The sequence below is a fragment of the Panthera uncia genome, chromosome E3 (assembly GCF_023721935.1).
Source record: "Panthera uncia isolate 11264 chromosome E3, Puncia_PCG_1.0, whole genome shotgun sequence".
Classification (NCBI taxonomy): Eukaryota; Metazoa; Chordata; class Mammalia; order Carnivora; family Felidae; genus Panthera; species Panthera uncia.
In genome coordinates this window covers 26,197,196-26,337,750 of record NC_064815.1, presented here as the reverse complement: position 1 = coordinate 26,337,750, position 140,555 = coordinate 26,197,196, and the positions used below count along the sequence as shown (strand labels likewise).

The following is a 140,555-nucleotide window of genomic DNA, read 5'->3' as shown; positions in this document are numbered from 1 at the left end:
ATCTGTTTAATATCTGTGTTCTCAGACTATAAGCCTCCCGAGCCCAGAGACCAGGTCTGTCCCGGGCACTGCAGTGCCTAGGACATCCTAGATGCCTCATTACATTGGCAAACACTAAATTAGAGCATATTACACGTCCGGTGGTATTCTAAGCGTGTTGGGTACATTCATTCTTGGTAAGGGCAGAGCCAGGACTTGAACCCTGGCTGTCCTAGTTCGTGCCCGTCACCACGGAGCTGCCTGACCGTTTGGGGTTTGAGTGTGTGGAGGATGAGCGACGAAGGAAGCACAGGTAGGTGGCGTGAGTGGCCTGGTGCAGAAAGGGCCACGTTTGCGTGTGTCTGCACTGTAGTGGGTGCATTCGAGGAGCACAGCAGAGTGGTGAGGGAGCACGGAGGCGGGGGTGGGGGAGCCTGAGAGCAGGGGGGTTAAGTGACTAGGAAGGGGGTCTTTCTGGGCAGAAGAGGGAGAGGTTGCCGTGAGTTTCCCGGCAGAACTGGACTCCGGAGGCGGGAGGGGTTCCCCAGGTCTGGAACCGGTGGGGCAGAGGTGCCCCGAGGGCGGTGGGTCTGGCATTCTTGAGCCATGTGCACCCACCTCCGGCGTCCCGTAGATGGGGCTTCCACACTGTTCCTTTGACCCACGCACCCTCCGTATTAACAAAGAACCAAGTGTCCGAAAGCCAGATGTCTGCTGACGGCTGGGGACCCCGAAAGCGTGCTGAAGGTTTGTGACCCTGTCCCCACTTGTCTGAACACACCTCCCTCCGGAGGCCCAGCTTGGCCACCTCCTGGCTGTGTGGCCTGGGGCCAGCCGTGGGGAGGCAGAATAACGGCCACCAAAGATGTCCACGTCCTAATCCCCAGAGCCTGTGAATAAGTGACCTTACATGATAAAAGGGACTTCGCAGATGTGATTAAGTACAGCTGTTGGGATGGGAGAGGGTCGCGGGTTATCCTGGTGCGCACAACCCAGTCCCAAGGATCCCATTAAGAGGGAGGCAGAAGGGACCGAGGAACGCAGAGCCTCCAGAGGGAACCAGCCCAACGTCACCTTGACTCCAGCCCAGTGAAACTGATTTCAGACTTCCGACCTCCAGAAGTGTAAGATGGTGAATATGTGCTGTTTTATGCCAGCGAGTTGGAGGTAATTTGTTACAATGGCGACAGCAAGGTGATACACCACGTCCCTGCTCTGAACCTCAGTCTGACCATCTGTAGAATGGTCACGACGCCCATGTCCTGACGCTTCAGTTTCGGAGGGTCAGAAAGCAGGAGACCTTCTGGGCTGTTGCTGGAACTTTCTGTCACCATAAAGTAGGTTCCCGTGCATCGATGGATGAATGGATGAAGAAAATGTGGCATTTACTTACAGTGGAATATTATTCAGCCTTAACAAAAAAGGAAATCCCACCCTTTGCGACAACACGGATAAACCCGGAGGACAGAATGCTAAGTGAGAGAAACTAGACACAGAAGGACAGATCGTATACGATTCTGTTTATATGAGTGACTTAAAATAGTCAAACTTAAGGAAATAATATACAATGGTCACATTTGTAGAAGCAGGGGGTGAAAAGGTGCTTGCCAGGGGCTGGGGGTGGCAGGAAATCGGGGAGGCAAGAGGAGCGTCTAAGAGATCCGGACGGCACGGTGCCTGTGGTTAACAGCGTATGGCACACTTAAACATTCACTAAGAGGGTAGGTCTGATGTTGAGGGTTCTTTTGTTTTTTTAATTTTTTTTTTTTAACATTTATTTATTATTGAGAGACAGAGAGAGAGCAAGCGCAGGGGAGGGTCAGAGAGAGGGAAACACAGAATCCGAAGCAGGCTCCAGGCTCCGAGCTGTCAGCACAGAGCCTGACGCGGGGCTTGAACCCACAAACCAAGAGATCATGACCCGAGCCGAAGTCAGCTGCTTAACTGACTGACCCACCCAGGCGCCCCTGCAGGGTTTTTTTTTTTTTTTTTAAGTCTGTTTATTTATTTTAGAGAGACAGAGTGTGAGCAGGGGAGGGGCAGAGAGAGAGGGAGACACAGAATCCGAAGCAGGCTCCAGGCTCTGAGCTGTCAGCACAGAGCCTGACGCAGGGCTCGAACCCATGAACTGTGAGATCATGACCTGAGCCGAAGTCAGACGCTTAATCGACTGAGCCATCCAGGCGCCCCAAAGTTTTAACTTTTTTAAATGTTTTATTTATTTTTGAGAGAGAGAGTGTGTGAGCAGGGGAGGGGCAGAGAGAGAGGGAGACACAGAATCCGAAGCAGGTTCCAGGCTCCGAGCTGTCAGCACAGAGCCCGATGCGGGGCTCGAACCCACCAACTGTGAGATTGTGACCTGAGCCGAAGTCAGACGCTTAACAGACTGAGCCACCCAGGCACCCCTTTTAATAAATTTTTATTTATTTATTTTGAGAATGAGAGAGAGAGAGAGAGAGAGAGAGAGAGAGAGAGAGAGTCCCAAGCAAGCTCCGTGCTGTCAGCATAGAGCCCGACACAGGGCTCTAACTCACTAACCTCGAGATCATGACCTGAGCTGAGATCAAGAGTTGGACACCGAACTGACTGAGCCACTCAGGCGCCCCCCGCCTTTGAGGGTTCTTATCACAAAATAACAATACTAATAAATAGGGTGAGAGGAAAGTTACGGAGGTGCTGGGTGTGTTTACGGTGCAGATTGTGGTGCTGGTTTGCGGAGTGTATATTTATCTCTGAATTCATCAAGTTGTATCCATTGATTACATATGGCTTTTAGTTTGTCAGTCTCAGTAAAGTGGTTGAGAGAGAGAGAGAGAGAGAGAGAGAGAGAGAGAAAGCAGGTCATGTTTCCAAATGTCCTGCTGTGAGGTCTCTCCTGGAGGGGAGAAAACCTTATCCCCAGGAATGCTAACCAAACGCTCAGCGATCCCACCGATCCCGCCGCAGGACTGATTAAAAGAAGCCTTCCTAGCAGCAAAACTGCAAGTCATTAGCTGGCAGCTTTTTCATGTGTGACCGTTGGGTGGCCCGGTTCAGAGCACTCTGCGGCATGACGGTGGATTTGGTTTTGTTTTGATCCCACGGCGAGAGCCACCGACAAATCCAAGTGCATTAGCCGGGCCCTGCTGCGGTGGCCAGGTTGCTGGGAGCAGGAGAGGTGCGGAGCCCCCACCCCCACTCGCTCCCGGTGGCCCCTCGGGACCCTCCTGGCGGTGGGCTGGGAGGGGGGGGCGGGTGTTCCTGGGAGGAAAGCCCTTTAATCAGCGGGGCTGCAGGGGACATGGCTCTTCAGAAACAAACCAAGAACTTGATGTTAAGACAGAGTTGTGATGCCCGTCTGGTGATTTTGCGCCTTTCTTGTGGCCAGACGGCGGGGCCTGGAGGCCCTGGGGGAAGCAGCCGGATGAGAGCAGCGGAAAGGTGAGGGGGGAAGGTGGGGGGGAAGGTCTGACCAGAGGGACTTTTGCCTTCGATCAATCGCAGTTGAGAACAAAGCCGGACGAGGAATTGCATTCTACCCACCGACCTCCGGGGGCAGCTCTTGCTTCTCTGGCAGCTGCAATCTTCGGCCCGTGCACATCGGGGCTGCTGGAGAAAACCTTCTGGAACTTAGCTGTGTTCACATCGTGTCCTTGCTTTGAAAACTGCTCTGATGGCTCCCCTGGCTGCAGGCCAAGGCTGAACTGCCCCCCACGCCCACCCCAGGGCCACTCCAGCCCCACAGAACTGCTCTGCCAGCTTATAGGTCTCTGCAGACACCAGAGAACGTTCCAGAAGACGTTCCAGATGAACATTCATTCCTCAGCCCCGACTGGAGTCACACTGATGCTGGATGCTGGGGGTACACAGAGTCGAGCGTGATCTGGTCTTTTTTATCCCTGTCCTCCGCCGGCATTGGGGGTCTGGAGGAAGTCAGATTTCATGTGTCCTGGGAGGGACCCGCGAGGCCTGGACTGACTGCGCACAGGAGCGAGAAGGGAGGCGGTGCCAGGATAACGCTAGGGGACGGCGTGAAGCCACGTGGCAGACCAGGGCGTCGAAGGTGCTGTCCGGAGGAGAGCCTCAGGAAGAAAGACGTTTTGGTGTGTGGATGCTGAGCCTGCATTTTGAGCCTGGGGACTGAGTGGTGCTGGGACGTCGTGGTGAAGACAGACGACCGGGGCCTTCTGCGTGGAAGCCTGGAGAGGACGAGCTCCCTCAGGGCGGGCACAGAGCCTCAAGGGACCTGGGGACCTCAACATCTAGATGAGGCTCAGAGAGGGAGGAGGCTGGAGCTCAGCGTATAAGAGCCAGGGGTTGGGATGTGTTCTGTCACCAAAAGCCGGGGACGAGGAGGGCAGAGAAGAGGCCCTGGGCCAGCCAGTGGAGCTGTAGCTGGTAGTGGGGAGGGGACAGGAGGCCAGCAGGCCGAGGGACAAGTCTGGGTGCAGGATGCTGAGCCTGGGAGTGTGGCCTCCCCTTTTGAGTACTGTGGCCCCAAAGACGAGGAGAGACCGGGTCTGTAATATCCCCGGGCACGGGGATCAGGATTTGACACAAGAGCCTGGAGCGTGCAGATCTTGGGAGAAAGATCCAGCGCAGAATAGACACAAAAGCCTGGGAAACATGGGGGTTGGGAGGTGGGCCTCCTGATCCCAGGTAAGCTGAGGGGTGGAGAGGGCCCCTGCTTTCCCGAGCCGGGGAGTGGGAAGCTTGGGGGGCCGGGGAGGAAGTGGGTACGCTCCCCCGCCTGTGGGCTCAGGGCTCCGGCGGATCTGATCAGGAGGTGGTGCAGGGGGGGCGGGCGGGTGTTGTTCCAGGCTGTGTGGATGGCGGATGGCCCCTCGGCAGCCCCAGCCTGGGGTGTTGCTGGGCAGACAGGCTGCAAGGCCAGGAGGGAGGGGAGCCCGGGTGAAGACGGACGGGAACCCGTGGATGGGAGGGGATGGCGGGGGCTGGGGCGAGGCACTGGGGGTCCGAGTTCTGTGTGGTGGGCGGGATTGGCTCTCCCAGCAGAGCCAGGCACCTCGTCCTCAGGTGAGCACCCAGGCCCTTGCCCGCTCTGCTCATCTGCCTCCTATTTCTGTGCTTCAGGTTTTAAAATTTATTTATTTTTGAGAGAGAAAGAGAGAGAGGAAGTGTGTGTGAGCAAGAGGGGGGCGGGGCAGAGAGAGGATCCAAAGCAGGCTCTGCACTGAGGGCAGAGAGCCCGATGCGGAGCTCGGCTTCCCTTCCAGTGACCACATCTGGTCTGGTGCTGAACAAATGTCAGTCGGCCAGATGGCTTAGAATTGCCCTGTTCTGTTTCATTTCGTTTTGTTTTTTAACTCTCTTTTTTTCAAAGCATAACTTAAATCCAATAAAGTGCGGTTGGTAGGGCTGTAGGGCAAAATACAATCTTCAAGCCTACGGCTGGATGCGTTTCTACACGTGTTCACACTCAGGTGACCCGATCACGTGTCCGATCCAGAGAGAGAGCCTTCCCAGCACCTCGAGGCTTCTGTGTGCCCCTGCCCAGGCAGCACCCCCAGGTGTGACCACTGTTTCGATTTCTTTAAAAATTTTTAAAATTTTTTTATTTTGAGAGAGACAGAGAGAGTGCAAGCAGGGGAGGGGCAGAGAGAGAGAGAGAGAGAGAGAGAGAGAGAATCCAAAGTAGGCTCCTGGCAGTGTACAGAGCCTGACTCAGGGCTCGATCTCATGAAACCACAGGATCATGACCTGAGCCGAAGTCAGATGCTCGAACTGAGCCACCCAGGCTCCCCAAAGCCTGCCATTTTCAAACGAAGAGGTTGAGGCCCAGAGATTGGGGGCCGCCCAAGGTCACCCAGGGAGTCACAGGCTGAGCCAGCATGAGACCCCCCGTTTCCTGACTCACGGGATGGTGATTTGTCCCCAGAGAGGGCAGAAATACAGACTCCAGAGCTTCCTCAGCACTGGTGCCCCTTACTGGGCTCAGGGCGGCCAGTTCCACACGTCGCTTGGTGCTTGACTGTCCACGGCCCTGCGGCTGGCGGGTCTCAGACGCCTGAGCGGCCCGAGCTCTCGCTTCCTGACCCGCGACACAGAGACGTTGGCGGAAGCAGCAGCCCTTTTTTGGTGCACCAACTGTGAGCCAGAGCCGGCTTGAGGGCTTCTGGGCTTCCCGACTCTCCCGTCCCTGGCCTCCCGGTCAGTGCCTTGGGAGTGGATTTCCACTTCTCTCCCGAACGTTTGTCACTCTGGAGAGTTCTCTGAGGGACTCCTCAGGGGAGGGGTGTGGGCGCTGCTGAGCACGGGCCTTCGTCGTGAGACCGTAGCTGGTTGGCACACTGGTTAAATCGATGGCCTGGCTGGAGCGGATGTGGGAGGCCGGGCCGATTCGGCTCCCGGGGAAGGCGGGCCAGGGCTGCTCACCCAGGGGGGTGTGGGAAGGGCTCTAAAGGAGCATCGGGGATCGGCATCTTCTAGATTAGAGACGCCAGTATGTACGTGATGCTAACAGAATACAGCGGACGTCCAGATGCGCCATCCATCCGATGCCTAATTACGATCCTGGGAGGTATATCAATGAGTGTGAATAAAACTAGCTGCCAGTCCCTGAGAGCTGGTCCAGTGTCCTCCCGCCCCGTTCCAGGGCCCCTACAGGACTTCATCATCTGACGTCCACAGTTCTTCGTAGTGTTGTTATTATCTTGGTTTTGCATACCGGGAACTTGGTATCAGACGCCTCGGTTCGTACCACTTTTACAGGTGAGGGGAGTGGACAGAGGAGGGAGAGGAGGGTTCCCCGGTACCCATCTGATGCCTGATCGCTGCACCCTGGCTGCTGAGGGTGTCCTCCCGGTGACGGCACGGTCACGGGACCGCCAGGAAAAGGGTGGGCCCCTCCCGGTGCATCTGGCCAGAGCCGAGATTCTTTCTCAAACACATCTGCTTGTTGCAATTTGCAGCTTCTCTCCCCTCGTGCGTATTCGATACAGTCTCTCAATGTGGGCGAAGCAAATGTTTGCATTAAGGAATCCTGTTTTAGTGGGCCTTCATTCTGATTTCAAACAAAGATGCTTTCCCACGGGAAATGATCCGCTGGTAAGGTATGTTAGAATTCGAGGGGCGCCTGGGTGGCTCAGTCAGTTGAGCGTTTCATTTCGGCTCTGGTCATGATCTCGTGGTTCTTGAGTTCGAGCCGCACGTCGGGCTCTGTGCTGACGGCTCAGAGCCTGGAGCCTGCTTCGGAGTCTGTGTCTCCCTCTGTCTCTGCCCCTCCCCGACGTGCACTCTCTCTGTTTCTCTCAAAGTAAATGAACATTAAACAACAAATTAAAAAAAGAAGAATTGGAACGTGAGGATCCTAAACTTGTTTCTTCCAGTATACAAGTCATGTGCGTTTAATCCTCCCACCGAACTCATTCACTCACAATCATTTTCCTTTGTCACCCACCTGACGCCAGAGGCTGCCATGGAGACGCAAGTTGAATGGATTTCCGCCGTCAGGGACAGCAGAAAGAGACAGGAAGAGATGGTGTACCCCCTGGGGGACACAGTGGCTGGGAGCAGGTGGGCAGAGTTGGGGGCACCAAGAGGAGGGGGTCCAGCCTGTCCAAAGGGACAGCGAAGGTTTGGGAGAGGAGGGGTCAGGTGGGGAGGAGGGGGCTTTCCTAAAAGACACTGCTGTGGGCCGAGGGCCCAGGCACAGCTCAGCCTGGGGAGGGGGAGGCAGTGGGCCAGAGAGCGGCCACCGGAGGGCCAGACAAGGCTCAGTGACGGAGACCGCTGCCCCTTCTTTCCTCATTTTCACGTGCGGTCAACACATGGTCGCTGATGGGCGCCCCGTGCTACACTCGGCCAGGGGCGGGGGTGACAAGAGCTCGGGGTACCGGCCCTCTGGAGGCGGGCAAGGTAGACCGGGCTGGTAGACTGCAGCCCGCACATGTCCACGACGCGCCCCATCCAGGTGGCTTTGTTTCGCCGGAAATTCTCGGTAAGCCCCTGGCTTGGGGACGATTTTGCAGGTGTCTGCAGAGCTCCCCTCCTGGAGAGTGCGTGGGCACCTCCAGCCCCCCGAGGAGTAGAAACCTGGCCCTAGCTGGCTGGTGGACATCAGGAAGCCACTCGCTCGGCCAGTCTGGTTTTCCAACTGTTTGACTCCCAGGCGAGAGGCAGCGTCACTGTCTCTGGGCCTTCTGCCAAGGTGAGCGTGATGGCCTCTACCAGCCCCCCCCCCCCCCCCCCCCCCCCGGCTTCATTCCGCGCCCCCGCCGGCCCCAGCTCCAGGAGCGGGTGGAGGCCCAGAGAGGGATGGGGCCAGTCCGCGGTCACACAGTGAACCCAGGGCTCCGGAAGCTCTTGTGGAGAAGGCCCCTGCAACCCACTGGCTCATCTCAGATGGAGAGTGTAGGGTCCTGTGGTGTCTAGCCCATGTTAGTTTCCCTGGTACCTGCTGGGGGTGGTTCCCTGAGCCGCCAGCCACGTGTGCTTGTAGCAAGACGCCTCCAAGAGGTCGGGAGGAAAGGCAGGCTTGAGAAGCCCGAAGAAGAGGCGAACTCCATAAACAGCAGGATTTAATTCGGAATGCCGTGTTCATTCCCCGCTGGCATCTGAGTTGCTTCAAGCCCTTTGCAGGGGGATTGAGGGGTTCCTTGGAGACTCAAAGCCAGCCGCGGGCTGTGGAGTGGGGGGCACCCAGCTGGGCCCGGCGTTCGGACTCGGAGCCCTGCTCTTTTGGAAACGGACGCAGGCCTAGAAGGTGCTCTCGCAAGAGACTCGCGGGGTCGTAATTGTGTGTGATCTTCGGGATATCAAATGCCAAATTCCATCCTCGTTCCCTCTCGGCACTCACATTCTTCAGATTCTTATCAGTTTTTCTTTTCCCCCCTCAAGTGAACACTGGGAACCAGTCTCCCTGCTGATTGTGGGAGGGTGGGAGAAAATTAAAAGCAGGAGTCCTGGCGTCCGTCCCGACCCTGCCACCAGCTTGCTGCCCGCCCCCCGCCTTGGGTCCTTCGCTTCTCGGGGCCTCGTTGGCTCACCTGTAAAGAGGGGGCTGGAACAAGGTCGTCTTCGCGGGACCCCTCGCGGTGCAAAGCTTTCTAATTCCCCTTCCAAGTGCACCGTGAGATGCTTTGGAGAAGATATTCCTGAACGAATGCTGTCCGCTTCCCAGAGCGGGAGCCCCTTGTGGCGTACCAGCAGCCACGGGAGCTCAGGAGCGGTGGCCTTTCCGCGGGCGCGTCCCTCCCCCGGACAGCGCTGCAGTGACACTGTCAGAGACGGGGCCGGGGGATGTTCCAGTGAGTCTGCACCTCCGTGCCGGCAGTCCCCTCGATGGCCTTTGGCTGTGCCTAACCGCAGTCACAAACCCCGAGAGTAAAACCACTCATGTTGCTTTACAAGTGACAAAATGCTTCGCACTCATATTTATTTTCTTTGCTCTCGGGCTGCGTGTCGTTTCCCCCATTTTATAGATGAGCCAGCTGAGGCTCAGGCATGGTAAAGCCCATTCAGCCAGGCAGAGCAGGACTGGCCCTGGCGGCTGGCTCTCTTGACCCACCCGCGTCCCGGGCACTTTTCACCATCCCGGGTTGGCGAGGGCCCACGGCGATCACGCAGCTGGTCTCGGGCCTCGCGTGAGGCAGGGGCTCTGTGAACCTTTATGGGAACAGTGAGCGAAGCCACCTTGGCCCACGCCGTCCAGGGCCGGCACCGCGGCTGGCGGTCAGCAGCGGGGGTCACGAGGCACGTGCTACGCTGAAGTTTACGGAAACTAAACGTTTACACCCGGAGAAGCCTAAAACCCTGAACCAAGGCTCTGGCCGTCTGAACAGTAGCCTGGAGATGCGCCGTCCATGTGTCTGTAGTCGTTCCTACAGGTGTTACTGCTCTTGAGACTTTCTGGCAGCCCTTGGAAAGTGGGCTCCCATTTTACAGATGAGGAAACTGAGGCTCTGAGGTTGAGACTTGCCCAAAGCCGTGAGGTCAGGAAATGGTGCAAGTAGGACACAAGTTAGGCCTCCTGGCTTCACATATTTATGCCTTGACGGCAGGTTGTTTTGTCTGGGATGCTTTTAAAAAATGCGAGTCATAGAGGGGCGCCTGGGTGGCTGAGTCGGTTGAGCGTCCGACTTCGGCTCAGGTCGTGATCTCGCGGTTTGTGAGTTCGAGCCCCGCATCAGGCTCTGTGCTGACGGCTCGGAGCCCGGAGCCTGCTTCGGATTCTGTGTCTCCCTCTCCCTCTGCCCCTCGCCCGCTCGTGCTCCGTCTCTCTATCTCTCAAAACTAAATAAACATAAAAAAAAAAATGTGAGCCATAAAACCCTACTGATGTGGGCTTAAACAACAAAGTCGTTTAAGGTTTCGCATATTAAGAAACGGGTGGCTCAAGGGTTGGTTAATTCGGCAGCATTAAATGCTCAAGGACCCTGCTTTTTGCTCTGCTTTCCTTAGGCTCTCTTCCCTTGTGGCTCTAAGTTGGCTGCCACAGCTCCAGGCATCACATCCTCATGCAACTGTATACAGAAATAGGGAGGAGCTTCTCTTCCTGAGTCCTCCCTCCCCCATAGAGGATGATGTTTTCCAGAAGCCCCTCAGCTGACTTCCTCTTACTTGTCACTGACCAGAAATGAATGAACATGTCCACAGCTCAACCAGTGAGATAATGGTTTTACTCACCTTTCTTGAACTTACTGATGCCCAGAGTCTGAAGAGAACCGGGGTCTGTTAGCAAAGAAGGAGGAGATGATTGTTGGGGACACATGTGTCCTATAGGAGAGGTAAGTAAGGCACCTGTCTCCATCACTGTCTATTGTAAAGGACAGTGTCCCCCAGAGTGCCGGCTGCAGGGGGCCCTAGGCTCCCTGTTCTGTGCCATGTGGGTCCCCCACACCTGACTGGACCGGGGTGGGTACCCGACCAAGGCAGGTGGGCCCCAGCACGCGTGACCAGAGGAGCTTGGCCAACCGGAGTCTCTGTCTCAGGAAATGGAACTGGGAGAGAATGAGGCTGTTCCTTCAGTGCTGCTCCAAATGTGGTCTGCGAGGAAAGAAGTGCCCATCGGCACGTTAACCGGGTCCATCGCTAGGTGTGTATTTTTCTTTCAGGGGAAGCTATTCAGCCTGCCTGGCTTCTGTAACACAGGCATGGTGATAGCTCTTACCTAGTGGTTTTTTTGTTTTTTAATGTTTATTTATTTTTGAAAGAAAGAGAGCGTGAGTAGGGGAGGGGCAGAGAGAGAGGGAGACACAGAATCTGAAGCAGGCTCCAGGCTCTGAGCTGTCAGCACAGAGCCTGACATGGTGCTTGAACTCACGAACCGTGAGATCATGACCTGAGCTGAAGTCGGACGCTTAACCGACTGAGCCACCCAGGAGCCCCCTCCTGTTTTCATTTCCAACCTCTGTCGAGTGGATAGGGTCACTTTCCTTATGCAATGTCACCAGAAAGCCTGTTACAAGGGCATGTTCCTGGGCTCGTCTCCACGGGACCCGAGTCAGCAGGCGGTTTTGAGAGACGGTCCATTTGAGAAGGACCACCGAGGAGGACACACTGCTGGGTCCTGTCCTGATCTTGGACACACAGAAAGCTCTGGCTTCTGTAGAGGTCACTCTTGGGCCAAATGCCTCACGGTCCCGGGTGGACGCTGAAGACAGTCGGTCGGTCCAGAACAAATGTGCGGTGCCTGACTGCACAAAAGTTCTAGTGAGTTCCATTTCTGGTGGTGGGATCTGTGTCGCCAGAGCGTTTCTCAGCAGGTGGCCTCCCGAACTGCGTGTGGGAATGCCGATCCCATGGAAGACATTTAGCATCAAACTCTGGCAGCTTGTTGCCTCTGGCAGTCCTGTTGATGGGAGTCATCGTGGGCCGCTATCGCGATGCTCCAAACCACGCCGTCTGTTTGGCCAAATCGTATACTCCCTCCGCTGCCCGCGTGCGAATGGGAAATTCGATCCGTAAGTGGCTGATGCGCCATGTGGGGTTCGTTCCAGCCTTGTCTCAGGTGGGGGAGGCCTCAGGAATTCCTCACCGTGGAATGTGCTAGAGAATGAATACAGACGGTGACGAGGCGGCACAGCTGTGCTCCCTGGGGGGGCGGGGGGCGCTGGCTCCCTGTCACCCACGGACCCGAATTTGAACCCACACGCCTCGTTCTCCCGTCCGGCCTCAGTGCTGGACCCCAGACTCCATGTCATTGCTCTCCTGGTTTACAGAAAAATAGGTCCGTGGGGCTTGTGGGTCAGTATCCTTTCCTTCCGAAGGTTGGTGACCTTAAAATGACTTAAATTCTCCCCTGGTATTGCCTCAAAACGGACAGCTCCAATGAAAACTATCGAGGGACACCGGCAGACCTGTCTGCTTATGCAGATGCTCCTGAGTTCCTACTGGCACTCAGTTCCCCGGGGCGCCTGGGTGGCTCAGTCAGTTAAGCGTCTGACTTCGGCTCAGGTCATGGTCTTGAGGTTCGTGGGTTCGAGCCCCGAGTCAGGCTCTGCACTGACAGCACGGAGTCTGTTTGGGATTCTCTCTCTGTGCCCCTCCCCAACTCATGCTGTCTCGGTCTGTCTCAAAATGCATAAACAAGACCGTGGCGCACGGTCAGTGGCGCACGTGGTTGAGAGAGGGAGAGAAGCATCAGCCACAGAGACACTCACCTTATTGGGAGAGACTTGGCCGCAGTCTACGGTTGGCAGGTTTGGACCCAGTTTGTCCGAAGGGAGCACCGAAAATGGACAGACCGTCTCAAGGGGAGAGGCGTGGGCTTCAGCTGTGAGCACCTTCACAGACTCTGTCCATTTGTCCAGATTTGCCCAGCCTCTGGCCTCTGTCCCTTTCTACTGCCATCAGAGGGTTCTCCTTGAATCCCACCGACTGGGTTCCCCTCTGGTTAAAAAACCTTCGGTGTTGGGGCACCTGGGTGGTTCAGTCGGTTAAGCATCTGACTTTGGCTCAGGTCATGACCTCAAGGTTCGTGAGTTCGAGTCCCACATCGTGTGAGCCCCGCTTCTCTCTCTTTCTCTCCCTCTCTCTCTGCCCCTGCTGGGCTTCTCTCTCTCTCACTCACTTGCACCCTCTCTCTTTCTCAAAAAAACCCAACAAACAAAAAACCCTGTGTTTTCGCCTCCTCTTTTCCAGTAGGGTGAGTCTCATGTATCTTTACCCTCTCCCCACCGAGTGGGTGTCCTGCCTCTGCCCGCCCCTCCTTGGTGCCCTCTATCACCATCGTGGCGGCTCTCCCAGGAGCAGAGAGAGAGAGAGAGAGAGCAGAGGAGGGGCAGAGAGAGAGAGGGAGACACAGAATCCAAAGCAGGCTCCAGGCTCTGAGCTGTCAGCACAGAGCCCAACGCAGGGCTTGAACCCATGAACCTCGAGATCATGAAGTCGGTCGCTCAACCGACTGAGCCGCCCAGGTGCCCCTGAGCCTTTCAACTCATGAACGAACCAGGCCCTGGATGGGGGCCGTCCCGGGGGGAGCCGGAGCTCGGGCGAGGGCAGCTCTGGGCAGCTGAGGCAGGCTTGGGAGGGTCCGACCGCTGATAGCCCTTGGCTGAGGGGGATCTGGTGGCTCAGCCCAGGGTCCACCGCACATGGGCTGGTGCACAGGGGGGCAGGGTGTTCTCGACGTTCTTCTGCGTTAAGACAGCCTGGGATTGCCCTTGCCTTTCGGAGGCTGTAGCACACACCGCTGACTCACGCTGAACTTACTGTTGGCGAGACCCTCCGTGCCCCATCTGGGACTCGTCCGCTGGGTTTTGGGGCCTCAGTGCCGGACTCCACGTTCGTCCGGTCATGTTTCATCTTGTTAGATTTGGCTCCTTGCTCCAGGCTGGGGAGATCGAGCTTGGATCCCTCTTCCCTCCCAGGCCCCAGGCCCCTGTGTCGGCCAGCTCCTGGTCTTTTGCAGTTTCCTTCAGCAGCCCGCCGCCTCGAGCCCCGTCTGTTTGCACAGCCTGCTCCAGGCAGCGTGGCCCCGAGGGGAGAGACCGCAGTCTGCCAGGACCCAGGTGCTCTTTGAGTCGGTCTGGCAGGGTAGCCAAGCGGCTAAGGGCTGGGCTTGAATCTTGGTTGCCTGTTGGCTTGTTGGGTGGCCTCGGATGCATACCCACTCCCCCTGCCCCGTTTCCTTATCTGTAAAAGTGGAGTCTCTAGCTGTCCGTATGCCCAGGGCTGAGTGAGAAAGATTGGGAGGTCTGACCCGCGTCGGGGGCTGCAGTGAGGAGGGGGCAGGGAGCCAGGCGGCTCGAGGCCCACCCTACGAGCCCTGCTGTGGCCTGAACTGCCCGCAAGCATTGTCCCGGTGGTCTCACACGGGCCCCTCCACCTTCCCGGTTTGGGTGTGGGCTCCCGGAGGGACTTGGCTAATAAGCCCCTGCCGGGGGCTACTGAGTCCGCTCCCCAGCCGTCTGCTGATCTCAAGGGCAAGGTGGATACAGCACGGAGTTGGGATTGAAGACCGAGCGCCAAGGCCTAAACTGACCACTTACTCAGCGTGTGACCTTGTGTCCGCTGGAGGCTCAGCCTCCTCCTCTGGTAAAGCTCCGACCTGACACTGGATGCAAAGGCTGTGTGTTAGTTTCCGAGGACCGGGAGGTCAGTGCCCCCACGCGGGCAGCTTGAGCAACAGACATGAATTTCCTCGCGGGGCTGGACGCCGGAAGTCCAAGACGGAGCTGTTGACAAGGGTGGTTTCCCCGGAGGCCCCTCTGCTTGGCTTGCGGATGACTGCCGTCTCCCCGGATCTTTGCGCCGTCTTCCCTCTGTTCGTGTTTGCATTCATATTGGCACATTTCCTCTTTTTAAAAGGACAACACTCATACTGGGTTGGAACCCACCCAAATGACCCTAATGACTTCATTTAAGTCCCTCTTTAAAGACTCTATCTTGGGACACCTGAGTGGCTCCGTCGGTCAAGCATCTGACCCTTGATTTCGGCCCGGGTCATGATCTCACGGTTCAGGAGTTCGAGCCCTGCATCAGGATCACTGACAGTGTGGAGCCTGCTTGGGATTCTCTCTCTCCCCCTTTCTTTCTGCCTCTCCTGCGCACAAGTTTTTCTCAAATAAATAAACTTAAAAAAAAAAAAAAAGACTCTATCTTCATATATCTTCAAACGCAGTCCCATCTTGAGTTACTGGGGGTTAGGGTTTCGACATATGAATTTGCGGGGAGGGGACACAGCTCAGCCCATAACAGTACCTGGAACTGCTTTGCCAACCGCAAAACAGGTCTTGGGGTCCCGGGCTGGACTCTGGCCGCAGGAGAGGGTCTCTGCGTGGTCAGGAGCCTGATGGGCTGTCTGTGCCAGAGTTACTCTTTCTCTCCTGGAAGGGGGTGAGGACCTGGCTCCTCTGCCTGTATCTCTCTGGGGACCGGCCAGGGCCCCATGGGCTCTGCTTCAAGGGCGTGGCCAGAGTCATCCAGATTGCCCGTCCATCGGGCCGTTGCCTTCAGGCTGCCAACCTCCACTCTCATAGAGCTCCTTGTACCCAACTGGCAGGCAGAGCCCCTGGAACTGGCCTCTGGAGGTTGGGCACGGTATGGCCAGGTGATTCGAATGATCAGGGCCAAGTGGAGGGGGGCCTGGAACTCAATACCCTTAACCTTGAGATGGGCGGTCGCAGGCATGGGGGCAGACCTTGCGGGGCTCAGGGCCTGCCATGGAGTAGAGCCTGAGAAGCAGTTTTTGGTAAGTGAGTGAATGTGGATGAGAGAAGGTCCTGCTGGGACATAGGGCCTAGGGTCAGATCGGCACACCTTTACGAGGCCTGCCCTGAGCCCACTGTCCTTGGGAGCCTATAGTTTTCTAATACGATTAGGGCTGAGACAGAGGCGTGCCCGGGACCGTGCGGAGCGTGAAGAGAGAGTTCTTTCCTGGCCAGGGCATCCAGGAGGGGGCAGAGCCTGAATAAAGACTGGTCGGGTGGCAGTTGGCCAAACAGAAGAAGAGGAGATGGCGTGCCAGGGGGGACAGTGTGCCAGTGTGGGTGGCAACATGGAGCGTGCTGGGAGGTGGGACCAGAAAGATGGGTGGGAGCTTTGGGGGATGGGGAGCTGAGAGAGGGTTTGGAGAGGGGAGGTGACTACGGGGACAGGACAGATTTGTGGTTTAGGGAGTGCCCTCTGGTGGCATGTAGAGGAGACTGCAGGGGACAGGGCTGGAGGCTGGGAGACCAGCAGGTACCCAGGCTGTCCAGGTGCAAGATCCAGACGGAGCAGGAGAGGGGTGTAGGAGGTGGGCTTGCCCGGCGTGCGGGCTAGTTAGCCATGGGAAGTGGGGGACAGAGAGGGTGGAGTCTGGGGCCACTGGCTGCTGGGGCTTCTGGGTAGAGGGGCCAGGAGTTTGGTGGTGTTCGTTTCCAAGATGCACTAAGTTGGGTCTGGATGGCGATGTGCTCAGTGCTGGACCATTGAAGTGTCCCACGGGCTATGGTGGTGCGTGACCACTGTCTAGACAAGTAGGGCCTATGTCAGGGTTCAAGGGGAATCACTGAGGTGACTCAACGTGAGGGCAGAGCAGAGCACGGGACGAGGGAAAGGGGGCAGACTGGGTGATCCTCCCGGGAGGGGAGGACATGGTCAAAGCCCTGGGGCTTGGTTCAGGCTCAGAGCTTGGGGTCCTACGGATGGAGGGAAAGTGTGAGTGAGATCAAGTCCCAAAGCAAAGCTCAGATGGGAGAACTGGGGGGCTCGGGGTTCAGTGCTTGGGGTGGGACCAGGGCTGTGGGGAGGAGGGGCTGCTGTGTTGCCACCTCCCTGGGTGGCAGGCAGAGTCGGAGACCAGTTGGTTAGTTGTATTCAGAGGTGGGCATGGCTGGGGGCGTCCTGAAGGCCCTCCGTTCCATTGTGCCCTGATTTCCTGAAGCCACTTAGCACTTGCTGTCCCAAAGGGCCCTAAATTAAGAGTTTTGGAGCTTGGCCAAGCCGTGGAGCCAAACACTTAGCTCGGTGAAAACTGCCGTAGGAGCGGCCTCGGGGTCTCCTGGAGCAGGGCCAAGTCACTTGTTCCACCCTATCGGGGACTGAGCTTGTCTCATAAGGAAGAGGAACCTGGAGGGGAGCCCTTCTGTCCCCAGGGCTGAGAATGAGTTTCCCCTCCTGGACCCTGCATGAGAACCCAGCTGGAGAGGGAGAGATGAGATGTCGAAGAGACATTTGCTGCCCAAAGATAATGCCAGTCCCTCCTGTCCTGGTGAGGGCTGCTAAGGGCACCCTCGCTGCCCAGGCAGTTCAAGGACCAGCCCCACCGCTCCCCAATTCTGTGCTCTCAGGCCAGTCCTTCCAGGAGAGTCGTAAAAGGGACATATATGTCTCCTGCCAAGCCGGTCTCTGGGTGGAGTTAATTCTGTAGTACATACAGCTCTATTCACCCACCACCGTGCACCCTGTGCTCAGAGGGTGCCACCCAGACGTAGACTTAATGTTCAGGACATGGGGATCCTAAGACGGACCCCACATGGGAGCAGAGTGCCCGACACCAAGATTTCCTGCGATCGTAGTGCCTGGAGATGAACGGGGTTTTGAATTCCATCCGAAAAGGCCTGGATCCCTCTCTCCTTGTCTCTGCCTGCCTCCTTCGTTGTTTTTGGCCACGTTTTGATTTTGGGAAGCCATTTACAGCCCATTAAAAGATCAAATGTCTGGAGATGATGAATCGAGGCATTTGAAAATGTTTTGCAATTCACAGCTCATTTCCCTATAGAAAACCCCGACCCGGTGTGATTCAGTGATGGCTGGATGGCCTGTCTGTTCCAGGCGCCGGGGACGGATCTCGGGACGGAGCGCTGTCCTTGGGTTGGTTCATCCCGAAGAGAATCATGCTGGGTGCCTGGGTGGCACTGATGCTCCTTGGTAGAGCTGGAGGAAGAGCCCAGACCGCTGACATCTCGCACGATTTCCAGAGCGAGCTGGCAGAAGGAGGAGTGGAGATTCGTGCGGGGGAGGTGGGACCCTGCTGGTCCCCGGGGCTGGAAGGCTGGGTTCCCTTCCCAGCTCAGCATCAGGTTTGAGCTGTGGGCTGTGAGGTTTAACTGGCCACTACTTCTCCCATCTGCAAATTAGGAAGGTCAGTCTCTGGGCTCTCATGAACACTTGGGGTTTCAGGAGCCAGCCAGTCATCGAGACTCTGGGTTAGGTAGGACCACATGATCTTCCCATCACTAACCTCAGTCTGCTCGTGTGGCCCTCACCATAACCTTGAAAAGTAGAATTTTTTTTTAACTGAGGTTCAGAGAGGGGATGTCACTTGGCTCAAGTCACAAAGCAAGTTGATGGCGGAACCATGTTTTGAACTAGGTCTCCAGGTGCTTTTGGGGAGAGGGATGGACTTTTGATTATTTCTGTGGTCTTTTTGACTGTGCAAATATTGCAATTTTCCTAGAAAATTGTCAAGATTTTGACTTTTTTCGATGCGAGGTCACACATAATATTTATGTATGATTTTAAATCTGTGGAATTCTTTTCTTGGTTTTGGGGTACCCAGGTACCCCAAAACCACTTTGTTTCTTCATGAATCTGGTGCTGCTGCTAAGATCTAATTTCAGCTTATTGTAGATAATCTGTGTTACTTTCCTTTCTCTAGCGTTTGGTATTTTGTCTGCATCCTGAGATTTCTGATGTTTCATCACAATATGTCTGTCTGTGTTCATCTTGCCTAGCACCCAGTGGGCTCTTTCTGTCAAGAACTCATGTCTTTGTTGAACTCTCTTTTCTCTTTCTTCATGTGTGTATTCCCTTTGCTCTCTCCAGTCTCCCATTCCAGAGCTACTAATTGACATAGGTTGGCACATAGTCTGTATTCTGGGTCTTTCCCCTTTTCTCCCGCATTTTCCATCTCCTTTTCCCCCTGCAGTATATCCTTGGAAAGTTCATGGCTTGGATTTCCGGCTCATCTGCTCTCTCTCTGGCTGTTTCCATGCTGGTTTTTCAGCCCATCTGTTGTGCTTTTGGTTTTTACCATCGTATATTTCATTTCCAAGCGATCTCATTTTTTTTCCCATTTCGTAATATTTTTTACAAGTGCACAATCCTCTTATCTCTTTGAGGACATTAATTATGTTTTAAAAAATTGTCTTCATCTGTTTGCTTTATGAGTTGTCTTTTCCTGAAGTGCGATTTATTGTCTGTTGAGCTGATCCCTTTCTTTCACGGTGCTGGCCTTTTTTCTGGAATAATTTGAGAATCTTGGTATTTGGGGGTTCCCACTGGTTTGTCTCTTTTACTGTTTATTGCTTTGTTGCCTCTTGGAGGGCTGGTAGTAGGTGCAGGGTAGAGAAGGAATGTGCAAGAATGCAGCTGTATAAACTCAAGAGGGTCGCGGTTTCTCCGGGGGGTCGTCAGCTTTTGAGGGACCCACTTCCAACCACACCTGTGTCCTGGCAGGTGAACCCAATGCCTGATTCTCGACATCAGCAGGGGTAGGGATCAGGTCCTACCCATCTGACTCCTTGTACTGTGGTCCTCTGATAGTCACCTCTGGGTCCCTCCTCTATCGGACTAGCCACATCTGCTGCTCCTGAGTCCCTTTCCCTGTGTGTTTCTGGTTCCTCCTTCAACTTTGTTCTACTGACTTTTAGTTCCTCAAAATTTCTGGCTGAGTTTTATTTTTATTTATTTATATTTTCTGCTTTATTGAGTTATGATTGACAAATTTAAAAAAGCATGTATTTCCCCCCCCATGCTTTAACCCCCCCAAAGGTATACAACATGATGACTTAATATACATATACGTTGTAAAATGATTACTACAGATGATTAACATTCATCACCTCACATAGTTACCATCGTTTGTTTTGGTTTGTGGTGCGAACGCTTAAGATCTACTCTCCTAGCAAATTTCAAGTACCCTATTCAGTATAATTAACTATAATCACCATGTGCAGATTTAATCTGTATATTAGGTCCCGGAACTTACTCATCTTATAACTGCCAGTTTGTGTTCTTTGATAACATCTCCCCATCTCCCCTCTCCTCCCCCCCCCCCCAACTCCTGGCAACCCCTGTACTACTCTGGTTTTTCTAGTCTCTGGTGCATGTGGTTTTGGATTCCACATGCAAATGAGATCACACAGCATTTGTCTTTCTGTGTCTGGCTTCTTAGCATAACATCCTCCAGGTTCATCCACGTTATCACAAATGGTAGGATTTCCTTCCTTTTTTTCCAATCTTTTTTTTTAAAGCTTATTTATTTATTTTGAGAGAAAGAGAGAGCAAGCAGGGGAGGGGTAGAGAGAGAGGGGAAGAGAGAATCACGGGTAGGCTCTGCACTGTCAGCACAGAGCCCAATGGGGGGCTCGAACCCACGAACTGTGAGATCATGACCTGAGCGGAAACCAAGAGTCGGATGCTTCACCGACTGAGCCACCCAGGGACCCCGGATTTCCTTCTTTTTTTTATGGCTGAATAACATTCTGTCATGTGTGTGTGTGTGTGGTGTGTGTGTGTGTGTGGTGTGTGTGTGTGTGTGTGTGTGTGTGTGTGTTCTAAATTTTCTTTGTCCATTCATTCATGGATGGACACTTCGGTTGTTAATGCTGCAGTGAGCATGGAGTGCAGAGATCTCTTCCAGATACTGATATTGTTTCCTTTGGATATGTACCCAGAAGTGCAATTCCTGGATCCTATGGTAGTTCCATTTTTAATTTCTTTCAAGAACCTAGCAAAGTGGCTGCACCAATGTACATCACCATCAACGGCACACCAGGGTTGCCTTTTCTCCGAACCTTCACCAGCACTTGTTACCTTACTTCCCTTCGATAATAGCCATCCTAACGAGTGTGAGGTGACATCTTGTTTCGATTTGCGTCTTCTTGACGTTGAGTGATGTCGAGCACCTTCTCATATACTTGGTGGCCGTCGGTATGTCTTTGGAAAAATTTCTCTTCAGGTCCTTCTGGCCATTACACTCAGATTATTTGTTTTTTTGCTATTGAGTTTTTTGAGTTCCTTGTATGTTTTGGATATTAACCCCTTAGAAGAGATACGTTCTACAAAAATCCCAAAGCTCCCGCAAAGGCATTTTTGTCCATGGCTGGCTGCCAAATTATTGTTACTGAGTGGGGGGGGGGGGGGGGGGGGGGGGTTGTGCGTGTGTGAGTGGGGGATCTCCTATCCACCATCTTGCTGATGTCCCAACAGGGGCTTGTTTTTAGATTTCCAGTTTCTAGGATCTGGGGATGGAAGGAGGAGACGGGAGTATGTGCTTTTCTGCCATCTGGATCCAATCTCCATATTGTTTGCGTATGTCCCTTCCTCCCCACTGCCACGCCCCAGCTCAGGCCTCTGTACCTCTTACACAGTGCACCAGAGGAAGTGCTCTAAACTCAGACCCGTGGGGCATTCCTCTGGCGAGTCCTTCAGTGGCTCCCAGCTGACTTCATGATAAGACCCACAACTAGCCTGGCAGGCACCGTGCCTTTCTCCTGGCTCCTCCCCTTCCTCCAACTTTTGGTCTACCTGTAATTGCACTTGCTGTGGGCTGACTCTTACCTTTCGGTACTCAGGTGGTTGGCCTTTCTTAGGACTGGGGTCGGGTGCCCTACTGTGTTCCCATAGCTCCCTGTGCGCGTCCTTTCATTGCACTTATGGCCCCGTGTTCCTGTGGGTTTTAATCATTTCCTTTTCTTAAAGTTTTTAATGTTTATTTGAGAGAGAGAGAGAGACAGACAGAACGTGAGCAGGGGAGGGGTAGCGAGAGAGGGAGACACAGAATCTGAAGCAGGCTCCAGGCTCTCAGCTGTCAGCACAGAGCCTGATGCGGGGCTCAAACCCAAGAACCGTGAGATCATGACCTGAGCCCAAGTCGGATTCTTAACGACTGAGCCACCCAGGCGCCTCTTAATCATTCCTTCTTATTCTTCCTCACCAGAGTGGGATTTCTCTGTGGGCAGGGGTTGATTCTGAGCACTTGATGACAGGTATGATGCCAGGACTTGGTGGCCAAAGGGTATGGCTACTCTCCCTTCCCCTTGGACCTGGTCCCAGGGTCTCAGTGGGCCCCTTATCCCCCAGCCTCGTGGAGGGGCCCCTCCTCGGCCATCACGGCCTTTTGACCCGCAGTCAGCCCCTCAGTAATAACGTCACGACTGTTGCTTTCCCCACAGGCACTGGTGCCATCACACGGTGACGCGGACGGTGTCCTGCCAGGTGCAGAATGGCTCCGAGACCGTGGTCCAGCGCGTGTACCAGAGCTGCCGGTGGCCCGGGCCCTGTGCCAACCTTGTGAGGTAAAGGCTGTGGGGCTGGCCACCTCTGCTCTTCCTTTCTGCTCCTTTGGATGAATCTGACCCCAGCACAAGCTGCTGGGGAGGGGGGTTGACGCTTGCAAACAAGAACTGAGCATGCATTTACGCAGCACCTTTTGTGGACAGACCATGGGGGGCGGGTATGTGCGGGCCAGATGAAAGAGACACGCTTCCTACCCTGAAAGACCTTCAAAATCCAGGGGGCATTTGATGAGCAGAAGAGCACCATAGACAGTGAGTGGGCGGAGGGGACGAGGGATGGAGAAGGGCCCGTGAGACCCCTCTCAGCCCCGCCCCTGACTGCCCCCACTCTTCGCAGCTGTGCCCCTCACGGCCCCGCCCCTCACGGCCCCGCCCCTCACGGCTCCGCCCTCACAGCCCCACCTCTCTTACAGCCCCCACCCACAGCCCTCAGGCAGCTCTCAGATTCGTAGGAAGAGAGATCTGAATTCCTGGGGCCACATTCGAGGTCTCTGAGACCCCACCTCATCTGCCTCCTAGTCCTCTCCCCCTCCAGTCCCTTTTCTGGCTCCAGCTTCCTTTACTCTCCACTCCTCACCTGTCCGGCCGTGGGTTTCTGCCTCGAAGACCCTTTGCCCCTCTCTGCCTGGGACCACCCTTCTCAAATTCCAAATCCCTGCCCAAACGAACAAAAAACCAGAAACAGACTCATACATACAGAGGACAAGCTAGTGGTTGCCAGAGTGGTATGGGAAAAATAAGTGCATGAGATTAAGAGTCACGGGGTGAAAAGCGCAGCATCGGCAATATAGTCAGTAATATGGGAATAACTTGGTATGGGGACAGACGGTGAAGACACTTATCATAGCATTTTGTGATGTATATAATTGTCCAGCCACGATGTTGTGCACCTGAAACTAGCTATATGTCAACTACACTTCAATTAAAAAAAAAACACTTTTGGGGCGTCTGGGTGGCTCAGTCGGTTAAGCGTCCGACTTCGGCTCAGGTCGTGATCTCACGGTCCCTGAGTTCAAGCCCCGCGTCGGGCTCTGTGCTGACAGCTCAGAGCCTGGAGCCTGTTTCGGATTCTGTGTCTCCCTCTCTCTCTGACCCTCCCCCATTCATGCTCTGTCTCTCTCTGTCTCAAAAATAAAGAAACGTTAAAAAAAAAAATTTTTTTTTAAAGAAAATAAATAAACTTAAAAAAAAAAAAAACTTTTACAGCAACCCCCTTTCGTGTCTGACCAAATATCTGGGTATTCTGGTCTAGCCAGAGTGACACAGATTAACCATCCCAGGGTCATCATAAATTGGGTGTGTTTTCATCACCAAGGATGGATGAGCCCAGGGTTCGGGGCCCTTGCCTGCACAGTGGTGCCCCCTACAGGGCTCAGCGTGCAGCCAATGCCCAGAATCAGCTTTGCAGCTGCTCTGCTGGGATCCACGAATGTGGCAGCGATTCTGGTCCTGGGCCACATAGGCTGCAGAGCCCGCCGGGGAGAGGGTGGCTTGTTTCTTTTCTAGATTTTTCATTCTACCTTTCATTGTTATTGCTGTCATTGTTATTAGGAAGAATGTGATATATACTCACTGTCCAAAAAAAAAAAAAAATCCCAAATACTACAGAAATTGAGCATTGTTCCTCTCGAATTACACCTACATGATCCCATTATTAGTATTAACGGTACGTCTCCTCTGTGCCTCCTTTATAATGGACTCTGCTCCTCTTACACACTTATATGCGTTTTCTTAAACAAAGACCAGATGGTGTTCTTTTGTCCTGCAACTTGCTTCCCCCCAGGACAATATTTTGCAATCACTGCCCATACAGCCACCTCCTTTTTAACGGCTGTTAAAAGCCCCTTCGTTGCAGTGAAGCATCATCATTGATGCCCCTTGTCCTCAACTAATGGATATTTAAATTGGTTTCCTCGTTTTAACTACTACAGACTGTACTTCAGTCAGCATCATGATATGTATTTAACACTTCTACGTGTTTAAAAAAATTTTTTTAAGTTTATTTATTTTGAGAGGAAAAGAGCATGAGTGGGGGAGGGGCACAGAGAGAGAGAGAGAGAGAGAGAGAGAGAGAGAATCCCAAGCAGGTTCCTCACTGTCAGCACAGAGCCCAACTCGGGGCTCGAGTTCATGAAACTGTGAGATTATGACCTGAGCCAAAATCGAGAGTCGGACACTTTTACACGTTTTTTTTTTTTAATTTTTTTTAATGTTTATTTATTTTTGAGAGAGAGAGAGAGAGAGAGAGACAGAGTATGAGCAAGGGAGGGGCAGAGAGAGGGGGAGACACAGAATCTGAAGCAGGTTCCAGGCTCTGAGCCATCAGCCCAGAGCCCGACACGGGGCTTGAGCTCACAAACCGTGAGATCATGACCTGAGCTGAAGTCGGACGCTTAACCGACTGAGCCACTCAGGCGACCCCACTTTTACATGTTTTTAAAAAACATGCTTATTTTATTTATTTTTTTTTAATTTTTTAAAATATTTATTTTATTTTTGAGAGAGAGAGAGAGAGAGACAGAGTGTGAGCAGGGGAAGGGCAGAGAGAGAGGAGACACAGAATCTGAAGCAGGCTCCAGGCTCTGAGCTGTCAGCATAGGACCCAACGCTGGGCTTGAACCCACGAACCATGAGATGATGACCTGAGCTGAAGTTGGACCCTAAACCGACTGAGCCACCCAGGCGGCCCTATTTTCATAATTTAAAGATTTTTTCATAATGTTTTAACAGTGGAGGTTCTTAGCTTGGGGTCCACATTATACACGAGTATGTTTGCAATTATTCCTTCTATAAAGGGAATGGCTAACTAAGTGGAGACATCCATTTTATTTTATTTTTATTTTTTATTTTGGGGGGGCAGAAGGGAGGAGGGAGGGGGAGAATCTTAAGCAGGCTCCACACTCAGCGTGGAGCTGGACGTGGGGCTCGATCCCATGATCCTGGGATCATGGTCTGAGTCGAAATCAAGAGTCGGACGCTCAACCAACTGAGCCGCCCAGGCACCCAGATATGTCCGTTTTAAATTTTAAGAGAAAGGTCTGCTTTTAACTCCTGTGCTGGAGGGATGGCCAGTGGATCCGTAAATGAAGAAAAAGATGCTGCCCCCCCCCCCCCCCCCTTTTCAGCAGAAGGCACAGAGGCCCCCCCCGCCCTTTCCTTAACTCCCCTGGGCCCCCAGGAGCTGAATTCCTGGGACTTCCCTGCCTTTCTCATCAGCGGGAAGCCTCAGATGACCAGGTCACCACCTCTGGATCTTAGGAGCATCTTCTGAGAGAAGGGTCTTTGGAGTCTGGTCTGTAAGTGACCCCAACAGGGTGGACTTCGGCTCTCAGCTCAGTGTGAGGAATGGGTGCCCCGCTCTTCCAATAGGGAGGCCGGCCCCTGAGAAGCAAGGCTACACCCGCCTCAGTTCGAACGCCTGCATTTTGCTTTTTGTAGAGGGGAGCCAAGCTTGGGAACAGCTCTCTCCAAGAGATGGAATTTGGGACACTTGGGTGGTTCAGTCAGTTAAGCGTCCAACTTGGGCCCAGGTCATGATCTCATGGTTCATGGGTTCGAGCCCCACATCGGGCTCTGTGCCGACAGCTCAGAGCCTGGAGCCTGTTTCAGATTCCGTGTCTCCCTGTCTCTCTGCCCCTCCCCTGCTTGTGCTCTGTCTCTGTCTCTTAAAAATAAATAAACATTAAAAAGAATTAAAAAAGTGAGCCATCAGGATTCCTTAAGTAAAAACCCTTGGAAGGACGGCTTTCTTCATGTCAAAATGATAAGTTGAGGCTTTTATACTTTATAAAATACAATAAGGCATCTTTCAGAAAAGCCACATAAGCTAACTACTGAATCTCTGACCTCAACCGGACAAATTTCCCAAATGATCACTAATTTTCACACCTGCCCTTTGCTTTAGGACTTCAGCAATTATCTGGACACTTTTCAGAAGCATCAGGGTCTGGTCCTGAGTGTGGGTGTTTAACAGGCCTTCGGAGAGTTCTCTCCCTCTCCTTGGCGTTAGGAGCTGAGAACAGAATGTTCGGTCACATCAGACACACATTTCACACATTTGTCCTGCGCCTTCCCTTTGTTGAGTAAGACTTAATTCTCTTTCTTTAGAGGAATTCCGTATTTCTGCTCTCAATTATCACTGCCACTGAAATTACTATTACTTGCTCAGGAATGAGGTGTTGACGTACGTTCCTCTCTCTCCAGTAACTCCTATCTGAGTTAGGATTGGGGTGCATCCCCTCAGTCTTTGGCCTCGGGCTGCCGGCTGGGCAGGGAGAGGAAGGACAGCCGGGTGTGGCGCCGTCACCAGCTCCCTGGCCACCCGGGGCACCGTGCGCGCTCCCATCCCGGTCCCGGGTTTGCTGGCTTCACGTATAAGAAGCATTGTATTTACAGTAGCTGCTCGCTGGTCTCTCCAGTGCCTCTGTCAGATCACGGTACTGCCCTGCCCCAAACCTTCCAGAAGCTTCCGTCTCTGTTATGATAAAGTCTGTACCCCTCTCCACAGCTGATCGGCGTCTCACGTGACATGGACCCTGTTCCCCTCCTGACCCCAGAGCCCTCCATGGGCTGCCCTGTTCCTTGGGCTCTGTCCACATGTCCACATGGGCTCTGTCCACATGTCCACCCCGTCCTTCCTCAGGGCCTTCACATCTGCTCATTTTTCCGCCCAGCCCGGTTTCAGCCCTGGAACAGCTGAATCTCCTGACCTGATTCAGTGGCTCTCCTCCCTGGCACCTGTCACTTTCCAGCCCCTTATCCCGCTTTATCTTAGCGCTGGTCACCGTGTGCAACAACACAGCGTCTGTTCTGTGCTCAAGATCAAAGGTGTCAGAACACTGAATTTCCTGCACAGGGTGTGCGTGATGGTGAGAACTGTGAATAAGACAGTTTGTTGCGAAGGCAAGTCCTTGTCTTATAAACTGATCCCCAAACTCGCCACTGGGAGATTGAAGCTCAGAGAGCAGAGTGACTTGCCCAAGGTCCAAAGGATAGTCACAAAGGGACACCTGGGTGGCTCAGTTAAGCATCTGACTTGGGCTCGGGTCGTGATCTCGCAGTTTGTGGGTTCGAGCCCCGTGTTGGGAGCTCGGACGGAGCCTGGAGCCTGCTTTGGATTCTGTGTCTCCCCCTCTCTCTCTGCTCCTCCCCCACTCATTTGCTCTGTTTCTCTCTCTCCCAAAAACAAGTAAACAACAAAAAATTAAAAAAAACAACAAAAAAAAAGAATAGTCACAAGGATCAAATTGGGTTTACAGGCCCTAGAAGGATGCTCCTGAGATTTTATGACCCAGCCCCTTTCCTCCACCGAATAAGTACTTGTTGACCTCCTCCTGGGTACAGGCCTTGGGGAGGCCTCAGGAGAGCGTGATGTGAGAACCCAGATCAGGCCCTGACTTGGGGAGCCCATGACCGAGTAGCGGTGGTGGTGGGGGGGGGGCATTAGTCAAACCACAACAGAAACAGGCACACGGTCACATCTGTCATCACTGCTGTGCGGGAGCAAGGTGCCCTGAGAGTGGAGCCAGAGACGGGGTGGGGACCCCCAACCCTGGGCTTCCCTGAGCTGGGGTTTTCTGTGAGGGGATTTATCCAGGTGTGAAACAGCCCAGGATTGTGTAGCTCTGTCCCAGTGCAGTTATTAAGCCAATAGTATTCTCGAGATCTTGGGCCCGGTGGACTTCACTCTCTGCCAGCTCCTGTGTGTCTGCCATGTCGCTCTGCACGGTCACAGAAGGGCGGCAGCAGCTCCGGGCATCAACAACAGTCTCCCAAATAAAGGAGCCCGGGGACGTGGTGCACGGTTGCCTCCTATCAGAGGGCACTGTCTTTTCCAGGGCCCCCAGGAGGTTCCCCTGAGGTCTCACGGGTCAGGATTTGTCCTCTGAGCCTGGGCGTCCCTGACTCTAAAGTAGGGGTGGTAGAAGGCTTCCCCAGGGGGCTGTCGGAAGATGATGTGAGGCGGGCTTGTGAGAAGTGCCGTGGGCATGCAAGCCGGGGCTGGGCCATGGCTGAGCTCTGAAACAGATCCCAGGCGTATCGCCCCGGGAGCAGCCCTTAGTGGACGGCCAACCTCGTCACGCTCTGAAGCTGCGTTCTTCCCCCCCTGAGGTTAGGATGGCAAACCGTGGCCGAGCCCCCCCATAGCTGCCTTGTGTCGTGTCGTGTTGCTTATAGTCCCGGCTGCCCAGTGTGCCTTGACACGTTTCAACCTCAGCGTTCACGTAGAAGTTTCTAGGTTTCCGTATTTCTTGCCTCTGCCACCTCTGGAGCTGTGGGCGGTGCGGCGGCACCAGGCATGACCGGGACCCTGCCTGCCTCCACCCCCTGGGCCACAGAGCAGGGCTCCTGGGGCAAATGGACTTCCCACCCAGGCAAGAAGAACCCGTGTCCTGGCCCCTCCTCCAGCTGTTCCAGCCATGTTCCTCCTTGCGGGCAAGCAGTCCGTGGGGCCAGGGGGAGCCTAAGCCCCTCTTCTGGACCATTCTCTGGCCACCTGGGTAAATAGCCCCGAGGGCTTCCGGCTCGGCTCTGGCCTCTTCCCCGAATCTGGGGGACTGTGCGTGGTGGGCACACCCTGAAGCCCACGGGGCTGGCGAGGGTGGCTGTTTACAGGAGGGGCTGGCCTGGCTGGAGCTGGATGACGTGGGCTGGGTCTGCACACAGAGCGGGCGGTGGAGCCGGGGTTAGGAAGGGAAGGGGTGGGGGCTGGGGTTTCACTTGGTTCATTTGTAAAAATGACGATAGGACCTGCCTCGTGGGAGGGCTTTGGGGATTCAGTGCTGAGGCGTGTCTAGGCCAGTGTTGGCCGTTACAAACCCCAGGACCTTGGTAGGACTCTGAAAGGAGGTACAAATGTCAGGTGAATGACGAGTGGCTGGTAAGAGAGCGCAGGAGCACGTTTCCTGCCCGAGGGCGGGGGGCACCTGCACTGGCGCCCCCCCTGCTGCCCGCGGCTGCTCCGTGCCGGGTCTGTGCGGGGCCGTGGCGGGGAGAAGGGGTTTCTGCATTTCTGCGTAGTTGGATTTAGGGATCGGCATGGCTGTAATCCTTGGTGGGGCCTCTCTTGGCAGAAGGCTTGGAAGTCAGCACGTTATGTCATTACATCCTGATGACATTTTTATGACAAAAGTATGCAGGTGGGGGAAGGGAGGGTGTGGTAGTGTTCAGAACGCACTTGGGGACTGGCGTGTGCCCCCAGTGCCTCCCCGGCCCCTACCCTCTCCCCCAGGAGCCCCACGCAGACCTCTTTGCTTGCATTTTGTTTTTTTTTTTTCCCCGCTCAGCCCTTCCTGCAAATATTCACGGAGGGCCCTACTGTGTGCCAGAGGGGAACGTGATGGAGAGGGGAACGTGATGGAGAGTAAGACCCAGTCGTTTTCCCCATGGACTTTATATTCAGCTAAATATGAAAACGAGAAAAAATATTGCCTCGTAATGAGTGCGTCACCTTCAGATAGGGTGATGTGGCCGCGCACGGACTGGGGCTACTTCAGAGCAGGTAGGGGAGACACCCTGGGGGGATGATGTTGATGCTGGGCAAAGAGTGAGGAGAAACAGCTTCCATGTGATGATCGGGAAGGGTGGTCGGTGCAAAGGCCCTGAGAAAGGGAGGTCCCAGACGAAGGAACAGAGAGGAGGTCCGCGTCCAGGAGCAGAGCAACTGAGGAGGAGAGTCTAGGCAGAGGCTGATCTCTGTGGGCTTAAGTTTGGCTTTGAGTCAGTGTATCGGGAAGCCATGGAGAGTTTTAAGTAGAGATGAGAAATGGTCTGATTGAGGTTTCCTTCTGATCAGCTTTTTATTTTGAGAGCAACGTCAATTCACGTGAAGTTGTAAGAAATAATACAGAGAGATTCCGTATGTTCCGTCTCTTTTTTGGATCCCGTGTACCGTTCATTCTATTCCTCTCAATGATGACATCTTGCAGAATGAGAGAACGTGTCACAACCAGCGCATTGAGATACTGACATTAATGCAGTCAAGACACAGAATATTCTCTGCACCGCAGGACCCCGCATATTGCCCTTCTGAAGCCACACCCACTCTCCTCCTGCTCCCCAATGCCTCCCAAATCCCTGGTAACCACCCGTCTGTTCTCTACCTTTAAAACTTTGCCATTTCAGGGCGCCTGGGTGGTTCAGTCGGTTAAGCATCTGACTTCGACTCAAGTCATGATCTCACGGTTCGTGGGTTCGAGCCGCGCTTCGGGCTTTCCGGTTCCTTCAGATATTTGCGTGAACACAAGTTTTCATTTCTCTGGGCAGATGCCCACGAGTGCAATTGTTGGGTCTTTTGGTGGTTGTGTGTTTAGTTTTTCTAAGAACCTGCCAAACTGGTTTCAGGGTGGCTGTACCATTTTACATTCCCACCAGCGATGTCTCACTGACCCAGATTCTCTGTTTCCCTGCCAGCATTTGGTGTTATCACTCTATTCCATTTTAGCCATTCTGTGTAGTCTCTTTCACTGTGGTTTTTAGTTGGCGTTTCTCTAATGGCTAATAATTGTTTCATGTGCTTATTTGCCAGGTGTATATCCCCTTCGGCGAAATGTCTTTTCATGAAATGATCTCATTGGATTGTTTTTGTTTGTTTGCTTTACTGTTGAGTTTTGAGATTTCCTTATATCTTCTAGATACTAGTCCCTTGTCAGATATGTGGTTTGCAAATATTCCCCCCCCATCTCTGTGGCTTCTCTGTCCATCTCCTTACCCGTCTTTTGCAAAGCAAAATGTACCTTTCAACGAAGTCCAGTGTGTGAGTTTTTACTTTTACGGATCATGCTTCTGGTACCAGGTCTCTGAACTCTTTGCCTTGCCTTCGATCTTGGAGATCTTCTCCTATGTCTTCCTCTAAAAGTTTTTCAGTTTTGTGTTTGACATTTAAGTCCACGATCCATTTTGAGTTAATTTTTGCACAAGGGGTGATGTTTAGGGCAAGGCTAATTTTTTTTTTTGTCCGTGGGTATCTGATTGTTCCAGTACCATTGCTGAGATGGCCGCCTTCCTTTCTTGGACTGCTTTTGCATGTTTGTTAAAAATCATTTCGGGGCGAGCACCCGGGTGGCTCAGTCGGTTAAGTGTTCGACTCCTGATTTCGGCTCACGTCGTGATCTCACAGTTTATTGAGCTCTGCACTGACAGCACGGAGCCTCCTTGGGACTCTCTGTCTCCCGCTCTCTCTCTGCCCCTCCCCTGCTGGCACTCTGTCTCTCAAAGTAAATAATAAAATAAAATGTAAAAGTATCATTTGGGTATATTTGTGTTGGTCTAAGTTCTCTGTTCTGTTCCGTTGATAATACGCGTCTACAGGTCCATGTCAATACCTCTTGGTCGTGCTGTTGCTGTGTAATGAGTCTTGAAATCGGAGAGGCTCATTTTGTTCCCACTTCCTTCTTCCTCTTCAAAATTGGCTTAGCAACCTTAGTTCCTTTGTCTTTTCATATAAATTTTATGATAATCCGGTCTATAGCTACCAAAAATCTTGATGCGATTTTTGCAGGAATTACATTAAACCTTTACATCCACTTGGAGAGAATTATTATCTTACTATGTTCAGTCTTCCAGTCCAGGAATATCGTATGTCTCTCCATTTATTTAGATTTTTTTTTTTTTTTTACTTATTTCATCTTTCATTGCTTTCTTACAGTTTTTGGCCTACGTGCTCTGTTTTTTCTTTTTAAAAAAAATTTTTTTTTTTTTGGAGTGATTGTAAGTAGTGCCTTTTGGTAAAACGGGTAAAATTGACTTTTCAGTTTCAATATCCTTGTGTTCATTGCCAGTATATATCAATGCAATAGATTTTTGTGTGTGTTTATATTGTATTCTCTGACCGTGTTGAGTCCATATGTTAGTTTTGGGCATTTTTCTGTAGATTCCGTGACACTTTTTTTCTTCAGACAATCATGTCATCTGTAAGTAGCGACTGTCTTGTTTCCTCATTTCAGATCTGTGTGTCTGTCATTTTCTTTCTTTGCCTTTTCTCTGGCCAGAACTGCCGGCACTCACTGAGTAAGAGTGGAGAGAACAGAGAGAATGCTTTGTTCCGAGCCACAGGGGGAAAGCCTTTCACCAGTAAGTATAATGTTAACTGCAAGGATTTCGTGGATGTTCTCTATCAAGCTGAGGAAATTCCCTGTATTACCATTTTTTTCCTGAGGGTTTTCATCATGGGCACTGATTTTTGTCAATATATTTGTTTGCAATGATTGACATGATTCCGTGATTTTTTTTTTAAATTAATTTTTATTTATTTTTGGCAGAGAGGGAACGTGCATGAGCTGGGAAGGGGCAGAAGGAGAGGGAGACAGAGGACCTGAAGCAGGCCCTGTACTGAGAGCAGAGAGCCCAACATGGGGCTTGAACTCATGAACTGTGAGATCATGACCTGAGCCGAAGTCGGATGCTTTAACAGACCAAGCCACCCAGGCGCCCCTATGTGATTTTTAATATGGTGATTACGTTGACTCATTTTGGGATATTAAACCTACATGGCATCCTTGGAATAAACCCCACTTGGCCATGGTGTATGATTTAAAAAAAAATATAGCTGAATTCTACTTGCTAATATTTTGTTTGAGGATGTTTATGTCTGTATCCATGATGGATATTGGTCTGTGGTTTTCTTGTTTTCTACTGTCTTTGTCTGACTTCGGTATCAACGTCTCATAAAATGAGTTAGGATGTGCTCCTTCCTCTTGCATTTTCTGGGAGAGGATGTGTAGAATTGGTATTAATTCTTAAACGTTTGGTAAAATTCTCTGATGAAAACATCTGGGTCTGGTGATTTCTTTTGAAGGAGTTTTTAAGCTACAAATGCAAATTCCTTAATAGTTATGGCGCTATTTAAATGACCTATTTCATCTTGAATGGGGTAATTTGCATTTTTCAGTGGGGTAATTTGCGTTTTTCAATGGCTTGGTCCGTTTCCTCTAAACTGTTAACATTTACATGTGTAGTGATATTACCTGTTTCATTCCTGAGATTGATAATTTGTGTCTTCTCTTGTTTTTCCTTTGTCGGTCTTGCTAGAGTTTGGCCATCTCATTGGTCTTTCCGGAGAACCAGCTTTGGGTTTCACTGATTTTTCTCTGTTGTTTTTCTGTTTTCAATTCCATTGCTTTCTGCTCTTATCTCTACGATGTCCTTTTTTCTGCTTGCTTTGAATGATTTTTCTCAACTTTCTGGAGGTTCCTGAGATGGACTGGTTTAGGTTTGGAGAAGATCGCTGGCTGTCGTGGGGAGAATGGGCACAGGCAACTGCGAGGTGATGGGGGCTCACGCTAGGACAATAGCTGGGGAAGTAGAGAGAAGTGGCTGGATTCAGGTGTCCTGAAGCTGAGATAACAAGAATCTGATCACGGAGCGGCAGGGGGCAATCGGGAACAACCCTAAATGTTTGGTTTGAGCGGCTGGTTGGCTGTGCATGCCCTTCATTAAGCTGAGGACACTCAGGGGTGTCAACCCTAAGAGGTGGAAGCCGGCAGCTCTGTTTTGGCCAGCTGAAGCTTGAGATGCCCATGGGGCATCCGTGGAGGGCGGGGGGCGAGTAAGAGGTTGAGTGAAAAGCCCAGGGCACCAGGAAGATTCCGGGGCTCGGGCCATAGTGCATTTCATGGATTCTAAGACGCCATTGGTAGGAAGAACTATGTTATCTTACCATCCCTGAGACTTAAACCCATTAAATGATAGCACACCATCAACTGTAATGTATCCAGTATCCGCCATGTTGAACTGTAACAATGCTTGCATGTTGGAACCTAGGAGATGTGGTGTGATTGAGGATCGAGAGCATGTAGACCGTGTTTGAAGCTGCAGGATTGGAGGTGGACTTGGGGATGACCAGATGGAGAAGGGGTGCTGCTTCCTGAACATTCCGGGCACCCCAACCTCAGAGGCAAGGCTAAGGAAGACGGGCTGGCTAATGAGGGTGAGAGGGATCAGCCAGGGCAGAGGGAGGATCAGAGAAACCAGGTGCTCCAGGAGGTGAGTTTCAGGAGGGAGGAGAAGAGGGAGAGGCCAAGTCTCCCAAATGTTCTGGGAAACCTGTTAGGATGAGGCCTGAGAATGCATTAGAATTGGCAATGTGGGGTGGCTGGGACCCCGGCAAGTGCAGTTTTGAGGACTGGTGGGGGACGGAGGCCATGATGGCTCCGGCCGAGGAGCAAAATGAAAGGCGAGAAGTTTCAAGAAGTTCTTGCCGGGAAGGGAGCATAGATGGGGCTGGGAAGCTGGGGGCAGCACAGGATCAAGGGAGGGATTTTGCTTGTTTCTTTTTTTTTTTTTTTTTTAAGTTTGCTTATTTATTTTGAAAGAGAGAGCAGGGGAGGGGCAGAGAGAGAGGGGCATAAGAGAGAATCCCAAGCAGGTTCCATGCTATCAGCGTGGAGCCCAACGTGGGGCTTGAACTTACAGAATGTGAGATCATGACCTGAGCCTAAATTGAGTCGGAGGCCTAACCAACTGAGCCACCCAGGCACTCTGTTTCTTTCTAAGACGGGAGGTACAGGAGCATAGTTGTAAACTGTGAGCTGCCAGGAACGGTCCCACAGAGAGGGAAGAGTGGCCGCACAGGAGGGCAGAGGGCCGCCGAGAAGCCCAGAGCCATCAAACCTGCAGCAGGAGGGGAAGGGGGGCCTTGTCAGAGCGGCACAGCAGGAGAGGCCGTCACCCCTGTGGGTTCACCCGTGTGACGCTGAGAGGGTCTGAACCGGGGGCGACTCCACCAACTCACGAGGGCCTCGATGGCAGGCCCACGATGTTCCGCCCCGGTATCCCCAGGGCTCACCGCGAGGTCCTGCACACTGAGACGCTCCGCAGTGTCCATTAAAGGAACGCATCCACCTTCTTGTGGGAGGAAAACAAAATTTAATACAGCTGCGTCCCGTGGGGATTTTCCCATTCTGTGATTTTTCGTATGTTGGATTTCTGTGGCGTGTGTGTGTGTGTGTGTGCACGTGCATGTGCGTGATGGAGGTACCTGTCTGTGATGTTCACAGACAAACACGAGGCCCAGACGACCACGCCAGGCGCCCAGTGAGTCGGCAGCTGGTGTGCAGAGAACGCCAGGGGGATTCCCCCGCCAGGCCGCCAGGCCTGGTCTCACTTGGAGGAACCCCCTGCTTCAGGGTTCTAAGATCTTGTGTTTCATCGTTCAGTCGTTCGTGTGGAACTGATGGAGAACCTGAGAGCAGGCGCTAGGGTGCAAAAAACCGTGGCCCCTCTCTCACAGAAGTTGCGTGTGTGTATGTGGGGGGGCACCCCTCGATGAAGGACCATCAAAGACTCACAGCAGTGGTGTCCCTGATATGAGACCTGGTCCTGGGGTTTCCCTGGGGGAATGACATCGGAGCAGAGATCTCGGGGATGAGGGGATTTCACTAGGGACTCGTGCGGGGGAGGGGAGAGGGGGGAGGAAATAAGCTGGGGGGGGGGGTGTGCCTTCTCTAGCTGGCTCCACAGCGAGGGGTCGAGTGCCGAGACTTCCCTGTGAGAGGAAGGCAGAGGGGACAAGCCAGGCCTCTCCTCTCTGTGCCTCAGCTTCTCTTCCTGGGAAATGAGGATATAACCCCTGTCTTGCTTTGGGGTGGAAACCAGACCCCTGGCTGTGAGCCCCCCGGGGCAGCTGCTGGAGGGGGCGGGCCAGGCCCGGGGCCTGCCGGACAGATTTGGAACACCTAGCCCCAGGGACTCCGGGTGGGGGGCTGGGGGTTCAGTTTTCCGCGGCCTGGCTTCTCCCTGGCCCCTCGGAGCTCTTTGATGGCCTTGGAGCCAACCTTTTCCAGATGTGCTGAGCGGAGGGGTTTGCCGGAACTCTCCGGGGCTTCATCGGCCTCCTTCGTTCCCCTCCACCAGACAGACGGCCCCCTGCCAGCCGGCCTCCCCCCTCTGGCTGGGTTGCCTGCTGCCTGCTAGGCCTTGTGAAGTCCCGGACTTAGTACTCTCTTAAAACACGGCCTTTCTTCCCCGCCTCTCCTCCTCAGCCAGCCTGTGTGGATGGAGAAGCTCGGGGAGGCCGACCCCCGCAGCGTGGGGCTCGTCTGGGCTGCGTCCCCCTCCCCCGCCACGACTCCCCAGTGGACCGTGGGCCTGGGCTGTCGTGGGAGGGGAGGCCTGGGCGGAAGACATTGCCCGCTGGGCCCGCTGTCCCTTGTGTCTGGCACTTAAGAATGACTAGCTTGGATGTGGAGGAGGCCAGAGGCTGGAAACCCCCTCCTCCCGCCTCGGAACTGCGGTGGGACAGCCCCTTCCCTCCCACCGGCCCCGCTGCTATTAATCAAGAGATTAATAATCTCCTGCCTCCCTTTCTGAAACCCCCACTCCCATTTCCTGTTGAGTCTCCAGCCTGTCTCGGTACCTCCCAGTCTAGTCCTCCCCGTGGTGGTCCCTGGTAAGGAAGTGGGGCCAGGAGCCTGCAGCCGAAGTGCCCAGTTGTCGGGGGGGGGGGGCAGAGGCGCCCCCATGTGAGGTCTCGGGGCTGGCGATGCTCAGATGATAGCCCTGTGCTGGCACACACTGAGGGACCTCCTGAAGCTTTGGGGACCCCACCCACCTTTGGAGGCCAAAGAGCCATGGCCTCCACTTACACACCTCCAGTGACGGGCACCTCACCCCTCCTGGGATCCTGTTCTTCAAATGCCCTTTCACATGACCTTGTGCACCCAGGGCCACCTTTGGGGAAACACGGGATACATCTGCCCCCTTTGCGGAGGGTAATCATTGAGGAGCTCATGACTTCAGCCCTCTGTACTTGCTGAGAGGCTCTTGGGGGACCCTTCTCCGTCTGCTCACAGTGGGGGCAGCTTCCTGCATGGCTGCCCACATAAGAACACGCGGCCACAGGTGGGGTGTCTCTAGGCAGATCTGACCACCACACTCCTCGGTGCCACGGTCCCTGGGTGGCTTCCCCATAGCTGGGAGGGGTGGTATCCTAGCCGGTGCACAAGGCTGTCTGTTGAGGGCCAGGAAAACCACATCAAGTCTTCTGTTTATTTTTTAATCTATAAAATAAGAGTGAAATTCAGCTCTACTGATTTTTAATATATGCCAAGACAGCATGTAATACACATGTATAGACATGTATGAATTAACATGGATAGATATATTAAAAATTTTTTTAATGTTTATTTTTGAGAGAGGGAGAGAGAGAGAGAGAGTGAGCAGGGGAGGGACAGAGAGAGAGAGAGAGAGAGAGAGACAGACTCAAGCAGGCTCCAGGCTCTGAGCTGTCAGCACAGAGCCCGATGCGGGGCTTGAACCCACAAACTGTGAGATCATGACCTGAGCCGAAGTCAGACACTTAACCGACCGAGATGCCTGGGTGCCCCAGTTAATATGTGTATATGGCGGGCTCGAACATATTTTGCTGGTCAGGAGATGCTCTGGAAGGCCTAGCCAACATCAGCCACTGTGGTCTCCACGCGCCCAGGCCGGACTCCTTGCCGGCTTTGGGGGCTTTCACAGCCGCCCTGCCTGCTCCCCAAATGCACCAGATCTCATCCCAAACCACCTCCTGTCTCTCCTGGTGCTGGCTGCCTCCTCGCCTTCTCAGCTCAGCGGAACTTCCTCAAGCGTTCTACAACATAGGGAGACTTTTCGGGCCCCTCTCGGTGGAAGTGGCCCTGCCCTGCCCGCCCCATCCCTGCCGGCCGTCAGTTTCCAGCGATGTCCCCCACCCGACACCCTGAGCAGCTCTGCGGAGCTGTGGTGTCGTGGCTGGCATTGCAGTTGCCATCTGGTACGCCATCCGTTGTTTCTTTCATTCTACCAATTTTTATTGAGCGCACAGGACGTGCCCTACCCTGAGCTAGGCCTGGGGCACGGCCAGCGGCTTTAGTAGAGGGGACAGGCATCAGATGAATGCACGGGTGGTGGTGAGTGTTTGGAAGACAAGTCAGAGTTCTATGACAGTATAAACCGAGGGGACCCAGCCTGCGGTGGGGTGGTTGTGACTGAGAGCAGGCTGGTCAAGGAGGCCCTCCCAGAGGAGGCGTCACGTTTTCCCAGCCTGGGGGGCCGTGCCGGACTTCGTGGGTGTCTCGGGCAGAGGGAACAGTAGGTGACAACCTCTGACACGGCGAGGAGCTCTGGGGGTTCATCAACTCAAAGGCCGATGCTGCTGGGGGTCCCCAGAGGGGTCAGAGATCGGTGAGCGGGGAGGCAGCCAAGGTGGATAGCGGCCAGATCTGGGCAGTCCGCGTGGTCATCCGAAGGATTGGGGTTGTGTCCTAAGATTAAAGAGAAGCCGGGCAGGTTTATGGAGGAAGTTTGTGCTTTGAAAACTGGAGCTTGTACGGAGGCTGGAGGAGAGGGGGTGGGTGTGGAAGCTGGGCGCCCATTAGGGGTCATGGCCGCCTGCCGGGAGGGTGGTGATGGAGGCTGGACTTGGGTGGGTGGGGGGCAAGCGGTGGGCAGGTAGGACCTACCTGGTGGAGGTTGAGCTCTCAGGGCTCTGTCATGGGAGGAGCACAGAGGGGGAGAGTCAAAGTCCTCGTGGATATTTGAGTAACAACCCCCAGGGGAGTATGTATTCTGGAGTCTGCTGGTGAGGGAAGCCCCAGGATCCGCCCATCAGAGGGAGCAAATCCGAAGAGGTCAGAAGTCCCTAAATTTGGGTCATCTTGGAAAAAACAATAACCCAGAACTGGTGAGGTGGGAGACACCCCATGGAGACTCTAAATTGTGTTTAGAGAATTTCAAGGTAAGAAGGGACCTTTGAATCTGTGGCATCCCAGCCCAGACTTCACAGAGGGCTCAGAGAGGCCGGGGCTCACTCAAAGCTCCTAGAGGGACAGAGATGCATCGGAGTGAATTAGAAACAAAGCAGCCAGAAAGCCCCATGTTTATCTTGCCTGACTGCATGTTTGATCCCCTAGGGCCAAGGCAGCCTGGGCTGTCCTTGCGGGGGCCACCCTGTGCACATCTGCAGCGTCTCCCTCCCTGTATCCGGATCTCGGCTGGGCCATCTGACCTCTTGGATGCATTGGGGTGGGAGGTGGGGGGGCAGCCAATGAAAAGACGGGCCCTGGAGGGTATACAGTCTAGCGTGGGGAGCGGGCTCATCCACATCCTGATGGCGCAGGCCGACTGGGGGCTCCACACAAGCTCGGGCAGGGACTGTGTCCTCATCCACAAAACGGGACAGTGATACAGGACCAGTGGGCCAAGCATCCGGTGTTCAGCAGATACAACTCCCTTCCATCCCTCTTTCTTTTCTGAGCCAGTTTTGGCACCAGTAAAGTGGGCATGTATGGAGAGCACTTTCTGTGGACCAGTGAGGGACTTCTCCTCCCTCAGCCCGTGCCCATAGCTGTGTGGCCTTGGATGCCTGTTGGCCAGCAGGCTCCAGGAGGACCGTCACGTCACGGGAGCCAGACCCCCAGGCAGTCGGTGGGTCCAAAGTGTTGCCCACTTACTACGTGCCAGGCACAGACAAGGGCCTTGCCCTCCTGGAGCCCGTGGTGTGGCAGAGACACAGGCATCAGTTATGAGTCAGGAATGCAGTTTGTAACCTGGGGGAAATGCTATGAAGGCAGGGCACAGGGACACAGGGCACAGCCGGGAACGCTGATGTGGTCAGAGGCCTCAGGAGGGCTTCCTGGAGGAGAGGGCCTTTGAGATGGGGGTGGAGGGGACTGGGCCTTAACTAGGTAACAGAGAGAGAAAGGGAGAGAGAGAGCACGCACGAGCGAGCACCCCTTAAGTGATTTGGAAGGCCAGTATGGCTGGAAAGCAGGAACGAGGGACTTAAGAGTCAGGGGCCTGGTGGATGCCAGGCCAGAGCACGCAGGGCTCGTGGACCATGGTGTGGACTTCGTTCTCCCCTCCAGTGGACACCGCAGCACTACAGAGTCAACAGGCTGGAGGGCCGTCTCCACCTGGGGGAGAGTCGGGCCCCAGAGGCCAATCTGGTTTCTTTTCCTCCCGCATCCATCCGGGAGTCGTTAAAGCCCTGGTGGTGGGGGTCGCTCCCGGGTCCACGTGGCCCCCGCCCAGGACCTCATCCTTGGGTCGTCACGTCGCCTCCAAGGAACAGGCCTGCCACCACCACCTGGATGGTGGGGTGAGCCCTGTGCAGGGGTGCAGCCTCTTCTGGGGAGCCCTAGGCTAGCCGGGTTCTCTCCAGGAGCGCAGTGTCCCCGAGTGAGACCGACCTCAAGAGGTTCAGCGAAGTCTGTAAACGCTGGGATTATTGCTGTTTGTCTGATTGTGGGGGCGGCCTGGGGGCTGATCTGATTTGAAAGGGATTGCTCCCTGGGGTGAGGGATGGGAGCAGGGCGGGAGGTGTCTCTGCCCCTTGGGAACAGTCTTCAAACAGCAGCAGAAGGTATAGTTGCCCCCTTACCTCACAGAGGCAACTGTCCCAATGTGACAGTTGTCACATTGTTTATTAGGTTTCTAAGACTTATTTGTCTTATAACTAAAAGTTTGTACCCTTTTATCAATCTCTTCTTCTTTCCCCCACCTCCTAGCCTCTGCTAACCACCATTCTGTTCTGTTACTATGAATTCTACCCTTTTTTAAAAAATTTTTTTAACTTTTATTAAACCATTTTTTGTCATGCTTATTTATTTTTGAGAGACAGTGAGAGGGACAGAGTCCCTCTGTGTGTGAGGGTCCCTCAGTGTGAGTGGGGGAGGGGCAGAGAGAGACACAGAATCCGAAGCAGGCTCCTGGCTCTGAGCTGTCAGCATAGAGCCTGACACGGGGCTCCAACCCATGAGCCGTGGGATCGTGCCCTGAGCTGAAGCCCCATGCTTAACAACTGAGCCCCCCAGCCGCCCCTGAATTCCACTCTTTTGATGATGTTGTTCCGTATACGAGATCATTCATTTTTGTCTTTCTGTGTCTGGCTTTTTTCATTTAGCATAATGTCCTCCAGGCTCATCCAGGTTGTCACATACGGCATTTCCTCCTTTTTTGTGGCTGAATAATATTCTATCGTGCGTGTGTGTGTGTGTGTGTGTGTGTGTCTAATTTCTTTATCCATTCATCTGTTCATGGACACTCCAGTTGTTTCTACGTCCTGGTTATTGTGCAGTGGACAATGGGGATGCAGAAACCTCTTCGAGATACTGATCCGATTTCCTTTGGATAAATACCCAGAAGGGGGATTGCTGGGTCACATGATAATTCTATTTTTAATAATCTGAGGGACCTCCAAATGCTTTTCCACAGTGGCTGCACCAATTTACATTCCCACCAACAGTGCACGAGACGTCCCTCTTCCCCACATCCTTATCAACACTTAGTATCTTGTCTTTTTCTGTTTTTTAGGAGAGAGAAAGGGAGAGAGCGAGAGGGGGAGAGGGGCAGAGTGAGAGATAGAGTATTTTTTTTTTAAAGTTTATTTATTTTGAGAGAGGGAGAGAGCAAGAGAGCGTGCAAGTTGGGGCATTTATTTAATAGACAGTCCTTGAGTTTGGGAAGCCCAAGATCAAGGTTATGGAGCAGAGAAGATCAGCATTGGACTGGTAGGCTGAGTAGAGAAAATCTGCCCTCCCCCATGGGGGTGAGCGTCATCCAATCCGTTGAAGGCCTGGACAGAACACAAAGACAGAGGAAGGGCCCATTTACTCTCTTCTGGAGACATCCATCCACTCGCACCCTTGGACATCAGCGCTCCTGGTCCTTGGGTCTCGGGACTCGAACTAGGACTTACACCCTCGGCCCCCTGGGCCTCCCTGGGAGCCACGCCACAGGCTTTGCTGGGCCTCCAGCTTGCAGATGGCAGATTATGGGACCGCTCAGCCTCCATCGTTGCGTGAGCCAACTCCTATAAATAAATCTCTTTCTGTATGTCTCCATGTAGGCCAGTGGTTCAGCTGCTCTGGAGAGCCTAATACAGCTACTGTTTTCAATTATACTAATGGTCGTGAAGCTATTCCTGGGTATCAGTTGCCCCTCCCGTCTATGAAGCCCTCCCCAATACAGCCTCATCTGCTTCATCTTCTATAGTCACATCAATAAGTAACTGATAGGGGCGCCTGGGTAGCTCAGTCGGTTGGGCGTCCGACTTCAGATCAGGTCGTGATCTCACGGTCCGTGAGTTCGAGCCCCGCATCGGGCTCTGGGCTGACAGCTCAGAGCCTGGAGCCTGCTTCGGATTCTGCATCTCCCTCTCTCTCTGCCCCTTCCGCCCCCCCTCAAAAATAGACAAACAAAAAAAAAAAAAAAAGGAAAAAAGAAAAATAAAATAAGTAGCTGATAAGAGGAAATGCAAATCAAAGCCACAATGAGATTATCACCTCACACCTGTTAAGATGGCTACTATCAGTAAGACAAAAGATATAGGGGGGCGCCTGGGGGACCCAGTCGGTTAAACGTCTGACTCTTGATTCCGCTCAGGTCGTGATCCCAGGGTCATGGGATCGAGCTCCGCGTTGGGCTCCACACGGGGCATGGAGTCTGCTTAAGATTCTCTCTCTCCCTCTGCCCCTCTCCCCTGCTTGCTCTCTCTCTCTCTGTCTCTCTCTCAAATAAATAGTATTAAGCTAAACACTAGATTTATGTATTTTACTGCATGTAAATTGTACTTTAATAAAAACATTCCATTCCAATGTGAGGCATGAACTCCCCGCTTCGCTTCAAAGCACTTAGCGCTGCCCGTGCTTATACGTTATATAACGTATAACGTCATTGCGTGTGTGCTGATGTGGCAGGGGAATGCTTGCATTCCCATTGTCTGGCACATGGCAGGCTCTTGGCATGTACCTGCTGAGTTCACGGATGAGTGTCGGGTTCAAACCAGTCTCTGTGCAAATTGCTGTGGGGGGGGCTCAGGTGGGAGCCTGTGGACGCTGGCCAGGAGCGGGGGTGCTTCACAGAGGAGGACAGGACATTTGAGTCATACCCTGAAGGCTCTTGGGAATTTATCTCAGGCAGAGTAAAGGAGGAAGGGCAGGTAGACAGAGGGGCCTGCACGTGCAAAGGCCCAGAGGCAGGAAGAGTGGGTTGTGCAGCGGTGGTAGGAGCCCTGGCTGATGGTGGCAGGCAGGAGGAAGGGAGCATAGAAGGTAGGAGCGTCTTCTTTACTGACCTAAAGAGCTTAGTCTGTGGGAGCCATGGGAGGTTTTGAGAGAGGGCAGTCACGAAATTGGATCTGCGTTTTAGAAAGATCACTGGGTTTGCAGAGTGGACCTCAGTGGAAGGGCTGGGGGTGGGGGTGGGGGTGGGGCTAGCCCAGCCTGTGCCCAGGCTGTGAACACTCCTGCTGCCTAGGGCAGTCAGGTGAGACCTGAGGGCTGGTGAAGCAGCGCCACCTACTGGTGCTCCTGGACTTCACAGGCCGTCTGGTTCCTTCTGGTTCCTTCTGGTCCCGGAGTGGGGGACAGGCCAGCCCATGGCCCACAGAACCGAGGGCAGAAAGACACCCTCTCTGGAGCGGGAGCATTCCCTCTAGTTCAGAGCCCGAGATCAGGATCTTGCGCAGGGAGGAAAAATGTTCCCTCGAACGAACACAAATTGTAGTTTCTGCTACCTTGTAGCAGTGTGACCTTGAGAAAGTTACTTAACTTCTCTGTGCCTCAGTTTCCTCATCTGTAAATTAGGATTAGTAACAGTATCCACCCGTTGAGATTGTTGTGAGCTGGCAAATGTAAAACACTCGGAACAGTGACTGGAGCGTGGCGAACACTCAAAGCTCTTACGAGATTTATTCTTGTGTTATCATCATGGCCATTCGAGGCGTGGACTGAGGGATGCTTGGTGCATTTGGATGGCTCACAGGCTGGAGGGTGGAATGATATTCCATTGTGTGTATACACACCGCAGGGCAAGGGCCAGCGCTTGTGGCTAAGCAGGCCGACTCCCTGACCGCAGTGGGGACGGCCGAAGGGCGTGGGCCAGGAGGAACGAGGTCAGATCTGCATTTTGCAAAGCCAGCATCTATGCACCCCTCCTGCTCTGGGCACCTTGCATACGCACCCTCCCAGAAAGCCTCATGCCCCTCATCCTGGTCTCCATGGAGTCCTCATGAGTAACGTGTGCAACTCCATATCAAGAGTTGGGGCAGAGCCCGAAGCCCGGGTCTTGTGTCCCCGCCGCCCAGGGCTCCATCTACCCCATGGCGCCGAGGTTATAGGAGGCACCCCGTTCGTGGCATCCGCTGCGCTTGGCTGGATGCGAGCAGCAAGTAACTCGACCCTTTTCCTGTCTTGCACGTCTGCCCCGGGGAGTGGGGGGGGGGGGGGGGTTCCATAGCTTTGCTGGTCCCTCTCAGCAGGAGCACCAGTCTCGTTCCAGGAATTGATTTAAAAACTGTCATCTTTTATCTAAATTAAAGCTTCCTCCCTCTCCTGGCTGGGCCTCGCTTCAAGCTGGGAGATCTGCAGCAGGAAGGCGGTGGGAGTGTTGAGGGTGTGAAAGCACGGGAGCGCACGTGCATGTGAGCATGTGTGAGTGCGAGAGCACGTGAGAGAGTGTGTGTACGTAAGTGTGTGTGTTTATTACAACCTACAGAACCTACAGACCCCCTGCCCCCACCTCCACCCCCGCCGCCCTGTGGCAGTGTTTCCGGGAGGCAGTTGTGAGTCCAAAGGTCTGGGTCTGCTGTCCTGGTCCCAGCATGCAGACTCCTGGCCCCTCATTCGAAGTTTCCTGCCCCTGGCTGCACACAGCCTCACCGCCCCCCCTTCCACCTCCAGGGGGGAAGCTGGTTTGCCAGAACGTTCATGAAACATGAGCGAGAAGAATTTTTTTTTTTTTTAAAGAGAAATTAGTGTAACAGGATTGTTCAGATTTAGTGCAGGGTTTCTGAAATTTGAGACGTGACTCGTGTGTTTTCCTGTCAACAGGGCATCTCGAAACGTCACGCCTGCTGCTACCAATTAATTCATAATTTTCCCATTCACCGATTAAGTTGCTCGGTGTCAGCAGATCCAGATTTTGTGAACTCACGTAGCTCTGTTTTCAAGAGGAAGTTGTGCGAATGAGATCGAGCAGCAAAGTTATAATGATGCATGGAAATCGAGTAGTCAAGCCAAATTTATCCCCTTGTGAAATTGGGTCCTATGTTGTATGTGTGTGTCTGTGTGTGTGGTAACATTATGTTAGTTTCAGACGTATAGTATTTGACTTGATATTTGAATATGTTGCCAAATGATCACCACGATAATTCTAGCTAACATCTGTCACCACACACAGTTACAAAAATTATTTTTCTAGTCCTTTTTTTAAGTTTGCTCATTCGTTTTGAGAGAGAGAGAGTGGACACACCGGAGAGAGGCAGGGCAGGGCGGAGAGCGAGAAGGAGAGAGAATCCCAAGCGGGCTCCACACCGTCAGTGCAGAGCCCGACGTGGGGCTCGATCCCACAAACTGTGAGATCGTGACCTGAGCTGAAATCAAGAGTCAGATGCTTAACTGACCGAACCACCCACATGCCCCTCCACCCCAAGATGGATGGGAACTTGAAGATCTACTCTCTTAGCGACTTTCCCATATTCTACTCAGTGTTATTAACTATAGTCACCCTGCTGTACATTACATCCCAAGACTTGTTAATTTTATGACTGGAAGTTTCTACCTTTTCACCCCCTCCATCCATTTCGCTCCCCCCTCCCCTGCCCCAACTCGGTCAATCGTGTCTGTACTCTGTACGTATGACCTTGTTTTTTAATTTTTCTTATATTCCACATATAAGTGAAATCGTACAGTATTTGTCTTTCTCTGATGTATTTCACTTAGCATAACGCCCGCAAGGTTCATCCCTGTTGCTGCAAATGGCAAGATTTCCTTCCTTTTTATGGCTGATATTCCATTTGTACATATATGCACCACATTTTATTAGCTGTTCCTCTATCGATGGACGCTTAGGCTGTTGCCCTGTGTTGGCTGTTGTACCTCATGCTGCAGTGGACACGTGGGTGCAGGTAGCTTCTCGAATTCGTGTTTTTGTTTTCCTTGGAATAAATCCCCAGAAGTGGAAGTGCTGGATCACATGGGAGTTGTATTTTCAATTTTTAGAGGAGCTGTCAGCTGCCACACCAATTTCCACGGTGGCTGCACCAATTTACATCCCCACATGAGGGTATGCATGAGGGCTCCCCCTTCTCCACATCCTCACCAACATTTGTTGTTTCTTGTCTTTTTTTTAAATTATTATTTAAGTTTATTTATTTATTTTGAGAGGGAGAGAGGGAGAGGGCGTGAGCAGGGGAGCGGCAGAGAGAGGGAGAGAGAAAGAATCCCAAGCAGGCTTTGCACTGTCAGCGCAGAGCCCGACGCGGGGCTCGAGTCCACAAACCGTGAGAGCATGACCTGAGCCGAAACCAAGAGTCGGCCGCCTAAGCGACTGAGCCACCCAGGCGCCCGTTTCTTGTCTTTTTGAAGACAGCCATTCTCACCTCTGCGCGCGCTCGAGGTGATATAGCTCGTTGTGGTTTGGTGGTCTCTTTTATGTCTCAGAGTTTTGCAAAATAGTATCAAGCTTACTTGCAAGAAAAAGTTCACGACTGCAGGAGTGCGAAGTTTTACTGTGGGACCCACTGCACTTTGTGGGAGTTTTCTAGGGCTGCGAGGGTCCCACAATCGGATTGCGAGTTTTCGTTCACGTGTCTCTATCATCCGCTAGGCTGTGATTTTCTCGAGGATGGGACTCAGTTTTATCAGTCGGTGACCACAGGATTCTGTGTAGTTGGCGCTCCTATGTATTCATACGTATTCATTGGATGAATCAACCGAAGAAATGATTGGGAAAGAATGTTGGAATTCAGTAACTTCAGGGTGGTTAGAAGTCATGCACGTTCTGATATTTTTCTTTCCCTTATTCATGATCTTGGTCCGTGTCTTAGCTCGGGCCGCCGCAGCAAAATATCACGGGCTGGGTGGTTTCAACAACAGAAATGTGTTTTCTCAGATGGCCACCTTCTCGCTGTGTCCTCACATGGCCTTTCCTGAGTGTGAGCACAGAGATCTCTCTCTGTCTTCCTCTTCTCCTAAGGCCACCAGTTCTAAGGAATTAGGGCCCCATCCTAACGACCTCATTTAACTAATTACCTCCTAAAGACCTTATATGCAAATACAGTCATATGGCAGGGTGGGCAGGGCTTCAACATATGAGTTGTGGGAACGCAGCTCAGTCCATGGCTGACATTTTCCCACCCTAGGTGGCCACGCTTGGAGACCTGCAGGAAGGCAGAGCTGAGGAGGGACTTTATAATGCACCCAGCACAGAGAGGGGTGGTCACTTACCCGGGGCCACACAGCCAGTGGGCACAGAGCTGGGATGATGGACTCCACTACCCAGGTGGCTCCCAGAGCCCTGGGGCTGGGGCTGGGGGGCGGGGGTGGACGGGCGCTCACACTCTCCTGATGCTGCCCTTGTGTTAGTTACAGGACTCTGATCAGACCCACATACAAAGTGTCCTACCGCACGGTGACGGTGCTGGAGTGGAGATGCTGTCCTGGCTTCACCGGGAGCAACTGTGATGAGGGTGAGTCTGCCAGGGTGTGTGTGTGGGGGGAGGGTGGGGGGAGTCCAGGCCAAACGGCTGGGGGAGGGGCACTGGGTGGGCCGGGCCGTGGAGTTCTGCCGGTGGGCACCGAGGCGGGGTCCCTGTGTGCCCCAGTCGGGTGCAGGATGGAGGCGAATTCTGAGCCCTATAGCCTGGGGGAGGGGATTCGATTTGCCGCCTCTTTCTTCTGCTCTGGTGGGTGGGGGGCGGGCAGGGCTGGCCACCGGGTCTCTGAGCAGGTGCAGCTGAGAGTTCACCAGCCTTGGAGCCACGTCTGTTGTAGAATGAGGCAAACTGACCTGGTGGCCGGTGAACTGATTGTCCTGCCCTTCTGTCCCCGCTCCCGAGGGAGGGTGGGAGGAGAGGGCCCGAGCTGGGGCCTTCCTTCCGAGCCCCTGGACCGGGTCCCAGCCTGCCTCTGCAACCCGAGGGGGCCAGATGGCAGCACTCAGGTGGGTCGGGGAGGGATGACAGCAAATCCCCACTGTGCTCATGGCCAAGGAAGGTGGGTTCTGCCCAACCAACAGGTTCGCAGCCCACCTTGTTCCCATGCTAGCTGGTCGGTCTGGAGGCTCAGGGGCCAGTTTTGCATTTGGGAACGGTAGCTTTCTACGACATTGACTTTCTGATAAAATTATCTTCTGTCATTTTTTTTATCATCCAACTTACTGATTTTTTGTTTTACATATATGCTTTTATAAGTTAGGTGATAATGAAGTTATGGTAAGTTATAATATGTTAGGAACATGCTCTCACTGTAAACTGCCTAAAATTCTTTGGGTTGTAAATAATAACGTAACAGAAGTAGCAGGAGTAATAATGATGACGATGCTTCAGGGGGCCTGTGGCCCAAAGCGGAGCTGCGGGAGGGGGCCGGGAGGCAAAAAGGGTCCAGTGGTACCGCCCTTCCTGACTTACAAGGCACCTGATCCTGGGAGGGGAGCTGGCCCACACTTGGGGGTGGGGCATAGAGCTGCTGTGGGTCTTTCCTTGGAGAGGACCAGGAGGGGGCCGAGGGGTGGGGGGAGGCCAGGCTCCCCGAGGTGAAATTGGGGGTGGCTGGACCGCGCATACTTGATGTGAAAGACCACGGTTCACATCAGGTGCCTGGTTGAGCCGGAGGCCCTCAGAGCCAGGATCTGGATTTACTTCTCTTGTCAATGCCACGGCCATGGGGAGAGACACCTGGTCCCTCCCACTGAACAGAGCAGTCATGCTGTCTGGATTCTGCAAGGAGCCGGGCAGGCAGGGGTTTCTAGGGACGTGATTGATTTACCCTGAAGTAACTAACTGAGTTTTCAGTGACCAATAAAACGAGCAACGTTGGACTCATACAGAGAAGGGCCCCTCTCTCTGCTCATCTTTAGAGGCCTTTGATAGGTATTGGGAATGCTTCGGGCCCTTCTCTAAACTCCCAGAGCCCCCGATGCCCCCCTGGCCCCCATCGTTGCCTTAGCTGACTGTAACCTTGTGTTTTCATGTCTGCCTCCCCCAACTGCCGCTCACCACCCTGCAGACTGTGTGTTTCTTCTAAGGGTAACTGAGCCCGAATAGGACCCTTTCCTCCCTCTCCTGGAAACCACTGCACTGCCTAAGCATGTACGTTTTTCACCTCTTTTTGTGTTCTCCTTACTAAAGGGATGAACTAGTAAACGAAGCGTAAGCCTCAGAATGTCTGAGTTCGAAATCTCACGCAGATAGAACACGAGCATGTGTGTGACAGAACTCATTAAGGTAACCAGCAGAACAGCAAAAGGGATTCAAAAGGGGATTCGAGAAACTGATATAGATGCGATGGGGGAGGGGGCCCAGACCACCCTTAGGTCTGATAATCCACTGGGAGAACTCATACAGAGCCGAAGAGCTCTTGCCTTCACAGCTTGTGGTTTATTACCGCGAAAGGTACAGATTCAGATCCTCAAAGGGAGGACACCCATGGGACAGGGACCAGGAGGGGTCACACCCAGAGCTGCCAGGTGAGGTGCAGACAGCCGTTAAGTTCTCCCAGCACATGTAAAACAAGTTGACCAAAGTGTGGTGACCAGACGCTGGGAGAGACCTAACCCCGTATTTGCCCTATAGGAGCAATGGTTCAACATTTGCTCATTCAGAACCATGGTGACTTTAGAGAACACAGCTAAGGAGAATTAGACATGTCTAAGTGTCTGTAACTATAATAGGTATATATCTAGAAATGTTTTTTCCTTATTACAAAAGCAAGCACACGTTCAGTGTAGACAAGATAAAAATACCCAGAATCATGCCTCTCAAGGTAACCTTGAACCTCACTTTGGTGAAAAGCCTTCAGACCTTTTTTCCTGTGCTTTCATGTCAGTTGGACGCTTTCGATAACTTTCTTTTTCACATAAGTTACCATGAATGTTTATCTGTGTCGATAGATAGCTTTCTGCAGCAATATTATTAGTGGCTGTAAAATTTGGGTATATACTTTATTAACTGAACCCCTACTACAAGATATTGAAGCTGCTCCCAAGTTTTAAATTATTGCTAACATTACTGTAAACATCTTTTTTTTTCTGAGATAAAATTTACATACTCTGAAAAGCACCACTCTTTTTTTTTTTAAGTTTTATTTTTATTTATTTTGAGTGAGAAAGAGAGAGAATGAGCATGAGCGGGTGGGGGACAGAGAGAGGGAGAGAGAATCCCAAGCAGGCTCCACGCTGTCAGTGCAGAGCTCGACGTGGGCCTCAATCTCACAAACCGTGAGATCATGACCTGAGCCAAAGTTGGATTCGTAACCAACTGAGCCACCCAGGAGCCCCTGAAATGGCACCACTCTTTAAGTGTATGCTTTGATGAGTTTGATACATGCACACATTTCCATCACCTTCTGGAAAGTTCCCACCCCTTAGCAGCCACTGTGCTGATTTCTGTCACCATAGATCAGTTATTCAAGTACGTATTCTTGAACTTCATATAAAGGGAACCATATAATATATTCTCTTGTGTGTGGTTTCTTTCAATTATTATAATGTTTTTTTGCGATTCATTCGTATCGTGATATGTGTATCAGTTAATTCATTTGTATTGCTGGGTATTATCCTACTGTATAAATAACCACAATTTTATTTATGTATTGTCCTGTGGATAGATCTTTGGGTTGTTTCTAGTTTTTGGCTTTAAGAATGACACTTCTGTGAACATTCTTGTAATATCTTTCTGTGGATATATGTCTTTATTTCCCTTGGGTAAATCCCTGCAAGTGGAATTGCAAAGCGGTGTTGTACATTTAGCTTTATAGGAAAGAGCCGGACTGTTTCCCACGCTGTCAGCCTTTTTAATTTTAGCCATTCTAATGCGTCTGAAATGGTCTCTTGTTGTGATTGTAGTTTGCACTTCTCTGTTGACTAATGATGTTGAGCATCTTTTTTGTATGTCTATCTGATGTACTTACCAGCCATTCTTATAGTTTCTTCTGTGAACTGTCTGTTCAGGACTTTTGCTCGTTTTTAATTAGGTTGTTTGACTTCCTAAGAAATAGCCAAATGGTTTTCCAAAGAGGTTTTAATATTTCACAGTCCCATAAGCAAAGCGTGTCCCAGTTGTTCCACATTCTTGCCAATATTTGATGTGTTAGTCTTTTTTGATTGTAGCTGTTGTAGTGGGAATGAAGTGGAACATAGTTGTAATTTCTTCTTTTTAAAGACTGCTTTGACCACTCTAGTTCCTTTGCATCTCCATAAAAACTTCACACAACTTACCAATATCTACAAAAAAAAGTGTTTGTTGTGACGGAGAGTAGGATTGTGATGAATTTATAGACCAATTTGGGGAGAAGGGGTACCTTAATAATGAGTCTCCTCATTCATGAACATGGTATATAGCTTTTCATTTATTTAGGTCTTTAATTTTCAACTTGTAGAGTAGAGGTATTGCTTGTTGCTCATTAAGTTTATTTCTAAGTATTTTGTATTTTTTGTGCTTTTAAAAAAAAAAATGGGATTGCTTTAGGGGCACCTGAGTGGCTCACTTGGTGTAATGCTCAACTCTTTATTTTGGCTCAGGTCATGCATTGGGCTCCACACTGAGCATGGGGCCTGCTTAAGATTCTCTCTCTTTTTCCTGTGCCCCTCTGCCTTGCTCACACTGTCTTTCTTTCTAAAGAAAAATGGGATTGCTGTTTAAATTTTCATTTCGTAATTGTTTTCCTGCTAATATATAGAAATATATTTGATTTTTAATATTGACTTGGTATCTAAAAACCAGGCTAAATTCATTTATTAGTTCTATAGCTTATTTATGGATTTCTTTGGGTTTTCTGTGTAATCTATTATGTCCTTTGTGGATAAAGATATGTTTGCTTCTTCCTTTCAAATATTAATGCATTTTGTTTTATTTTTCTTGCTTTATTGGACTGGCTAGAACTTCTGGTAAGATGTTAAACAGAAGTGGTGAGAACAGATATAGTTGCCTTGTTTCTGATCACGGTGGGGTAAGTTCTCCATTTCAGTATGAAGTATGCTGTCCACAGTAGATTTTTTCATATATGCCATGTATCAGATGAGAATAGTCACTTTTAGTCTTACTTTGTTGAGACTATTCATCAGGAAGAGGTGCTGAATCTTGTCAAATGCTTTTTCTTCATCTATACTGGGGTGATCGTTTTTTTAAATTCCTTTATTTTGTTAATGTGGCAAATTACATTGACTTGGAATACTAAATCAACCCTTTGTTCTTGGAAATAATGTTATTATTACTGGGATCCACCATATTTGGATGCACTATTCATTTTTACATTCCTGTATTTGATACTTCTCTGTAATTTTCTTTCCTTATAATGTCTGTCAGTGCTTTGGTTATGAGGATTATGCTGTTCTCGTAAAAAGAATTGGGACATTTCCCCTCCTCCTGTATTTTCTAAAAGCATTTTCTTGTGAAGCTGATACTACTTTTTCCTTAAATGGTGAATAGAATTCAACATTTACATTACATGTGGACCTGTCAGTTTCTTTGTAGGGAAGGTTTTGATAACAAATTTGGTTTTCTTTAATAGACATAGAGCTATCCAGGTGTTCTGTTTGTTTTTTTTTAATGTTTATTTATTTAGGGGAGAGGGGGGGATGGAGGAGCAGAGAGAGAGGGAGACACAGAATCTAAAGCAGGCTCCAGGCTCTGAGCTGTCAGCACAGAGCCTGACGTGGGACTCGAACTCACGAACCGTGAGATCGTGACGTGAGCTGAAGTCAGACGCTTAACTGACTGAGCCCCCCAGACGCCCCAAACAGGTTATCTTTTTAACAGGTGAAGGGAGGAAAAAAATCTTCTGTTTATCCTAAGTTATCATTTCTGGTGATCTTTGTTTCTCCTAGAGCTCTGAGGTTCCATCTGGTATCCCTTTTCCTCAGCCCCAGGAAGTTCTTTCAGTATTTCTTGTATTGCAGGTCTGCTTGTCGTGAATTCTCTCTACTTAAATATGTTTTTTCGATACCTATTTTGCCTTAATTTATTTTTAATAATCAATGATTTAATTGACTGGCAAAATACACAGAACATAAAATTTACCATTTTAGCCATTTTAAAGCATATAATTAATTCAGTGATTTTAAGTATGTTCACAGGGTTTTACAACCATCACCACTATCTAGTTCCAGAACTTTTTTATCCCTCCAAAGGGAAACCCTATACCTCTTAAGCAGTCATTCGTCATTCCCCTCTTCCTTTAGCCCTTGGCAACCACAAATCTGCCTTCTGTCTCTATTGATTTCCCTGTTCTGGATATTTCATATAAATAGAATCATGCAATATGTGGCCTTTTGAGTCTGACTTCTTTTACTTAGCATAATGCTTTGAAGCTTCATCCAAATTGTGGGCTATATCCAAATAATGAATAATATTCCATTATATGGATAGACCACATTGTGTTTATTCATTCATCAGTTGATGGACATTTGGGCTGTTTCCACCTTTTGGCTGTTGTGAATCAGGCTGCTGTGAACATTCATGTACCAGTTCTGTTTGAACACCTGTTTTCGATTCTTTTTGATATATACTTAGGATTGGTATTTCTGAGTCATATGGTAATTCTGTGTTAAACTTGCTAGGAATGGCAAAACTTTTTTCATAGTGGCTCTCCCATTTGATGTTCCCATTCCGTTGTACAAGGGTTACAATTTCTTCACATCATCTCCAATACTTCAGTGGTTGAATAATATTTTCATTAAGTTCATAATTCTGGGTCGATGATTTTTTTTCTTTCAGTGCTTTAAACAGACTGGTTATTCCATTGTCTTTTGGCATCCATTGTTTCTGGTGAGACATCTGTTGTATTCATTTTGTTGTTTCTTTTCTGGAATGTGTCTTTTTCCCCCCTCTGGTTGTTTTTAAGATTTTTCTTTATCCTTGTCTTTTAGCAGTCTGACTATGATGTTATCAGGTAAGATTTTCTTAATTCTGTTTGGGCTTCTTTGAGCATCTTGGATCTATAAGCCAATGAGGTGTGTGTGTGTGTGTGTGTGTGTGTGTGTGTTGTTTTAACCAAATCAGGAACATTTTGTTCATTATTTTTTGAAGTATTTTTTTCCCCCATTTTCTCTTCTCCTCTGGGGATTTCGCAGATGTTAGATTTCTTGATATTGTCACTGAGACTTTGTTTTTTCCCTCTTCTTCAGTCTAGATAATGTCTTATTATTTTTATTTATTTATTTATTTATTTGAGAGAAAGAGAGAACACGTACAAACATCGGAGGCGCAGAGGGAGAGGGAGACAGAGAATCCTAAGAGAATCTTAATCCAGTGCAGGGCTCAGTTCCACAAATGTGAGATCATGACCTGAGCCAAAATCAAGTGTTGGGTGCTCAACAGACTGAGCCACCCAGGCACCCCCAGTCTAGATAGTTTCTATTGATCTGTTCTCAAGTTCATTGACTCTTCTGATGTCCGCAATCTTCTGTTAAGTCCATTTCAGACACTGTCTTTTTCAGTTCTAGAATGTCCATTTCTGTGTCTGTGTGGTTTATAGTCCCCTGATAAGATTTCTCCATCTATTCACTTATTATGATCATAATTTATTTTATGAAATGGAACTTCTATATAATAACTACTTTTGAAGTCATTTGTCTTCTATTTCCAAACCTGGGTCATTTTAGGATTTGTTTATATTGACACTTTCCCTTGGACTTGGGTCTCAACTGCCCCTGTCATTCTTTCCGTGTTAATAACTTTTGCTTATATATTGGACAGTTTGAATGATATGTGGTGGTGATTCCGGTGTCCTTGAAGAATGTTGATTTTTGTTCTAGCAAGCAGTGAAATTACTTTAAATTTGTGAGGCCTCGGTTTTTACACTTCGTTGGGTGGGTATGTAAATCCCTTAGACCTGAAATATAGTTTTTACTCCTCAGGTTTGGCCTTTCTGTGGTTTCAAAGGCAAGCCCTAGGTGGAGATACTCAAGCTCCAAACGTGGAGAGACACAAGAGCTAAATCATCGCCCTTCTCTTGGGCAGAGGCTGATATCTCTGCTCAGCTTTTGTAACCTTCCCACTGTTGTTTTCTGCTCAGCTCCTTGGAATCTCCCCTACACCCACATGCACAATTCAGGGGTCAGCCAAGGACTTCAGGGGAGTTCGTACACAGAGTTTGGGGCTCTCTGCTCTATTAGCTTGTTTCTTATTAGATTTCTTCCTTCACTTTCCAGGTCCTCTGGCAGCCTTAAGCCTAAACAACTGCAGGTTTTGACTTAGGTTCCGGCCGCCCTACACCGCCTGAACTGAATCTTTCCCTCGGGGGGAAAAGCCATGTAATGTAGCAAGTTCTGTTTTCTTTTTTGCAATGGTTGACTTCCTTCGGTTTCTGCTGGGCTTTTGTTGCTCTCTAGGGTTTTCAAATAATTGTTTAAAAAATTATCTAGACTTTATGATCTTTTTTTAAATGTTTATTTATTTTTGAGAGAGACAGAGCGTGAGCAGAGGAGGGGCAGAGAGAGAGGGAGACACAGGATCTGAAGCAGGCTCCAGGCTCTGAGCCATTAGCACAGAGCCCGACTCAGGTCTCGAACCCACGGACCGTGAAATCATGACCTGAGCCGAGTCAGACGCTCAACCGACTGAGCCCCCCAGGCACCCCGAGGCCCTGTAATCTTTACCTGTAGTTAGTCTGATACAAGCTCCTCCATCAGAACCAGAACAGAAACTTTGTGACCATCTTTTCAGTTAAATCTGTGTCAACACCTTTAATAATTTCTTTAGGACCAATCCCTGTGCAGAACTGTTGGGTATATATGAGGGGCATAGGTCAAGGCTTTGAATCATACTGCCAAATTAGCCCCTGGAAAGGTTGCTGATTACACTGCAGCGGACAGACTTGAGAGATTCTGGGTGTGGGGGCAGAAAGTATTTTCACCATCTGTGTCTCCTTGTGGTGGCCAGCATAGTGCCTGCCCTTTAGTTGGGATTCTGGCAGGGCTGTTGACTGATGCTGCACCTGGACATGATCTGGGACATGATCAAAGGAGTCAGCATTAAGCATGGGACACAGTACCATTGCTTTACCCCTAGATTTAATTTAAAAAGTAGTTCCTTAACCTACGTTCCACCAGGAGATATCCCTCCACTTAGCTCAATTGGCTGGAAGCACAGGTGACTTCATCACCTTTGTCAACGTCATATCATCACATCATTATTTCTCACCTTTGAAATGGTACTTCACGCTTTTTGTTTTTAATGTTTATTTATTGTTGAGACAGAGAGAGACCAAGCACGAGCAGGGGAGGTTCAGAGAGGGAGGGAGACACAGAATGTGAAGCAGGCTCCAGGCTCCGAGCTGTCAGCACAGAGCCCGATGTGGGGTTCCAACTCACGAGCTGTGAGATCATGACCTGAGCCAAAGTTGGACACTTAACTGACTGAGCCACCCAGGCACCCCTACACTTGATTTTTTAATTTTTTTTTTAATTTTGATTTATTTAGTTTTTTAATGTTTATTTATTTTTGAGACAGAGAGAGATAGAGCGTGAGTGGAGGAGGGGCAGACAGCGAGGGAGACACAGAATCCGAAGCAGGTTCCAAGCTCTGAGCTGTCAGCACGGAGCCCGATGTGGGGCTCAAACCCATGAACCATGAGATCATGACCTGAGCTGAAATCAAGAGTCGGACACTTAACCAACTGAGCCACCCAGGTGCCCTGGTACTTCATACTTTAGAAAGGGCTTTTGGTCGTGCTGTTCTATTTTTCTATGGTATAGATGCTGATATAGACAATGTAGGTGTCTCCCCTCCCAAATTTGTATGTTGAAACCTATTCCCCGATGTGATAGTGTTAAGAGGAGGCCTTTGGGGGTGATTAGGTCATAAAAGAGGCCGCAGAGAATATCCTTCCCCCTTCTACCACGTGAGGAGGCACCGAACCAGGAAGCTACTAGCCCTTACTAAACCCCAGATCTGCCGACACCTTGATACTGGACTTCCCAGCCTCTGGAACAGCGAGAGGCAAATGCTTGTCGTTTATGAGCCCCCTGGTATATGGTACTTGGTTGTAGCGGCCCACACAGACTGCGACAGATGCAGAAGCTGAGGCTCAGAGATGTGAAGAGTCTTGGCCAAGGTCATCCAGCTGAGGAGTGGCTGACGCAGAACTGGAACCCGAGTCTTCTGTTCCTGCAGAAGTGCTCTTCACTGTAAGCCACCGGGACCTTTGAGGTCTTGGGAAATCCTACTCAGAGTTTTCCCAGCGCCAAGGAACAGGTCAAGGTCAGCAGGACTCTTGGGTGGCTTCTTTCCGAAATACCTAAGCGGCCCGGTTCCCGGCGTTTTCGGGCCCAGATCTTAGGCGGTGTCGTGGAGGAGGTTTGCCATAAAGTTGATAGACTCGACCATCAGGAGATACGTTTAACGCAAGCAGGGGGAGTTTTCCCTTTTGTTTTGCTTTGTTTGTTTCAGCTGGAATCCTAGCCAGGACAGGAAATGAAGTCCCTGTGCTTCCATACGGGCAAGGGCAGGCCCGGGACGAGGTGGCTTAGCAAGTGCATGCGAGCGTCGAGCTGATTGATTTGAGTCCAAGGTGGTGCTGACATTTCACCCCTGGCTTGAGCTCTGTGTGTGAGTGTGTTTGTGTTTTGAATGGCTGAGTGTTCAAAGCCGGGAGGCGTTCTCTTGGGATAAGGCTGCTGCCTCCTGGCCGGTCTGCAGAGCTCAGCATTTTAGGGAAACGATTCTCAGTGCATCTGATGGTGTTTCCGAGATTTGCCTGCCATGGCTGTCATTGAAGGGAGGGGCAAGCAGGTAGGGCCGTGTATTCAAATTAGCTGAGGACCTGGAAGGTTCCAGGCACCGCGTGCTAGATGCTTGGGTCACACTGCTGGAAAGCGGACTTGGGGAGCTCCCAGGTGTGTGTGTGTGTGCAGGGGCCAGAGGAGTAGGCAAATAACCCCAGTGCTGTGAAATGAGGGCTTTGCTAAGGTGTGTTTGATTTGCGGTGGGACTCATGGAAGGTGAGCATTAGGGAGGGGTCTTCCTCAAGCTCAAGGCCTGGCCCTCTGGATCCAACTTGGCTCACTCTCTCAGGACTCCACTCTGCTGGGAGCCTCTCTCTCTCTCTCTCTCTCTCTCTCTCTCTCGGATGGTCCGTCTCTCTCACCCACGGGTTCCTTCCCCATCAGCACATGAACACATCAGGCGTGTCTTATCTTTAAGAAAACAATCTCGTTGAATCTGCATCATCCTTCAGTCACCACCCGGTCTTGAGCTTCCTTTCTTGGCCAAGCTTTTTGGAAGATCATGTGTGTGAGATGTAAGGTTCAGCCGGTGGATGTACCATTGTCCCCATGGTATAGGTGAGTGAGTGAGGCTTAGGGAAATGTTGACTTTTATGCCAGGCCCTGCTGGAGCCCACGGGAGAGATAGAAGCCGAGTGAAGGTGCCATGGTCATTGCTGGCTGAGCTGGAGAGAACATTCCACGGGGCCTGACCCCTCAGTCGCTTCTAACACCTGCCTCGTCCCGGCATTTTTGGTAAACTTTAGCCTGGTTGGGAGGACGAGCTGAGGGCCTGTTCCGTTCAGCATCCGCGCTTGTTCTCAGCTTCAGCAGACAGCGCGGCCTCTCCGGTGAGATTCTGGGCTCTCTGACACGCCGTCCCAGCCTGGAGTGGTTCCAGCCGTCGGGATGGGTTTTTGTTGCCAGACAAGCGTCTTTCCGCACCTCCCATCATGCTGTGTGGGGCTGTAAATATCCACAGATGTCACCTGCCTCTTCTTTTTCTGGAAGGCGCTTGCTCGGGGACTGGCCCAGGTCACAGGCACATCATTCGGCTGCCGGGCTGTCTGCACATCCAGAGGGCTCTCAGCACTTACCTTGGCGGCTTCTTCTTCGCCCATGGGCATTTCACAGGGGGCGGCAGGAGCCAGAGTGGTGCCTCAGGAGATGATTGCAAAGCTCGTGAGTTTTCTGAGATCCTTCTGAGACCCACGACCTTAATGGAGTCCTTTTCCGAAAAGAGGGGTCCAAGCCTCTCAGAGGTCAAGGACAGCCCACAACCAACAAGCCAGAGGTGGGCTCATTGGACCAGGCATTTCTGGGCTAACGCCTGCTCCTATTCTGATCCTAAGCTCAGTGTTTTCTAGAAAGGGAGCTTGTGGGGAAAAGCTCCCACTCCCACCCATCGTGGCCTGAGGAGATCAAGTCAGGCCACGTGGCCAAAATCATGTGAATACAGAAACCGGGGAGGCCAGAGAGCTGTCAAGGTTTGGGTTCCCCAGGACGCAGGCTCTGGAAGGCAGACGTGTGGGGGGAGGTCTACTAGGGGTACATTGAGGGTCAAGACCCGTTATGGGAAGGGAAACAGGGTGGATGGAGCGGCATGAGATTTGGGGCTGCAGTGAAGGCCCCAGCCCACCCCATGGGAGCTCTGAGGGGGGATGACCCTTGTTCCAGAGGAAGAGTCGAGGGCCAAGTGGTTGGGCCTTCATAGCCTTGAGTTAGCTGACGATTGGATGTGGCTGCCCAGAAAGGGTCATGACCTCGGGTGAGGCAGTTCCCCCCGAAAGGGCTGACAGAGGCGAGCTGCCAGCCCAAAGCTTCCCGGAAGCAGCTAAGGGTGAACCCCAAGTCTTGACCCCTGAGGCTGCCTGGCCGGCATAGCCTCCACAGTGAGGGTCTTAGCTGCTACTTGACTGTACCTTGTGTTGTCCTCCATATGATAGGTCGCAGAATTCGTGATCCAGTCGATGGGCAGAACTGAGTTCAAATCCCGATTCCTTTGCTTCCTTTTGGCTTCAGGTGACCCTTGGAAAGTTGTTGGAACATTGAGCGTTAGCTCTCATGCCTACAAAACAGGCCAAAGCCTGCTACCTCGCAGGGGTGTGGTGGAGACAGGCACAACGCGCCCTCCCTGCTCAGGAGGTGGTAGCTATTGCCAGTGTCCAGGGGGGAGAAGTAGATCGGGACAGGAGAACGCAAGTTCCAGCCGAACAGCAGACAGTTCGTTCTCACCATCCAACGTGGGGTAGCAAAAAGTCGGGGCGGGCCTCTCGGAGGAACTTGAGGGCTGTGGGGGAGATCCTGACCCCGTCAGTTTTGAGACATCACGCTTTCTGCAGCGCCTCCCTGTGGTCTGTATCTGCACCCCCCCCCCCCAACTTGGAAACAACGAGGCTGGTCTGGCGGCTCCTGGGATGGCAGGGCAGGGCCTGATGACCCCAAGGGCGGCTTGGATTGGGAGGGCAAAGGGGACTCAGGGGATGCCAGGGAACATTCTAGATCCCCTGCATTTCTGGTCCTCTCCCCTTGCATCGGGAGCTTCGCTGGGACCAGACACACACAGAGGAGCGTTTCTACCTGCAGAGCTGATACAGTGGTGATTCTGAGGGTGCTGGTGGTCTCGAGGGGGTTCAGTCCCAGGAGACCCTCATTCTGTAGCTTCTGGTGCTCTTCCAGCCCCAGCCTCCCTGGCAGGTGGCAGAGGGTTTGCTGAGTCTTTGCCTCCAGCCCTCGACCACCGAGGTGACATCTCAAGGCTGACGGTGGAATGTGGGCAGGGGCTGGATGGCCTGGTGGGTCTCCTCAGATCCCCCTGCCTCCAGAGAGGCTGTGGTCGCAGCCCCCACCCAGAGTTACCTGGGTCCTTATGTCCTGGGTGAGTGCTTCCGTTTTTTCAGACAGCCGCTTCTGTGTCTCCTCGGAGCCTCACCCCGAGCCTCGTGCCTGCGTGTAGGTCTGCTGAGTGCCCTTCCCCGTCGTACAGTGTCTCTGCTCTCTCTTGCTCAAGGGACTCAGTTTCCCCAGTCCTTTTCCAGACCAGACAGGCCCCTGTGGCCTCCAACCTTGCCATCCCTTCCCAGTTCTCCCGGCCCGGAGCGCTGGTGCGTGAACTATACCCGACCGGCGCGGGGCTTCAGTCTGTACCCGATTTGCCGTTGGGGCTCCGTTCAGACATTTTCCTTCCAATGCCACGTGACTGACTAAAGCCAGCCTGGGGGCCACTGGGAGCCCAGAATGTTCTCTCTTCCCTCCCCCGCCACCGCCCCGCCTTTAACAGAGTCGCAGCCCCTCGGCCCTGGGCTGGTGGAAGGGGAGGGGAGAGCTCCAGCTTCCCCGGCCAGCCAGCACACCGGCCCCTTGACATCCTGTGCAGAGTATGGAGAAGTGCGTGGTGGTAACATGAGGCCTGAGGCCCCTTCCCATGTAACCGGAAACCCATGGACAGAGTGTGGTGGATTTACACGCAGGACACGCAGAACGGAGACCGGAATCTCACCTCCCCGAGGGCTCCCACGTGGCCTCCCGGAGTGCGAGCATGAGCCAGGCCAGCTGGCTCAGGGCAGGGGCACCGTGCGGCACCACACCGGGGCGGTGGCTTTCCGCCCAGCTGACCACCCTCCTCCTTCCCGTTGTCATGTTTTGCCGGCGGTGGCTCCCTTTTCCAGCTAGAGCTCCCAGCACTGGGATCCGGGCGTGGCTGCTGAATCCTTCTCTGTACCCCTTGCCTGCCAGGACGGCGGAAAGACCACGGACTTCAACCCGGGCGAAGGGTTGAAGTCCCGCTTCCCCGTAACTGTTCTGTAGGCAAGTCACTTCCTCTGTCTGAACCTCAGTGTCCTCCTCTGTGAAGTGGGCACAGTGTATACTGTCTCGCGTTGTATACCAAATGAAGTGAATAAAAAGTACCTGGTGTGACGACAGTCCGTGGCACACAGTAGGCCCTTAACGTGTGGTTCTCGTGACTGTTAATTTGCTCCTTACTTGCCCAGTGCTAAGCACAATGGTATTAGAAACACACATTGACTGATTTTGGTGTCTTCCTTTCTAGAATATGGATGCTTAGGACCAAAATGAATTGTAAAACTGAGGTTATGTCCTGGCGTGTGTGTGTGTGTGTGTGTGTGTGTGTGTGTGTGTGAGAGAGACAGAGACAGAGACAGAGACAGAGACAGAGAGACAGAAGATATAGTTTATCTCTACTTTTTTTTTTTTTTTTGATCCTAGTACCACATAGGACTTAGGCCCATAGGTTCAGGGGGCACGAGGGGCCACAAAAGTGGGCTGTCCCTGGCTTCCAGTGAGCCTGAGCAGCCCTGACTGGCAGAGGGCATCAGGAGCCCCGGGCCCGAGGGCCAAGGTGAGTGACCTTGCCTGCGAAGGTTCTCTCGGGGATTTGAAGCTGGGGTCAGACTCCCCTTTGAGGCGGCCGATCAGCACCAGAGATGCTGTGAGTGGAATCTGGGGGGCGGCAGGTGGTAGGGACAGAGCCTGGGGTGGGTGTGAGGCCAAAAGTCGTGGCTGTTTCCGCCCGCGTAAGTCCCTTACCTGTTGGCTTCTCCTCTGGAAATGGGGTTCTAGTAATGTTTCTGCTGGAGAGGGGTGCCTTTGTGGTGTGCAAGCCCGCGGCTCGCGCTCCCCTCAGCGGGGCTCCCGGCTGCCTCAGAGCAAGGCCGTGTAACGACCCTGAGCTCTGGTTATTGTAAACTTGCCGCAGAAGGAGGCACACCTTCCCATGATGTCATGTCTAGACGCCCGGGTCAGGTATAAATTATGGAGACAAAGTAGCATGTTCAGTGGTTAACTGTAAAACTTTAACGAGAGGTTTCTGTGGCTCGAACATGTGTGGGGAAGGCTGTTCTGGGAGGAGGAGGAGAGGTGGCTCACTTCGTGTTTCACTTCCTCTCCGGCCGTCTGCAGGCCGTGAGGCAAGGCCCTTAAGCCTCAGCAGAGACCCTGGTCTCGGGTGGCCACTTCCTCCAGAGCGGGAGCTCCGCCCTGCTGAGCCGGGTGGACCTTGGGCAGGTCACAGCCTCACAGGGCCTCAGTCTCTTTATCTGTAAAATGGGGGCGGGGGATAGAATCTTCCAGCACAAATATTTCCACGTCCCGATCCTCTACGACCTGGCAGAGGGGATCAGTAGACACGCACGTCGAGCAGAAGGAATGCCTTTCTGGGTTTCAGACCTACCTCCTGGGGCTGTGGGGCTGTGGAATGTGGCAAGACAGAGGACGTCTTCATGGGCTGTGAAGAGCCGTGCCGACGGTGAGGGGCCTGTCCTGGAAATCCTGGAGTCTCCTCTGGAAAGGGCCAGCAGCCAAGCCAGCCCCAGTGGAGGGGACATCTTTGGGGAAGAGGAGGTGGACACTGTTCTGGTTTGTCTTTCTGACACCAGAGACGCCGTTCCCACACTGATTCCCCAATTCTCTGACACCAGCTGGGAGTCCAGCCCTTTGGTTCGGTTCTGACACTGATTACCTGGTACCAGCACAGACCCCTCCAGGGAAAGGGCCACAGGACTGCCCCCCACTTCGGATGCCGGCTACGAACAGGTTCCCCAGGCTTCCCCACACGTCTGCCACCCTGCTGACTACAAGTTCGTAGGTTCCCACGAAACCCCCCTCAAGGTTTATGATTCACTAGACTGACTCCTTCAACTCAAGAGAGTAATTATGCCTGTGGTTTTATCAGAAGGGATGCACTCAGGAACAGCCAAATGGAATGGGGCCAAGGATGGGGGAAGGGGCGCAGAACTCCCGGGCCCTCTCTGGGCGCACCACCCTCCCAGCACACCGTTGCGTCCGCCGGCCCGGAAGCCCCTGGGGCCCCGTTGTTATCGAGTTCCATCACCCAGGCACGATGGATGGCATCGTTGGCCAGGAGTGATTGAATCAATCTCTGAACGGAAAGTGCCAACCCCCTCATCACGTGGCTGGTTCCTCTGGGGACCGGCCCCCATCCTGAAGCCACCTAGGGCCCCACCAAGAGTCACCTCGTGAGCATGAACCCAGGTGTGGGCTTGTTCTGAGTAACAAAAGATGCTCAGTCTCTCAGGAAATTCCGAGAGTTTGAGGGGCTCTGTGCTAGGAACTGGGGATCCGATACAGATATTTTGTTATACCACAGACACGAAGGCCCTCCGAGCTGGGGTTGGATGCCGTGGAGTATGCTGAAGATGCCCACCTTGGGGCCTTCGGCTTGAGCCACGAGGAGCTCTGTGATCCCAGTATCTGTGGGTCGGGCTGTGCTCCTGATGCCGCAGGAACATGACCCCCGGGAGACCACAGAGCAGCTGGGATGAAGACGTCCCTTCCCTCGGCCAACCGTTCCACCACCACATCGCATTTACGGGGTGCCCACGTGCTCGAAGGAGCCCAGAAACACTGCAGGCTGTGGCGCAAAGCCTCGCTGTCCCAACTGGAGTGTCTGGGCCCCGCTGGTCCCTCAGGTTGTGGAGATAGCGCATTTGGCCCCGGGTCCCCTGTTCCCACAAGAACCTCCTAAATGTTCTTCACGACCAAGCCATTGCCTGGGGCTTTCCTCAAGAGGGGCTGCATTTCCTGATGTGGAGGTGGAATGTTCCAGAATCCCCGGTGCCTTGCTCTGCTTAGTTATTTATTGCCTGGGCCTCTCACTCAATGCTTCTCTCACCGGCTTGGGATTTTCTTCTTCTTTTTTTTCTTAATTGCCTACGCGCGTATCTTCTCAGCTAGTCCATCAGCTGCCCGAGAGTTGGAACTTTCTCTGTCGCTTTTTGGTCTGCAAGGACCACCCCCCCACCACCAGAGGAGAGGAGAAAATGGGGGTTCGGAGCCTCCAGACCTATAGGCAAATCTGACCTCTCCATCAGCTATGAAATTTTGGACAAGCAAATGATTTCCGTGAGCCTCAATTTCCCCTATCAATGAAATGGGAATATTAATGCTTACTCTGCATGGGGTGTTGGGAAGTCTGGGGGCTTCTGGAAGGTGCCCGACTCAGTGTGTAGCACCTGGTGAGCACCCAGGGCATTACATGATTAGATGAAGATTGATGGCATAGTCAGTGACCAGACTGGGTCCTGGACCAGAAACCAGGTATAGCCTTTCTGGATTGCCTTGTATCGCCTTATCTCACTCACTAGGGGAGGATATGGGTGAATAATTGATTAGAATGTGGGGTTGCTGCGGCCCACACTGGGATTGGGACCGGGCGTGATGAGAAGCAGGTGGAACCTGGTTGGTTTCGCAGCAGGATAGTCTCCATCCAGAGACCAAGGGCAAAGGGCGGATTTGGGGGCCATTTGGTCACAGGGTGGGTCAGGGAGAAGGGCATGTCTGTGTGTGTATCTTCTGCGTTGTGAGTATCTGTGTTGTGTCTGTGATGTGTGCATATAGCACTGAGTGGGGGTTGTGTATATCATTCATATATTTTGTTTTTCAGATTTTTTATTAAAATATTTTTTTTAAACGTTTATTCATTTTTGAGAGACAGAGAGAGACAGAGCATGAGTGGGCAGGGGCAGAGAGAGAGGGAGACACAGAATCCGAAGCAGGCTCCAGGCTCTGAGCTGTCAGCACGGAGCCCAACACGGGGCTCGAACTCACGAGCCGCGAGATCATGACCTGAGCTGAAGTCGGACGCTTAACTGACTAAGCCACCCAGGCGCCCCTAAGATTTTTTTTTTTTTTTTAATTTTTTTTTTCAAATTTTTTTTTTTTTTTTTTTTTGGGACAGAGAGAGACAGAGCATGAACGGGGGAGGGGCAGAGAGAGAGGGAGACACAGGATCGGAAACAGGCTCCAGGCTCCGAGCCATCAGCCCAGAGCCTGACGCGGGGCTCGAACTCACGGACCGCGAGATCGTGACCTGGCTGAAGTCGGACGCTTCATCACTGGGGCCACCCAGGCACAGCCGTTGTTCGTGTATTTGTAATATGAGTGTGTGTGCACGTGCGTGTGTGCGGATGTATCGTCTGTGTGATGGGTGTGCATGATGGAGGGGGTGTATGTTAGCATGTGGATCGTATGGTATTGTGTGTCAGTGTGATATATATGAATTATGTGTGCAGTGTTTGTGCCTGTGTGTTTGTGTGTGCGGTTTATATACACGTGTGGTACGTGTAGATGAGTGTGTAGTGAGCCCTCGGTGACGTTCTCTTGGGCTGGTGAGATTCTCCTGAGATAGTATGTCCGTGGAAGTTCGTATGTGGAAGTTGGACATCTGGCCACCTGCCTTCTGGAAGCCGAGTGGGAGAGGGGGCACTGAGTGGGGAGCGTCGTGACCGCATTTAACCTGTGCAAGCGTACGAACTTGCACTTAACCTGTTGTTTTTCGCTGTGGTTCTCTCTGTGGTCCCTGCTGTCCTTCCATCATGACGTCCCTCATTTTCCCTCCCTGGAGGGTAAGTCTCCGATTTTCTGCCTGAGCAGGCGGGCGGACCCAGAGACCTTCCTCCTTACAGACTTTGAACTTGTCCTGTTTTTAGCTCCCTTCTTGAATCTTCCCTGCTACTGTTGAGGGGAGGGGCGTTCTGCAGCCACGAAAGAGCTTCCCGCTGCCCTTCCCGCTGCCGTCCCTGCCGCTGACGTAGGACTCTTGGGTCAGCAGAGTCAGCTCCCATTCATCCATTTGTTTTCGCAGTTTCTGTATTTCCACCTCCTGGTGACTCCCTTCTGTTTTCTTTATCCTTGTCGGTGTATGGCTTTAAAAACCCCAACTCACTGTGTCACTTTAGTGGGGAGGTTTCAGGAGAGTGTGGTGGCAAATGTGCACCTGTCTGTGCCAGAAACAGGTGAGCTGGGGGACGTGTCATGTCCCTCTGCGGAGGTAGGTCACAGCCAGGGCACTTTGGCTCCACAACACTTGGTACTTCTTACCATCATAATGGTCAAATTAATTTCCCCTTTTAAAGTTTATTTATTTATGTAGAGAAACAGAGAGAGAGAGAGCGAGTGCACACATGTGTGCATTCGAGTGGGGTGGGGGCAGAGAGAGAGGGAGAAAGAAAATCCCAAGCAGGCTCCCTGCTGTTAGCGTAGAGCCCTGCATTGGGCTCGAACTCATGACCTGAGCCAAAATCAAGAGTCATATGCTTAACCAACTAAGCCACCCAGGCGCCCCTAAAATTAAACTCTTAATTTAAAAAATTTATATAGGGAATATTTCAAACTTAATGGAAAGTACATTAAACACCCCATAAGATACTTATGTACCCATCACTGAGATTAAACAACATTATGCCATATGTGCTTTGGGACAGTTTTTTTTCTTTAACTTTTTATTTTAAAATAGTTCAGGACAATGTATTTTTTTGTTTTTTTTAAATGTTTATTTCTTTATTTATTTACTTATTTATTTTGAAAGAGAGAGAGAGAGTGGGGTAGGGGAGAGGTGGGGGGGTGGACAGGGGATCTGAAGCAGGCTCTGTGCTGACAGCAGTGAGCCCGACCTGGGGCTCCCACTCACGAACCGTGAGACCATGACCTGAGCCAAAGTTGGATGCTTAACTGACTGAGCCACCCAGGTGCCCCAGAACAGTGTATTTTAAAGACATAAAATGTCACAGGTATGGCTAAAGTCAGGGACAGCAAAGCTGTAATATATTGTATAAGTTATTAAATGTATTCATTTATGTCTATAAATAATATATACAACTATGTGTTTGAAATTTTGTGGACACCATATTCTGCTGAATTCATCCTTTTACAGTTTGCTTTTTGACTTAAAGTATTTGTGAGATCTATTCCTATTGACTCTTTAACCTCTAGCTCATCTATTTTAACTGCTTTACAGTGTTCACCAGCATGAATATACTACAGTTTTATTTATCGCACCCGTTCCAAAAGACATATTGTTTCCACTTTTTCACAGTTATGAGCAGAACTGTAGGGAATACCCTAAGGCCCTTGTGCACACGAGCAAATACTTGCCCAGACGGAGAAGGTTTATCTTTAACTTTTCTAGAATTTGTCAAAATGCTCTCCAAACTCATTGTTCCAAAGTTGGCTCTACCCGTAGTGCACACAAGTTCCCCGTTGCTCTCTATGCTAGCCAATATGCAGTGTTACCAGCCATGACTTTTTGTACCTAATGGATGAAAAATTGTATATCATTTTGAGGATTTGCAGTCCCCTAATATGTCTGAGTTTCAGCTCCTTTCAGTTGTCGTTTGTTCAAAAATCACTGTATCCAGCAGTGATACTTGAACAATAGTTCAGTTGGGTATAAAATTCTAGGTTGACAGTTATTTTCCCTCTGTACTTTGGAGACATTATTGCATTATCTTCTGGCCTCTATTGTTGCTGTTGAGAGATCCACTGAAGATGTTTTGGAGATAATTCAAATTTTTTCTTTGGTTAGTTGTCTGTCTTTCGTGTTCTTCAGATTATTGTGGCTTGTCTAGATATGAATAGATTTACTTCTCTGGTTGGGACTCACTGTGATGCTTGACTCCTTGAATTGATATATGAAGATCTATGTTTTCAAATCAATTCCAGAAAACCCCAAGCCATTATCTCTTCAAATGTTGCCATTTTACCATTTTGTTTATTCTTTGTAGACAGAAAGAATCTGCATCCTTTTTTTTAAAATTATTTTTTTAATATTTTTTATTTTTTATATTTGAGAGACAGAAAGAGAGAGCATGAGCAGGGGAGGGGCATACAGAGGGAGACACAGAATCTGAAGTAGGCTCCAGGCTCCTAGCTGTCAGCACAGAGCCCAATGTGGGGCTCGAACTCATGAGCAGTGAGATCATGACCTGAGCTGAAGTCGGACACTTGAACGACTGAGCCACCCAGGCGCCCCTGCATCCTTTTTAAAAAATGTTTATTTATTTTGAGAGAGGTAGCATGCAAGTGAGTAGGGGAGGGGCAGAGGGAGAGGGAAAGAGAGAATCCTAAGCAGGCTCCATGCTGTCAGCACAGAACTGGACGTGGGGCTCAAACTCACAAACCATGAGATCATGACCTGAGCCTAAATCAAGAGTCAGATACCTAACTGACTGAGCCACCCAGGCACCCTGAAAGAATCCACATTCTATTCTCCATGTCTCTAAACCACTCTTTCTATTTTTTGTGTGTGTGTGTGTGTGTGTGTGTGTGTGTGTGTGTTCCACTTTTGCATTTGGGGTAATCTGGCTTTGTTTTTATTAATCTTACCCTCAGCAGTGTCCAATATGCCTCTTGACCTGTCCATTTAACTTTTATATTTTTAATTTCTATAAGTTATATTTACTTATTTTTCATTTCTGTCCTATTTTCAACTCCTCCTCTTAACTCTTTAATGTTTTAAAACAAACTTACTTTATGTACATTTCCTATTTCCTCTCATATTGGAATTCTGTATTTTCAGGTTGTTGGGGTTCAGTCTTCCTCTGTCTTATTTACTCTCTCTCTCATGGCAGCTTATTTCCTTGTTTGTTTTGCAAGGTTTTTTTTAAGTTTATGTATTTATTTTGAGAAAGAGATAGAGCATGATCAGGGGAAAGGCAGAGAGAGGAGGGAGAGAGAGAATCCCAAGCAGGCTCTGAGCTCTCAGTGCTGAGCCAGACACAGGGCTCGAACTCCTGAGTCGTGAGATCATGAACTGAGCTGAAATCCAGAGTTGGACACTTATCTGACTGAGCCACCCAGGCGCCCCTGTTTTGCAGGGTGTTTTGGTGCACCATCTTTGGTACAGCTTGTTTTCCTGAGAATCCGTTGTAGCCTGGATTGTGGAAGTGTTTTTCCACAAAGTTTTACGAGGCACTCCAGCGAATCATGAGGCAGGAATAGATTTTTATGTTAATTACTTGGTTTGTGGGTTTCTTTTTCCTTTTTTTTTTTTAATATTTATTTGTTTATTTTGAGAGAGAGAGAGAGAGCAGGGGAGGGGCAGAGAGAGAGAGAGAGAGAGAGGAGGGAGAGAATCCCAAGCAGGCCCTGCGCTGTCAGCACAGAGCCCGACGCAGGGCTCGATCTCATGAACAGTGAGATCGTGAGCAGAGCCGAAACCAAGAGTCGGAAGCTTGACTCACCGAGCCGCCCAGGCGCCCTGGTTTGTGGGTTTCTAAAGTTAATTCAGACCCCAGAACCATACAAGGCACGGGTGTGAGGTTTGAGTGTATCAGGAGAGATTTTCTCCATTGCCGAAGTGGGAATAATGTCGCCTTCCACAAAGGGTTATCAGGACTAGGTAAGGAATTACATAAATAATCTAGCCCCATGGTACATACTCAGTAAATGCTAGCTGCAATGATTACATCGATCACATATGTGTTTTTTTCTATTCATTGATATTTTTGTGTGGCCTAGCTGGAGCCCTTTGAAAATAAAGTAGCTAATTTTTTTCATGCAAGCCATGATCTTTAATTGTGCCACATGTATCCTGAGAAGGAGATTGGGGGGGGAGGGGAAGCAATAAAACTAAGACTGAGTGTTCACAGGTTATACTAGTCATGCTAATACAGATTATCTTATGTCTTCCTTATCGTTAAGCCCATGACCTGGGATGTTATAACAGTCAGGACGGACAAGGTTACACCTTGGTAACAAAGAGCCCCGGCCCCAACAAAAGTTTCTTTCTTCCTCAAGCCACCTGTCCAGCGCAGGTCAGCAGAGGGTCCGGCCCCAGGTGGACCGAAGTTCGGCCATCTTGCAGCTGCATTATCTGTCACAGGTAGGGGACTAGAAAGTTGTACTCAGACTTTTCACCACCTCAACCTCTCATAACTTACTGGCCAAGCTAATCATGTGGCCAACTGGTCACCTCTAAAGGGTCAGGGAAATGTAGGGAAGAAAATGGGACATTGGGTGACTATGTCTGCCTTCTAATTAGCGACAAAGCCAAAATTTCAGTTCTACCTTCTGACTCTATATTGAGTGTTTCTGAGAGCCAGAGACATGCAGGGAGGTGAGAAGAGCCTAGAGGTCAGCTCTGGGCACCTCGGTGTCAGGAGGCAACGCTGTCTGTCCACATGAGCCCCCAGGAGCAGGGCGGGCTGATCAGCCTTCTAGGTCACCTGTGTGAGCTGTTCGCCCTTGGGCTTCAGAGGCTGGTCACACCGTGCCAACCACATGCATAGTTGGCCACACCTTCCAAAGTCAGGCATAGATCTGTGTGATAAGTGTGAGTTTGGATCCTTTGTGCCTTAACTGCAGGAGACACCAGGGCTCCCTTGGGACATACACTTGGGAGCTAATGGACCAGAAAGAACATGGCTCTCTTGGTTAACTTCCTTCTCTGTGCTGCTCTATAGCCTGTCCCGGCCTCTGTCCCCTGACCCGTGGCTGCCTTCAATGGCATGGCTGCTTTGGCCAGGATGCTGGCGTCTTCAGGTTCATTTCTGTGTCCCCAGTGTCCAGGCTGGGGCTTTGCCCCAAAGAGGCCTCAGGAGAGGCTACTCGGTGGGACAGAACGGCCTGTTCCGGCAGCCCCGAGAGCAGGTCACTACAAACCCGGGCTGTGGGGGGAGTGGACGGGGGAGGCTTGGAGTGAGCCCAGGCCTGGCCGCTGCATTCGTGTGACTTTGGGAGGCTCCGTCCTTTTTCCCAGCCTCCGACTCCCATCCCAGATGGTGGCGTATGGGGCCAAGTGATCTCAGCGGGTCTGAGATTTCTCTGGGAGTCTGGGATCCGTCTTTACCCTCCAGGCACGGCTGAACCTTGGGGAAGGGATGGGCAGGGATTGCTGGCCCCCTGGAGGAACCAGCTGAATTCTCGGTGCCACATGCCCTGTGGAGCCCGAGGCTGTCTGTGTCCTGCCCCATGAGGCCGGGTCTTGGGGTTCGCAGGCCAGACTCAACAGAGACCTTGAGGAGGAAGGGGATGGGGGGGGTTGGTGACTGAGCTGGGACTCCCCCTTCCCCCAGACGGCTCTGCAGGGGGCAGGGGCTGGAGCCTGTCCCCACCAGCCAGTCCCCGCCCCTGCCACCGGCAGCTGTGGGGAAGGAAGGGACCCAGGCTGCATTTATCGAATTCCTGTCTGCAAAGGCCATGTACTTGTTTTAGATTAGCATACAAATCGACATTAGCGTAGAACATCTGTTGTTAATCCACGTCCCGGTGGAAGGGAGATGCCAACACGCCGTTTATTAGGCACGTCGATCCCATAATGTCCTTTTTTGCTGCCTTTGTCTTCTATCAGAGTCCATAATGGGTTCCAGGATGTCTTTTATTTTGCTACAGACCACGTTTCCTCCTGCCTAACAGATCAGAACGTAATGGATTCCAGGATGTAATTTATGCTGTTTTGGAATCAGACTCTGTACTATTAATTCTGAAGCCTTCGGGCAATCTCCAGGGAGGCCGGAGCCCTGCGTTTGCCCCCGTGGTCCTCAGACAGGCACCGGGACCCCGAGCACAGTCCTGGGGCCAGAACGGGGAGGGGAGCCCAGGCCAGCAGCTCCCAGTTAAGGGAGTTCCAGGCGGGCATGGGAGAAGAGCCCAGGGGTGCTGGAGGAGACAGGACACTTGAGGGGTGCAGGGCTGAGAGGCGGGGCACAGATGTTCTAAAAACCCAGAGAGAGGCAGAACCTCCCGGGGCTGCTTGTGGCTTCTGGACCGTAGATGATGAGCCCCTGGAGAAGAGCATCCGGGGGGACGAAGCCCCAGGGAGGTGCCTCGTGGAGGAGGCCAAGGCCACGTGAGCGAGGGCATTGCCATTGGAGCCACCAGGCGCCGACTCAAGGTCGAGCGTGGTGACCTGAGTCCTCACGCACGGCTGACCCTGGGACGGCCACTCCCCTTCTCTGAGGCTGGCGTTCTCCGCCCAGAGTCGTCCCTGAGCCCCGGAGAGACACTAAGTGTTGCAGACCTCTATAAAGTCTGGAGAAGCCTGCAGACTTTGTCCCTGAGGGTGGAGCACTGTCCGATGCCCTGCCCAGCAGGCCCCTTGCTGGGGTGGGGCCCCCTCCTCCTGTTCGGTGAGCAGGTGAGCAGGGCTGCAGCCGGCGCATACACAGGGAGCCTTCGTGTGACTTAGAGAGAAAGGTGCCCAGGCCTGTGGGTCCCTGGGAGTTCTCTCCGATCGGGCCGTGCGGTGGGGCAGACACAAGGGTCTCTTCTGTGCCCTGTGCCTCGGGCCACAGTCCTCAGGCTCTGAGCCCACTGGGGCGCCGTGCAGGCGGATCTCAGCTAGTTGATATCTGGGAAGCTGAGGAAGAAGTGGGAGCTGCTGGGTGGCCTCTACCCTGCTTACGTCCCATCTGGCTGTGGTCACTTACTGCTGTCCTGCCGGGAGTCCCCTCCCTCCCCGGTGAGGCAGCTCCTTCCTCACCAGACAGCCTGGGTTGTGGTCCGAGCCCCCTCACCCCGTGTCGGCCCCGTGAGCTCCCCAGCTGCCCTCCTGCAGCCACCACTCTGTCCTTAGGGCCTCCAGCCTGACTGCCCACCTTCCTCTGTGTGAGGGAAGCCCACACTTTGAAGCTGGGTCTGGAGGGCTTCTGGGCAGAAGAGAGCACCCTCAGGGGCGGTCAGAGACCTCCACCACCCTGGCCTTGGAGACCATGAAGCAAACCCACAGCGTCACTGCTGGGACTGTTGCAGTACCTTCTATGCTGCAGACTTAAAAAAAAAAAAATTGGGGCAAAATACACAAAAGATAAAATTTACCATTGGAACCAGTTTTGCACACACGACGCGGTGATATTAAACACGTTCACGTTGTCAGGCAGCCTTCACCGCCGTCCACGTCCAGAACTTTCTTCGTCCTTCTGGTTCAACTGCAGACTTTTTAAACGGGGAAAGAAGTTTAACTGTGTGTCCTGTCTGGTGCACGCTTCTGGGTTATTTCCACCTTTCATGGTCTTTGAGCCGTGGGACAGCTCTGTAAAGTTGTACCCAACAAGGAACAGTGCGAACAGTTCTGGGCAGTATTCGCATAAATTAACTGAGTCCCAGGGGATGGTAGTTGTGGCCCTGGGGATGGGCCGGTTTGCATTTATTTGTAATTCCATCGCAGCCTTCCCTGTTTGCCTGCATCTTGAGGATCCTTGAGTTTTCTCTGAACTGCCTGTACCATCTCACTGGTTTCTTCCCCCTTCACCGAATGCGTTACATGAAACCCGTGACACGTGTTCACTTCATACTGGTACAAGAGAGCCACGGTTTTCCTTTTGTAGGGATCTGCCCTGGAACGACAGAATTGCTGTCTGCAGAGTCCAGGAGCTTGGTTTAGCCCCTGAGATTCTCCAGCCGAAGTCACATTCCCACGTGGGGCTGGGAGATGGGGACGCTCAGCAGGGCTGGGGATGCCGGCTGCCTCGCCCTCGCTGGCTGACGCCTGACAGATGAGAAGGTCACACGGGAGACCCCTCAGGGAGCCTGGGCCGGGCAGGCCAGGAGCCAGGGCGGGGCCTGGGGCCTCCTCAGCTCTTAAAGGCCAACTGGGAAAAGAGGTGCCAGATATATTCCACGCTCTGTCCCCCTGGGAGCAGACGACAGCCGTTACCTAGCCGTCTAGTCAGCGCTGGAAGGGGCCCCGAGACCATCTGGCCAGCTCACTGCCGGTGCTGCTGAGGCCCCCCAGCCGGGTTTGGTCCAGGAAAGCCCTGGGGACTTGCTGTGTGCCTGTGCCCACACTGAGCTGGTCACGTCCTCCCGACGATCCTTGGGACATCCCCATGAGATGCGGGTATGAGCACGGCCGCCCATCAGGGGTGAACCTCCCAAGCCCGAGGAAGGTCAGGTGACCAGCCCGAGGTCACGATGCAGCCAGTGGGCCGCAGCTAAGGGTCCCAGGCCTCCAGCCCTGTCCTTCCACCGACATTGGTGGGTCCAGAGGCAGAGACACCCTAGCGGTCCCTGTGGAACAAACCGTGCTCCCGGGGCTCCTGGCACCTGCCCAGACAAGGGGCTTTTGTTTGGTTCAGAAGAAAGGGAGCCCTTAATGAAAAAACCAAAACAGTAAAAAGCACTTGCAGGGGAAATATAAATACCACCTGCCGGGTGGCTGTTAGCTCGCTTGGAAAAATGCATCTGTCACTGGGGGTCTTGTGGGCTGTCCTGTGTTCTTCCGCAGCTGTCTCCCGGCAGAGCGGGCAGGTCACCTTGGGCCCAGGCCTGGGCCCCTTCCGGGGGCTGTGGATGGCCGAGCTCCCCCTGCAGCTGGCTCCCATCCCGCACGGTCTCCGGCCATCTGTCTTTATGACCTTGATGCTCCTCAAGGCCATACAAGCACGCTGGTGTGGAGTCCCCGTGGTAAAGCAGAGACGGATTCGGAGTCTCTAGGTATGCGAACTTAAGCCCTCGGAGCCTCATTTTCCTCACCTGGAGAATGGGGACAGTCACGCTTTTTCCCTGCGGGATGTCCTCAGCTGTGTGCCAGAGCCACCTCCCACTGGCCCACGAGAGCGGATTTTGTGCGTCCCCTCCCCTCTCCGGGATGTCCTGTGGGTCGCGGGAAGTGAGCCGTGGTGGGGGGTGGGGGGTGTTCACACCCTGGAAATCTGCACGCTCTCCAGATGAAGCCTCGTCCCCACGGAGCCCGTTGTCAACCGTTTGCCAGCACGTGGCTGGCGGTTGTGCGAACGCGTGGCAGGTGTTATGTGCCAGGCACTTGGGAGGCTTGTCCCTGTGGGGCGTGAGGACTTCGGGGTAACGGGATGCGAGACCGCTGGGTCTGGATGGGCCGCCAAGGCTGGGGTCCCCGCCTGGAGGCTGAGGCACTGGATGCCTGAGCGCCCCCTGTGTCTCTGCCCCCGGGTCAGTGCACATGTTGAATCTAAGAGGGTAAGATTTGATCTCTTGTGGAAGCGACATCTCCTGCACATTCCTTTTGCCAGAGACAGAGTGATCTTTGGGGAAAAGGCTTCTTGGTTTTGTTTTAAAAAAAATTTTTTTTAACGTTCATTCGTTTTTGAGAGAGAGAGAGAGAGAGAGAGAGAGCACGAGTGGGGGAAGGGGCAGAGATAGAAAGGGAGACACAGAATCCGAAGCAGGCTCCAGGCTCGGAGCTGTCAGCACAGAGCCCGACTTGGGGCTCAAACCTGGGGAACGGTGGGATCATGACCTGAAGCCGAAGTCCGACACTCAACCGACCGAGCCACCCAGGCGCCCCTTCTTTGTTTTTTCTTATGGAAAAGACCAGCCAGTAGAAATAGTGGTAAAAATAATGTGGATAATGACGGTGACGCCCCGTCACCATTTCTTGGACAGCCGCTGGGTACCAGGTGTTTAGGAAACTACGGGCCTTGTTGCGTTTGTCCTCCGACAAGGCAGGACTTGTCATCATCCCCCTTTTACGGGGGAGAAAATTAAGACACGGGGGGAGCAGTCATTCTGCTCAGAGGCGTCCAGCGGGTCCGTGGCAGGGCTGGGGTCGGACGGGATCTGTCTGAGCCCTGACCTCATCCTTCTTCCTCCTCACCGCAATAGGGAGTAAGAACACCTGGACAGACCAAGCTGTCCCTCACCCTATCCTGGCTGCTCGCAGAGTAGCCTGCTTCCCCTCCCCTGCCCTCCCCTCCCCTCCCTTCTCCCCCCCTCCCCACCAAACCGTCTGCTCCTCTTCCCTCCTTTATCCAACTTTAGGCTGAACTGCTCCCGCCCCATCGTCCCCCCCATGTTTGCCCAGCAGGCCCTACTTGTCTGCAGAGGCCCAGCTCAGAAGTCACCTCCTCTGTGAAGCACCCCCCAACTCCCTGGGGGGGCCTGCGATGGTGGCTTTGCCCCATCAGTCCGAGTCCTCTCCACAGGACCTGAAAACCACCGTGGGTCCCTGCCACTCGTCCCCCCCCTTTTAGTGCCATGCCCCCTTTGGCTGTCTGCTGGAGCCTGTGAGTCTTTTCTCAGAATGGTGTTTTAGTATGCTTTATTATAATGTTATATTTATATTTTATTAAAATGTTTATAATGTTCTATTATTTCTCTGAACCGTGCATAAAAGAATCTAGCAGGATTACGCATCACTGCAGAATACAGCTATCGAGAAAACTTTCTGAAGGGGCGCCTGGGTGGCTCAGTAGGTTGGGCGTCTGACTCCTGATTTCGACTCAGGTCATGATCTCACAGTTCGTGGGATCGAGCCCTGCATGAGGCTGTGATGAAGACAGTGTGGAGCCTGCCTAAGATTCTCTCTTTCCCTCTCTCTCTGCCCCTCCCTTGCTCGTTCTCTCTCTCTCTCTCAAAGTAAATAAACATAAAAAAAAAACAACCTTTTTGAGGGGCACCTGGGTGGGTGGCTCCGTCTGTCTGAGAAGCGTCTGACTTCAGTTTGGGTCATGATCTCACGGCTCATGAGTTCGAACCACATATCGGGCTCTGTGCTGACAGAGCAGAGCCTGCTTCGGATCCTCAGTCCCCCCCTCTTTCTGCCCCTCCCTGGCTGTTCTCTCTCTCTCTCTCTCTCAAAAATAAATGGACACTAAAAAAAAAAAATTAAAAAAGAAACAAACTCTTTTTGAAAATACAGATGGTAGATGGAATAAACATCACCCAAGGAACAAGATCCACCGGTGGGCTTGATGACTCCCGGAATTTCAAAGCAGTGATGAGGGAAAATGGTTTTTCTAGCTGGCTGCAACAATTGTAAAGTCTGCGAATTCCGTAGGGAGCAAACAGGGAACAAGGTACAGGCACAGCTTCTGCGTCGTTGCTGTTGTGGTGACCGGGCTCCTACCGCAAAGAAATGCTGCGTTTCAATTAGAGGTTGGTGCAAATAAATAATTCTGTTTCCCGGCACTGTTCACAACTCCTGATTTCCATCCTCGCGTCAGGGACAAAAGGGGCTCCTCGCGGGCCAGGACTGGGTTTTGTCCTCATTTCCAGTGCTTTGAGGCACGCCTGGTTTGGACCATGCAGACAAGTCGAATACAGGAACCAGGGGGTTTGTTGAATGAGTGAGTGAGTGAATTAAGGAAAGGAAGGTGAGGCGGGGGGCGGGGGGGCAGACCGAGCTCCCCCCCAGGCTCGGGTCCTCCCGCTGCCCTGGTTTCAATAGCATGAACGTGACTTGGCTGGGCCTGGCACCGTGCGTGAGGCGGGGCGGGGGGGGGGCACGTTCCTATCTGCTGAGAGCGAGACCCTCGGTCTGAATCAGTGCCTGTCAGGTGCGGCCCCGCACTGGCTGTGATTCATCCCCTCGTGCGGGGAGAGGGGCTGCGCTCATCTCACCTCGCCTCCCCTCTGCTTCTAAACCTTCCTCCTGGCAAATGCAGCCTGAAAGAGCTGCTGTGGTTTTAGAAATTAATTCACCGGATACTCTTCTGGTCTGGAGAGAAAAAGATACGCAGTGTTGTCTTAAAGAGGCATTACAGGATCTGCTGAGAATGTGAGGCTATCAGGGAGCCACCCCGGGAGAGGAGGCACCAATCCCAGCTGTCACTCCCAGTGTTTGGAGCCATGGCCTGCGGCTCAGGGAGCAGCGGGTCCATCCTATTTCGTCTTTATCTTATTTTGGCTGACCTGTGCCAAGAACCTCATGTACCAGGCACTGGGCTGAGACCTTTAGAAGCATTTAATCTTCCCTGAATCCCTGAAACAATCCTGAGAGACTGGGATCATTCTGTAGAGGAGACAAGTCATCTCTCAAAGTGGAGAGAAGTTGCCCTTAGCTCACCCAGCTAGTAAGTGCCCGGGTTGGGAATTGAACCCATAACCTGTGCCCTGAACCACTAAGCTGTGCAGCTAAAATCTCGTCGGCGGCCCCTGTGAATGCTGAATGCTTGAAGATTAAAAGGGGAGTAAGACCCACTACTTGTACCCAGCAAGGGGCCAGACGCAGAGGCAGATAAACCGGACATGGTCCGATCTGTGCTGTAATGGAGGAGGGCCAGGAGCTGGGGCTGGGGAGGGCTCCTCCGAGCACCGGGCACGGGGTGGGAGCTTGGTGAGCGTTGGGCAAGCACCCTGTGCCTGTCAGCCCGGTTCCCTCATCTGCAGCACACCCCTGAGTTGTTCCTGATGCTGGTTTGTGTTCAGAGAGAAAGAACTCTCCCAGACAAGCCTACAGTAGTGTGTTCTTGACGTGTGCATCACTGGCTTTGGGGAAATCCCAGTGGACGTGTTCCCACGGCAAAGGCTGTTGTGTTTTGGAGACACGGGCTGGAGACGGAATTTGGGGGGTTTGCAAACTCAAGGGAGGCAGAGGGGCCAGGCTGGCTCCCCGGGCAGGGCACCCCCCAAGAATCTGGTCTCCACGGAGCTCTGTCAGGCACGGGTGTAAACCGATCCCCGCACAGCAACTGCGCATTAATGAAAGTTTTGACAGAGAGATTTCATTTTGGAACTCACATTCCCTGAAGGGTTTGTAATAATTGCACTTGAAATGGAGCCATTTGGCCTCAATGCTTTCCAGATTGGGGGCGCAGAGGTATGCTCCTTCCTGGGAAGGCCAGGCTGGGGAGCGGGAGGCCACGGGACGTGCTACCCCAAGGGGAGTCCCCAGGCCCTCTCTGTGTGGATGCAGGGCCCGTGGCTGGCCTGGGACCTTGTCTCCAGAGCGGTGATCTCCATGTCCTTACAGCCATGCTGGTGACAGGCTAGCTGGGGTCTGCGTCACAGACTGAGTGGGGACAGATGGGGGGCTCCTGACCCCTCCCTGGGTTTCTTCTTCGTAGCCCCAGAAATGCATGGGGGAAGGTCTGCCTCCCAGACCTTGTCCTTATGTGATCTGTCCTCAGGTATGTGGGGCCTTTCCCCAAGTCGGTTTCTGCCTACCTTGGGGGACAGCCACTGCACAGGGCAACTTCTGGCCTCCCCCGCCTCTCTGGCTGACTCTGCCACAGCCCCCTTCTCCCTCCACCTCAGGGCCTTTGCACTTACTGTCTCCTCCAGCTGAGACACTCCTATTGGGCTTTCTAACGGGGTGGCCCCTGCCCCGCCTCCCACTTTGCATGTCCTTTTCTTCTGCTTTATTTCTCCCCATGGCACTTAGAACCCCCAACATACTAGTACTATATAATCGGCTTAACTATTATGCTAATTATATTCTGTCCGCTGGAATGTAGATCCCTCTAGAGCTTTGTCTCCTGTGTTCCCTGTTGTGTCCCGTTACTCCAAAAATACCTGGAGAATGGATGAGTGAATGAATGCACGAACAAAATGGGACCAGACGTCATGAAAGGTGACCTTGTGTCACACATGTGGGAGAGGTTAGCGGAGCGGCCACCAAGGTGGCCAGATCCCACCAGATTCAAGGAAGCTTGTTTAACACATCAGTCTGGGTCTGTTTTGCTTGAAGTCTGCTCTTCATTGGAGCCAATGCACATGGCTATGTCCTCCTGCCCCTGGAGTCACAGGGAGTGAGGCAGGGCTCCACAGCTCCTCGTAGGTCCGTGTGTGTTCCCCTCGGCCTGGGAGGAGGCAAGGCTGGATGATCACTCCACTTCGCAGATGGGGAAACTGAGGTTCAGAGGTTAAGGAAGATCTGGTCCGTCAGAGTTGGCACTTGGGGACCATACAGATCACTAAGTCTAAGGCCTTCCTTAGAGCCCTTGACCTGACCACGGGGCTGGAGAAGGGGTACCCAGTGAGGCAGCTTTGGGGGAGGAGAAAGCCAAGGGTGCAGGCAGATGTGGGTTCAAGTCCCGAATGATGACAGTTCCCAGCAGTAAGACAGGGTGAGTCACTTCACCTTCTCAGTTAGAATGGAGATAATTATGCTTTGCTCACAGGGTTGTAGGAAGGACAAAATGACATCACATTTATGAAACGCCTGTGTAAGCTGATGAGCCTTATGCCAAACGGAATTTTTTTTAAGTTTACTTATTTATTTTGAGAGAGAGAGAGTGCATGCAGGAAGGGCAGAGAGAACTCAGAGAGAGAGAGAGAGAGGGAGAGAGAGAGAGAGAGAGAGAGAGAGAGAATCCCAAGCAGGCTCCGCATGGTCAGTGCGGAGCTGGATTCAGGGCTCAAACCCACGAACCATGAGATAATGACCTGAGCTGAAATCAAGAGTCGGATGGTCAACTGACTGAGCCACCAGATACCTCGCCAAATGGAATTCTGGCGAGGGTTCTCAGCACTGGTGTGGTTTCATGCTGGGAAGCTGACCTTGGCTCCCACCAGCAGGGAAGGTTCTACTGACAGCCAGGTCCCTGTAGGAGGGGGGCCACCTCCCTGTTTTCCTGGATTCATCTGTAGGCCTTCAGCAATAAGAGATAGGAGCCGAATGCACACCAGGGGAGTCCTACAACCAAACTGCAAAAAGGTTGCTTGGAGTTGGCCTCAGGAGGAATGGGAACCAGCAAGCCCCTCCACCGTCCTCCCAGATCTCTCTCTGTCCCTCATCTTGGGGTCTTTCCCCGGAGTGTGCCCCATTCGGTACCTTGGAGGAGCCTCTCCCCCAGCACAGAGCACAGCATAAGTGATGCAAACTCACGGCCTTACTGCTCAGGGCCCAAGAGGAGAAGGGGTTCTTCCCGATGCTGGAAAAGGAAAAACTCACAGGGAAGGATTCTGATTGGCTCAGCTGGGTCACGTGCCCACCTGGCTCCTCCCTTGAGCCAGGGGGCAGGGCTGTGTAAGGGGATGGCCCCTCCCATTTCCAGAGTCGGGAGAATGAAGGCCTGTCACTGGACTAAAGGGGTGCTATTGCCTGAAGATGGGGAGGGGGTGCTGGAAAGCAAGCAATGAACGTGCCCTTCCCTGGTGCAGATGCCATTATCCTAGAAACTGTTATGTGAGAAGTGGACCCTGCAGACGTGGTCGGGAAGCACCTTTATTACAGTTTCCTCTGTTCCGTTTAAAATGTACTCAAGCAGGGAGGTTTTTTTGTTTTTTGTTTTTAATTTTTTTTAATGTTTTAATTTATTTTTGAGAGAGAGAGAGAGAGAGAGAGAACAGGGCAGGAGCAGAGAGATAGGGAGACACAGAATCAGAAGCAGGCTCCAAGCTGTCAGCGCAGAGCCTGACGCGGGGCTCGAACCCACAAACCGCGAGATCATGACCTGAGCTGAAGTCGGATGCTTAACCGACTGAGCCACCCAGGCGCCCCAAGAAGGGAGTTTTATCCCTGCTCTCCAGCAGAAACTGGGCATCCCCATGACTTCTCTGGCCCTTCAGTAGGTAATAGAAAGCTTGGCAGTCCCTTAAAGTCCCAAACTCAGTCTCAGTTCCTTAACCAGAAATGTCTGCTTCCGTGCCACAATTGAAACTCCAAACTTGCTTCAAAGGGACATCCGCCCCCTTCCCCAGTTGGGGCCCGCTGCGGGCCGGCTGCTCAGAGGGGGTGGGCACTCGTGCCTTCTCTCCCTCATTGCCACTACAGCCCCCCACATCTGCAGGGTTGAGACGGGGTCCCAGGGTGGAGGCAAGGCTGGAAGAGCAGGAGGGTGTCTCCCTCACTCGGGAAGCCTCTCAACCCTTTTATTATCTTCGATGGGGCAAGTTGCCCACTAGGTTCTGGTCACCTGCTTCCACCTTTCTGCATGATGGCTTGTTTCTGAATTCACTTTGGTATTGGACCGCTTAGGGCTCCGGTGGGAATTCCCGGCCGACGGCTGATTCGCCACGGAAGCTATACCTCGGTGCGTGAACGCTCTCTCTCTGCTGGACACCGTGTGGACACTGTGCAAGTTCTCTGGCCGGGTCCTTCCAGCAACATCATGAAGCACGCCTTACCATGTTACATGACATGACATTCTGTTAAAGTTCAGGTGCACCATGTAATTATATAACATACAGCAGCGTAATGATACGTATAGTATTGTGATCGTTACCCCTGTTTGCAGATAACATAACGGAAAGTCAGAGAGGTTGAGTAGCTTACCAAAGCCTACACAGCAGGGCACTTGAGTGGCTCAGTGGACTTCAGCTCAGGTCATGATCTCGCGGTGTGTGGGTTCAAGCCCCGCGACGGGCTCTGTGCTGACGGCTCAGAGCCTGGAGCCTGCTTCGGATCCTGTGTCTCCCTCTCTCTCTGCCCCTCCCCTGCTCATGCTCTGTCTCTCTCTCTCTCTGTCAAAAATAAACATCAAAAAAAAAACTAAAAACACAAAAACAACCCCCCCCCCAAAACCCCAAAGGCTACACAGCTAATAAGTGGCCAGCAGAAATCAGGCCTTTGACTCGCCTGGCAATCTTTCCTGCCTTGATCCTAGTAGTGGCAGGGTGAGCACAAGATCTGCCTCTCTCCAAAGTTCATTTGGTAGGAAGTGTTCCTGCCTGTGGGGGCAGAGGTGGCCTGGAGGCTCCGGCACAGTCTTGAGTGGCTGAGCTGCACCTTGCTGGACGGAGCAAACCACCCCCCTCCCTCTCGAGTCTCAGAGGATCTCAGGGCTCCCCTGGGAGTTGATGTGCTGTGGAGGGGTGTGTAAAGATGCCCGGTGGGGACCTCCCTGTCACTGGCCGACAGACGTGCCCGGGGCTTGGGCATCGGGGACCCAGAACCACACAGAAAGGTGGCCCAGTGGGCATGGAACCGGGCCTGGTGGGCTGGTGGCATCTTCTCCAGGTCACAGCGAGGCCCAAGGAGCCTGGCCGTATGCAGAGACCCCTGATCTGTCTTCCGGCAGCAAACCCCATGATCACAGGCTTGCGGGGGGCTCCTTTTGGGTGTTCGGTCTCTCTCGGAGCCACGGGTGTCTTTAATGTCCCTGGTGTGAGCTGGCCACCTGCAGACGCTGGTCCAGCAGCATCGGACCTCTGGGTGGGGCCCTCTTCCTCGTTAGAAGCAGATTCGTCCTACAGGGCCCAGGAGCGGGGCCTCATATCCAGAGGCGTTTTATTTTTATTCTTATTAAAAAGAAAATTGCCCTGGTCATCTAAACGAGGCAGTCAAAGATTGCTTAGGAATCTGCCAACTGAAATAAGCCTGCAGGATTAGGGACGAGATGGGTCAGTGGCCATGAGGGCTGTTGGCCCGGAGACCGGCACACATCCCCATGGCTGGCCTGTCCCAGCTCCCACTGCCACCCTGCTGGGTCTGGGAGCTCAGAGGTGACGCCCCCTGGAGGTGGCCCCTTTGTCCTAGATTTGCCAGGCCCCTTCTCCAGGACACCTACCCTGGTCTGTCCAGACGGAAGCCAGGCTGTCGGTAGGAGCTGCCCCTCTTCTTGGCCCTGTCACTCTGCCTGCCGTTTCTGCCCCAGGCCCAGATGCCCAGCTCGGCCGCATGTTCCGTTTTGTCAGGCCGGTCACCGGCTTCATCCCCACAGGCCTTACCACAGAGCCTTGTCCCACTGCTGCTCAGACTCTCGTGGGTGTGAGAGCGTGTGCGCACACAGACCGTGTATACGCGGGTTGTGCGTGCACACAGTGGGTGAGTGTGCATGGGCCGTGTGTGCATGGTTCTGTTTAGTTCAGAGCAGAAAACAAAGCAGTATTTTCTCTCTAGAAAAATAAGTACGCATGGGATATATCACCCCTGCCAAAGCCTTCGGGGTCGTTTGGCCCAATCACCCTTTTTCAGATGGGGAAACTGAGGCTCAGAGGATGGGGCATTCCATATCAGCTGGCTCGTGACTCAGAAACTCCTTCAAAGCTGGAGACTGAGCCTGCTAAGGGACCAGTGACTGCCGGGGAAGAGGTAGGGCTTGGGCAGGACTGGGGCTGGAGCCCTGCCATCCCTGGGAACCCATGAACGGGGCCTTGTAGTTGCAGCCTAGGAGGGCTGCTTGACTGGGAGCCCCCTTCTTGGGCCCAGTGTGAGTGGGCGGTTCAGCCCACAAGTTCTTGGGGAACGAGCCCTCCCCTTGGCATGCCCGCCAAGTGGCCTCCCCCCGGGGCGGCCTTCCCCAGAAGGGCCAACCTGCTTGCTCTGCCCCAGGGCAGACACTGCCTGTGCTTCCTCCTCCCCCCGCAGGGTGAACTGCCTGGGGCCTTCTGTGGCTCCCCAGGGCCCCGCCTGCCTGCTTCCCCCAGAACTGCCTTAGTTTGGCCACCCCGCCTAAGGACAAGGCCGGGAGCATGCGGTCCCTCCCGTTCCATGGCTTTTTTGTTATTTCCTCAGGCATCTATGATGGGGCCTCATCCGGGGCTCCCCCCAGTTGGAGTGGCAGAAACAGAGCCTCAAGTAGGGAGCTTCAAAGCCAGCAATGGGAACTCTCGTCCTTCAGCCCAAAATCGGGGGCTGAGAGCAGTGAGGTGGCTACCGTTCAGGGAGCTGGGCTGGAGGCTGCGATGTGTCTCCTTCTCCGAGAGAGGCGGGTGCAGAAGCCCTCCTTCGGGCTGTTGAACACAGCACCGGGGCTGTTGAAACCGGTTTGGGCCACAATGGCTCTGCTGTTTCCCGTGTCCCGGGACATTTGCAGCACTTTGTGGGAAAGGGACCGTGCGCGAGGTGCCAGCTGACACTTTCTCTCCGCAGCCAGCCCAGGAGGCGGGGAGGCAGCTCTGAGCAGATCCAGGCGTCTGTCTCCTGCGGACCCCACCTTCCCAGTGCCCCCGGGCTCACCCTCCGTGGGAGCCGGTGCCTCCCTCTCTGCCACAGGCTGACTCCTCACACTGAGATTTAGCAATCAGGGCCCTGTACCCTCCCCATCTATGCTATTCCTGATTCGGGGGGCTTTCAGCCACGTTCTCTCCACTCCAGAGGCTCCGGCATTTCTGTCGGTCGGGGTGACGCCCATGTAGCTGCTGAGAAGCCACATGCGTGCTGGTGCTGGGGTCTGGGATTCACCAGACGTCTCCCCCTCGGCTGCTTCTCTGGTCCTTCTCCAGGGCTCTGAGCGGTTGGCAGGGCACAGAGGATTTTATGATTTTTTTTTTTTACTTACTCATTTCACACGTGAGGCCCCTAAGCTCAGAGGAATTCAGTGACTTGCCCACAGTCCCCAGCCACCAAGTGCGGGAGCCCGGGTTCTTGACTGTTGTTCAGATTCTCTGGCTGCAGCTGGGGCTTGGACCTACTGTCGTCCCTGCCTGCAGTGTGTGTGTGTGTGTGTGTGTGTGTGTGTGTGTGTGTGTGCGCGTGCGCGCGTGTGGCCTGTGTGTGCCTGTGTGTCCATCCATATGTGTGGATGGCCCGAGTGGGTCTGGGTGTGCCTGTGTGTGAGCACTGTGTGTGTGCATGATGGCCCTTCCACTGCTGTTCAGGAACCACCCGGCCCTGGGGAGCCACAGCCTGTGATCTGTGTCCCGCCCTGAAGCCTTTCTGGCATTTCTGCAAGTGGGACTCCCTTGGGCGGCTCTGGGAAGTCGGGGCAGGACATCCCGTAGAACAAAGGAGGGTGAACAGCAGTCTGTGCTGGGGACTCCCATCCCAGGTCCGAGCCTCTCAGGCCGGGTGTGTGGGGTGAGGCAGCAGGTTGGGGCACCACAGGCTGAGGAGTCCTCTGGATTTTGTCATCTCTCTCTTTTTTTAATTTTTAAGTCTTTATTTATTTTTGAGAGAGAGAGAGAGAGAGAGACAGAGAGAGAGAGAGAGACAGAGTGCAAGCGAGGAGGGGCAGAGAGAGGGGGAGACACAAAATCCAAAGCAGGCTCCAGGCGCGGGGCTTGAACTCACGAACCATGAGATTATGACCTGAGCCGAAGTCGGATGCTTAACCGACTGAGCCAGCCAGGCGCCCTGGGTTTTGTCACCTCTTAAAAAAGCATGTGCAGGGGCGCCTGGGTGGCGCAGTCGGTTAAGCGTCCGACTTCAGCCAGGTCACGATCTCACGGTCCGTGAGTTCGAGCCCCGCGTCAGACTCTGGGCTGATGGCTCGGAGCCTGGAGCCTGTTTCCAATTCTGTGTCTCCCTCTCTCTCTGCCCCTCCCCCGTTCATGCTATGTCTCTCTCTGTCCCAAAAATAAATTAAAAAAAAAAAAAACGTTGAAAAAAAAAAAAGCATGTGCAACCCTTCAGCCTCCGTCCTGAGAGGTGTCTTTTGTGAGGTGGCCGCTGGTCCCTCAGCATTCTGGTGGAGGTCCATGTGTCCAGCCCTGCACCGTGACGCCGCGTCCCGTGCTGTGCCTGGGGCCAGGTGAGCTAGATGCGCCCACAGCCCCAGAAAGCAGCCCTATTATCATCCCCGTTTTTGCGTGTGAGGAAAGGAAGGCTGGGGAAAAGGAAGTGGCCTGCCAGTCGCGTGACTTCGGGCAAGTCACACGATCCCAGAAGGGGGTGCCGCAAGGAGGGAACGGGACGTCTGTGGCAACGTCCGGCACATCACAGGTGCTCAAAAGTGGCGTTCCCTCCTCTGGACGTCTCTGTTAGGGGGCCAGTTGGCAGAATGGGGTCTTGTCCACACGAGCCTGCCCGAGATGGCCGGGCAGGTGGAGGCCACGGAGCGGGGGTGTTGGGCCGAGGGCTTGGATTCAAGGGAGACTTGGGCACACTCCCCAGACATCTAAAGGGCTGTCACGTGTGGGGAAGGAGCCACGGTCTCCTGGGGACGACTAGCAAGCACATCTGGGCCCGAGGGATGAAGAAGGAGAGGTGACCCCGAGGCAATTCCAGGAAAGGCAGTGGACTTCTCATTGGTGGGGGTGTTGAGGCAGAGTCGAACAGCACATTGGGGTGACCTGATGACACTTTTTACAGGTGACTTTTTAATGTTCATTTTTGAGAGACAGAGTGTGAGCAGGAGTTGGGGGGAGGGGCAGACAGAGAGGGAGACACAGACTCCAAAGCAGGCTCCAGGCTCTGAGCTGTTAGCACAGAGCCCGACGCGGGGCTCGAACCCACGAACCACGAGATGGTGACCTGAGCCGAAGTGGGACACCTAACCGACTGAGCCACCCAGGCGCCACTGATGACATTTAAAGCACAATCTGACTCCACTGAATTGGGCCCCCTGCTCTGCTGTCCCCACCCAGAGAAAGCAGAGAGTGTCAGAGTTGGAAGTCGTCTTTCGACATCTAGGCCAAACACCATCTGTTATGGATGGGGAAATTGAGGCCCGGCCTCCCAGAGCTGGAACGCGACACTTGCTGAAGATAACGCGGTTTAGTTACAGGCTAGACGCTTGGCCTCGTGCTTGTCTCCCTTCGGAAAATCCTGAGACATGAGGAGCCGTATCCTGGGCTGTCTCCCCACCCCCACCTCCCACAGCCCTTGAATTCTCCAGCCCTGCCCTTCCCCTTCCCCTCTGCCTTGGTTCTGCAGAGGGAACGACAAGGGGTAAAGGCAGACCCATTCAGAGCCTTTAGGACAAATGTTTGAGAGTCACCAATTACCTGATCCTCAAAGCCCTGCCTTTGACTTCCTTCCTGCGGGTCTTGATGGTTGGGGCCCGGCCGCGACTGTGGAATCCCGTCCCGACTGTGACAGGCATATTGCAAGCACATGTTTGCTGTCCGCAGGCTGCTCGCAATAAACCCATGCCGAAAACCACATTAAAATGAGCTGGAGGAGAGGGAATCACTTTGTAACATGCTTTATTTTATTTTATTTTTGACTTGGAAAGAAGCATGTCTTGGCCGCTAATCAAAGAGTTGGTGGGGGCCTCTTAGCAGAAACCAAACCGGTCCTGGGCCAGACGCGCCCCCCTCCCCCGCCCCAGGCCCCCTCGGACGGCAGCTCCGGCTCGAGGGAGCCGAGGAGGCGCCCCCGGACCATGGGTGGGCCGCGTGGCTGGTCCAGAAGCTGGAGGTGGGTCCTTGGTGCCAGCCCTGTGTCCACTGCATCCAGGTTGTGGGATCCTGAAGCTCTTCCTTCCTTTGGCCCGGCTGCAGCGCTCCTGGGGCGTCAGGACTCCATTTGTTCCCAGAAACAAGAAGTCCTTTGCGTCAGGAGTCGGGCTCTTGTGGCCCTCGTGCAGAGGATATTTAAGGATCGTCTTGGCATAAGAGGAGGACGGGGACTCAGTCCCCCAGTGGTGGGGTGGAAGACCATCCTGTCTTCGCCTGACTCGCTCCAAGACCGCGGGATGGTCTGGACCATTGTAAGATTCCCAGTGAGAAGTGCTGGCATCTCAGGCTGACGGGTCGTGCTCTGGGATTCATCCCTGCACAGCCAGCCACCCTCTGGCCGTCCGTCTTAGATCCGCACGGCGCCCTCACCCCCTGCAAGTCCAAGGCAACCCATCACCATGCCCTAGAACCTTCCAACCGTCCTTGCTCGAATCCATCGCCTCCTCTCTGGCCGTCTGTTTCTTAGTTCAGACCTCGCCCCCCCATCAGCTGGACCACCCCAGCCGCCTCCGGTCCAAAAAGGCAACTAAACATCCCCTTCCCTGCTTCAGACCCTTCTGGATATAAGCCAGACAGCGCGGCCACTGCCGAGCGTTGTCTTTGTGCAGATTAGGAGGCGGTGGCTCTTGACTGCCATCTGCTGGAAGACAGGTGTAATAAGTCTGTGGATCTGTGTGGAGTGAGGGTGCCCCCTAGGGTTGTGCACGCACAGCGTCCTGCATCCAAACATCTCGTGGCCTTCGAGATCCTGGGGACCCTCATGCCTCCTGCCCCTTTTGCCCATTCAGATCTTACCCTCCAATGACATTGAGCTGTTTGGGGCTCCATGGTTAAGAAAGTGGACTCGGGGAAATGCATCCAATAAGCTTCTTCATCTGTAAAATAAACGGGCATAATAGTGTGATGCTCTTCAGGGGGTTGTCGTGAGGGCCTTCCTGAGTTAATACTCGTCAAATGTTTAACATAGGGCTCGACACACAGAAATACTATATTGGTATTTTTTCTCTTATTGTTTTCTTTTACTTCTGTCTTTTGGCGTGCATTTCTTCGGCTGGGAAATGTCTCTCTCCCACCCCGTTGTGCCTCTTTCATTGGTCAGTGTCTCATCATACCTCCAGGCTCCCCAGTCCCTGGGTGACCCTCAGACACGGCTCTGACAAAAGCTTTCCTAGTCCCTTAGATGTTCCTGGGCTCCCTGCCAGCAGGAATGAGGTTGGATTTGGGTCTGAATCTTCAGGCCCCCAAACTTCCCAAAGCTTGTCCTGAAAATCACCTCGACTCATTTTGAGCATTTTGCTATTCAATACTGATTTTAAGCCAAGCCTCCGTTATATGGGATCTCAGTTCAAAATGGTAAAATAAATTAAATATTCCTTGGTGAATGCCATTTATTTAGTAGGGTCAGCCCTTTTACAAACAGAGCTAATGGGGGGAAAGGGGATATTAACAACTAACAAGAATTGACCACGACAGTGAGCTCCTCATGTGACTCACTTGTGGAACCCTCACAAGAACGTCAACTTTATTCACAGTCCCATTTGACAGAAGAGGACACTGAGGACTTGGGGTTAAGAAAATTGCTCAGGGTCCCTAGGCCAGTAAGCTGGATCTGGGATTCCAGCTTGGTCTGACTGATCTCAGCTAGAGGTGGGGAAGCATGCTGGTCTGAGGGCTGCGGGCTCCTGCCTTGAAGTCCTAGGCCCGGAGATGTGATGTCGGGGGGGGGGGGGGGGGGGGGGCCAGAAGCCCCAGAGCCACAGGAAGGGAAAGGGGAAGCCAGGCGCAGCGGGAAGGGTTTTGCCCTCTGACTCTTTGCTTGGTGTCCTGGCCCTTCCCGTAGGAGCTGTGGGATTGTACCCTGGGAAGAAAGAAGTGAAATGGGCTTCGGGCATCCGAGGATCAGAAGCTCTGTAGTCCGCTGTGTGGCCCTGGGGGAGTCACTAACCTCTCTGAGCCTCAGCTTCATCGTGCTAACAGCACATCAAGCCTCCGGCTTGAGCACAGAGAGCTGGGGAGACAGGCTGTATAAATCAGCCCAAAGAGAAGCAGTGCCTGCGGGGCAGGACTTCTCTAGTGAGAGTGGCAGTTACCCTTTTGAAAGGAGTCGGAAGCCTGGGACTGAGGGATTTGCAGATCAAACCGGAAGTGGCGCCATTGCAGACCAAGGCGCTTTCCTACTGGGGCATGACTTTGTCCGTCATTCCTGGGGCGGGGCTTACGCAGCAGAACAAAACCCGGGAGGTCAGGGTGGACACGTCCTTTTGGGGCTTAGCCTGGGGAAAGCTCCGTGACCTCAGTTGGAGAGAACTTCTTGGCTGAGGGGCCTGAGAGGGATGGGGCGGGGGCATCGGGGCACCCGGAGTAGGGAATCATATCCTGTGGTTTGTCATAGATTTTCTGGTCTGTTTATTTCTTTGCAAAAATAACGTGTTGAGGTCAAACTCACATAACAGGAAATTAACCATTTTAAGGTCGCATTTAGCGCATCCACCCACTGTGTTGTGCCACTACTACCTCTCTGTGATTCCAAAATATTTCCATCGCTCTAAAGTAGAACCAACCCATTATGCAGATCCTCCCGTTCTCCCCCACCCCACCCTCAGCCTCTGGCAACCATCCCTCTACAATTCTGTCTCTGGAGATTTGGCTATTCTGAGAGGTCACATGGAGAGAATCACAACATAGGACTCTGCATCTGGCGTCTTTCACTTAGCATAATATTTTGGAGGTTCATCGACATCGTATCGTGTATCCGGACTTCTTTATTACGGCTGGATAATATTCCGGCACGTGCTGATCCGCTCATCCGGTGGTGGGCATTTGGGCTGTTTCCACCTCTTGGCTCTTGTGAAAAGTGCCGCTGTGAACAGTGAGCCTGTGTGTACCTTGCTGTTTGAGTACAGTCTTCACGTCTTAGGGGTGTATATCCAAGAGTAGAGTTGGTAGGTCATGTGCTGATTCTATGCTTAACCTTCTGAATAACCACCAAACCGTTGTCCTTAGCAACAGAACCATTTTTTTCATCAGCAATGTATGGACATTCCAGTTTCTCCACACCTTTGCCAATACTGGTTATTTTCCGTATTTCTTCAGTTACCTTTTAATTAGCGTTAGCATATCGTATCTTCCTCCACTCTTACTTTTAACCTGTCTATGTCTTTAAGTGGGTTTCTTGTCAACAACATAAATTTGGTTCTTCAGCATTTTTTTTTCCATCAAAATTAGTATTCATATTCTTGAAATATCTATTATATTTGTTACTGTTTTCTGTTACTTGCCCTTGTTCTTTCCTCTTTTTTTTAAAATGACTATTTATTTTTTAAAGAGAAAGAGAGGGAGACAGAGTGCAAGTGGGGACAGGGTGGAGAGAGAGGGGGAGACACAGAATCCCAAGCAGGCTCCCGGCTCTGAGCTGTCAGCACAGAGCCCGACACGGGGCTCGAACTCACAAACGGTGAGATCATGACCTGAGGAGAAGTTGGACTCTTAACCGACTGAGCCACCCAGGCGCCCCGTGTGTCTTCTTAGGAGAACTATGTTCAGGTCCTTTGGTCTTTTTAAAATTAGGTTGTTTGTCTTTTTATGTTGAGCTGTAAGATACATTCTGGATAATGTGAATTGCAAATATTTTCTCATTCTGTAGGTTGTCTTTTCACATTGTTGACAGTGTTCTTTTTGATGGACAAATGTTTTTAATTTTTACGGAGTTCGATAATTTTATCAATTTTTTTTTTCGTTACTTGTGCCATTGGTGTCATATCTAAGAAGCCATTGCCAAATCCAAGGTCATGAAGACTTTTCCTGTGGTTTCTTCTAAGAGTTTTATGATTTTTAGCATTTGAATTTAGTTTGTTGGTCCATTTTTTTTTTTAAGTTAAAAAAATTTTTTTGGAATTTTTTTTTTTTTTTTTTTTTTGAGAGAGAGTGAGCAAGAGCCGGGAAGGGGCAGAGAGAGAGGTTGAGAGAGAGAATCCCAAGCAGGCCCCTTGCTGTCAGTGCAGAGTCCAACATGGGGCTTGATCCCACCAACCACAAGGTCATGAGCTGAGCCGAAATCAACGCATAACCAACCGAACCACACAGAGGCCCCTAATCCATTTTGAGTTAACTTTTGTATATGGTGTGAGGTAGGGGGTCTAACTTCATTCTTTGCATGTGGATATCCAGTGTTCTCAGCACCATTTGTGCAAGAGCTGTTCTTTCCCCACTGAATGATCCAGGCACCCTTCTTGAAAATCAGTTGGCTGAAACATATGCTTTTTGTTTGTTTGTTTGTCTGTTTTATTTTTTTAAAGTTGGGTGTTTTCCCTGGCTCTGCCACTTTCTAGTGTGTGCCGTGGGGAGAACCTTATTTTCTCTAGGCCTACATTTCTGTTTGTGAAATGAAAACCTTGGCTTTCCTCCCCACTGAGGCTGTATGGCAGTCTCCAAGGGGCCCCATGTTTTGAGTTGGCTTTGCCGGTACAGGGTGGGGATCATCCCTTCCTTGCCGCCACTTCCTGCTGATCCTTCTCTGGCTTCTGCAGGGGGAACGTTTCCCTTTTCCTTCGGTTTAGCTGCTGAAAACCTGGAGGGTCTGCCAGTCTCTCACAGCTCATTCTCCCCACGGCCCATCTGAGTGAGGGATGCTAGTCTTTCCCATACACCTTGTTGCTGCTTTATTCTGCAACTATAAAAGAACTTGCCCAGTAAGCTGGAAGTGAAATCCCCAAGTCAGGCCCAAGTCTCCGCTGTGTTGCCAGGATTACACTTCTGTTGGGGGTGGGAGGCGCGGCGTGATACTGGGATTACCACAGTCCTGAAGAGGCCGTAATATTCAAGCCCTAACAGATGCCCACCCCACACCTTCCTTCCTCTCAACAGTGCCTGATGCTAACCCGTGCTTTTCCTTTCTTCTCAAGGAAGAAAACTCACATCTGTATAGGGCACTTGCTAACTCCCGGGTCAGGCTGGGTGTGGGTATGGTGGAGATTCCTGCTGCCTTGCTCCTGTAATTCTTACCATAGCCATGTGAGGGCAGTAGAGCGGCCCACAGGACAGGTAAGGACACAGGCTTCCTGGGAGGCCCTGGGAGAGGTTCCTCAAGTGCTGATGTAGATCTCTTTTGGGAAGGGTTGGGGACGGGTATCACTACCTCCCTGCTCACCCTCCTTTTGGGGAGACCCTGAAGGAACTCCTCAGACTTTTGCCAAAACTTGCAAGTTCAGTGTTCTCCAGCAGTTGGTGGTTTCTGTCCTAGAGATGTGAGTCTTTGCTTCATCTTCTAGAAAACCTCAAGCCCCATGTGTATCTGATGGTTGACGATTGTGGTGGTGGTTTGCCCGGTTCCGTTTTTTCTTTTTAACAAATTTTTTAAGTTTATTTTATTTATTTATTTTGAGAGAGAGAGTACACATGAGCCAGGTAGGGGCAGAGAGAGAGGAGAGAGAGAATCCCAAACAGGCTCCGCACTGTCAGTGGAGAGCCCGATGTGGGGCTCGGACTCACAAACCATGAGATCGTGACTTGAGCCGAAATCGAGAGTCAGACGCCCGACCGACTGAGCCACCCAGGTGCCCCTCTTTTTTAAATTAAAAAAAAAAGTTTATTTATTTATATTGTTTTATTAAATTTTTTGGGGGGGCGCCTGGGTGGCTCGGTCAGTTGAGCAACCGACTTCGGCTCAGGTCATGATCCCACCGTTTGTGAGTTCAAGTCCTGCGTCAGGCTCTGTGCTGACAGCTCCGAGCCTGGAGCCTGCTTCTGATTCTGTGTCTCCCTCTCTCTGCCCCTCCCCCACTAGTGCTCTGTCTCAGAAATAAACATTAAAAAAATTTTTTTTTAAATTTTTTTGTTTGTTATTTTTTTAACCTTTTTTTTTTAAACATTTATTTATTTTTGGGAGACCAAGAAAGACAGAGGGCAAGAGGGGGAGGGGCAGAGAGAGAAGACACAGGATCCAAAGCAGGCTCCAGGCTCTGAGCTGTCAGCACAGAACCCGATGCAGGGCTTGAACCCATGAACTGTGAGATCGTGACCTGAGCCAAAGTTGGGCACTTAACCCACTGAGCCACCCAGGCGCCCCATTTTTGTTTGTTTGTTTATTTATTTATTTATTAAGAGAGAGAGAGCGTGAGCAGGGGAGGGGCAGAGAGAGAGGGAGAGAGAGAATCCAAGCAGGCTCCATGCTGTCAGCACAGAGCCTGATCCGGGGCTCGAACTCACAAACCGTGAGATCATGACCTGAGCCAAAATCAAGAGTCAGACGCTTGACTGACTGAGCCACCCAGGCACCCCGCCCCCAATTCCGCTTTTTATACCTTCGTTCACTCCTGGTTTCACTTGCCTTTTCTGCCCTGCTGTTTCCTCCCCTTCGTCCTTCCACCTGCTCCCGACCTGTTGGCCTGGCATGTGTTAGCATCTCCAGCCCATCCTCCCCCACTTCCTCGTCTGCAAAAGGAGGGACCGAACTGGACATCAGGCAATGGTTTTAACATTTAGGGAGTCTTGCATTTCCTACTCTTGAGAATCGGACAAAGCTTTAGACAGTTTTTCTTAGAACATGCCCAGGCAGGGATACTCGTGCTCGCAGCTTCCAAGGGTTCAGAGACTGTGAAAACCTCTCCGGGATTGTCCTGAGCTCTCCTGAAGGAGCCTGTATCCAAGGTCTTTTGGACGAGGTGATAGAGCGAGGAGGGGTCACCCTCAATCCTTGCCCGGCCCCATTTCCCGTGACGTAAGGGTGGCTTTTCAAATTCTCATTGCCTGCCTACCTGAGTGGCCCAGAGCTTTCTCAGCAGGTCCTTGCCGACAAATGCATTTTATTCTGACAGAGCGGTAGACCCCTTTGGCTCCCCCTCAGACCTCATAAGTGGGGAAGAAACCAAATGCTGTTGGGGAGCAGAGCGGCATGCCCAGGAGACGGGCTCAAAGTGGAAGTCACCCAGCCTCCGGCTGACCTTGGACAAAGCCTGGCCGGCAAGAAATGGGGCTAAACCGGGAACCCCCCAGTGGGAGCAGGGAACGTGGGTCCCTCTTTACAGGGAAGGAATAAAGATTCCTCTGCCTCTTCCCATAAGTGGGGCTCATGTCTGTTTCCCCGAGTTGGGACTGAGTCACAAAAATTCTTTTATGATCTGTTTTCTGGCCCTCGCCCCTGTTGTTTTTGGAAATCTGTAAGCAACATCCTAAATTTCCTCTGCCTAATTTTAGTCTCTGGGAATCGCAGCCAGATGATGTCAGACTGAATATTAGATGCCATTGGTCTCCCGAGGCCCCAGCTCTGTCACCGGCCTCCTGCCACCACCCCCGACCCACGGGCTCAGGTGGGAGATGTCACGGTCATCAGCCACAGCAGGAACCTTACTTCTCTATAGGAAATGCCCTCGGCATTTGGTACCCTAAACGCAGGGCCGGGAAAGGTTTTCCCAAAGGGAAGGGGCAGTTCTCTCTTCATCAGGAAGCTTCTCAGGACACCCGGTGCACGCCAAGAGCCTACTGTGTAGCCAAGAGAAATGGGCAACCAAGTCTGACCTCATTATCTGGGGGCATTTCCAGGTTCCCAGGCTCTGAGGCTTATACAACTTGAGGGGCTTTTAAAGAAAAAAGAATACGTAGAAAACTTTATGTTTATGGAAACCCCTGAGCACGTGAATGCATGGCCCAGGTTTCTGTCGCGGCCTCGAAGGAGCCCTTGGGAAGGAAGGTTCTAGAATCGTAAGCTTTGCGGTGAAGCCACTTTTGCTTCTCATTCCCTTTGTGAAATTGTTCACCAGCTTCTGCCCTTCTGAGAATAAATAGCAGGCCCCTTAGCAGGCTCTCAGGAGGGCCTCCCCTCCTCTCCTCTTTCCCGCCAGCCTCAGATGCCCCACGTTCATGGCAACAGAGGCCGAGCTGATGCTGGCCCGCCAGCAGGCCTTGTGCACTGCCCAGGACGGGTCAGACTGACGACCCCTCCCTTGATGGGCCCCCAGGGCCCCAGCCACGGAGGGTCTGCCTCTCTCGGAGCCGCCTGAGCCCCAGCTGGGCTCTGGATGCCGGGCCTCCAAGAGCTCAGGGACGCAGCCCTTCCAGGGTGGACGTTAGGGAAGGAAGCCTCTCCCTGGGAGGCGCGGGAGTCTGTTTCCTTATCTTCGATCGAGGTAAACAGCTTTGCCTGCCTTTTCACATAGAAAGCGAAGATGCTTTGGTCGCTCCCTGAGTCTGCACTTGGCCCGGGTTCTGCAGCCTTTGATCAAGCCCACGGCCCCCGTGTCGTGTCCCAGGCTGGGGGCTGCAGTTTCCTTATAAACAAGTGGTGCTAAGCACCCTCGTGTTCCGCTGGGACCCTGAACTGCCGGGCTGGGCCCCTGGCCCTTCCGTGTTCATTGCTCGACCCTGATGGAGGTGGGGGGCGGGGGGGGCACACACAGCAGCCTCTTCCCTTCCCCTCACGCACAGGCCCACGTGACACAACCCACGCTCCTGCACACAAGACCCACGTGAGCAAAACGCACACAAAAACACGCACACGCACGGGCCCGCGGGACTGCGCCGCATCGACATGCGCATGCATGAGAACGCACGCTCGCACGTGGGCACACATGCCATGGGCTTCTGAACCCGCCCTCTGGAGGCTTCTGGGGGCTTCTTTTGCTCCTGCAGGAGGCCAGCCTGGAGCAGAAAGAGCCCCGGAACTGGAGGGGGAGCCCACTGGTCCTGCCTCACTGCTGGGTCGGCTGACCGTCTCTATGTGCCGTGTCCCTGCCTATGAAATGAGGATTCGGGGAGCACCGTCCTGACCGTCCTGGGCCAGAGGGAATAACGCTCCGTATGCTGTCACTGTCCCCTTGGGGGGGTGTGTTTTTGGTGAACAAGCTGGACCCTACTGGATTCCCGGGAGCCTGGCTGCTGGGCCCCAAATGTGCAGTTCTCCACCCACACTGAGAGCAGAGACGCCTCACTGAGGCTGGTGAACTTGACAGTAAGGCTGCTGGCCTGGCCCCGGGGGCAGAGGGCTTGCCGAGGGGCGGGCCCAGACCCTTCCCCGGACACTCCAGGCGGGACCCAGATGCGGGCAGGATGGAACCGGGAGCACGTGTGTGGCCATCCCGTCTCCACAGCACAGGGGCTCTCCTGAGCTGGCCACATGAGGCGATTCAGGAGCACGGAGCATCCCCTTCTTTTCACGAGGGTCCTGTCTGAGCCCGGGGAACAACCGGTGGCTCCCCGTGAGCGGGGATCTCTCTGGGCCCCGGAAGCATTCGGCAGCCTGCAACTTGGAAAACTGAAGCCCGCTTAGGTGAATGGGGGGCCTCCAGGGGGGCGGGCAGGAGGGCTGGACCCCGTTTCAGGGCCGGGACTCCTGGGGGCTCAGTGTGAGGACCGCAAACCGAACTCCCAGGGCCAATTCCCAGTTACTGACCTGGCTTTCTGGGGATGATCGTGTCCTGAACCTGCTCCATCTGGATTCGGGTCTGAGTTGATCAGGCACTTTGGGTCGTAGCCATCTTACTGGTTCTGTGACAAGCCGCTTGCCATCTTATTTGTTCTCTGTTTCCCTACCTGGAAAATGGGTTTCGACTTCATAGCATTGTTGTGGGGGATAAAATGAATTAATATACGCAGTGTGCCTAGCCCCCTGTGTCAGTTGTAATTAGTGTTTCTGACCCAGCAGACAGAAATCATAAAACGGTGGAACTGACCGATGGGCTGACCCCTCTTCTGCAAGGTCACTCCTGTGGGGCCTGCATCCCGGGCAGCGGCAGGAGCCAGCTGAGTCCTCTTGGGCTCGCACGGCGGTGCTACCACTCACCCTGGCCAGGAGGGGGCCTTGGGGGCCTCAGTTTCCCCATCCGTCGATGGAGACGAGAGGGCCCACATCACAGGGATGGCGTGTGAAGGGGCGGGGGTCAGGGAAGAATGACAGCTGCTTCAGGAACCACAGGCCGCTGAGTGCGGTGCAGAGGGAGGACGTGGGAAGGGTGGGGGTCGGGGAGGCAGGCTGGGGATGCAGTGGCTATACTCCGAGGGCCTCGAAGGACGAGTCTAGGAGTTTGGATTTCACACCACGAGGGATGGGGGGGCCTGTTGTCCCGTGGATGGGAGACTTGCTGTCAGGGAGCTGGCAATGGCCCGAGGAACCCTAGCCAGGCTGACACGGCTGTACGGTGGAGAACTTTCTAGGACTCATGTCACCCCGGTCTCTGGGCTAGCTTTGTCCCTGACTGGCTGTGTATTCTTAGGCAGATCCCTACCCTCTCTGGGCCACTGGCTATATCCAGATAAGCTGGGGCTTGGCTTCACTGTTCGCCGAGGGACGACCCGCGGGCACAGCTCTCAGAGGCCTCCCGGGAGTACAGACCAGCCCCAGTTGCCGGGAAAGGGATGTCGTGGCCGGGGACGGGTCGCTGGGCCACTGGCAGAGCCCAGACAGACCTGAGCTGGAGCCCGGGCTCCCAGCATCATCTGGGGAACGTTTAAAACTTGGGAAGGTTTGAAAACCACCCATGTGCCACTTTTCCATGCCAGTAACTCTGCCTTGTTTATATACTGGTTCCACCACCCTCGGGAAGCCCTCCTTGAATCACTTGCCCCAGCCCTTGGCTCCTTTGGCTTGCTGTTGCAATGGTCTTGCGGGCTGTCTCGCCTGGGGCGTGGAGCTATGAAGAGCTGTGTGTCCTCACTCCCTGAATCTCCAGTGCCTGGGACAGCACTTGCTGGCCAGGGAGCTCAGCCGTGTTTGTCGAATGTCTGTGAGGTCATTTACTATCTACTGGTCCAAATATTCGGCGGTGGTAAGAGCTTTACTTTCCTTAGAAAGGATCCTGTGTCCCAGAATCTTCCAGGGTCATTTTCACCTGGGCAATTTCCATCAGGAGCTGATGCTGAAAGCCTGTCTTCCTCCCCTTCACATCCAGTCTCAAGCCTGCCTCCCAGAGCTGGTAGCTGTTTGTTCCTGCCCACCTGGTCCAGACTCTCACAGGCCATTGGGCCCTGGGGCCCGAAGGGGAGCATTCCGCCTCTTGGCTTTCTGAGTCAGGTATCAGCCTAGAATGTGCTATAGAGAAGGCTAAGTGACTACCATGATGGGGGGGGGGGGGGGGGGGTGAGTGTGTGTGTGTGTGTGTGTGTGCATGTGCGCGTGCACATGTGAGTTTGTGATCCCAGCATCAGATTCATCGTGCAGAGCTTGGACGTCAGAGCTGGCAAGAGCCTTAGGGATACTCACACACCGTATTTTGTGAATATGTGTATATATGTAAATATCGTCTATATGTATGCTATGTAAAGAACTTTGGGCCCAAGGGATTTGGCCATGGCCAAGGATCAGGAGCGCTTGGGTGTGAACCCACGATGAGACATCGCACACCAGGAATCTCTTCATAATCTAGGCACAGATGACCTCTCAAGGCTAGATCACTACGAAAGTACCAGCACGTTAAGTACTGGGTATCCTACCCAGTACCTGGATCAGCCGGCGGTCTAACAGGAAGAGAGCAGGGGGTGAGGGAGGGACCAAGAGTTGGGTCCCGCAGGACCCGTCCAGGCACTGCCCCCTCCCCAAGCTCCGGGAGCTCAGGTCACCTAAGGAAGCAGACAGTTCTGCGATTAATGCTGGGTCACCGTGGCAGGTGCGGTGGGGTGGGGACGTGGGTTTCGGGAACCTGGGACCAAGGTTTACATCTGAGCCAGTACGGGGGTGGGGCTGGGGGCTCCCGTGTTGTAGACACTTCAGATCTGAGACTTAGTAAAAGGGGAGACAAGAAAAGCTCACCCCTTGCTCCTGGAGGCTGCAAGGAAGCTTGTCTGTCTGGACTCTGAGTGGGGAGAAATGAGCCCAAGAAATCAGTCTTGGGCCTCTGCCTCCCACAGGCTCGGGACTGAAACTTACCCTACCTCCGTGGCCACAAAGCTGGTTCCGAGTTGGAGCCAAAAATGGCTCAAGTAAAACATCCAACATGGAAAGATTAACTATTCAAATTCAGCAGTGCGGGATGGGGGGGGGGGGGGGGGGGGGAAGTAATCAATCACGGCCAAGCAGAGTTTAGAAAATCTCCTCCTGTAATTCAGCTCGTCAGCAGTTGAGAAGCTCCAGTGTGACACCCGTCAGTGCTGAGAAGTCCTGGCAAGCCGGGCAGGAAAGGGAGCTCCGGTCACACAGATCCCAGCTGCGAGTTACACGGCCAACATCGCACTAGCCTGAGTCATTAGAAGGGTCCCTTTAAACTCGTGAATGGGCTCATACGTGGAACTTGAGAAACATAACCGAAGACCATGAGGGACTGGGGAAAAAATAGATACAAACAGAGAGGGAGGGAGGCAAAGCTAAGAGACTCTTAAATACAGAGAACAAACTGAGGGTGGATGGGGGGTGGGGGAGAGGGGAGACTGGGGGATGGGCATTGAGGAGGGCACCTGTTGGGATGAGCACTGGGTGTTGTATGGAAGCGATGAATCACGGGAATCTACCCCCCAAACCAAGAGCACACTGTATACACTGCGTGTTAGCCAACTTGACAATAAGTTATTGCCTGGAGGCAGCCACCAGGCTTCACCCCAATACCTTGAATTAAAGGAATAAAAGGCAAATAGAGGAATGACCTTCTGTGTGACAGAAGGCAGCATCACCAGAGCAAAACCACAGGCCACAGACAGGGAGGAGGTATAAACCGTGTGAAACTGACGACCGATTGGTATCGGAACTATGGAAAGAGCTTCCGTGGATCCGTATGGAAAAGAATAATCCGATAGAGAAATGGGCCGAGAACATGAACAGGCATTTCAGACTCTGAGGCCTGCCTCCGACTGTCTCCTGCATCCCCTGCAATGGCTTTGTTTCCGGTCTGAGGCTTCTCCCATCTACCACTTGGTGAGTCCAGCTGGGCTCCTAGAAGCCTGGGGTAGGACCAGTGTGGACGCCAGCCCTGTTGATGGAGCAGAAGCTTCCCCGGCTGCTGCAGACTGGCGTCTGGGTGCTGGAAAACGTGGCCAACAGGAGCCCCGATCCAATAGCTGCAGTCTGTGCCTGAGCAGAGGGCTTCTTGTCTCCTTCCTTGAACCTGTACCCACATGGAGCTGCTGACCGAGGAAGATTGCATTTCTGGGTCCCAGGCCACCTTCCATCTTTCTGGGTTGGACAATCTCTTGCCCCTTCTTAATTGTGGGGACAGTATTATTTTCTTTTTAGGCTCTCCTGGCAGGAGAGGGGAATGGGAGAGTGCTTCGTAAAGTCTTGCGCTTCCAGTGGTAATGTACCGACTCATTCTTACTATGGTGTAAATGACTGAGGATTAATGAAATACCCATCCCGAGAGAGTGATGCATACTCAGAACTGGGTTTTAGCTCAGGGGTTGGCCACTACCTTGACTGTGTGACCGTGGTCATGAGCCGCTTAACCACCCCAGACCTGTATTCTAATCGGCTTAAAGAAAGGGCTGGGTAAGATAGGTCTAAGATCCTTTGGTCTTTGCAGTTGTATGGGAGATTTGCTTTGTAACAGGAACACAAGTAACACTGCCCTTTCATAGACCTGCACTCTGTGCTAATTCTGTTTTCTCTCTAACCGGTTCAGGGCCCTTGGAGGTGGCTTTGATTATCCTCCTCTGCTGGGCAAGGTAACTGGAGTTCAGAGGGTTCAGTAACTTCCCCAAGGTCACACAGCTTCTTGGGTGGCAGGGTCCAGAGAGATGAGGAAGCCTTAAGCTCTTAGGCAACCCCTGTAAATCCCGTACAAATGCCTGCGTATTCTTCAAGTGTGCTTTAAACTACTGGGCCGGTGGTGAGGAGGGAAAGTGTCTCTAAGAAAGAACCAGATGGTATCTGAGTGATCCTCCAGGCTGGAAGATAGAGGCAATTGAACCATCCTCAGCAAAGGGGAGGGGCCTTATCCAGGTTGCCATGGCAACCCCCTCCGGCTGGGACAGGTGATCGGTTTGACCCTGAGAGCCAGGAGTCTGGTCATCTACTGACTCCTTCTCCATCCTCCCTGGGTCTCAACCAGAGGCCAGGTGAGCCAGGGGTCCAGCCAGACCTACTCCTGGCCAGCTGACCAGTGGGTGGTGGCCCCTGAGGGACAGGCATGCAGGGAGGGGGCGGGCCAAGCCCCAGATGCTGCCGGCTTCTGTGTGGGTGCCACACCCCAGCTCAACGGGGGACGGGCCTCATCCCCTGCAGCTCCCCGAGCATCTGAGAACTGGGAGCGGGAACTCCAGGACCTTTCCAGCTCTTGCCCACCCTGAGCCCAGGGGCAGGAGGTAGCTGATTCTGTACCCCCAACCCCGACAGGCAGAGTGGCTTCTCTTTGATTTGTTATCTCTCAGGGTCCCAGAAGAAGTTGGGTGTGTAGGAAAGAGACTTCTCCCTGTTAAAAAGCAGTTGAAAACTGCTCAGAGCCCTTCTCCAACACGACGTCAGGCCTGTGGTCCCTCCAGCCTGGGATTTGGCCACAGGAAACGCCCCGTGCTCACCTCCCGGCTCCCCTGAACAACCGTCGTGAGGCAGGTGGCCCCGTGAGGAGGCCCAGGCCTTTCCTGGAGGCCAACCGAACCCTGAATTAAAGCTGAGCCACCTCGGGCCTTCCCCTTGCCTTTGGAGGAGGAGGGACCCCGAGAGGGGAGGGGCCTGTTCAGGTGTTGCCCCCACCCCCGTGTGTCCTCCCTTTTTGCTGGGGGCTCCTCCCCTGTTCACTGCCCCCTCCAGTCCCACCACCTGGGGACAGACCAAGGACTCTGCCACCAGTTCTTAAAACTCTGCTCTCGTTTCCCTCCAGAAGCCCTGATGACCAAAGAGACTCCACGCCTTCTTGCTGTCTTACGGACCCCTTGTCTGTGTCCTCCTGAGCCTTGGCCACTGCGGAAGGAGGGGAGAAGCCCCACCCGGGCTCCAGGTTGAGGGTGCTCCTTACCGCCCCCTGGGGTTCAGAAGCCCCTGGGCAGAGTCAGGTGACATCTCCCGTGGTCTGGAGGCCCCCGCCCACTCCACTCCCCCCTCAGCCAGCTTTGTGGCCAGTTTTGCTTTGTGGCCCTTGAACCTTGACCTTCGGCTTGGAGCCCTGTTAAAAGGGACTCTCCCGGTGACACACAGCCATGGCTGTACCAACTCCACATGCCCAAACGGGCCCGCAATCGCAGAGCTCGTCTCCCTCGCCTGTGCTTGGTATCATCTTTCAGGCCCAGGCAACGCCGCCCACCAGCTGCATGAGACCCTGGAGATATTTACGATCTGTTTCTGGATGAGGGAAAAGGAGTAAGACGCTTCAAACGGTAACCTCGGATTAACAACACGAGCCTCAGAATCCACCCAAGAGAGGCAGCTGAACCACTGACTCTGAAAGATAGAACGTACCCCGGGGATGACCCCCCCCCACCTTCTTGCTCCCCCCAAAGGCTGCAGAGACTGGCTCCCCACCCCGGCTTCGGGGACCCCACCCGAGGGCCATCAAGTACCTTATCCTGCAGGATTCTGGCCCCTCCACACCCACCCACGCCATGGATTTCTGGGGACGGACGTCCCCCAGCCATGCCAGGCTGAAGGGATTCACTCCTCAGCCCGTATGGAATAGTGCCGATGAATCCAGCAAATTTGCCACCAACTACTACCACTCACCTGTCCGGACAGGTGCTTATCCTCTCCTCCGGGAACCTGTCTGGCAGGTGACACAGCCATGGCAGGGCTGTAGCAGCCTCGGGGAGCCTCAGGGTCCAGGCACCAAAGCCCGTGCCCCTTGCTTGGGCGCTGTCACTGATGTTACAGTTGTGACTCCTTTGCGTGTGAGGTTTCCAAGGTGACCGAAGGGATCAGAAGGTGGACATGTTTATTTTTATTTAATTTTTATCTTTTTTAATGCTTGTTTTCGAGAGAGAGAGAGAGAGCAAGAGAGAGAGCAGGGGAGGAGCAGAGAGAGAGGGAGACACAGACTCCAAAGCAGGCTCCAGGCTCTGAGCTGTCAGCACAGAGCCCAGCGAGGGGCTCGAACTCGGGAACAGCGAGATCATGACTTGAGCTGAAATCAGACTCTTAACCGACTGAGACCCCCTGGTGCCCTGGAAGCCGGACGTCTTTAAAGAAAAAGTACACAGGCTTTGGAGCCCCTGCGATCCGGTTCCCGCCCCTGCCTTTAGGGCTTCGGGAAGCTTTGTCACCTCTCACACCTCTGGAGACCACTCTCCACAGGCCAGGGACAAAGGTCTGGACCGGCCACACAGGGCAGGGACTATTGTCTAGGCTTATCGTGGAGGGAAGCTGAGGGTCCCTGACAGGGAGCGGATGAGCCGAGATGGCCCAGGACCCCTGCTCCTCTCCCGGAGTCGGAGTCCGGGATGCCCAAATCCCACCCTGCGGTCAGGCGACCTCTCCAGAGCACGGGAGGCTTCACAGGGGATCATATTTCACCACAGCAGCCTGAGACGAACCCCCATGACAGGGCCCATCTGCTGGCAGGAAGCAAAGCCTGGCTCCTTTGCCCGAGAGGAGGGGAAAGGTGACACCCAGCCCCTGTGCCTTCTGGCTCCAGTTACACTTACTGCCTCAGGGAATGACCCAGGGGAAGCGGAGGCCCAGAGAGGGCTGTGCCCTGCCTGAGGACACACAGAGCAGACCCCACTTCCGGTCCATCAGAGGCCAGGCTTACAGAGCAGGGACAGACCCCTGGCCTCCGTAGCTGGAGGGCTGTTGACAGGGGCCCACACCCTTCCTCCTGCAGCCTCTTGTGCTCACTGGGTTTCTTTTGCTAGGGGGACGTCCCTGGCCTTCCCCTGGGGACACTGGGGTTTTTGTCGCAGCTCTGTGTGACCTGGGAAGCCTCCTCCCCTCTCTGAGCTGCGCTTTGTACAGGTCGGGACCGTGGATTGTGGTTCCTCGCAGGCCCCACAGGTACCAGGTGAGGCCAAAGGTGTAAAAGAGCTTTGTAAACCACAGGGCTCTGTGTAAATGGAGAACGCTTCCAGGCTTCCACCCATGCGTCAGCACAGGACCAGACAGACAGACAGACACACAGACAGTGTGCACGCGAATGTGCATGCACAGAGACGCTCCCTGTAGACTGCCCTGCCCTTGGACCTGACCGTGTACACACGCATACTGTACCCACATGCGTGTTCTCACGTGTCTGCCTTTGGGTGGGGGACACGTGGCTTGGTCCCCGCCTTTGCCCCTCCCTGCACCCCCTACCCAGCGGCAAGAGCCCACACCGGTGGGGTTTGTCCCCAGGGCAGGGAGAAGCGTCGGAGGGTGACGTGCCAGATGGGTGGTTTAGGATGAGCGGAACAGCTTGGCAGGTTTTTCAAAAACTGACCGCTCCCGTGCCCCAGCACCCACATCCAGAAAGAGGACATTTTCATCACCTCAGAGGCCCTCCCACTGCCTCTTCCCATCACCGTCCTCCCCCCAAGGCTGACCTGAATGCCACGCTCAGAGCTCTCCGCCCGTGTTGGAACTCTAGATACAAGGGATCACACAACGTGCTCTTAGGGGTCGTCGTTTTTCACCCAGCATGATCTTGGGGAGGTCCGCCCACACGGCTGCACGTGGTTTGTGCTCACTCAGCACCGTTAGCGTCCCATTTGGTGAACATTCAATTGACCCAGACGTCCACTGATGGAATTTGGGCTATTTATAACTTGGGGTTGTATGCGCGACGCCACGGGGAACGTTCTTACACCTGTCGTTTGGTGAAAGTATTTATTCATTTTGTTGGATACGTATCTAGGGACGGAATCGCTTCTACTCAGCCTTGTTAGAAACTGCCAGGTGGTTTTTTTTTCCAAGTGGGGATACCATGGACACTCCAGTGGCACCGTCTAAGCATTCCAGTGGCTCCCATGCTCTGTATACTTGGCATCATTAGTCTTTTTTGATTTTAGCCATTCTGGTGGGCGTGTGGGAGTGCTCCAGTGTGGTCGAATCTGCATGTCCTCATGTGGCTAATGAGTTGAGCCCCTGTGCCTATGATTTTTGGCCATTTGGATACCTTACTTTGCGTATATGTGTTTTCCTAGAATCCTCTTCTACTCGGTGATAGGCCTGTTCATTCCCTTCTGATGCAAATAGATTTTTAAGGTTTTTTTTTTTTAATGTTGGCTTATTTTTGAGAGAGAACCTACTGAGCCACCCGAGTGCCCCAATACGTTCTTAACTTTAATGCAGTGCACTTTGTCAAGGTCTTCTTTAATGCTAGTGGTTTTTGTGGCCGGTTGAAGAATTCTGTGTCTGTTCCGGGGTCACAAAGGTAGTAGCCTTTAAGAGTTGTGTTTTACCTTTTGCATTTAGACCTACGCTACATCTGTAATCGACTTTCACGTGTGGTGTGGGCTAGGGGTCTGATCTTTTATTTTTCTTTTCCACTTGACCCAGCACTCTTTATTGAAAACTCTAGCCTTTCTCTGTGGTACTGTACTTGGGATTCTCTCTCTCTCTCCCTCTCTTTCTGCCCACCCCCCCCCCACACACACACACATATACTCTGTCTCTCTCTCAAAATAAATAAACTTAAAAAAAGAAATAAAGGTCTCAATTTAAAGAAGTTTAAGTCTTCCCCTTTTGTTCTATTTCTTCCAGATTGCCCTGGGTTTTCTTGGACCTTTGTGTTTTCATATGCATGTCAGAATTCACCTGCCAGTTTCCTAACATACACACACACAGCCTTCTGATATTTTGAATGGGATTGCATTGACTCTGTAGATCAACTGGGGAGAATGAACATCTTCACAATACTAGGTCTTCCGATCCATGAACATAGTATATCTTTCCACTTCTTTAGTTCTTTAATTTCTCAGTGATGTTCTGGAGTTTTCAGTAGATTTATTTCTAGATAATCTTGATAACTGCATGATATTTTGGTGAACATTATCATTTTAAAGTTTCACTTTCTGTGTGTTTATTGCCAGTAGATAGAAATAGGGTTGATTTTTGTAAACTGTCTTTTTATTCCAGTGACCTTGCTAAAATAACTTAATAATTCTAATCATTCCTCCTCAGATTTTGTTGGGGGGAAGATGCTCTAGGGTGTGGTCAGCCATGGTCCACATGGTTCAAGGTCAAGACCCACTGTCCTTGAATTCTGGGCTGGATGTGGAGGTAGAGAGAATGGAAGACAGATTTGCCCAGCCTGGTCAGCAAAGTCTCTAGGGCCATGGTGAGGTACAAAAGTCACAGACTTTGTCCATGCTTAGCCATGGTCCAGGCACTGTCTGCACATCCACTGAGAGTTGCTGGCCCAGCCGGGGCACATAGCCCAGCCCACCATGGCCTCAAGAGAAGGGAAGCCTTGGGTTCTAATTTTGGTCTTTAACTGACAAGCTGTGTGACCTTGAGCACATTGCTGAACCTCTCTGAATCTCATCCTTTTCAGTCGCAAATGGAGGGCACTATGCCCGGGCATTTCTTTCTCTCAGCCAGTAGGTGCCTGGTAAACACTGGTGAATCAGTTTCACTCACCAGCATTGTCCCTTTTGCCCATGGGGTGATTCTGAACATTGCCAGAAAGTTCTGCAGTCCAGGGGCTGCTAACGTGGGTGCCCACGGGGAGGAGGTGACTGGCTACCATTGTGCTCTGAGAAGCTTCGGTGCAGTTGGCCCTTTGGGGATTTGTCTTTCTACCATGAAGACACCCATGTGAGGCTGCCTGTCTCCAAAAAGGAACTCAATTACTCTTCAATAACAGTCTTGGCAGAAGTTCCTGAAAAATGTTGCCTTCTGTGTGATCCCTCATATACAAAAGGACGGAATTTAATTATTCTGTCCTGTCCGTGAGCCCCAGGGCTGGGTCTGGCATGCAGCCACAGCCCTGGCCGACCAGCAGGCTTCCTGGCCCCTGATGGGGCTCATTATTCTGGCATGTGTTGGGAAGGAATAGAGGAAGCACAGGGCGGGTCTCCCCTTCCGCCTGGCCTCGCCCTCTCCGCCCTTCCTTTTGGGGTATGTGGCTTAGAGAAATCCAATGTGTCTGTGATTACCTGGATAAGCGGCTCTCCAGAAGTTAACTTGGAAAGGTGATTTCCTAGGCTCAGGTCCTACCGGGGCCTCTCTGTTCCCCCGGGGCTGACCTCAGAGCACCCTGGGAACCCTTGGTAGACTCAGGAGCTCCAGCCTGCAGCTGGCTTGTTCCCTCCACTCCTGACCCCCATCTCCTACCCTCATGGCAAATTAGATTCCTACCTGTTACAGGAGCCGAAGCCAGGGATCTGTAGGAGGTCGGTTTTGGCTGGCGGAAGGCCACGCGGGACCTTGGAAAGGTGAGGAGTTGGGGGCTGAGAGCTCTCCAACACCCAGCCCAGCTCAAATTTGTCTCACTTTTCCCATCTGCAAAATGGGGATAGCAATCTAGTGCCTGCCTCAGGGTTGGTGAGAGGCTCCCACAGAAAAAAAATGGGCTTAAAAGGCTTAGTCCAGAGCCAGACCCAGAGCAAGTACTGCTTGTCTCACCAGTAGTAGTCAGGGCTCAGGGCCACCTCCTTAGGAAGCCCTCTTGATGTCCCCTGGCTGGGGTTGGCCCTGCCTCGCATAGGAGAGGCACATAGATGGACAGTGGTTGCTTATGTGTCCAGAGAGCTTTGGAGGAGAGGCCACTTGTCCCTGGGTCCTTATCACAGAGACCTCGGTGTGTCTGTAGAAAGACAAAATACTAAGTAAGGTTGCCAGATACATTATTGTGTTTCTATTTGCTGAATCTGACAACAGTGTCTGTCAGGCAGCTGGAGCTGAATCATGGAACACTCTTAAAAGTCCAGAAGATTCTTTCCTGGTTGATGAGTCTGTTTAGGACTTGTCTGCAGGTTGCACCTTGAATCAGTTGCATTCTCCAGAGAAACAATCAGTAGGACGTGTGTGTGTGTGTGTGTGTGTGTGTGTGTGTATCTATATAGCTATATATGTATCTCTTTAGATCTATAATCTATCATCTATATTAAGGAGTTGGCTTATGCAATTATAGGGGTTGGCAAGTTTGAAATTTTTAAGACAGGCCAACACCCCGTGAAAACTCAGATAAGGGTTTGCTGCTGTAGTCTTGAGGCAAAATTCCTTCTTCTCTGGGAAACCTCACTTTTTGCTTTTAAGGCCTTCAACTGATTGGATGAGACCCACCCATGTTATCCAAGGTAACCTCTTTTACTTAAAGTCACCTGATTGTAGATGTTAAACACATCTGCCAAATACCTCACAGCAACATCTACACTAGTGTTTGGCCAAGCAACGGCACAAGAGTCTTGTCAGGTTGACACATAAAATGCACCACCCCAGGCCTCCATCCGCCCTCAGCCAGTAAGTTTCAAGCCGCTAATCCTAAGGGGCCATGGTGTGGGGGGGATCTAGTCGTGCTCAGACCAGATATATGAGCTTCCAGGCCATTCCCCTACTAGACTTTGTGGCGTGTGTTCAAGGCCATCTCTTCTGAGGCCCATGGCGATTCTCAGGGGTGGGTCAGTGGGTCAGGGAGAGACGATCTTGCCCATTTTACTGAGGAGGAAACAGGTGCCGAGGTCCAATGACTTTGCAAAGGTGTTGGCTTAACGGTGGAGCCAGGTCTCTAACTTCTTCACAGTCAAGACACGTGCAAATGGCTTCTCCTAATGCGGGAACCTTCCCCAGGGAACCGAGGGAGGAGCCTTGGGGGCCAAAAGTGTCTCCTCTGCCATGAAGCCACGATCTAGGCCTTGGTCTCTCTGCCTGTAAATGATTCTCAGCATCTGCTCCCGCTCCGTTCAGAACACTAAGAGCTACAAACAAATGGCCCCCAAGGGCTCTCTGTGTCATTTATTCCACGGGTGTTTATTAAAAGCCTACTATGTGCTTGCTAACATGTGGGACGAGAGCTGGCCTCGTGCAGAGCAGACCCAGAGGTCACTGGCCCCACCTGGTAGCGGCCCCAGAGGGAGAGGTCGCCAAGCCAGGGGCTCAGAGCTGGTGAAGGTGGAAAAGCCAGCGACCCAGATGCAATCAGTCCCTGGGAGCCACTGTTGGAAGCTGGCTGTGCATCTCCGGGCCTAGGACAGAGGGCCCGGGGCAGCGCGGGCACCGCTCTCCGGCTCAGTTCTCTTACCCTACACGGGAGCCCTCATGAGGTCAGGATGATTGGTCTTGCTGTTAGATCAGGAAACTGAGCCCAAACCATAGAACATCAATGGGAAAATTTCCAAAAACATGGGCAAAACTCACCCATAATCCTGCCACTGTAACTGTTTTTATTTTCCCAGGTTCCATTTCTTGGCCGTCCATCTTTTTTGTGATTATAAGCAGAAAACAGATCCAATGTTGTCATTTTTTTTACATACCATCGTGATCATGTGCCATGTTCTTACCCAGTTAACATTTGAATTATAGTATGTGTATTAAGTATGTATATTGTTTTAAAAAGGCAGGTGTCCTTCGAGGCTTACAGTTAAAAAAGAGCAGTCCCGGGGCACCTGGGTAGCTCAGATGGTTAAGTGTCTGACTTCAGCCCAGGTCATGATCTCACAGTTTGTGAGTTTGAGCCCTGCGTCAGGCTCTGTGCTGACAGCTCAGAGCCTGAAGCTTGCTTTGGATCCTGTCTCCCTCTCTCTCTCTGCCCCTCCCTTGCTTGTGCTCTCTCTCTTTCTCTTTCTCTCAAAATAAATAAAACGTTAAAAAAAGAGCAGTCCCCTATACCCCTCCTCACCTCCCATTTTTTCCCCCTATAGTCCAGCTTTTTGGGGGTAGGAGGCCTTACCTCCATAGGCTAACTGACATTTACATATTGTTACTTCTGTCGGTTTTTAAACTTAGAGGTTCTCTGTTGATTCTGCCCTGTGGGAGATTCTGGTGCTTTTTTTTTCATCTCTGACCCATCCTCTGTGTCTTTTCTTCCTCCTCCCAAGTAATTGTACCACACTTTGGGTTAGATCAGTAGACAATGACTAGCATTGTATAACAAAGGAAGTAATATTCACAGCTGATCTCAGGTACTATACCAAGCTGCATCTCCTTCCTTTAGACTTCTTTTCCTGGAGTTAGTGATTCATTTTTTTTTGTTTGTTTGCCTAGTTTTCTAAACCATGCCATAGATGTATCCCTTGGCATGTCACTAATTCACCCCAAATTTTCCAAAAGAAGTTTAATTCTCCCTCATGCTCACATACATCAGGGGCTCTTCCCTTTCTAGAAGCCCTCTGTCTCCTGGTCTAATGTGGTCAGGTTGTGCTATTTGCTGTCACCAGGTGACATGCCTTTATTTCCCATCTCATGTCCCTTTGTTGTTGAACTCCTTGCCTTTGGTATCCCCGTTTTGCGACTTCTTTTCTCTAGCTTACTCTGTTTTGGTGCAGTACGTCCTTCAGCACCTTGCTGAGAAGAGGTACACAGAGTGTCAATGTTTTGAGGCCATGCATGTCTACACATGCTTCATGTTACTCTCAAAACCTGAGGGATAGTTGAGCTGGGTATAGAATCTTAGCTAGAAACTGTACTCTCTGAAAAGAATACCCCTATCTCCCAGCTTCTGCTGTTACTGTCCAGAAGTCCAATGCCATATTGATTCTGGACATTTCCTGGAGGCCTCATTTTATCTTGGAAGCTTTTAAAATTTTCTTTCTGGGATTCTGAGCTTTTGTGACAATGTGCTTTTTGGTAAGAGTTGGGTTTTTGTTTTCTTTTTTTTTTTTTTAATCTGGCATTTCACATGTTCTTTCAATTTGAAAGTTTATATCAGTCAGTTTTAGGTGATCTTTTGGGATCATGTCTTTTACTTTTCTTTCCATTTTCTTCCTCTAGAACCTCCAGTTAGTTGTTAGACCTTCTGGATTGATCCTCTAATTTTCTTATCTCTTCTCTCCATCTTTCATAGCCCTCGTTTTGCAACTTTCTAGAAAATCTCTTTATCTCCTAATCCTTTCACTGAATATTTTACATCAGCTATTTTTTTTTTTCCAATTCTACAGATGCATTTTTGTGTTTTGAAGGTTCTTTGTAAATAACTTCCTGTTGTTTCGGGGATGTGGTATCTTCTCATATCTCTCTAAGGATATTGGAATTTTGCTGTGTTTTTTGAAGTTTTTTTCTGTCCACTCATTGTCTCTGTTTTCTGAGTTTTCTTTTTTCTTGTTTATTGTTTTGGTCTTTGTCTTTTGCATTAGAGCTCTCTGTGCATATTTAATAGTCACACACCGGGAGCTGAACTCCACAGGTGGACAAATCCATCTTCTCATGGGCTTTACTGCAGGAGTGTGCACAGGGCCCAAAGTCACTGCACATCCACCTCTTCTCTCTGGTTGGAGGGGCCTAGCTGGAGGGGTGTGGCCTAGCCAGAGAGGGCGCGGCCTGATGGGTGCACGGCCTGGCTGGGGGCGTGGTAGTGAATTAAAAGGCGAAAGAAACCAGGACCTAGTCAAGACAAGATTTCTCCCCTTCCCCCCCCATAGCAGTTTCCAGCAGAGAGTGAGGTGACCAAAGTCTCACCAGTAGAGGAAGGTCCTTCACACCCTTCAAGGCTCCAGTGGGGAGGAGGGAGGCACTAAAAGAATGTGTGACCCAAGGCTGAACTCTTGGGTAGATCGGGGCTGACCGGATATGTAGTAAGATAGAAAGGTGCCAGTCCTTTCTGTGCTGGGCCCAGCCCAGCTCTTGTCACATTGGGGAAACTGAGGCCACTTAGGACCTCTGTGTTCCTATGGTCCCCTGTGAATACACCTGGCCAGCTCCACCCTCTGTCCCCACAGCATCTGACCCCATTGACCTCCTGGGAGCTTTCTTCTCCTAACTGGGCTTAGGAGTTTTGGCTGGAGTCCAACGTCTCCAGGGGGATTTTAGGGATCTCTTCCAGCTGGGCCTGCTTGGGTTGGCCTTCTGGTGACATCCACCCTGCACATGCCCCCTGCTTGTGGATCCATCTCACAGAGGGAGCTGGGTGTCTGGGGACAGCACCACCCGTGTGCCCTGGCTCCCGCTGTCAAGGTCTTATGGCCCAAGCCTCACAGTGGTCTCACTCGGCCTCTAGACTTTTCTGCGGTCAGCAAGGGTCCTCTTGGCCTGGGGAGTCAGCTTCTCTCAGGAACTGGGTCCTGAATTCTGGATGCAGAGCCATCACCAGCCGTGCTGACTGAAGGCAAGTGGCAGGTAGATTGGCAGTGGGTGGGCAGAGCCCCACAGTGACAGCCCAAGGGCAAGGGCACAGGTGGCAGCAGCAAAGGTCCAGGATCCTGAAGTCCTTAGAGCTGATCCAATACAAACCCCTTTTACAGATGAGAAAACTGAGGTGCGGAGAGGTCACATAAGGGCTTCTCCAGCCTCACAGTGAGTTTCCACAGTCTTTCCACTGACCACACCAAGGAGTGAGTCCCTCTCATTCTCTCTCTCTCTCTCTCTCTCACACACACACACACACACACACACACAGACTGGTTTGTTTGGCACAGCTACACTTCTGATGCCCACATATTGGCATCGGAGTTCCTGACACACTTTCCTGCATCCCAGACACCAGGAATATGCGGTGGCCCCGGGCGCTCGTGGGCCTGTGTGTGCTGGGAAGGGGGCTGGGAACGTGGGAACTCTCGGAATCTCAGGAAGTCAAAGTTTTCATCTGAGTGAGGGGCAACCGAGGCCCAGGGCCAGTGGACAGGGCCTGGTCCCCTCACCGAGGCGCTCAGCACCCTCAGTGCTATCTCCGTGTTCCCACTGCTCCCATGAATAGTTAGAAAAGTTGAAACAAACATAACGTAATTGCTTGCCGATGACAGAATGCCAGGGGAACCATAAAACCCACCAGGCCTCAGCGCCTGCCCAGGCAGGTGGCACCGGGAGGCCGAGCTGGCAGCCTCGCCCCTGCCCCGCTGGCTGGGCCTCCTGGGCCTCTCTGCGGCTGGGGAACCGGACCCCCTGTGCCCGCTGGCGGCCAAGCCGCACCTCACCTGCCAAGCAGGGTGCCCAGTGCCAGAGCAAACTGGGCCCGGGCCCAGCACACTTTCCAGAAATAGGTTCCTGTGAGAGCCTGAGGCTCGCCCCTCCCTCCACAGACCTTACCCCCTGCAGAGAATCCCCTGTGTTGCCTCAGACCCTGGAAATGCTGTGCTCACGGCCCCTAAACCCCTAAACGCCTCAGGAATGTTCACTGGGCCAGGCTGGGGCTCTAGTTCATGGCTCCCTGGCTTCCGTCAGGCCTCCTGCCCTTCCCACCGGCCCCCAGGGTGGGGTGGGGCCCTCCTGGCCATGGAGGAGGTCCGGGGCTCAGGCAGAAAAGTCACTTCTTCACACTCTCCAGAGTCAGTGCCTGCTGCCCGGCAAGACAGGACTGCTGGGGAAGGTTCTCGGGCCTTTGCCCCGAGGGCAGGCCTCCTCCTTCGTACCCCCCGGCCACCCACCTCATCAGTATTAACAGGGGCCCCAGGGGGAGGAGGCAATGGTTAGGGAGGTGGGGGGGCGGGTGGGGGGTAAGGCAGGTGGGTGGGGGGGTGGGTAGATAGGTGGAATTAGCTTAGCGGGTGGACGGATGGGGTCCTCTTGTTTTGGTCTCTGTCTTTCCATTAAAGCCTTCTTTTAAGGCCCAGGAACCCTGCCTGTTTTCAGGAGGGAGGCGTTGAAAGCCCCCAGGGCTTTCACACACTCTCTGTGTGTGCAGTTTGGCCCTGCGGACTGGGGGCTTCTGGGGACCCTGCCATTTCACCCGGGGCATCTGTGGCTTTTCCTCTGAGACCCGTCCCTGTCCCCAGAGAGGACCCCTCACCTCCCCTGCCTGGCGCCGACCCAGCCAGGACAGCCTTCCAGCCTCCTGGAGGCTCTGACGCCCTCTTCCCACGTGGGCCTGGGCTCCTGGCTGAATTTCATTTACTGGCATCATCCGCTGAGCATTCTCCCCTGCCCTTCTCTTAGCTTTGTGGTTTATACCTTTTCCTTGCTTTCTTCCTTTTTTAAATTTACTTATTTATTTTGAGAGAGAGACAGAGAGAGAGAGAGAGTATGAGCAGGGGAGAGGCAGGGAGAGAGGGAGAGAGAGAATCCCAAGCAGGCTCCCTGCTGTGAGTGCAGAGCCTGACTCCGGGCTCGATCTCAGGAACCGTGAGATCAGGACCTGAGCCGAAATCAAGAGTCGGTCGCTTAACCGACTGAGCCACCGAGGCCTCCTGTACCCTTTTGTTTCTTCACCACCCTTTCCTTGGAGAAACTAGGGGGAAGCATGGGGGGGGGGTGTCCAGCAGAAAACTCCCATGTTTCAGCAGAAAACCTCTCCGACTCTCACCGGTCCTTCGTGAAGTCCTACCCCCTCCCAGCCACGTACCTGTACATTCTTCTAGTTGTTTGAAGGTTTCAGCGTTTATACCTCAGTCTCTAATCTGTTTTAGGTATCAGGGTTACTGACACGGTTTTATTGAGGGGGAAGAAAAGAGTTCTGTCCCTAAAAAATGCTTATAAACCACTGACTGAGCCCAGCCCAGGGGAGCCGGGGAGGGGAAGGAGGGTGAGCAGGGCCTCTCCGAGCCCACATAATTCATCTTGTAAACCGAGCTAGGGCTGGTGAGCACACCGCCAGTGTCAACCCCCCTTGCCCTGAGGCCGGGCACCCCTGGGGAGGACACAGCCCGTACCATGGTCCTGAGACCCCTGGCCGTCCCCCACATGCCTCGCCGAGCAATCACCACTGAACGAGGAACATTAGTGAGATGATCTGCTTTCAGAGATGACGTTGGGGGCCTCTCCAAGGACAGGGAGACCAGTGGGGGGCAGGTACAGACGCTGCCGGTGAGCTTCAGGCCTCACTGTGGCCACGGGGCCTCCGACAGCCCCAGCACACCAAGTGGGACCTAATGAGTTACCCTCAAACCTCTTGTGCGTCGGCGTGTCTGTTCATCCTGAATGAGGTTCCAGGAAGGTCAGGCTTTGAACCGAGTGAGAGATTTAGGCATCCCTTGATTTCTGGGGCCATAAAAGCTCTTGAGAACAGCTTTGAACCATCTATTTCCTCTTTAAAGAGCTCGGTTCCTGGGGCAGACAGACATAAATAGGTAATTATAGCCCAGGGAGATGTGTGCCTGGGGGGTTAGCCGTTAGTGGTCTCCTAATTGGCCTTCCGGCTTCCAGCCCCTCCCACGCCCACCCATTGTACACTCTGTTGCCAGAATGAGTTTTTCAAAAATGCAAATCTGACCTTGACTTTGACCCCCTCCCACAGCTGCCCCCGGTCTCAGGACGCTGCCCAGAGCTCCTTCCGCCAGGCCTCCTCCGCTCGGGCCCAGCCTACCGCTGCAGACTGGGGGGGGGGGGGGGGGGGGAAGGGGGGGGGTTGTGGCGGGGAGAGGGTCGGCCAGGTTGCTGCCAGACCCTTCTCTTTTCTTGCCTGTCTGCAGACCTCAGCCCTCTTTCCTCACCTGGCCAGTCATTGTGCAACCCTTAGGCCTCACCTTAGATGCTGCTGCTTCCAGGAGGTCCTCCCTGACCACCACCGCCCCCACCCCAGATTGGCATCACTGTCCCCCATGACGCCCTTTTGCACATTCTATTCTTACAGCCAGATCAGACAGGCTGCATGGAGGAGGGGGCGCTGAGGATAAGGCCCTGAAGGACGGGTAAGAGTTTGCCAGGCAAACCGATCGGCGAGCTCCCCACCTGCCCAGAGGCTATCCTGGTGGCTGGCTGCTCTCAGCCCAGGGTCTACTTTCCATTCTCACCCTTCTCTTTCAGAATGCATGAACTGTACCCGGCTCAGCGACATGAGTGAGAGGCTAACCACGCTGGAGGCCAAGGTCAGACGGCCTGGGGAGCTGGCGGGTGTGTGTGCGAGGGTTATGAATCAGGTTCCTGCAGGGTGTGACTGGGGAAAGCCAGGCCCTGAGCAGCCTGGTCCCAGGGGTCGGGTGCTGCTGAGGTCTCAGCGGTTCTGGGTGGTCTACTCTGGGCTGGCTCCTGGTGTGGGGGAGGGGAGCAGGGAAAGCAAGAGATCTGGTCCCGGACAGCAGGCTGGTCTGGGTGTGGGCCTCAGTGGCTGGCGGGACTGGATATCCAGAAGCCGACCCCTCAGTGGAAAAAGGAGGGAGCCCCGTCCCCCCAGAGGCTGCTGCCCCCCGTTCTGGCTCCTCCTCTCCCCGTCTGGCACACGTCTGGGCACAGACAAGCCGATGGGGGCGGAGCTGCCTGGCACCAGCCAGCTCTTGCCCCGCCTACGTCGGGGTGGAGCGGGTCACCCCAGGGGCAGAAGGACTGAATAAAGAATGAGTTAATTTAGGGGCGCCTGGGTGGCTCATTCAGTTAAGTGTCTGACTCTCGATTTCGGCTCAGGTCACGGTCTCCCAGTTCGTGGGATCGAGCCCCACGTCGGGCTCTGCGCTCAGTGTGGAACCTGCTTGACATTCTCTCTCTGCCTCTTTCTCTCTGCCTCTCCCCTGCTTGTGCTCTCTGTCTCTCTCTCTCAAAGTAAATAAATACACTTTTAAAAAGAAAAAAAGAAAGAAAAGAAGAGGAAAAGGTAATTTATTTGGGAGTAGCCTCAGGCAGCTCTGGGGCAAGACAGAGGTAGCGACTAAGAGAAGGGAGGACATGTGAGGCCCAGGTGTGGCAACAGGCGGGTTCCCCGGGTGGACACCGGGGGACCCTGTCCCATCTGGCCCTTCTGAGAGACAGTGCCTGGGACAGAGTCTGCCAGGGGACGAGGCAGCTGCCGATGCTTCTGCCGGGCTATCTCCACCGTCACCTCATGTCCCCTGCCTCACTGGCCTGCTGGCATTGTTCCTGTGGCCCGAGAAAGCCCCAGCGGCGAGTCTCGGGTCTCCCACGCCTGCAGGAAGAAGCCATAGCTGGGGGCCGCGGCCGGGTCCAGACTGGGGACGAGCCCCATTCTCCTTTTTGTCCCAGGGTGGCTGCTGAGGGCTGAGGCTGCTGTACCTTCACGTATCTGAGGAGCCTCCTGGGGCCTGGGGCTGCCGGGGCGGCCCGGCCCAAGAAGGAGGGTCCCGGTGTAGGAGGCGGGTGTGAGGGCGGCCAGGGTGGGGACAGAGCACTGGGGCGGGCCGAGTGTGGCAGGGCCACAGAGCGGGCCCAAAGGTCGGGCCCCTCCCGGAAGAGCCTGCCTGGCAGGTCTTCCCAGCAGACGCACAAACACACGCGAACACACACAGACACACACACAGCCCTCGCATCACCCTCTGGCCCTGCCTCTTGCCCTGAAAGCCTGGCCGTGGGGGCACCTGCCCGGCGAGATGGGGCTGCGGATGACCGTCACCCGGAGTCAGACATGAGTGGGACTGTCGCCGGCAGCTGGGTGACTCTCCCCGGGCTCCCAGCGCCTCATCTGTGCAGTGGATTGAAGTACCAGCCTTTAAAGGGCCGCCAAGATGGGGGGTCCCAGCCTTGGAACCAGTCGGGTGCTGGACAGATGTGAGGGTCTGTGCTGGCGACACCGTCTTGCTGTCCCCATCTTACAGATGCAGCCACGGGTGTGTGGGAGATACCTGTGCGGAGCACATGGCATGAGAGGCCCAGGCCACGAGTGCCCCCCGCCTTGTACCCAAGCCCTGGGTCCCCCGGCAGCCCCCTGGACATGGCGGGACTAGGGGACCTTGTACCCTCCTTGGGGTCAGTGGCTCCGTGGGGGTGGGGTGGAGACCATCAAGGAACAGATGTTGTCACGTGGGCCAGGCCGGGGCTGGGAAGCCCCGGGAGGGTGGGGGTGCTGGGGAAAACCCCGGGGGGAACGTCTGGCCCCCGAGATTTTAAAAAGAGGAGGGGTCCCCAAGCCAGCGGGCCTGACGGACATTTTCCAGCACCTGAAGCCTCTGAGTGGTTTGGCAGAGTACTGGCCGACAGCCCGCCCTGGCCCCAGCCCGGCACCTCGGGGTGTTACAAGTCACAGCCCTGGGGGCAGAATGGCACAGGGCTAGCCGTCCTCCGCCCAGCTGGCCCTGGCCCTCCCGCCGAGAGCAATTGCTCCCTGTCCTCCCGCCCTGACACCTCGCTCGGCCACAGCAGGCCATGAGGGGGCTCCGAGGTGAGGGTCGTGACCCCTCTGCAGACCCTGGTGTTGGGGGGGTCGGGTCCCTGCCCAGGAATGGCTCTGCCTCACCGGGTCCCTGCTCAGCTCCGGGCCTCCGTCCGCTGTCCTGTGAAATGGAAATCAGAGTCGCTGGCCCGCCCATCCCCCACCCTCACCGGGTTGCTCTGGGGGAGGGTAAAAAGGGGTGAACTTTGGAGACGAGAGGGGGACGTGGTCGGCATCTGGGGAGTGCGAAGAGGCGGCTGCCATCGCCCTCCTTCTGGATTCCCAGCTCAGGGATGGGCGATTCGGGTCTCAGTGTCTGTGCGTTATCTGGGTCACCTTCTAGCTGTTTACCTGCCTGCTACGTGCCTGAGTGTCCCCTGGGGAAACAGAGCCCCTGAGTGCTTCATCAGCTCAGGTCTGAGGGCCCTGAGAGGTGGTGGCCCGGAGAGGGAGGGGGATGGAAGCTGGCCGCACTGCCGGGACAGCCCTGCTGAGGCCAGGTGAGCCTGCTGGGCTCAGAGACAACATGGGGTAGGATCAGTGGCTGTGGTCAGGCCAGTGAGAGCCAGGCAGGCGAAGCCCAGATGGGGAGCCAGAAGCCAGACGGCTGGCATAAGAGAGCAGCAACCCAGAGGCCTGGAAACTGTGGCTGCTGCCCCTTCAGACAGGTAGCCTGCTTTGGTGTGTCAGAGGGATGTGTTCAGCTATACGTAACAGAAACCCAGCCAGTGGCATGTTATTCTTTAAAGACATTTATTGTTTGTTCAACAAGAAGTCCAGCAGTAGGTGGTCTTGGGATTGGTTTGGTGGCTTAAGAACTCAAGCTTTTCACTGCCTTCCCCTCCACCTCCTAAGCGAATTGGCTTTTGTCCTCATGGTTAGTGCCTCATGGTTACAAAGTGGCTGCTGCAGCTCAAGGCATCGCATCCTGATCCATGTTCAGAGGCAGGATGTAGAGGATAAGGCAAAGCACCCTAATGGGCTCTTCTGTCACCAGGCTGTATGCCTACCTCCTAGTTGCAAGAGAGTTGGGGAAATAAGTACCTGGCCGATCATGATTCGTCCTGTGGGGCACACCCACAGGTACACGATATGGGGCTCTCATGTCCGGCAGCCATCAGGTCTGCTCCCTCTTCACTCCTTGCAGGTGCCTGAGTTCCCAGAAAGTCCAGACCTAGGAGCTGATCTGGGACTCCTGCCACCCTCTTTTCCTGGTGGGGTGGAAGGCCAGGAGGAAGAAGTTTCCTGACTTCCTTCCTCTCCCCCCGCTCAGTTTAGACTCCACGGGCCGCATGGTGTGGGAGGGAGCCCGAGAGGATTCCCCTGTGTGAGGGTCAGAAGCCTCGGAGCTAGCCGGTCCCCGGTGCAGGAGGGCAGCCTCCCGGCCAGTCAACCAGGCCACAATGATGTCATCGGAGCCACTGCCCTCCAAGTCTGGCTGCACTCTGGTTTTCTCGGGTCAGGTCTCCATGCCCACTGCTGCCTGCCCTGGTGAGGTCGTCCGCCCGGGTGGGATCGGTTTCTCCAGAAGGCCGGCCACGGCCAGGCATGGGAGGTGCCCAACAAAGAAGTGAGGGGGGCCTTTTGGGAGGGGGTGAGGCTGCAGGTGGCAGGTCCCCTGGGGGTGGGTCCAGAGCCCTGCTGGAGAAGGGGAACACGTAGGCCTGATCCCAGGAGCCCAGGGAGGGTGCCCTCCCAGGAACCCTGGCTGCCCCCAGCCCCCTGTTGCTCCTGAAGACTCCCTGGAAGTATGTCCATCTTGAGGTCCCCCAGAGACACTGCAGTTCAGCCCAGCCCCCTGTGTGGTCACCTGCACCCCCCAAACCCACCTTCTCCCGGGTCCCTGTCTGACTGGTGATGATCCCACGGTCCCGGGAGCCAGGCCGGAACCAGGGGACCCACTCCTGCCTTCACCCGTGCTCCTGCCCCTGGGCTCCCTATCACGTGTCACTGACCCCCAACTCCTCCGCTGCCCCAGAGCCCCCAGCCTCGGCCATGGCTGGTCAGCTTCCCAGCGACACTCAGTGACTGGGCAGAAACCATCCCACTTCCCTCCCCGGGGGGCGGGGATGGACTTTCACCCCCCACCCCCCGGCCGCTGTGTGATAGTAGCCAGCTGCTCCCCTCGTGGGTGCTTCCATGAGGTTCCGCCAAGGCCCAGGCTGTGGCCAAGCTGTGGACAGGTGGACAGGGCACTGCGTGGGACCCTGGGCCCAGCCTACTTGCCGGGCGACCTCGGGCAAGTCACTTGCAGTCTCTGAGCCTTTTTTTCCACCTCTCCTGTGATGGGCCGTGGTGACCCTTCCTGCCTCCTGGGGCCTTGGAAGGGCCAGAGGGGGAGGGGCCCGGAGACATAGCCCTGGGGGTTGCCCACTGGCCCAACACAGATGGAGACCCTGAGACCTGGTACGGGGTGCCACTCTGTTCCCTAGATCCTCAGAGACTGTCACCCAGGCCCAGGGACACTGCGGGACTGGTGGGAGGGAGTGCTCAGGGGCCCCTTTGTCACCCCCCTCGCCCCCCACCGCACACACACACCAGAACCTCAGCCCAGCCTAGGCCTGGGCGCCATGAAGGCCGCTCTTGGTCCCCGGGACCCACCAGCAGCAGCAGCAGGAGCTGGGGCCCAGTGTGCTTGACACGGTCAGTGTCCGCTTTGCTGACGGGAAAACTGAGGGCCGCCGAGGTCGCAACACTTGCACAAGCTCACACAGCGGCCGCCTAGTGGGAGAGCCGGATTCAAACCAGCTCGTATGGCAGCAGGGCCTGAGCCCCACCCCTATCGGGAGGCACTTAACCCGTGCAGGGCTCTGGGGACCAGGCTGCCCCCCCGGCTGGCCTGCTGGCCCTGCTCCCGCCGTGGCTGTTGATACAAAGCGATCGTGCAGGGGTGAAGGGAAGGGCTGGCGGGGGTGGCCCGCCACTGGTGGCCCTCTGAGGGCATGGAGGTAGGGGGGCTCGGGGCAGGAGGGACCCTGGGGTGGTGCCGGGCAGCTGGAGCAAAGCTGGTGAGGCCCAGGAGGAGCAGGGCAGGCCGAGAAGGGCGCCTCCCTACGTGGGAAGCGTGGGGCCGCTGGCGGTCTGGTTTGGGGGGGGGCTCCCCAGAGTTGGCTTTGCCCAAAGTCCTCGTCTCCTACCGTGTAGGGAGGCCCCAGGTGGAGAGCCTGGGACCATAGACCCAGGGCTGGAGCCAGGGCTGGGCAGGCCAAGGGGCACGGGGTGGGAGGTGGGGTGGGGTGGGGAGGGGCGGCGGGTTGGGGAGGTCAGGTGCCCCGGCCCTGGCCCTGCCCCATGTGGGGAGCAGCAGTCGGGGATCCCAAGGCTGGAGGCAACAAGAGACACCAGGCTTCCTCTCCTGCAGGCAGATCCGGGAGCAGAGACTCGGGGACCCGAGGTGGGCGGAACAGGAAGCCGACTCTGTGGGACAGGCCTGGGACCCCTCTCTGGGGGTGGGCCTACTCTGGGTCTCAGCACCTGCCCTGCTGCTCGCTCAGATCCCTGGTGCGCAGCGCCCCCTGCTGAGCCTTTTGGAGACAGCAGGGACTCGCTGGGGCCTCTGAGGCCTGGCTCCCAGTTCACTTGAATTAGGGAGACAGTGTCGCTGCCCGGGCCCTGGTCTTTGCAGCGTTTGACCACCACCTCCCTCAAGGGGAGAGAACCGGGCAGCTTTCCACGCTGCCTTTTGTTCTAGAGCCCCTACTAAAAATCGTGCCCCAAGCCAGGACCATTTATATTCTTTTTTGTTGTTGTTGTTATGTTTATTTATTTTTGAGAGAGAGAGAGACAGAGCGTGAGCAGGGGAGGGACAGCGAGAGAGCCAGACACAGAATCCGAAACAGGCTCCAGGCTCTGAGCTGTCAACACAGAGCCCAACACGAGGCTCGAACTCACGGACCGTGAGATCATGACCTGAGCCGAAGTCGGACACTTAACCAGCTGAGCCGCCCAGGCGCCCCTATATCCTTTTCTTTCTCATTCTCTTTTTCTTTTTTTCTTCTCTAGTTTTCTCCCTCCTTCCTTCCCTCCCTCCTTCCACAACAGACCTCCATCCGTTGTCTGTGCCCTAAGCCAGGCCGTGCGAGGGACCAGTGCCCTGGGAGGAGCCGGGGCGGGGGGGGGGGGGGGGACCACTGGTCTCTCACCATGGTGACGGCCGCTCCAGAAGCAAGGCGCAGGGAGTCTGAAGGTGTCCCAGTGGCAACCTGCTTGAGCCCCGGGTCCAGGCTCTGGAAATGGGAAGGGGAGGAGGGCAGGGGTGGGAGAATATTCCAGAAGGGGAGCAGCAGTCCCACGAGGGGCGTGATGTCTCCGGGGACACATATCTCGTACACGCGTATCTCGGGCCCGGCGGGGGTCCTGACCTCTGCCCTTGTCCCCAGGTTCTCCTGCTGCAGGCGGCAGAGCAGCCCGCAGGCCCGGGCAATGACCTGCCAGCCCCCCAGAGCACCCCACCACCCTGGAACGAGGACTTCCTCCCTGACGCCATCCCCCTCGCCCACCCAGGGCCCCGAAGGAGAAGGCCCACGGGCCCCGCCGGTGAGTGAGGCCTGCGGCCAAAGCGGCCTGAGCACGGCCTCCCAGGGCCTCTACCACGAGGTCACACAGTAGGCCCTTTGGATCAAGCACGCTCCCTTGCTCTTTCGACACAGCGAGCGAACTTTTCAAAAGCCGGTGGGGGGTGGGGGGGGAGGGGTTCACATGAAAAACAGGATTTCCGGCTTCTCTTAGAAAAATGGAAGATCTGGCTGTGGGGGTTTCAGTCCCTCCTGGAAACAGTTGGCTGCAGCCAGGTCACGGCTGCCTCCGCAGACCCCATGCGAACTGCTGAAGTCCCCATCCTTCCTTGTCGCCGTCGTTCAGTTTGGTACATGTCCTCATGATCTGCCCGCTGCCTCTTTGCACCTGTGCTCAGCCCCGCAGCCCAGCCCCGGCCTTCTGGAGTTTACCGCCTCCCCCCACCTTCCGGGGCGGGGAGGGGCTCCCGGAACTCTCTGGCCGGGGTGTCGGGGGACATCTGCCACCGTGTTGTTTGCTCCTTCCCTCCTGTGTTTAAAAATTATTTTTAACATTTATGTGTGAGAGACAGCACAAGTGGGGGAGGGGCAGAGAGCGAGGGAGACGCAGAAGCCCAAGCAGGCTCCGGGCTGTCAGCACAGAGCCCGACACGGGGCTCGAACCCACAGACCGAGATCATGGCCTGAGCCGAGGTCTGACACTGAACCGACTGAGCCACCCAGGCGCCCCTCCTGCCGTGTTTTAAAGTCAGGAGTAACTGTTTTTTCTCTCTGCAGCTTGTATCCACTGGGCTCGGCCCTGGGGGTTGTAGAATAGGGACAGTAAGCGTAATAGCGGGCGGTGAGCACTGCTGAATGCCTGTCCCGTGCCACGCACTGTGCTGGGGCTTTACCCCGGGCACGTGGGTGGCTGGCATCTGTCAATGTGGCTGAACTCGGGGGTTTAAGGCCGGTGTCCCTTCTGACTGGTCACTATCTGTGCTGTGCCAGTTATTAAATATTGTTATATCACCCTAGGCTGCACAGATAACACTTCTCATCATTCCGGTAAGTTGGTGATGCTTGAGGTTACAGAGGAGAAAACCGAGGCTCAGGGAAACGACCCTTGGGGTCACCCCCGTGATCCGGGGCCATTTTGTCTCGATCATTGTTGGCCCGGCTATAGCCCTTTGCAGGTGACGCTGTCCCTCCATCCCCTCTCTCCCAGCTGAGGCCCCAGCTTCTTAGCACCGCTGTCCACACTCAGCTCTGAGCTCCCACCCTGTCCCCCTCCCCACCTCCTCTGCCCTGTTTTCTGCGTGTGCCTGTCTAGTTGAGACAGGGAGCAGAGCAGGAAGGACACAGCCCCCAGCAGTGGGCGTGGCCGGTGGCCGGTGCCGGGGAGGCTGTGGGAAGAGGGCTGACGGGTCCCCTGGCTCACCTCTCTAGCTGTCATCCCTTAGGTTTCACACCCAGGCAGCTGCCCATGCCCACCTTCTTGCAGTCCTTCTTCTGGAACTGGGGAGGAGGGCGATTTCCCAGCCCTCAGGGCACCCAGGCCCCACACCCCCTGGGGGGAGCTTGGCAGGTGCTCTGGGTCTCCTGGGCCACACTTTCTCTTCACCAAGCAAAGTGTAGTTCTGAGAAATGGCCACCAGGTGGGGCACAACCCCTACAAATGGTGACACCTGGGGGAACCCAGGAATTCTTGAGAGCAGGTGAGGGGGGTGCTTGTGAGCTTTAGGGCTTCCTGGGGCCCCCGTGGAGGCCTCGTTGGGGAACTCTTTGCCAGGAGCCCAGTTCCCGACCCTGAGCAGGGAGACAGCAGGACCCTTGAGAGAGGGGCAGCCTGGCTCTGGGCCCTTGAGCAAGGGACCACACCTTCCTGAGCCTCAGTTTCCCCACCTGTCAAGTGGGAACAAAAGTAGCTCTTGAGATCACAGGAATGAATAGGTACAAAAATGGTCTGTAAACTGTAATGATGGAGGAGGTGTCTGCTCCGGGGGCAGGGCTGACCAGATGGCCCAGGTGGTCAGGCCTGAAGTCCCCCGCCCCCGCCTCATGGCGGCTCAGCCCACAGTGTCCTCAGGGCTTACCTCATTCTCTCCTCAGGGCCCCCGGGGCAGACGGGACCGCCAGGGCCTGCAGGTCCCCCAGGCTCCAAAGGCGACCGGGGCCAGGCAGGAGAGAAGGGCCCAGCAGGGCCTCCCGGTAAGGACACCCCGCACCCCAGATCTGACTTTGTCTGCTGGAAAGGGTCTGGGGTTTCTCCCTTGTCTGAGCAGGTGAGGCCTCCCACGACCCCCGATCTTGCTGGGGTTAATGACTGCCGTCGTGGGGGGGCTCCAGGCTCACTTCCTCCCACCAGCACCCCCACTGCCACCCTGTCCCAAAGACTTTAGGTTTGGTCTGACCCTGGGCTGCAGGAAGGACGGAAGGCTCCAGGCGCTGGGGGTGCAGGTGTGTGGGTGGGGCAGCTGGGGCCTGGGGACTGTGCTCAGTCATTTAAACAACACCTCCAGAGAACCTCCCAGCTCCTCCTGGGTCCTGCAGGGAAGGCACAGGTCCTGTGCTAGCCCAGGCTGGCTGCCACCCTCAGTGCCCCGACCCCAGAGCTGAGGTCCCAGGAGGGGGCGACCCTGCCTCCCTCGCCTCCCTCCCTGCCCTGGTGTTCCCTGTGCACTAGGCCTGAAGGGAAAGCCGGTTCGCTCACACCCCAGGACAGCCCTCCGGGGATGCTGGTCTGGAGGCCACCACCGGCCTGGGTCCCCTCTGCAGTGTCAGCTGCCAGGCCCAGCCCTCGCGTGACTCCTCTTCTCCCGCTGCAGGCCTCTTGGGGCCGCCAGGACCCCGCGGGCTTCCTGGAGAGATGGGGCGCCCGGGCCCCCCTGGCCCCCCCGGCCCAGCAGGCAGCCCAGGCTTCCCTCCGAACGGCCCCCAGGGTGTCCTCTACTCCCTGCAGTCGCCGACAGACAAGGACGGTGAGTGCCACTGAGGGGCGGGCCCCGGGGACGCAGACCCTCAGTGAGCAGGGCCCCGGCTCTGGAGCCAGGCTCTGCCGGGTGGGGCGGAAGGGCCTCTGGGGGGGGCCGATGCGGGTCCCCCAACCCAGCTCTTGGCCCGTCCCTGCTCTGGTGCTCAGCTGCTGCCCCTGGGGTCCTGACGCCCCCCGAGTCTCTGTTGTCTGCCCTGGCCTCAGTTTCCCCATTTGGTGAGAGCAGCGCCCCCGAGGTCACTGCTGCTGCGTCTCCTGGAAAATTGTCTCACCGTATGCAGGCCATGTGACAAGTATTGGTTGAGCACCTACTATGTGTCCTGCACACTCACTGGGGATGCAGCAGTGAACAAAACAGTCTCCTGCCCCCGGGGGGCACAGTCTGCTGTTTCTGAACCCGGAAACCTCCGCCTACCTGTGGGAAGGGTGGGGTCAGGGAGGCCCGGAGAGTGGGGTGAGGGCGTCACAGGGGTATCTTTCGGTTAAATGCCCTGGGAAACCTGGGGAGGGTTTTAAGAAGCTAGTGACAGTGTTAAGTGACATCCTGGGCACGATGGGGGATGGGGACCTCTTGTCTTGGTCAGAGAAACCCAAGCCCCCTCCTGCTGGTACTCCTGCCCCCCTCAGGCAGCGCAGCCCTTAACCTGAGCTTTATTACTATTTTTTTAGATTTTTTAAAATGTTTATTCATTTTTGAGAGAGAGGGGGGAGAGAGAGAGAGAGAGAGAGAGAACGAGCGGTGAAAGGGGAGAGAGAGAGAGGGAGACAGAATCTGAAGCAGGCTCTCGGCTATGAGCTGTCAGCACAGAGTCTGATGTGGGGCTCGAACCTATGAACCGCGAGATCAAGACCTGAGCCGAAGTTGGACACTTAACTGAATGAACCACCCAGGTGCCCCTAACCTGAGCGTTAAAACCTAGGCCTGAATCCCACTGTCCCCATCGGAGCCTCACTTTCCCCACCTGTAGAGTAGGGGGTGGGTATTAGTCCCCGTTGGAGTTGCTCTGGTGGGAGGAAGCGACTCAGCCTTGCAGAATGGGGGTCCTGGGCTGCACTCAGTGGGTGCAGGGGCCCAGCCAGGCGAGAACAGAACCTTCTGGAACAAGTGGGAACTCACTGAAGACTCAGGGAGGGGGCCGGTGCCACCCGTGCGGTGTTCTGGGGGGCTCAAGGCTCAGCGCCCACCCCTGAGCCACATGGAGCCATCCCAAGGCTCCCGCCTGCCCTGGTCTGGGCCAGACGCCTCGGGCACTGCTTTCCTGACACCTCCAGTGATCAGAGCCCTTCTCAGATGGGACCTTCTTTACCTGCGGCCCTGGGGTCCCTGAGTATGAATTTGGGGAAGACTGGGGATGCCCCAGGGGGCCCCGCCCATCGCCTTGAACCAGTGGGAGGGTGGTCCAGGCTTCCCGGTGTGGAGGGAAGGGCAGAGGTGGGGCAGGGCAAAGGCACATGGGGCTTGACCTGTTTGTCAGAACTGGGCCATGAACAGACCTCACCGCTGCCCCAGGCTGAGTGATGGGCCCTGTAGAGGCAGCCCGGCTCTTGCAGCTCAGAGGGCTGAGCCCGGAGGGCTTCTTGGAGGAGGCCCCGCAGGAGTGAGCCAGTCAGGTGCATCAGAACAGGCCTGTGGAATGGATTGGGGAGGAGAGGGCTGGCCTGGAGCCTGGGGAGGTGAGTAGGGCAGGGCCAGACTCTGAAGGGCCTGGAATGCTCAGGAAGGAGTTTGTGCATTATATGAAGCCCCCCCCCCATGAAGCCCCCCACCCCACCCCGGCTTTCCCTGCCCTTTGACCTGGCCTCTGTGGGAGTCCGAGCCTCTGCTCACCAAGGCTGCTGTGAGGCCCGGTGGGGTGGGGACGTCTGTCCTCCTGGCCCCGGGGGAGCTCAGGCCCGGCACCCCAGCCCTGCCGGCCCTGCCCCACCGTGTCACGGGCCCCTCTGCTCTGCCCACAGACGGACACTCACAGCTGGCCTCTGCTGCCGTGGACACCGTGCTGGCCGGCGTCCCAGGGCCCCGGGGCCCCCCTGGCCCTCCAGGTAAGCGCAGAGGGCAGCTGCACAGCCTGGCCGGGATTGCCCCCCCGCCGCCCCTGCCTCTGGGCCTGGCCTGGGCCAGGGGATCTCGTAGGGCCGGTCGGGGGCCCGCGGCCTTTGCAGGGTGCTGGGGATACGGGTGTGTCCACAACTCACCGTGTGGCCTGAGGTGAGTCCCCTTGCTCACCCCTTGGGGTGAGAACCCCAAATGTTTCTGCCAGGTGCCCACGTGAAGCAGCTCAGGGCTGCCCCCATGTGGGCCTGAGTGGGGGTTGCACCGGGGTTCATGGAGGCCCAGGCCCAGGGGGAGGCAGGGGGTGAGCTCAGGGGTGGTCCAGGAGCTGGCAGGGCAGGTGCCCGGAGAGGCAGGAAGCCCTGGGCCTGGTGGCAGAGACCAGGGGCCAGGGGGGAGGGGACAGCCCTGGGGCTCTAAGGGCTGGATCCCCTCCTTCCAGGGACCCTCACTGGTGGGGAGGGAAGGGGCGTGTGGGGCAGGGGCCAGCCCTGCTTGTCCAGCTGTGTGGGTGCCTCATTCCCCACCACTCATTTACACTTTCATGTACTGACCGAGCACTCCCTGCACGTGGCGCAGACGTGCGTATCGACCGTGGCCGTGGGTGGCGGCTGGTTCCCTGTCAGGGACTGGTCTGGAGGAGGGGTGGGCGTGGGTAGTGCCGGAAGTCTTCCTGGAGGAGGTGATGCTCATCCTGAGACAAGAGGAAAGAATTTGCCAGGCTGTGGAGGGGATGGAGAAGCTCCAGGAGGAAGGAACAGCATCTGCAAAGGCGCAGAAGCAGAGGAGCTTCTCAGGAGAGGATCTGGGCGGGAAGGGGGGAGGGGGCCGGGGTGAGGACCTCAGGAGCCCCGAGAGGGACCTACCTGGAAGTTGGGTCTGGGTGGCCACATGGAGAGTGGATGGTCGGGATGCTGTTGCAGTAACTCAGGCAAGAAGGATGGCCTCGGAGGGGTAGGGTCCGAGGCCCGGAGGAGGGGCAGTCCTGGGAGACATTCGCCAGGAGACTGGCTGGCAGGGGAAGGGCGGGGGGGGGGGGGGCGACCCATGGATGAGGCCCTGAGGGAAGAGCCGGTTGCGACGTAGGGGCTGCGGGGAGAGGGCGGTGGAGGTGGGCTTTCCGTGCTAAGGGTGGGCAGGGGACTGGCCCCAGGTGACCGTGTGTGACTCTGCCCACAGGTCCTCCTGGCCCACACGGTCCCCCAGGACCGCCAGGTGTACCTGGATCCCAGGTAAGGACTTCCCTCATTTCTGGCAGGGGCCGGGGCGGGGGAGTGGGGGCTCCCCAGGAAAGAGGAGCCAGGCCCCTCCGCAGCGGGGCCCAGGCAGGACCCAGGGGAAGGTGGGTGTGACCCTGGTCATCTCAGCCGCTGCTGTCCTTTGCTGTCTGCTCCCCCATGCCGGGGAGATGTTGGCGTCCTTCCCGTCTCTCTGACTGAGACCCAGAGGGACAGGTGCCTCCTGAGGACATATGGGATCACAGAACGTCCACCCCAGCCTGTCGCCCTCCTCCCCGAGAGCCCCCTGTGTGTGAGAGGGCGCCCCGAAGCCTGGTGAGGTGGCCCCAAACCCCAGCTTGCTCCGCCTCTCCAGCTGTGTGACCTCGGGTGGAGAGGCGGCCTCTCTGAGCTCCGGCTGCCTTGGCTGCTCAGACAGGGGTACAGGGCTTCCCTTGTGGGTTGTTAGAGGGAGCAAGGAGAAACAGAATGCTGGGATGGGGTGTGTTTTGTGCCTCAGAGGCCCAGGGCCTGGGAAGAAATCACACCAAGGAGGGGCAGCCCGGAGGCAGAAAGGGGTGGAGCTTCCAGCGCCCCACCCCTCTCCCTGCCCAGAGCCTGTCCAGACCTAGGGCCCTGCCGACTCCTGCTCCAGGAGCTCAGGCTGTGCTTAGCAGGTGGCTGGAGGTGGCCCCTCTACTGCCAGGGGCGGGAGTCTGGGCCTTGGCCCTGTGAGTGCTGGGACCTTGGGAGTCCATCCCTTTAGATGCTAGAAGAACATTCCCGAAACACTCGGGGTGCCAGCCCCCCAAGCTGAGGATAGAGCTGCTGAGGGGCCACAGGGCAGCCCCGTAGAGCTTACATTCTAGACGTCAAAGAACCAGGGTCCCATGACTGCTAATCTGCTCCCTGTTGTCCCCACTGTGTGTTTTTACACCTGGAGACACAGCATCGGGGAGGGGCAGGTGGGCACAATATCTGCAGGGAGAGGGGGACAGGGGCACCCTCAGAGAGGAGGGGTGGGTGTGGGCCACAGAGCCCGACAGTGACGGGGGCAGGAGTGTGGTGAGGGACCGAGATGCCCAGGGAAGTGTGGGAGGCGGCAGGGGTAGAATTCTGTGCGGTCACATGCCTCCTGCTGCCCCAGCCTGCAGCGACAGGGGAAGTCAGGGGCCCCTTCCCAGCTACTTGTGCCACCTGCGTTCAGATTCGCCATCGTTCCGTCCCAGAGTGGGTGGAGAAGTGGAGGCTCAGAGAGGTTCAGTCGCTTGCCCAGAGTCACACAGCAGGGGAATGGCAGGGGTGGGGCCCCTCTCAGGCTTTCCCCGGCTGCCTCCAGCCCTCACCGAGAATGTGCTGGGTGCTTTGGGATAGCCTTAATCCTGCGAGGTGGTCTGTTTTCAGGGTCTTCAGGCCCTTACGGTAGTACCACTTGGGGGACTGTGCAGACCTTGTCCTTGTGGGGACCCGGGCTCCCAAGATTCCAAGGAGATTTAGAGGGGCCTAGTCAAAGCTGTTCCTCCTACCGCCCCCTCCCCGCCCCTCCCAAGAGGGTGTGTGACCGGGCATCGACGTGGAGGGTGCAGCGTCTTGACCCCTTTCCTCTTTGCTGTGGTCCTTCCGTAAGGCTGGGGGTCCCGTGGCCAGGACTGGGATGCCCAAGGGCACCAGACAGTGCCCAGCCTGTCCCTGGTTCCCCAGGGGCCCATTGGACAGGCCCTGAAGAGCCCCTTCCATGACCTTCTGCTAGGGCCCACCCAGGCCCCCACACTGCAGGGGTGGAGCTAGGTTCCAAGGTTAGCCCAGATACGGACAGTGTCCGAATAGCCACCAGCCCCCTCTGCTCACCATGGAAGGACCAGACAGGGTCTTCCCTGTGGACGGCGGGACCAGCCTGGTGACCCGGCCACTGTCTGTCTCCATCCCTTGCCAAAGAGTCGAGGCCTCTGAGGCTGGGGTGAGGGGATGTCCCCTAAACATGGGTCAGAGAGGAGTGGGAAGGGACCACGGCAGAGGACGAGGTGGCCCCTACTTTTCTCCTCTGAGCAGGACAGAGAGACCTGGGTTTGAAGCCCCGCTCTCCCAGTTTCCAGCCGGGTGACCCTGAGCAAGTCACTGGCTTCCACCTCCCCCACCCTGTGAAATGAGGAATCCCTCTTGGGTGGGCTCGTTGTGAGACATAAAGGGGACAATGGAGGAAAAGCCCCAGGCTCTCAGGAGACCCTTAATAAATGTTCTTCGTTAACCAAATATCTCTTGGGGACTCCGCTGCATCAGATACTGTGCTGAGCACGAGAGCAGGGACATCGGGAGCCCTGCGGTAGCTGATGGTACAACAGGGGAGGCAGACAAGGACAAGTAAGGACGATAAGTGTCAGGAAAGGAGGAAATGAGGCGATGTGACAGAGTGAAAGGGCCCAGGCAAGCGAGGCACGACAGACCTGCAGAGGTGACACTTCAGCTGAGACCTAAGGAACCAGAACTAGCAGCCGTACAAAGATGCCAAGAAAGGGCCCTCCAATTAGCCAGAAGAGCAAGTGCAAAGGCCCTGGGGCAGGGAAAAACCCAGTGCTGCTGAGGAGAGTGAGGTGTGAGGTGAGGTGGGTCAGGGAGTGTGGGTTTGGGTCACAGGGGAAGGGGCTCTGAGTCTCAGGGAGGGAGAGCCTGTGACCTGATTTACACCTTTAAGAGGCCCCTGCAGCTGTGACTGTGGTGGGGGAATGGAGGACGGGGACACAGTGGAGCAGGGCGACCCGGGAGGAGACCCCGGAAGCCCTCGGGGGAGACGAGAAGGTGACGTGTGTTAAGTGGTGGCCCCTGAAGCGGCAAACGGAATGGACGTGTTCAGAAAGTGATGTGACAGGTCTGGCTGGTGGAACAGATTTGGCAGGAGAGGGAAAGGAAGGTTACCTCCCAGGCGTGTCGGGGAGCAACTGGGAGGACCGGGGAGCCACCTTCCAAGGAGGTGTCCGCAGAGTGGGGTGGGTTTGGGGGGAGCCAGGTTCTGCCTGGGGGAGGTGGATGGGTACCCCGTGGGTCTGGGCTCCGGGGAGCCTTCGGGCCAGACATCGGCACGGACGGGAGTCCCCCGGCGGGACCCTCGTGATTGGTGTTGCTGGCACTCACTTCTGGGGACCCCTCTCTCTGCATGCGGGGGGCTTGGCCATCCGTGCCGGCTCCGTGTGGATAACTATACATGAGTGGCCCACTTCTCAGCGGAGAAGACCAAGCCTCAGGGAGGAGCTCGGGGAGGGTGGCCCAGGTGGGGCCTTCCTGTCCCCTCCGTGCCATCCTCCTTCTGTCCTTCCAGATCCTGAGCCTGGTGCAGGGAGGATAAGGAGAGGACAGAGGTGTTGGGGGGCGGGGGGGGGGGGGGGGTGGGGGGGGGGGGGGGGGGGGGCGGGCAGGCAAGGCCTAATCTGCTTTGTCTGACTTTCTGCAGGGCCTGGCCGGAGAGCGGGGCATGATGGGACCGGCTGTAAGTGACGGGCTGAGCCGATGGGTCGTGCCCAGGGCGGTGGGCCCCAGTGTGGCCCCCGGGGTGCCGGGTGGGCAGAGGTCTGTCCCAGGAGCCTTGCCTGAGCTCAGCCCCGCAGCGACCCCAGACATGGCCCGATCGTACCCCGCCCAGAGAAGGGGCAGCCTACGTGTGGTCCCCACTGCCCGAGTTGGGAAGGGGTGCCCTTAGGAGGTGGGGAGCCCCTCACTGGGATGAGGGTCCTCAGATCTCTCCCGAGGCTCCCAGACCCCTGAGTTAACAATGCTGTGTGACCTGCAGAGTCCCCTCCCTCCTCTGAACCTGCCACGAGTAGAGGCTCAGACAGCTGGCCTCTAATTTTCCTTCTTGGAAACGAGAATTTCTGAGTCTCAACTCCTGCCTGCAGGGCCAAGGAGGCGGGCACCTCCTTCGCCCCCAAATCTAAAGTTAGGGGCGTGCGGCCAGGGAGGAGGGATGGATCTGTGCTGAGCACCTACGATGTGCTGGCCGCAGGGGAGGCGCTCTTCAGAAATAGTGAGTTTAAGCTGCATTGCAGCCCAGCGAGGCGGGACTTTATTTGCCCCATTTTTGAGAACCGGCAGCTAAGACTCGGAGAGGTTAAGTAATTTGCCCAAAGTCACACAGCGAGGCAGTGATGGAGCCAAGATTGAAACCCGGGAGCATTAGCCTCGAAGCCATGCCTCCTCCTGGCTTCTGTCTGGTAGACGCTGCTGAGCCCCGTCACGGGGCTTCTGGCACCAGGCGCCAGTCAGAGCTCGTTACCGCTATCGGTTTATTGAATCCCCCTAATACTCCTGGGAGGTAGGCAGTGTTATTACCCCATTTCAGAGATGAGAATGCTGAGGCACAGAGAAGCAAAGTAACGTGCTCCAGGTCACCTAGGATAACACGTGGGTGTTCATGTGCGGCTGGTGTTACTGGCCTGGATTCAGAGGCGGAAGCAGAGAGAGGCGGGGACTCGATCCCCGGAAGAGCTGAGAGGTGGGCTCATGGGGTTTCAGACCTGGCTCCTCGGTGGCCCAGAAGCACGGTGAAGCCGCTAAAGCCAAGCCGTGCCGGGTTGTGCAGAGACGCGTGGGGCCTCGGCGCTCCGGCCCTGCCCCCCCCCAAGGGCAGGAGTTCCCATGGGCGAGGCCGTCAGGCTCCGCCCCGGCACCCTGTCCCCAGGCTCTGCCACTGACTCCCCGCGGTCTGCCCAAGAAGCCGGGGAGGGGAGGGAGGCGCCCCCGTGCCCCTCACCGGCTTTGGACAACTTGACTTTCTCCTAGGGCGAGCCCGGCGGGAAGGGACAAGAAGAGGAGAAGGCGGCTGCAGAGGTAACAGTCCTGTCGGCCGCGTTCCCCGCCTGCCCCCTCGGCTGTGTCGCAGCGGGACGGCCGGTGCCCAGCAGATCTGCACTGACACCCGTGAGCCCACAGGGTGCTGGGCCACGGGGTGAACGGGGTCCCGGCCCCGCGGAGGAGACAGATGAGGGAAATGATGATTGCAGCATAGTGTGCCGATTCTGCAGTGGGGGTCGCACGGATGGGGTGACTGGCCCGCAGCCGGAGGACGTGGGGGGGCCCTGGAGAAGAGAGCCCCCCGTTAAAGGAGGCTGCAGGCTGTGGAGTCCCTGTCGGGGGACGGAAGTCCCCACATGCCGCGCCTGGTTCACAGAGGTGCCCACAGGGTCACGGCACTGGGGGACTGAGGACGGCCCCGGGCAGGGCCCAGGGTGAGATGGCGGGAGGGGACAGAGATGGAGCCCAGGCACGGCCGGGGGGACCCACTACCTTCTGGGAGCAGGAGGGGTGCCGGAGACCGGCGTGACGGATAAAGGGGGTGAGGGCAGTGGGGCCAGCAGGGGAGACCTCGCACGTGGAGAGTCCAAACGCCCCGCGAGTGTCAGAGCTCAGCAGGGAGGTGGGGGGAGGCTGGGGACCTTTGGGAGGCCCTTGCAGGACTGGAGAAGCGGGTAGAGGCTGCAGGCAGAGCAGCTGTGGAGGGCACAGGAGGCGGCGGGAGGAAGAGGTGGGCACCAAGGCACGGGCACCGATTCACGGGTCACTTGTGTGGGGGACGGAGACGATACTTAGGCCTCCACCCCTTTGCATTTCATAGGCCTGCATCCCGTGGCCCAGGGACACGGGGCTTAGCAGGAGCCCTGGACCCTCTGCTCCTCACCGGGGGGCCCCCGGTCCCAGACACTGCCCACTCTGTGGCTTCCCCGGGCCTTTGGTCCCCTGGAGGGAAGGCCTGTCTCCTGTAGGATACTTTTTGGTCCCTTTTGTTTTGTTCTAAGCGAGGCTGCTGTGAATGTCATGACAGCTGTCACGTTAGGCCACCAAAAGGCACCCGTTCTGGGGGCCGACTTCAGGGCGGGGCCCGACCTCCTCACCATCACTTTCCGTTTCAAAGCGGCTTTGACACCTGTCTTCTCCATAAATCAGTTCATTTGAGCATCTCGGTGCACAAGGCCCTCTGCCCACGTGTAGGCCGGGCCTCACGCACTCCTGCCAACGCTCCAGAAGCCTTCGCCTTTTCTTGCCGGGGGGTCACCCCTGGAGAGCTCTCGGGTGGACGGTGCCAGCAAGGGGGCGGCAAAACACCCCCACCTGTGCTGGGTGCTCTGTCCCCGGCAGGGTATTTTCTGGGAGGAAGGGCACACCGGGGAAGCGGCCGGGCGGCCACGGGAGCCGGAAGAACCGAGGCTCGAGGGGCCAGGTCGGGTGTTAAGCCCCAGGCTGTGCAGCCACAGGACGCCTGTTACTCTCTTTGTGCCTCGGATTCCTTGTCCGCAAAACATCCACCCTGTGATGGCTGTTGTACTAGGATGGCGACAAGGAGGCGGGAGCAGGGAGGGCGGGGAGGACATGGACGCGGAAGCCGCGTGGCCCCGGCCTCGTCCCTGTGGCCAGCCCTGACCCCGTGCTTCCTCCCCGCCAGAGTGAGGGGGTGCAGCAGCTGCGGGAGGCCCTGAAGATCCTGGCAGAGAGGGTCCTCATCCTGGAGCACATGATCGGGATCCACGGTGAGTTGTGACCAGGGCCTGGCGCCGGCCGGCCCCACAGCTGGCCCCAGAGTTGGGAGTCCCCTCCGCTCCCGCCTCCCCGCTCCCCGCCGCCCTTGTGGCAGCTGCGACTGTCTCCGGTCTCCGATGACACCTCCGCCTGGCTGCCAGATGGTCTTCCCCCAACCCCAGTCAGACCCTGCGCCTCCCCTTGCTCAAGGACCCTCCGTGGCTCCCTGTTGCCCATGATCGGTGTCCAGGCACGTCAAGCCCAAGCCCCTCCCCAGCATGGCCTGGTGCCCAGTGGCACGGAGCCACCACCTAGTCGTCCCCAGAACCCCCGCCCCCAACCTCTGGTTTTGCTCAGGCCGGTCCCTCTGCCGGCTGACTGCCAGCTCCCATGGGGGACCTGCTCTAGGGTCTCTTCCTCTGTGAAGGCACCCTCCTCTTGCCTCACGGTGCTCCATAGGGTCTGCTACTCCCTCACGGCGTGGGGTTTCCACGTCTCTGCCTGGCACGCTGGGAGGCCCTTGCGACAGGAGGGTGGTGACAGGGAGGGGCCTGGAGCCCAGCCCTGCTCAGCACTTGTTACCGAGTGAGCGGGCGACTGAATGGGGAGGGGGGTGCACGTGAGGGGACACCCTGCTGCTGCGTTGCCCTGTCCTCACCGGGCACGTGGCTTCCCTGGTGCCAGCAGCAAAGTGCCTTCGAGTGCTCCCAAGACCCTGTGTGAGCCCGTGCACCTGCTGTCCTTCCAGATCCCCTGGCCTCCCCCGAGGGGGGCTCCGGCCAAGATGCTGCCCTGAGAGCCAGCCTCAAGATGAAGCGTGGGGGCTCCCCGCCCGCCGACGGTCCCCTCGCCGCCCTGCTCGGCCCCGACCCTGGGCAGAGGAGCGCTGGCCAGGCCAGCGGCAGGAAGTAAGAGGCCAGCTCTCCAGGACAAGCCCCGCCGGAGACCCAGCTCCGAGCCCTGTGTGGCCACCGGCTTCTGAAGACAACACTTGGTGGGACTGGGCTCCAGGCACCGAGGATCCTGAGGGACGCTGGCTCCCGGGGCCTGGGGGCCTTGGGGACAGATGGCAACTGCAGAGGCAGGGTCCAGAGGGCCCCGGCACCCTTGGCGGGGCCTTTTCCTTGTCCCTGCCCTCCCCCACCCTCACTTTCTGCAGGAGACGGGCTCTGGGTGGGCTGGGCAGGGCACGAGAATAATCATAATACTCATCATTCACTGAGTCTGGGCCTGTCCGAGGGGCTTTCCCTACATTGTCTCATTTAACCCTTAGGAGGCAGGCTTGCTACCCCACTTTCCACGGGAGGACGGAGGCTCGGCCAGTGTAAATAACGTGCCAAGGCCACGGGACCAGGGACAGCCGGGGCAGGATTTGAACCCAGGCCTCTCGGTTCCTTAACTCGGGACCCCGCCAGCTTCCTGTCTTCACAGAGAAACTCAGGGCAGGAGTGGGGCTGTGGGGAGGCTGGCCCGGCCCGCAGGGAAGGAAGGCAGGGTCCCGGGCCTCCTTCCTCAGCCTCCCCGTCCCTGGGCTTGGGGTCTGCTCCAGGGTCTGGCGGCGGCTGCTCTCAGAGGCCAGGGAGACCCTGAATAAGCCCGTGACGCTCACACGGACTTGGGGACAGTGAGAGAGGGGCACTGGGGGTGCAGGGGCCTTCAAACCAAACTGGCAGTCGCCCACCACTGCCTCCCAGTCTCTCTGAGCCCACCCAGTCCAGCCCAGCAGGCCCTCCTGCCCCCGAGCCGAGAGGAGGCAGTATTTCCCGGGAACGTGCACCTGAGGAGGCCGTCACTTGCAGCCCTGCCTTCCCTGGGAACCTGTAGGGTTGGCCATTTCCGCATCGCACAGCAAGTCCAACGACCCTTTGACAATCTAGAGGAAGGACAGCTGAGTCCCAGGCCCCATCAGGAGAGACACTGCCCGCTGAGGGCTGTGGGCCCGGGGAAGGGGCCTCAGTAGGTGGCCGGGGCCCGGGACCCCAGAGCAGCTCAGACCGCAGCCCTTAAGGCCTCTCGGGCCCTGGGTCCCCTGTGACCTGGACCAGCCCTGCTTCTCCTCTCTTGCCGGGCCGAGACCCAAAGATCGTGGTGCCACCCCAGGGCCCGTGTCCCCTCAGGGCAGGAGCCATCTGTCCCCAGCGTCCTTGGTGCTCCCGGGAGGTTGTGGCCTGGTCCCACGGGCCCCGGTAACCTCTTCTTGCCCTCAAGGTCCCGATGGCCCCTTGTGAGGCAGAACTGGCCTGGGGGCCCAGGTGTGGCAGTCAGAGGCAGCGGGCAGTCTGGAACGCTGTGACAATAAAGGTGCTCTCCCCACTGGGGGTCTGGTGTCCTGTGGTGGCAGCTGGGCGAGGCCTGGTGAGCCGGGCCACGGTGGCGCAGGCCGTCCCCGGAAGATGCGTGTGTCGTGACCCTGTGGCTGGATGTGGGGACAGGCGACTCCTGGCCCGTGCCACACACACGCGGCTGCGGGGCCGCAGCGGCACAACGGGGGGTCTTCGGGGGCCAACGGGAGGGGGCTACACAGGAAAGGGACCCGGCAGGAAGGCGCACGGCACCCGCAGAGGCCGGGAGGGGTGAAGGAGGGCGGCCCGTCGCTGACCGCTTGTGCACCCACATCTTGTGCACAGGGCATATGCGCGGGTGCAGGAAGCCTGGCCGGGCAGAGGCGTGAGCGCTTCCCCTGAAGGGCTGAGCCCCTTTTTCTTCCTCCAGGCCACCCTCTCAGCTCACTGAAGCCCCCCACCTTGCCCTGAGCAACCCCCTTTGTTGGGTGAAGCCTCATCTGGGGACCAGTGCGCCCCCTGGGGTGACCACGGGACTGAATGCCATCTACCCCCTGGTGAGACAGACCAGAGGGCAGCTCCCTCTCCCAGACCAGGGGTGGAGACGGGGCTCGGAGGGAGACTATCCGCCTGGCCCAGGACACCAACATGTGCGGCCCCACGGCCCTCAGCTCAGGGTCTCTGTGGGCCTCTCCCTCTGAGTGTCTCAAGGACAGACCATTTCCCCGCTGACCCCGGCATTCTTAGACCAGGGGGCTGCCACATTTGAGGGTGTGGACCGAGCACGGGCCCGCAGGGTGGATGTCCCCACGTGCACAGGTGGGGGTTCAGAGGGCTGGGGACTGGCTCTCCCCGGGCCCTCACGTTCTAGTCAGAGCCCCGAGTGGCCTTCCCTTCCCAGTCTTTGTAAAGGAGGAGACTTAACATATAAGTTTTAAATAATTAGATTCATGGGATGCCTCCGTGGGTACCCTGGCCCTGGGTGGTGCAACTGTCTGGGACAGGCCTTGGGGGGACTAGCAGAGTCTGGGGTGAGCCCCCGACATAGGGCAAGTTTGGATGCGTGGTACTTCCAGGCCGCGGGGAGCGGAAGGGAGTGCGGGAGGGAACCAGCTCCCGGTGGGAGGTCCCCACCAGCAGGGTGGACAGGCCAAGGCTGTGTGTCAGACGGGGCGAAGGCGGCGAGTGCAGACCCCAGAGGAGGTCCCAGTCCCCGAGGGCCAGGGCTGTGAGACAGGGTCTCCCCGGCGAGGTGCTCACGAGCTGGTCCTTCGTAAGGATGCGGCCAGGCACCGCGCTTAACATGTGGCTTATATCCCCTCCCTGCGCTTCGCGGCCGCCTTCCCTGCTTTGTGGAGGGTCCGTGCAGCCCCAGAGAAGTTGAGTGGCTCGCCCCAGGTCACACAGCCAGCTGGTGGTGAGGCTGGGTTTCCACACAGATCTGAGACTCGGGGAAGCCGTGCTCTTGGCTGCTGTGGTTCTGGAAGGAAGAGCCGAGGGCACGAGAACCAGGAGACTGTCAGGTGCGAGCAAAGGCTGACGAGCGGCACAGATTCGGTGGTGGACAGAAGGAATGCCCACAGCGGACTGGAGCGGCTGCAAGGTGCCAGATCTTGGAGAACGTCGAATGTTCGAGGGGTAGGAAGCTGACCCTCGGGGGGGACTGGCTGCCACGGCGGGTTCTCACGGTCAGTCTGGCCTCTTCCCTCCATCTGGCCCGTAGAATCCTCTTCCTGAAACGCAAGTCCGCCTGCGCTGCCCCCCGTGAATCTGCAGGGGCTGCCCCGTTCCTGGCCCTGAGCCTGGGCTCTGCAGCCTGGCCCTGTCCTTGGTGACCCGTCCTCGGTGTCCCGTCCTCCTGGCTGTGGGCTTCCCCAGGA

At 54.5% G+C, this 140,555-nt stretch overlaps 1 protein-coding gene across 1 annotated transcript; it reads left to right on the top strand.

Moving 5' to 3' along the window:
* Nucleotides 1–21,761: 21,761 nt before the first annotated feature.
* On the top strand, nucleotides 21,762–138,710 carry COL26A1 (collagen type XXVI alpha 1 chain). The gene is made up of 13 exons (XM_049639385.1): nucleotides 21,762–22,148; nucleotides 47,480–47,577; nucleotides 116,851–116,912; nucleotides 123,520–123,676; nucleotides 125,746–125,844; nucleotides 126,462–126,614; nucleotides 126,776–126,864; nucleotides 128,440–128,668; nucleotides 129,858–129,910; nucleotides 133,338–133,373; nucleotides 134,663–134,710; nucleotides 136,320–136,404; nucleotides 137,142–138,710. The coding sequence occupies exons 3-13, from the start codon at nucleotides 116,856–116,858 to the stop codon at nucleotides 137,303–137,305; spliced, it is 1,170 nt and encodes a 389-aa protein (XP_049495342.1). The 5' UTR covers nucleotides 21,762–22,148; nucleotides 47,480–47,577; nucleotides 116,851–116,855; the 3' UTR covers nucleotides 137,306–138,710.
* The last annotated feature ends 1,845 nt before the right edge of the window (nucleotides 138,711–140,555 follow it).

Coding starts and splice junctions, on each gene's coding strand:
- COL26A1 (XM_049639385.1), top strand. CDS start 116,856: ATGAACTGTACCCGGCTCAGCGACATGAGTGAGAGGCTAACCACGCTG. Junction 126,865..128,439: donor GTGAGAGCAGCGCCCCCGAG/GTCACTGCTGCT, acceptor CCTCTGTGGGAG/TCCGAGCCTCTGCTCACCAA. Junction 129,911..133,337: donor CAGGTGTACCTGGATCCCAG/GTAAGGACTTCC, acceptor GACTTTCTGCAG/GGCCTGGCCGGAGAGCGGGG.